Genomic DNA, 104,794 nt, shown 5'->3' on the forward strand with positions numbered 1-104,794 from the left:
TACAGACGTGGGGTCACAGGTGTGGTGTGTGCTCACAGCAGTGTCTGCTGGGATGTGCACACTTAGGCTGGAGTGTCAGGGCACAGCTGTGTGAGCGCGGGTGTGTCGCTGTGTGCGTGTGGGGACTTGTGGGTGCGAGTATGTGTTCAGCCTGGCTGGTCACACGCGCTGCAGGCATGGGGCAGTGCAGGCCAGGCCGCTGGGACCAAGGGGCCCCGTCTTGGACGTTGTCCCCACAGGATGGATGTCAGGAGTAAGTGGGGGAGGTCCCTGGTTGCCTCGAGCAGACACACGGGACTGGCAGAGCTCAGGTTGCCTGCTGGGAAGGTCTCCCCAAGCCCAGCGCCTCCTGGTTTTGGCTGTCCCCTGGGGCAGGGTGCACCATAGCAGGGCAGCAGAAAGGGGCCAAGCAGATCCCAGAGGGCATAAGGGGCTTGGTCAGTTGCAGTGAGGAAGCAAGGCCCGGCCTTGGGGGCTTCCCAGGGGTCCCTCCTCACCTGGTAGCTGGGCCTGGCTCCTCCTCCCGTGGGGTCGGTGGTCGATACGGCTGAAATCCTTGCTCTGTCCCAGGGTCCGGCAGCTGCTGTAGTTTGGCGGCTCAGCTCCAACAAGCTGTGTTTGTGCCTTCCCCAGGGGAGCTTATATAAGGCAGGCATAAGCTGTTTCCCAGGCTAATGTTTGACTTTCTTTTGGGGATTAATGACACTGGCAGGGCCAGGGCTGTGGACCCACTAAGCCCAGCTTTCCTCAAAGGGCTGCCTCAGCAAAGGCTGGTGTGGTGGCGTGGCTGAGTCTAGTGGGGCTGCTGGGGGGACAGAAGCCTAGGTGGTTTGGGCAGGGGGAGTCTGGGGAGGGGGTGGGGGGCTGGCTTGAGTCCTGAAGGCCCAGGGTCCTCTCTGAGCTGACGGTCTGAAGACTCGGAGCTGAGAAGAGCCAATGAGAGAAGTGCTACTGCCCGTGAGTGGACAATACTCTCCAGGGCAGCGACTTCCCCTGCCTGGTGCCTCTTGGTGGGGCACAGGAAATAGTAGGGCACGTCCAGGCCGAAAATGTCACCTGTGTCTGTCCCTGAGGGCTCCGGGCTGTCACCCCCTGGGCCCCTGGGGCAGCCAGGGCTCCCCTGTCTGAGTCTCAGACCCAGGGGAACACCCACGCCCCCTTCCACCCTCATGCTCAATGGATGGGCTCCTCTTCTGAAAACTGCTTCCCTTTAAAGACAACTTGCAGTCCCTATGGTTCTGTTTTTTCCTCTGAATATTATTTTAATTATATAATCAACTGTTTCTCGCATAAAGTACAGGAAGTACAAACAAGCCAAACAAAACAGAACGCCCAGTCTCACCTGACAGCCAGGCCTGTGAGTGATCTGATGTATGTGCTTCCAGCCCTTTCCTCATGAGACTGCGGTCTAAGCCCCCACTTTCTTTATTTTTTTTAATAAATTTATTCATTTTATTTATTTATTTTTGGCTGCGTTGGGTCTTTGTTGCTGTGCGCAGGCTTCCTCTAGTTGTGGCAGGCGGAGGCTACTCTTCCTTGCGTGGGCTTCTCATTGCCGTGGCTTCTCTTGTTGTGAGCACGGGCTCTAGGCGTGCAGGCTTCACTAGTTGTGGCTCGCGGGCTTAGTTGCTCCGCGGCATGTGGGATCTTCCGGGACCAGGGCTCGAACCCGTGTCTCCTGCATTGGCAGGCGGATTCTTAACCACTGCACCAACAGGGAAGCCCCCTAAGCTCCCACTTTCTAGCAGCCAACGTGAGTCTCGTTTTACTCTCACAGCAGCCTTGTTATTACTATTCTAGCATTATCCTAGGAAATTGAGGCACAGAGAGGTTAAGTAACTTGCTCCTGGTTCCCCAGCCAGGAAGTGGCAGGGCAGGGGCAGTGTGGCTCTAAGCCCACTTCTGTCTCTTGGAGCCAACATTTCTGCAAAGTCCGTGGGACACTGTGCTGCCTCTCCCTTAACAAGTTCTCCCAGCCTGGCCTTCAGCATCACTCCTGCCTGCCTTTAGCTCTCGGGTTCTTCCTCCAGGGACCCTAGGAGCTGCCCCTCCTGCCTGCTCTGGGGGCTAAGAAGGAGCCCACCTAGGGCTCCCCTTCTCGGTTGGGGAGGGGGCTCCCCATTCTCTTCCTTGGCCCCCTTCTCCACCAAGGCAGCATCCAGCTCCCTGGGCTCAGGCTGGAGGCTCAGGCTCCCCCTGAAGTCTCCTCCAGCTCTTCCTCCCCTATCGGCCTCCCCAAGGGCAGGGTCAGCTGTAACCCGGGTCCAGCCCCTCCTCTCCGCTCCCCACCTGGGCCCAGCAGTAACTGATGTTCTTAAAGTGGCCCAAGGCAGGGCAAGATCTGGAGTCATCAAAGGAAGATTAAATTATGCTCCAAGGCAGCCAAGGGGTTGTTTTAGGAAGGTTTTCGACTGTGAAGCTTGCAGAGAGCTGGGCCCCCGCCCTGAGCCCCCCGGTTTTGGGCATTCGCCCTCTGTGAGATTTTCCGGTTCCTAATTGGGCCAGGGTTATCTGATTGTTCCTGTCCTAGTGGAATGTTGTTTAAAGGAGGCTGATGACCTCCCACTGCGGCTGCTGGAGCTGAGCCAGAGTATAGCCCAGTCAGGGGCAGTGCCCCCGACCCCCATGGATGTGCTTGGATTCCTGAATCTGAACTGAAGGAATGTGTTGATGCACTGGCTGTACGACCTTGGGCAAATCACCTCCCTCTGGGCCTCTTGTTTCTCTTTATTAGTTAAGTGGCTTAAAACACACACACACACACACACACACACAGAGAAACCTTTTATTCAAACAATATAGTGGGTTCCTAAGGTCAACATATAAGTCAGGTCCTAAAGGAGGTGGTCTGCTTAAGTGGTGAAGGGGGTGGAGAGAAGCCCCCTCCACACCCCCAGCCTCCCAGCCCATCCTTCCCTTTGGCACCTTTTGCCCCAGGCCATCCCAGCCTGAGGCAGCTCCATTATATTAGAGGATCCATCTCTTCTTACATGCTGTGATCCTAAATTCAATATGTTGAAATTAACTTTTGTTTTTTAAAGAAATGATGCATTTGGGAAATCTTACATACTAGATGCATTTTTTAAAAATGCATTTTTAATCTGGGGCATGGGAATCGATTTTCCTCCTTCCTTCCTCCTTTCCTTCCTCCCCCCTTCTTTCTTTCTCTTTCTTCCTTTCATTTTTACCTAAACTCTTCTAGAGCCTCTAAGCTGAACTAGGTTCAATCAGTTGCCCTGTTCTTTGCTGGGTCTCAGCAGTGACATGTGTTTTGCTCTGGAAAGGCCCAAAGAATCATCTGGTCCCGTGTCCTCATCTTATATAAGGGAGACTGAGGCCCAGTGAGGGAAGGAACACAGATCTGACTCCCCATGTCCCTTGCAGCTCCACACAGTACAGTCTCTAACTCTTCAATTCACTGAGGCAGGGGAGGGGCTTTGATAAGTGAAACAGGGAAATCTCATTCCCTTGGAGGGGGAGTTCTGGCCAATTACGGAGGCCATACTGAACCTCTGTGGGCCATCCACCCTCCTACCCACTCATTTGTTCATCTGTTTATCTGGTCATCTCCCCATCCTCCCTCCCTTCCTTCCTTCCTTCCATCCATCCATCCAGTGTGTCTCATGCTTTGTGTGTATGAGGCCCCATGCTAGGAGCTATGGTGCCTGCTGAAACTTGCAGTCCACTTGTCAGAGAAGACAGTGTTCCAGAAACAATTACAGCATAAACGAGACTGACCTCAATGCCACAGGAGAGGTCCACGCAGTTTCAGTGGTCTCAGGAGAGGGAGAAAATGACCAGATCTGAGGGGTCACATCAGGGTGGGTTGCCCATAGAAGGTGGCATTTACACAGGCAGAAATGGGGAGGGGCTTGCAGACCCAGTGGTGTGAGTGCAGGGCATGGTGGCAAAATGGGAGGTAAACTGGATGAAATAGCCTGGACAGAACCTCTCTTCCTACCCAGGGTGGTGGCCTTGGTCACTTCGCTGTAATAGTCTCAGAGGGGCTGACGATCCCTGGGCTTCTCTGTCTCCCTGTAGGTGGGAGGGGGGAGCTCCTGAGGTTGTGGCTCATGAGCTGACCGAGTCATGCTCAGCGGTGCTTAAGCTCACCTTGTACAGACTCTGGGTCTCTTGCCCCTCATCCAGGCCCCCTCCAGCTGAGTTGGCCATTTGAACTGTCCAGGTGTCTCTGTGCCTGGCGCTGTCTGCTCACCACCCCTCATGGGTTCAAGGCAGAAGCTGTAGCATGTGTGGGACCCTGTCCCGCTGCTCAGATCCCCAGGTGGGGATCATGAGGCATTCAGTAAATTCCCAAGGGCCAGGAGCTATTCCTCCCTGGTGGCCATGCTGAAGCTCTGAGCCTTCCTCACTGGTTTAGGGGCCCCAGATCCTGCCCCTGTCCTTGGGCGGCTCCAACAGGATAGGTGGCCTGTGTGGGGGTGGTTTCAGCTGGACCCGGGGAAAGGGATTGTCCTCTGCCCTCAAACCCTAAGCAACCCCTCCTCCTCCACGGGCTGATTCTAAAATTTCCTTCATGGGAACAAAGCAGTCCAGGGAAGAGGGGTTCCACAGGCCTGGATCTGAATCATGACTCCACCACTCGCTAATTGGTTGGCCCTGGGCCCGTGATGTCGCCTGTTTCAGCCTCAGTTTCCCCACTTGTAAAATGGGGATTAATACCTACCTTATAGGGTTGTTGGGATTTAAAGTGCTAAGCACATAGTACTTAATTTGAGGGTCAGCCCTGAGGGACCAGCAAGGCTGAGCAGTCCCAGAAGAGGAGGAAGAGAAGGTTGCTAGGAGAAGGGAGGGCAGAAGGCGTGCCCTTTGGCCCCTGGGTCACAGGCTGGAAGGGCTTCAAGGTGGGTTGTGGACCTCTTGAGGCTGTCCTCGGGCACCTGGAGTATGTCCTGGCCCAGCTAATCACCGCTGAGCCCATCATGTTGCCAGACAGGCTGGGCCTCAGCTGTCACCCCAAGTGAGAAAATGCAGGGAAACAGGATCATTCCGGGACTGTTTTCCAGCAGCTGGAGCCCTGGCTGCACCGTCGAGGCCAGGAGTGGAGCCCCCCCCCCGCCTCTTCCCCGCCCTACCGCCCTGCAGTTGAGGACATAGGAGGGAGAGGCGCCCCCTGCTGTTGCACTTCGGGAACTGCATCTCTCGCCTCGACTGAACGGCCGAAGTTTTGGCCTCCCGGCACCCGAACCCACAACACAGCACAGAGAACGGATTTAAGTGGACCTGGAGGCCCCCGCACACTGGACAACTGCCATAAGAACCTGGGGGAGGGGACCTCAGTCTGACTCTCCTTAGCTGCAGGCTGACGCGACAGATGCCATGGTCCCCATGCCCCTTGCACGACTTTCTGCTCATCAGATCTCTTAAACCAGGGTTGTCCGATTCAGATGCCCACGGGGCCAGTGATGTGAACGAGTGGTGTGGGTTAAGTGTCTGCAGCAGTGAGCCGCCTGTCCGCGGCGAAGTGCAGAGCGCATGTCCAGTCACCAGGGCCGCTCAGCACCAGCTGGCGTTGCCATGGGGATGTGCAGGCTCGGGGTTGCCAGATCTTCAAATATTTTAAAAATAGCTTGAAATCTGGACTTCTGTGCGAAAATTTCCAATTGTGTAGGCGACCCTTCCTCCCACCTTCTGGAATCCCTTTGTCTTTTCTGCTTCTACCACCGACAGGAGCCACAAACTCCATCAAGTGATTCCCTGTAGAAGAAGGTAGGATTTCCTTGGGTTTGTCCTCACACTTCCTCCTTGCTGGCCCTCGGGATTTGGTGAGCAAGGCCTTCTGGAGTTTGTTCATTTGGCAAAGTTTATCTAGAGCCTGCTTTGGGCTGGGCCTTGTGCAGAAAGGTGTTGAAGATGGGAGGAAACAAAGACGACACAGAGCATCACAGACCCACATTCCGGGCGGGGACTCACAGACCCCTGGAGGGAGAGTGGAGGCATCCATGGAGCCCGTGCCAGGACTCAGGCATCCTGAGGACACCGGCCCACATGCTTCCCCACTGAGGCTTCACATCAGAGCCATGTGGTTTCCTCTCTGTAATCCTCCATGGTGGGGGTGGGTGGATTTGGTACCACACTGCACTCATTCTCTTTCAGCATCTTTATACTTGCTGTTCCCAAGGCCAGCTCCTTCTTGGCTCCTAAAATGTCACCTCCTCAGAGAGGCCTTCCAGGACAATGCCAGCTGGAGTAGCATCCTTAACTCTACTGACACCTACTGACATAAAGCTCTCCCTGGCTTTATGCTCTTCGTAGCATTTACCACTGCCTGAAATTATGGGCTGGCTTTATTATCTATCTCTACTGCCCCTGAACCTGAGGCCATAAGGGCAGGGCCTGACTCTGACATATTTGCTGCTTACTGGGTTTATGGTAGGAGCTCGCTGGGTTCTTGTTCAGCAGATGCATTCTGTCCACAAGTCTCTGATCTCTTTTCAGGAAGCAGTCTTAGCAGAGAGGTAGTATCCAGGCCTGGATCCCACCTGCTGCACCTTAGTCTCCTTGCCTGCAAAATGGGCACAATGATAATATTTCCAATCTTCTGGGGCTGCGAGGAGGGTAGGTGCCTGTGGTCCTGTGAGGTGGTAAGCTCAAATCCTGTCATGGGGTATGGTGTCCCCGGGTCTGGCCGGGAGCTTGGAGCCCATCTCAAACCTCCTCTCCCCAACGGAGCAGTGCTTTATTCTGCTCACCTTCTTTCCTGCCCCCAGCCCTCGCACAGGCCTGCTCTGCAGTTGGTCTCCCTTAGCTTGGCGGAAGAGCTGAGCGAAAAAGATGGGCTGAGCCTCTGGGAGCAGAAGGTGCGGGACAGCAGAAGCCTCAGATGCAAGAGGGGAAGCTCAGAGCCTGAGAGATCCCAGCTCAACTGCCCTCTCCTCGTCTTGGGCTTCAAGTCTCCCTCTTGGGGAGGGACATTGGCACATGGAGCTTTACCATGATTCAGGCAAAGGCCAGGCACAGCTGGTCTCCTGCATGTAGAGGACTTGGCAGTGGGGGCTGGTTTTTTGGCAAAGACGCCAACAACCAGATACATAGCTGCTTGGATGGGGAGCGAGCCCGGGTCCTGGGGTGGAGGGAGGAGAAGGGTCAGGGGGCTTCCAGTCGAGTGCATTTGTATCTGCTGAGCCCACAGGGTGCAGAGTCATAGATGGCTGTCCCTCTGGGGTAGAGGGGCATTGGTGACTCACCCCAGGTCTCTGACTTCATCTTAGTTTCATCAGGGCTGTTGATGAAATTCAGAGAGGTGAAATTTATCAGGTTTGCAGAGAACCCAAAGCTGGGAGAGAGGGTATCTATGTAGGAGGAAAGAGCCAGAATCTAAAGCGATTGAAGGGTTGAACGCTGAGCCTGCCACTTTCCAGGTATGCCACTTCAGACAAGGCACAAACATTTTTTGAACCTCGATTTCCCCATTTGCAAAATGGGAGCAATGCTACCTATACTGCAATGCTTTGAGGGTCAATGAGACAGGCTACATGCAGCCCCCAGCACAGTTCCTGGCACACAGCAGGCCCTTGATAACTATGGTGGCTGCTGTGATTAATGACAGTGTGAGCTCCTCAAGGACAGGGGATCTGTCTTTCTGTGCTGCCAGTTCTTGGTGTGGCGTGGGCACCGAACAAATGTTTGTCAGATGAATGAACAAGATGAAATCTGACGGGGATAAATGTCAGTTCCTGGACTCAGATCCAAAGACCCAGCTGCACATGGACGCAGTGGGGGGGGGGGGCGGGAAGAAAAGGCTTAGCAACAAACAGCACACGGGAGAAAAGTTGAGGGATTTAAGCTGATGGAAATTTCGGTCAACATGAGGTGGCTGCCAAGACCAGCCAGGGCAGACTTGGGTGGCATTATTAGAGGCCTAATGCTCAGAAGGAGGGAGACCACGGTGGTCCGAGCAGCTTCAAGAGCCGCATCCCATTCTGCGCTTCCCCTGCAGAGACTGGCCAACAAGATCAAGTGGGGAATGAGGCCTAAAAGCCACACTGGGATATGGTTGAAGAAATCAGGGCACTGAGCCTGGAGAGGAGAAGTTCACAAGCCCCACCTGGCGGCAGGTGTTCGGACCTTGCCTCCTCCGCTTGCTCTGGACAAGTGGTCAATGGCTCCGAGCTTCAGTTTCCTCATCTGTGAAACGTGCAAGCCTTAGGCTGGAGCTCACCGGGCCGCTGGAGAACAGCAGGACAGGGAGCCCGAGGCTCCCTGGACACAGTGCCCCGCCTGCTTCACTCAGCTCCTCAGCCGGGTTGTTCCCACCGGAGGACGGCTGGTTGGGAAGCTAGAGGTGCCCGGCGTTTGTTTCCTTTGCGGGTTGGACCAGGATTGCAGGGGCGACACTTCCCACCCCGACCTCCTCCCTTTCCTCCCTTTGAGGCCAATTCTATAGTTGGGTCTCTTTCCCTGCAGCCAGCTTCCCTCTCATCTGCATGTTCCTTGGTGTGGGATGTGCGTGCAAGAGGCTGTGCTCCGGCTTCCTCTTCCTCCCACAAACCGCCAAGTGCCCGCAGCGCGCCCGCCTGGGTGGGTGGGGAGTGGGTAGGGGTGGGAGTGGTCTCTGTGCGCCCTCTGGTGGCTGCTGGGGGCACTGCGCTGGACTCAGCGCCGATCAGACATCTTGGTAAAAATCCTGGCCCTCCAACAACAGATGAATGGTTAAACACAATGTGATATACACACAATGGAATATTATTCAGCCTTAGAAATGAAGGAAATTCTGATACATGTTACAATATGGATGAACTTTGAAAATATTATACTGGGAATTCCCTGGTGGTCCAGTGGATAGGACTCCTCACTTTCACTGCCGAGGGCATGGGTTCCCTCCCTGGTCCGGGAAATAAAATCCTGCAAGACACTCGGCGTGGCCAAAAAAAAGCCAAAACCAAAACCAAACCAAACCAAAAAAATGTTGTACTCAGTGAAATAAGCCAGACACAAAAGGACAAATATTATATGATTCCACTTACAGGAGAACATTCATAGAGCCAGAAAGTAGACCTCTATTATGGGCTACCAGGGACTGGGGTAGAGGGACAGGGGAACTATTGGTGAATGGGTACAATTTCTGTTTGAGATGATGAAAAAGTTCTGGAAAAGGATAGTGGTGATGGTGGCACAACATTGTGAATGTACTTAATGCCACTGAATTGCACACTTAAAAATGGGTAAAATGGTAAGTTTTATGTTATGTATATTTTACCACAATTAAAAAGAGTACCCTCCCTCCCCCTCGAAAAAAAAATCCTGGACCTGCTACTTAAAGGGATCATGATCTTGGTCAAGTCACTTAACTTCTCTGAGCCTCAGTTTCCTCATCTTTAAAGTGGGGGCAATAATGCCTACCTTGGGATACCACTCTGATCCAAGCCGCCATCCTCCCTGGCCTGGAGGATTGCAAACAGCCTCTTTGGTGGTTTCTGGGCTTCACTCTTGGGTCTCCCCCCAGGTCTTTTTCACCTGAGCAGCCAGAGTATCTGAAACCGTAAGTCCAATCAAGTTACTCTCCTGCTTAAAATTCTCTCCAAATTCCTCCCCTTGGCTGAGAGAGCAGGGTCCCTGTCACTTCTCCTGTCTCTGTACTTTCCATACCCTTTCTCTGCAAGCTGTCACTCCCTGCTCCTTTGTGCCTCCGGGCCCTTGGCCTTGCTCTTGACTCTGTCTTGAACACCGTTCTTCTGACTGTCTGGCATTGCTGACTTGAGGTCTCAACTCAAAAGTCACTTTTTCTTCCTGAGGGGTTGACTCCTTACCACCCCCATGTTGTCTCGCCTCCTGGTCTTACCCTCATCACCTCTAACCTGTTTTATTTTTTTTTATAGCATCTGCCATTACCTGAAATGGTCTTATCTTCTTCATGTAACTATTTTTTTTTCAACTGGCTGGACTTTGTAGGGTGCAAGCTGGAAACAGCTTAATTTGTCTCCCACAACCATCCTAGTATTTGCTCTGTTGCTTCTCTAATCCCTCTCCTTGAAAGTACTTCAACTAAATAGAGTTTTACCAATTCCTTTCAGGTATTAGATCAATTTCAATTTCAGACTTTAAAAAGTGATTCTTTAGGAGATGTACATTGAATGATCCAAGAGTGAAGTGTTGTGATGTCTGAGGCTCACTTTCAAATAGTTCAGCCAAACCAGGTCACACACACACACACACACACACACACATGCACCCCACAATGTCAAACATTTTTGAATCTAAGTGGTGAGTACATGGCTTTATTGCATTATTCTTTCGACTTTTCTGTGAGTTTGAAAATTCTTATCAAAAGTTGGCTAAGGTTGGGCCTCCCTGGTGGCGCAGTGGTTGAGAGTCCGCCTGCCGATGCAGGGGATACGGGTTCGTGCCCCGGTCTGGGAGGATCCCATGTGCCGCGGAGCGGCTGGGCCCGTGAGCCATGGCCACTGGGCCTGAGCGTCCGGAGCCTGTGCTCCGCAACGGGAGAGGCCACAACAGTGAGAGGCCCGCATACTGAAAAAAAAAAAAAAAAAAAAAAAAAAAAAAGTTGGCTAAGGGCTTCCCTGGTGGCATAGTGGTTAAGAATCCGCCTGCCAATGCAGGACACATGGATTTGATCTCTGGTCCGGGAAGATCCCACATGCCACGGAGCAACTAACCCCTGTGCCACAACTACTGAGCCTGCGCTCTAGAGCCTTCAAGGCACAGCTACTGAAGCCCACACGCCTAGAGCCCCTGCTCCGCAACAACAGAAGCCATCGCAATGAGAACCCGCGCACAGCAATGAAGACCCAACGCAGCCATAAATTAAAAAAAAAAAAAAAAGTTGGCTAAAAAAGAAACTGTTTTTGCCAAGTTAAAAAATAAGCCCAGTCCCATCGAAGTAAGAATATTCACCTCCCATCCAACATAAGTGTCTCCTATTCAAGCTGACCCAGTTTCACGTGGTGGGAAAGGCAGGCGGCGGCAGGTGGGAGGTTTTGGAGGGTGCCCTGGCTCTGTTTGGTTCACCTCCTCTCCCACTGCTAGCCGCTGCTTTCCGGCTCCTTCAGTCCAAGAGGGAAGGAGGGATGAAAAGAAACTGTTAAGGGCTCCTTGATGATGGGACTGTCACGCACGTGGGGTGCGCAGGTGAGTTAGCCCCTCCACAAACTGCCTGCACCCTTTCCTGACACAGGTCACACCTGCTCCGCTGCCCTCTCACACCCTGCCCGGTCCTCCCGCAAAGCCGCTTTCTGTGGGGTCGCCTCGTGCCCGCAGGCAGCCCCCCCGGGTGGGGTCCTGTCGAGATTGCTCTAGCTCAGCTCTCTTCCTGAATGTCCACTTTGGCCATGGGAATTTGGCTCCTGCCCTGCCAGTGGTGGCACGCAGGTCACCCCCGCTGCAGCCCTCTGTCCTTCATCCTGCCAGTCTTGACGCTGTTGCAGGTCTCTGGTCCCTTGCTCTCCCCTTGCCCTGCCCTGGTAGCAGCAGTGGCAGGTTCCTGAGTGTCAGCGGCTCAGCAGTGAGGGTGGGGACGAGGTGCCAGGGTCCCCTCTGGCGACCCCCTGTCCTCCAAGCAGTGGTCCTGAGTCCCCCTCATCTGGCTTGAGGAGTGTTTTTTTGGGGTGTGTGTGTGTGTAAGCCCTTCTCCCTCCTGGGCTGACAACTCTCTAGGAAGAAATTCTCATTTGGAACAGTCTGTTTTGAATTTCTCAGCCTCTTTCCCATGGACTGGGCTGAGGTAAAGGGCTAGGTTTTGTAACCTCACAGTAAGTCCAGCACAGAGCCCTGAGGGCAGGAAAGGTCCAGTTCGAGGTCCCGTCCCCTCTATTTACTTGTTACAGTCTCTGCAGAAGGCCAGCACAGACCAGGGAACAGTTTTATTACGGTCTATCAGTTGAAGGCGAAGCCAACAGCAGCCAGGGTTCGGTAGGGCAGGGGAGTGGATACACGAATCAAGAGTTCACAGCAAAGAAGCCAGATGGGCCCAGATCCCTGGTCCCGCCCAGACTCAGACTCACCCCTGTTCCTCCCACCCCGGCAGAACTGGCTAGACGTAGTCTTAACTTTTGCTGAGTTGAGTCAGCTCAACCTGGAGGGTTAACCTGGAAAGGAAAATAGTCCAGAAAGCAAAGGCTAAGCAGAGAGTGGGTGAGTACGTGTGCACGCATGCTTGTGCACACGTGTGAGTCAGTGTGTGCATGTGTGTGCATGTCCCGCACTCGTGTGTGTGGTGGCTAGCTTGCAGGGTCTGTGGTGGGGCCGGCAGAGGAGGTGGATTTGAGAGGTAGTGAATGTTTGCTGTGGGTGTGTAAGGGCAGATACAAATGAAAAATAAGAAAGAAAAGAGTTTAATTCTCCCTGTAAAAAAAAAGGGAAGAGACTTTTCGTCTCTTTTCAGTTTAGAAACCTTATAATTGTAGGCTTTGCCTCTTTGAAATGTATGTAAATATTTTCAAAAGCTAAATAAGCCTCTTGCCAGTTTACCATCCCAGGAACGTTTCCTCAGGGATGCGCAGCTCTCTCTCTGAAATGGATCATCCAGAAACTCATCTCCCACTTTCTGTGGGAAAGCAGGAGCCTAACTTGAGCTGGTGCCGGGCCCCAGGTTGCAAACCTACCTCTGGAGGTAGGTATTTTTCCTCGGCATAAAGGCAATTAGCAAGCACAGGTGGCTACTGTAACTGCCAGGCAGAGGTAGCACATACATGACAGTGGTGCTCTCCGGTCCTTTTGCTGGAGGACTAGCTGTGGTTGATCTTGAGATGTGTATGACGTGTCGTTATCTGCCTGGCTCTATGAAAGGGTGAGAGTTCTTTGTAACCTCGTAGCGGATAGCCTGTTCTGTGCAGCACATTCTGGTCGAATGCGAATTCACTATAAAAAGGTTCTTTCCCTCTTAATTTTTCGGAGAGGTTTTCTGGCTTGGCAGGAGATTTTGCCCCTAGTTTGTATTTCCCCAGCAGGTGTCTGGGCGCCCTCCATTTTTTTTGGTACATGCGTGTGCGTCTTTACCAGACAGAGAGGTGGCAGCAAGTCTCCCGGCCTGGGTCTCCTGGACCACTGGGGCTGCCTTGGGCCAGCCATCCTGGAGGCATCTCTCTGAGAGGGGGTGAGGGGCTCGTCGCCCAGGGAAAGGGGACGCAGTCTGAGGATTCACAGCGACGGCTGCTGACCCTCGGCAGGCCTGGGGCCCTGGACAATAGCCACGTGTGGAATCTCAGAGTCCTCGGGGTCCACGGTGGGGCGCTGGGGTGGGCGCTCTGCCCCAGCCGGGGCTCCGAGCCCCGCGGCCCCGCCCGCATCCGGCCCCGCGCCGGCCTGGCTCAACAGCGACGCCGTGTGGCCGAGAGAGGCAACGGCGGCTGGCCTGCGGCTTCTCTCTACCCAGCGCCAGGAAGCCAGACTGACCGCCGCCCTCCTGACAGCATCAACCTCTGGGAGAAAAGAACGATAGTAAGGCAACCGGGGGCTTGATGAACTGATTGGGGAAAAAAAATAGGAGCTATCATCTAATATTTCCCGAACACCAACAAGTTATAATGCAACAGGCATCCCCGAGCCCTGCTTCCTCCCTGATCCACACCTGGGTAGGGGTCAGGGGTAGGGAGGGTCTTAGATTTGGCAGCAGGGTGTCGTTTCCCACATTACTTAATAATAAAGACGTTGACTGTTTAGTGGCTTGTCTCTTAGGCTGTGTCAGAATGTCCCTGAGACAAAATGGCAGCATCGGAGCAGCTGCAGTGAAACATCTCACACCCAGTGGCTGCATCATAAGTTCAGGCGCTCCCGGGTGGCTCCTCCTCACCCCCATTCCCCCTCCGTAATATCTGGTTCTTTCTCTGTCGTTTCCCAGGAAGCACCTTTCACACAGAGAGTCAGGGAAGTGGTGCCCCTGATTGTGTAATGTGGTGGACCCTGGGAACACGGGCAAGTGAGGGCTGGACCCACCCAAGGGAGAGGGTTCCTCTGATGTGTCCAAAGGTTCCAGCTCTAGAGGGCAGGTGTTCATGACACAGGGATGGTACATGGGTCATTCCTTGGGTACCAATTCCTGTCAATTAGCACACGTGGGGAAGGATTCCATCACGATGCCTGGGTTCAGTGGGTAAATGTGGCTGATTGATTACTGTATGTTTTCTACTGTTGTTGCAGCAAATTACCACAAACTTAGTGGCTTAAAGCAACACAGATGTATTATCTTCCAGTTCTGGAGGTCAGAAGTCCAAAATGGGTCTCACTGGGCTTAAATCAAGGTGTCAGCAGGGCTGCATTCCTTCTGGAGGCACTAAGGGAAAATCTGTTTTCTTGCCTTTTCCAGCTTCTAGAAGCCGGCTGGCTTGTGACCCCTTTCCATCAATTGCATTGCTCTGACCTCTGTTTCCATGATAACATCTTCTCTGACTCAAATGCCTCCTTCTTATAAGGACTCTTGTGATTACACTGAAGCGACACAGATCATTCTGGATAACCTCCCCATCTCAAGATTGGCAAAATCCCTTTTTTCCATGTAAGGTAATGAAATGGAGCAGGACCCTATTGTCCCCCCACCCCACCCCGCCCCCATGCCCTCCGCCTGCCTTTTGTCTGTGGAAAAACTTTAGCCAAAGAATAAGTTTAATCAGAGAAGTGAGAAAATGCAGAAACAAAGGAAAATAGTCCAACAAGACTAAGTAGAATAGTTTAGTCAAGGATCTTCAGTTCCCTCTCAAGGGCTATAGGTAATATTCAGAGCCGTATCCTGGGAGCTGCCTTGTAGATACTGAAAACCCTCACCAGGTGGAAGAAGTTAACTACGTGATGACCAGACTGTACCCATGACGTAAGCTGCCACAATTCCAAGAATTGTCCTCAAAGAACTGGGAACAAATTGACCCTGGAACTGAAGATTAACTGTACTTTAAACAATCAAGATGACGCTGGTCAGACCACTGATAACCAATTGCAAGATGACTGTCGGAGCTGACTGTGCTGTTTCTGCATGTAGCCCCCTCCCTCTGCCTATAATAGCTCTTGCCCACTGGTTGTGTGTGTGTGGGAGGTGGAGTCTGCCCCTCCCTTCCGCCCCGGTTGCCGACATCCAAAATAAAGCAAACTTTCCTTTCCACCAACTTTGCCTCTTTATTGGCTTTTGAGAGGTAAGCAGCCAAACCCCACTTTCAGTTACGGTAACATAGTCACAGGTTCTGGGGATTAGGATGTGGACTCCATGGGGGGAACATTATTCTGTCTAGCACAATTACCATAGTCTGTATCTTGGTTTGGGTTCCCCTGTAAGCATGCTGATCCTGAGACAAAGGTCTGAGTGCAAGTGGTTTATTAGGAGGTGATCCCAAGACACCCAGTAGGGCAGTGGGGAAGTGACATAGGGAAGGGAAGGGGTCCATAAAGTTGTGTGTCATCGAGCCAGATGCCCCTGTGGACCACTGGAGCTGGACCTCGCTGGGGAACTGAGGGAGACAGCATGGAGCACATGCCTGAGTCACCCCTGCACCCCGGCCGAGGGAGCTGGGGCATTCTTCCCTGAACTCTGGTCAACCATGGGTCGAGGACTATTGTACGGTAGTTAATTCCCCTGCACTTCCAGTCTGCCATACTTGGGCAGAGCAGGATCTGGTGGCCAGGAAACCCGTTAGCAAAGAGTTGCAGGTTCTCGGCAACAGGAAGTCAGGCTGTCAATCACTAAATTGGTAAAGGCCAATGGGATGTGGTCTGGGAATTGATGGTCTCTGCTGGCCCGTCACAGGTATAGGGGGAGGGTGTGGTGGCAGCATAGCAGGTCCCTGTCCATCTCTATATTGACAGGACTCCTGGAGGGGCATGTAGCCAGGGCCATTGGGCAGTCAATCCACCTGCTTTGCTCAACAGGTGGGAGGATAGGCAAGGGCAGGCAACCATCCCCTCCCTCAGCCTGTTCACAGCCACATTCTCCTCAGACCTCCTGTGAAATAGAGAGCTCTGATATGACTTTTTCTCACTTGCAAGTCAGGGTGAAAAAGTTTCCCTTCCAGGACCCAGGGGAGAAGGGAGGGTGTTGGGGCGGGGAGGATATTGCAGAGAGAAGTGTGAAGAGGTTGTATTGCTGGTGTATGAATGGCATTTACTGAGAGCCTACTAAGCTCTCTCTGTCTGCATGTATCTAATTTCCACAGCAACTCTTCTTCCTCATCTTCTCCTTCCCCACCTTCTTCTTCTCTACTTTATTTTTAGAACTGCCCTTTCATCCACTTTAGAATTAAAACACACACGGATGCACATACAAACACCATCATGACTTACTTGCACCATCATTTACTAAACAGTTTCTTATGGAAATATTCAAACATATACTAAGATCACCCAGCTTCAACAGCTATTAACATTTTGCAAATTTTGTTTCACCTATATCCTCTCCCACCCAATACCTTATCATTTCTTAAAGGACAACTTAAAAACATTACAAACATAAGAAGGATATGATCTGAAAATAAAGAACAGTCCTTTAAATGGAAGAATTCTAGATTAAATAGGAACTTTAAAATGTCTTATTCTTTCTTATTTTAATGCATCCAGTTGTGAACTTTGTCTTGAATCAGCGTTTGAGAACCACTTGTTAAATCCATTGTCCTAATTGTACAGATGAGGGAACCAAGACCCAGAGAGAGAGGGGATTGGCTAAGATCATCCAGAGAGGAACGGCAGGGCAAACCAAAGGTCTTCCTTGGCACATAGGTCCATCTGAAGCAAGACTATGAAAATCTATTTTTTCCCTGGAAAAGAAAAAAAATCAGGAAATGGCCCATGATAGTATCAGAGCTTGACCCCCTGTGGATGTAAACATTTATCATGGAATTGTGGTGACCTTGGGAACTGTATCAGTTATCTACTGCTGGGTAACAAACAACTCCAAAACGTGGTGGTTTAAAACAACAGCCATTTATTTGACTCCTGAGTTTGTGGGTCTTCCTGATCTGATCTCTGCCTGGCTTGCTCAAGTGGATGTGGTCAGCTGGTGGGTCAGTTGGCAGGCTGGTTGGTCTAACAGGAGGTCCCTCAGCTGGTTTGGCTCACCTCTGTTCTGGTGGTCTCTCATTCTTATAGGAAACAAGTGAGCCTGGGCTGCCAAAGAGCAGCAAGAGGGAAACCCTATGAGCAAGTACCTTTCAAGCTTCTGCTTGTGTCATGATTGGTAATATCTCCTTGACCAAAGCAAGTCACAGCCAAGGGGCGGAGAAATAGATTACACCTCTCAATGGGAAGACCATGTCACATTACAAGAGAATAGATGCAATGTATGAATTTTGGGAGGACACAAACATTCAGCCCACAACACACGGGAACCATAGAGGGTGTCTGTACATGGAATTAGACTGGTGTATTAGTTTCCTGAGGCTGCTGAAACAAATTGCAATAAACTATGTGGCTTAAAACAACAAACATTTATTTTTTAATTTTTGTTTTGTTATTGAAGCATAGTTGATTTGCAATGTTGTGTTCGTTTCTGGTATACAGCAAAATGATTCAGTTATACATATATGTATATTCTTTTTCATATTCTTTTCCATTATGGTTTAATCACAGGATATTGAATATGGTTCCCTGTGCTATACAGTAGGACCTTGTCTATCTATCTTATATATAATAGTTTGTACCTGCTAATCCCGAACTCCCAATCCAACCCTTCCCCACTCCCCTCCCCCTTGGCAACCACAAGTCTGTTCTCTATGCCTGTGAGTCTGTTCTTGTTTCGTAGGCAAGTTCATTTGTGTTGTATTTTCGATTCCACATATAAGTGATATCATGTGGTGTTTGTCTTTCTCTTTCTGACTTAACTTTACTTAGTATGATCATCTCTAGGTCCATCCATAGAAATTTATTCTCTTACAGTTTTGAAGGCCAGCAGTATGAAATCAAAGTGTCGGCAAGGCCACACTGCCTCTGGAGTCTGTAGGGGAAAACCAGTTCTTTGCCTTTACCAGCTTCTGGTGCCTCCTGGCATTCTTCGACTTGAGGCTGTATCATTCCAATCTGTGTCTCCTCCTCTTCTGTCTGTGGAATCTTCCTCCTTCTCACTCTTTTAAGGACACTTGTCCCCCTGGACAACCCAGATATGCCCTTCCTCTCAAAATCCTTAACCACATTTTTAGTCATATAAGGTAACATTTACTCTTTTATCATATAAGGTAATTTTGACAGGCTTTGAGGATCAGGATGTAGACACATCTTTTTGGGAGCTACTATTCAGTCGAAGATGATTTTGGAAAACTGGATTTACCTAGCTCAGTTTAGTAAGAGTGGAAGTAGAGGGTACAGGTGAGTACGTGAGCAGGTGCTAGGAAAGTTCAAGAGGGAGTAGTTTCGTCATGAACCTGCTGATGGCTGTTAAGAATGTGAGTCAGGAACTTTCTTTAATGGAGGAAAGCACACAGACTCAAAAATGCATGCTTCATCACTTCGCTGCCTCATCCATCCCCTTAATTTCCACAGCATCAGAGGGAACTCCAAACTTCAGCCTCCAAAGTACACATTTCACATCCTTCCACAGACCCAGATTCCCGTGGAACATAATCTATTAGCTATTTATTACCTTGTAACAAATCACCCTCCAACTTAGTGGCTTAAAACACATGTTTAGTAGTTCACAGTTTCTGTGGGTCAGGATTCTGGACCTGGCTAAGCTGGGTGCCTCTGGCTCAAGGTGTCTTATGAAGTTGCAATCAAGCTGCCGGCTAGGACTGGGGTCTTATCTGAAGGCTCTACTCAGGGCAGGGCATCTGATTCTATGTGGTTGTCGTGAGGGAGCCTTTCCACATGGTCACCTCACAACATGGCAGGTGGCTTCCTCCACAATGAGTGAGAGAGAGAGAGAGAGAGAGAGAGAGAGAGGGAGGGAGAGAGAGAGGGGTTAAACGGACATCAAGAGCCTCAGCAGGGTTTTGAGTTAGATGGCATTATCCCCTCCTCCCTTTGTTTTTCTAGATGAAATAGGGCTTGGAGAAGTTAAAAAGGTTTCTTAAGTAAACACAGACGGTAAGCTAGCATTCAAACTCAGGTCTACACAGTTCCACCTCCTAGATGTGCCCTTTCCATTGGGCCACGATGATTCTTGAGGGGAGAGAAGATTGTATGAGGGACCCTCAGCTTCTTCTCCACTCAGTTGACTCCTGTGTTAGTCTCCCAGGGCCACTGTAACAAAGTATCACGAACTGTGTGCTTTAAAACAACAGAAATTGTCTCACAGTTTAGGAGGCTAGAAGTCCAAACTCAAGGTGTCAGCAGGGTTGGTTCCTTCTGAAAGTTCTTAGGGAGGGTCTGTTCTCTCTCCTAGCTCCTGGTAGCCCCAGACATTCCTTGGCTTGTAGGTGGATCACTCCCATCCTCCGTCTTCACGTGACATTCTCCCTGTGTGTCTGTGTCTTCTTATAAGAACACCAGTCATATAGGGTTGGGGGCCCACCTTACTCCAGTAGGACCTCATGTTAACTAAATACATCTGCAATGACCCTTTTTCCAAGTAAGGTCACATTCTGCAGTACTGGGGATAAGACTTCAGCCTATCTTTTTTTGGGAGGACATAATTCAACATAATGGACTCCCAGTGAATGGAAAAGAGTAGCATTTAGGACCCCTGGGCTCAGGTTAGTTAGAAAAACGACTTGTGTTTTACCAAATAAAGGAGGAATTTGAAATTGTTGATTCAGCTTGACATTTTAAAAAACGTTTGACTCTAGGGTTTGCCTGACAGGTTAAAGGCTCTCCGTTTTAGCCATAGGAGGGATTTAACTGGGCTGCCACACATGGCAATCATTCCACCTGGGCCCTTCTTGGCCCTTGAAGCTGGAGGGGCAATTCCTTTAGTAGTTGTTCCTGTCATAAAATACTGAGCTGTTGCCTGGGCATACTGGGAGGAGGGGATGTCCCTAGGACTCCTGGGGATGACTTATTCCAAGGTGGCTCTAAAGCCTCTTGGGTAGTGGCCTTTTGGGATGAGGGACTGATGGCACCTACATGCCTGGAGGGTGCTGGAACGCTGTGGACACTTTCTCTTCCCTCTCTACCCTCCCTCCAGCCCTGTCAGTGCTTTGACTCAACGATTATGTCAAGTACCAGATCATTCCACTAGAGGGCCGTAGAGCACAGTGTTAGGAGTTTGGGATCGGAAGGCAGTTCCTTAAGTTTGTCTCTTCCCTTCCAGGTGAGTGGAATGCAGACAGGAGAGTGAATCATTTTGGATCATGATGAGGAAGACAACATCCTAGGGACAGCGGAGGAGCAAGCTGGGGCCAGTAGCAATATAACACATATAACACGACGGTTAAGAACAGGTTCGACCATGGCTCACGGGCCCAGCCGCTCCGCGATATGTGGGATCTTCCTGGACCGGGACACGAACCCGCGTCCCCTGCATCGGCAGGCGGACTCTCAACCACTGCGCCACCAGGGAAGCCCCAAGAACAGGTTTTTAGACTCAGAGAGAACAGACTTATGGTTGCCAGGCATGGAGGGGAGGTGGGGGAGGGATGGATTGGGAGTTTGGGATTAGCAGATGCAAACTATTGTGTACAGAATGGATAAACAACCAGGTCCTACTGTATAGCACAGGGAACTATATTCAGTATCCTGTGATAAACCATAATGAAAAGAATATGAAAAAGGAGGTACATATATGTATAACTGACTCACTTTGCTGTACAGCAGAAACTAACACAACAATGTAAATCAAATATACTTCAATAAAATAAATTAAAAAAAAGAACTTAGATTTTTGTTTGTTTGTTTTTGGAGGTAGGCTGCCTGGGTTCAAAAGTGGAGGGAAAGGACACATCTCTTCCCTTTAAAGACAACGTAGAGGTTGTGCACATTGTAATGCTCACATCCCACTGTCCAGAAAACACTGCTGCTAAGGATTCATATGGCCAGACTCTTCTGCAAGAGAGGCTGTGAAATGTAGCCTTTCCTCTGGGTGGCCAAAATTCTGTATTATGGAAGAAGGGAAAAATGGACATTGGCAGTTAATTAGCAGTTTCGACCACAAATCCTCAAACCAGCTTAGGTTAATTAATCTGGATTATAAATGGACTGATTTTTGGTTAGAGAAGGAGACTTCCAAGGTGACTGAGATCCAAGCTTCTGGCTTAGCTTCCTTCTTTTGTTTGTATTTTAACTTAATTTGTTACATCAAGAAGATTTTTGGATATTACAACCTGGATCCAACCCCAGTGATGTTCTTTTAGAATCCTCTTTGGCTGGTGTCCTGTCACTACGATTATGCTGAACTGCTCTCTTAGCATTATTATTATTTTTTAAATTTATTTATTATCATTTTTTTTTTTGCGGTATGCAGGCCTCTCACTGTTGTGGCCTCTCCCGTTGCGGAGCACAGGCTCCGGACGCACAGGCTCAGCGGCCATGGCTCACGGGCCCAGCTGCTCCGCGGCATGTGGGATCTTCCCGGACCGGGGCATGAACCCGTGTCCCCTGCCTCGGCAGGCGGACTCTCAACCACTGCGCCACCAGGGAAGTCCTCTTAGCATTATTAAAGACTTTGTTTGCCCTATTAACATCTTTTTTTAGATGCCCTATTAAAATCTTTTTTAACACTCAACTTTTTTCAAATGACCATCTTTCCCCCTTATTCTTTCCATCTGCTTCTTCCTTCTCCTCGTCCTCCCTATGCATCTTCTTGAGGCTGAATGATTTCAACACTGCAAAAGGGAGCCCCTATAAAATGGCCTGTAGGCTTTTTAAGCATTGCTCTAGTATTTTGACAGCATCTTACTTTCATAAATCTTTTTATTGTTTTTTCTTGTGTCTGTATAATTTTTTTCTGCTCTGTCTAATTTGCTGTAATTTCCATGTCTGTATAATTGTTACTTCCTTCCTCTGCTAACTTTGGTCTTAGTTTGTTCTTCTTTTTCTAGTTCCTTGATGTGTAAAGTTAGGTTGTTTATTTGAGAATTTTCTTTTTTCCTAATGTAAGCATTTATTGGTATAAACTTCCCTCTTTGAATTGCTTTTGCTCAGTCCCATAGGTTGTTATGTTGTGTTTCCATTTTTATTTGTTTCAAGATCTGTTTTGATTTCTTCTTTGACCCACTGGTTGTTCAGGAGTATGTTGTGTAATTTCCACATATTTGTGAGTATTCCAGATTTCTTCTTATTATTGATTTCTAGTTTCATGCCACTGTTGTTGGAAAAGTTTCTTAGTATGAGTTCAATTTTTTTAACTTTACTAAGACTTGATTGTGACCTATCATATGATTTATCCTGGATAACGTTCCATGTATACTTGAGAAGAAAGCATATTCTAGTGCTGTTGGATGGAATGTTCCATATATGTCTGTTTGGTCCATTTTGTCTCATAGTTCAATTCTAATATTTCCTTATTGATTTTCTGTCTGGATAATCTATCCATTATTGACCTTGTGATAGTGAAGTCCCCTACTATTATGATATAATTGTCTATTTCTCTCTTCAGATCTCTTCAAGTCTGTTATATGTTTAGGTGCTCTGATATTGGGTGCATATATATTTATGACTCATATCTTCTTGATGATATGACCCCTTTATCACTATATTTTGATCTTCTTTGTCTGTTGTTACTGTTTTCGCTTAAAGTTTATTTTGTCTACTATAAGTATAGATATCCCTGTTCTCTTATGATTTCCACCTGCATGGAGTATCTTCTTCTATCCCTTTGCTTTGAGCCTATGTGTGTTCTTAAAGCTGAAGTGAGTCTCTTGTAAGCATCAGGTACTTGGGTCTTGGTTTTTTTGTTTTGTTTTGTTTTAATCCAGTCAGCCACTCTACGCCTTTTGATTGGAGAATAAATCTATTTACATATAGAGTAATTATTCATAGTTGAACACTTACTAATGACATCCTATTAATTGTTTTCTGGCTTTCTGTAGTCTCTGATTCCTTTCTCCCTCTTTTTCTGCTTTCTTTAGTGAATTGATGATTTTTCATAGTGGCAAGCTTTGGTATCCTTCTCTTTATCTTTTGTGAATCTGTTGTAGCTTTTGCTTTATGCTACCATGGGGCTTATATTAAACTACTTATAGATACAACAGTCTATTTCATGCTGATAAAAAGCTGACTTTGCATACAAAAACTATCCTTTTACTCCCCATTTTATGTGCTTGATTCACAATTTACCATTTTTTATATTGTGTAATCATAAACAAATGATTGTAGCTATTTCTATTTTGTCTCTTGTTCTTTGCCTTTAAATCTGAATTAAGTAGTTAACACACCACCATATTACAGTATTAGAGTATTTGAAATTTGACTATATACTTATCTTTGCCAATGTGTTGAATATTTTCATATATGTTCATGTTACTAGTTAGTGTCCTTTCATTTCAGCTTGAAGAACTCCTTTCAGCATTTCTTGTAAGTCAGGTTTGTGGTGATGAACTCTCTCAGCTTTATTTCATCTGGGATAGTCTTTATTTCTTTGGGTAACTGTGCCAGATAGAATATTCTTTGCTGGCAGTATTTTTCTTTCAGGGCTCTGAATATATCATCCCTCTCACTACTGGCCTCTAAGGTACCTGCTGAGATATTCACTGATCACCTCATGGGCGTTTCCCTTGTAATTTACAAACTTCTTTTCTGTTGCTGCTTTTAGGATTCACTCTGTTTTTAACTTTTGACAGTTTTATTATAATGTGTTTTATGGAGGATCTCTTTAGATTGAGTTTAAATGTTTAGTGATCTATGAGCTTCATGAACTTAGATATCCAAATGTCTCCACAGATTTGGGAAGTTCTCAACTATTATTTCATTAAATAAGCCTTCTGCCCCTTTCTTCCTCTTTTCTCCTTCTGGAACATCAATAATTGGCAAATTGTTCCGTTTGATGGTAGCCCACAGATCACGTAGGCTTTCTTTACTCTTTTTTATTCTTTTTTCTTTGTTCTCCTCTGATTAGATAATTTCAAAGTTATTGTCTTTTGGCCCAGATTCTTTCTTCTGCAAGATCCATTTTGCTGTTGATGCTCTCTATTGCAATTTTCATTCCATGCACTGTATTCCTCATTTCTAGAATCTGTATGGTACTTTCTTTGTGATTTTCATCTCTCTCTCTCTTTTTTTTTTTGGCTGTGCTACACAGCCTGTGGGATCCCAGTTCCCTGACCACAGATCAAACCTGAGCCCCTGGCAGTGAAAGTGCAGAGTCCTAACCCCTGGATGGCCAGTGAATTCCTGATTTCCATCTCATTTTTATTTATTTATTTATTTGTTTGTTTGTTTATTATTATTTCTATTTTTTAACCATCTTTTCTTTTTAGGGCTATAACATAAATTAATGCTTTTAAAAAATCTTTATTGGAGTATAATTGCTTTACAGTGGTGTGTTAGTTTCTGTTTTATAAAAACAGAATCAGCTATACATATGCATATATCCTCATATCTCTTCCCTCTTGCATTTCCCTCCCTCCCACCCTCCCTATCCCACCCCTCTAGGTGGTCACAAAGCACTGAGCTGATCTCCCTGTGCTATGTGGCTGCTTCCCACTAGTTATCTATTTTACATTTGGTAGTATATATATGTCCATGCCACTCTCTCACTTTGTCCCAGCTTGCCCTTCCCACTCTCCGTGTCCTCAAGTCCATTCTCTAGTAGGTCTGTATCTCTAATCTCATCCTGCCCCTAGGTTCTTCATGACCTTTTTTTTTTTTTTTTTTTAGATTCCATATACATGTGTTATTATATGGTATTTGTTTTTCTCTTTCTAACTTCCCTCTGTATGACAGACTCTAGGACCATCCAACTCACTACAAATAACTCAATTTTGTTTCTTTTTATAGCTGAGTAATATTCCATTGTATATATGTGCCACATCTTCTTTATCCATTCATCTGTCGGTGGACACCTAGTTTGCTTCCATGTCTTAGTTATTGTAAATAGTGGTGCAATGAACATTGTAGTACATGACTCTTTTTGAATTATGGTTTTCTCAGGGTATATGCCCAGTAGTGGGATTTCTGGGTCATGTGGTAGTTCTATTTTTAGTATTTTAAGGAACCTCTATACTGTTCTCCATATGGCTGTATCAATTTACATTCCCACCAACAGTGTAAGAGTGCTCCCTTACATGTAAAAGTATGAGATTAGATCATTCCCTAACACCATACACAAAAATAAGCTCAAAATGGATTAAAGACCTAAATGTAAGGCCAGAAACTATCAAACTCTTAGAGGAAAACATAGGCAGAACACTCTATGACATAAATCACAGCAAGATCCTTTTGGACCCACCTCCTAGAGAAATGGAAATAAAAACAAAGATAAACAAATGGGACCTAATGAAACTTCAAAGCTTTTGCACAGCAAAGGAAACCATAAACAAGACCAAAAGACAACCCTCAGAATGGGAGAAAATATTTGCAAATGAAGCAACTGACAAAGGATTAATCTCCAAAATTTATAAGCAGCTCATGCAGCTCAATAGCAAAAAAGCAAACAACCCAATCCAAAAATGGGCAGAAGACTTAAATAGGCATTTCTCCAAAGAAGATATACAGACTGCCAACAAACACATGAAAGAATGCTCAACATCATTAATCATTAGAGAAATGCAAATCAAAACTACAATGAGATATCGTCTCACACCAGTCAGAATGGCCATCATCAAGAAATCTAGAAACAATAAATGCTGGAGAGGGTGTGGAGAAAAGGGAACACTCTTGCACTGCTGGTGGGAATGTGAATTGATACAGCCACTATGGAGAACAGTATGGAGGTTCCTTAAAAAACTAAAAATAGAACTACCATATGACCCAGGAATCCCACTACTGGGCATATACCCTGAGAAAACCATAATTCAAAAAGAGACATGTACCAAAATGTTCATTGCAGCTCTATTCATAATAGCCCGGAGATGGAAACAACCCAAGTGTCCATCATCAGATGAATGCATAAAGAAGATGTGGCACATATATACAATGGAATATTACTCAGCCATAAAAAGAAATGAAACTGAGCTATTTGTAATGAGGTGGATAGACCTAGAGTCTGTCATACAGAGTGAAGTAAGTCAGAAAGAGAAAGACAAATACCGTATGCTAACACATATATATGGAATTTAAGAAAAAAAAATGTCATGAAGAACTTAGTGGTAAAACAGGAATAGAGACACAGACCTACTGGGGGTGGGCTTGGGGATATGGGGGGGGGCTGTGACGGGGCGGGGGAGAGGCATGGACATGTATACACTGCTGGGCGTGGGGTGGATGGTTGGTGGGGGGTGGCCGCGTGGTGCTGGGGGATCGGCTCGGTGCTTTGTGGCCGCCTGGAGGGGTGGGATGGGGAGGGTGGGAGGGAGGGAGACGCAGGAGGGAGGGGATGTGGGAACAGATGTATATGTATGACTGATTCACTTTGTTGTAAAGCAGAGACTAATAAAAAAAAAAGAAAAAAACACGATTAACAGAATGAAAAGACAATCTACTGGGAAAAAATACTTGCAAATCACATATATGATAAGGATTTTATCTGGAATATATAAGGAAATCTTACATATAAAAAATTTTTAACTAAAAAAAAAAAAAGAGTGCTCCCTTTTCTCCACACCTTCTCCAGCATTTATTGTTTGTAGATTTTTTGATGACATCATACTGACTGGTGTGAGGGGACACCTCACTCTAGTTTTTGTTTTTTGTTTTTTGTTTTTTTTGCGGTACGCGGGCCTCTCACTGTTGTGGCCTCTCCCGTTGCGGAGCACAGGCTCTGGATGCACAGGCTCAGCGGCCATAGCTCACGGGCCCAGCCGCTCCGCGGCATGTGGGATCTTCCCGGACCGGGGCACGAACCCGTGTCCCCTGCATCGGCAGGCGGACTCTCAACCACTGCACCACCAGGGAAGCCCTCACTGTAGTTTTGATTTGCATTTCTCTAATGATTAGTGATGTTGAGCAGCCTTTCATTTGTTTGTTGGCCATCTGTATATCTTCTTTGGAGAAACGTCTATATAGGTCTTCTGTCCATTTTTGGATTGGGTTGTTTGTTTTATTGATATTGAGCTGCATGGGCTGCTTGTGAATTTTGGAGATTAATCCTTTGTCTGTTGCTTCATTTGCAAATATTTTCTTGTTTATGGTTTCCTTTGCTGTGCAAAAGCTTTTAACTTTCATTAGGTCCCATTTGTTTATCTTTGTTTTTATTTCCATTTCTCTAGGAGGTGGGTCCAAAAGGATCTTGCTGTGATTTATGTCATAGAGTGTTCTGCCTATGTTTTCCTCTAAGAGTTTTATAGTGTCTGGCCTTACATTTAGGTCTTTAATCCATTTTGAGTTTTTTTGTGTGTATGGTGTGAGGGGGTGTTCTAATTTCATTCTTTTACATGTAGCTGTCCAGTTTTCCCAGCACCACTTATTGAACAAGTTGTCTTTTCTCCACTGTATATTCTTGCCTCCTTTATCAAAGATAAGGTGACCATATGTGCGTGGGTTTATCTCTGGGCTTTCTATCCTGTTCTATTGATCTATATTTCTGTTTTTGTACCAGTACCACACTGTCTTGATTACTGTAGCTTTGTAGGATAGTTTGAAGTCAGGGAGCCTGATTCCTCCAGCTCCATTTTCTTTCTCAAGATTGCTTTGGCTATTCGGGGTCTTTTGTGTTTCCATACAAATTGGAAATTTTTTGTTCTAGTCCTGTGAAAAATGCCATTAGTAGTTTGATAGGGATTACATTGAATCAGTAGATTGCTTTGGATAGTATAGTCATTTTCACAATGTTGATTCTTCCAATCCAAGAACATGGTATATCTCTCCATCTGTTTGTATTGTCTTTAATTTCTTTCATCAGTGTCATAGTTTTCTGCATACAGGTCTTTTGTCTCCATAGGTAGGTTTATTCCTAGGTATTTTATGCTTTTTGTTGCAGTGGTGAATGGGATTGTTTCCTTAATTTCTCTTTCAGCTTTTTCATCATTACCGTATAGGAATGAAGAGAGTTCTGTGCATTAATTTTTTATCCTGTTACTTTATATCCTTTTGAAATCCTTGTCATGCCTCTGTTGGCCTTTTGAACATCCTCTTTGGAGAAATAAATGTTTATCCAGTTCCTCTGCCCATTTTTAAATCACGTTGGTAGGGTTTTTTTTTTTTTTGAAATATAGTTGGAGTACAATATTGTGTTAGTTTCAGGTATACAGAATAGTGATTTAGTATTTTTTTTAGATTTTTTTCCATTATAGGTTATTACTGAGTATAATTTCCTGTACTATACAATAAATCCTTGTTGGTTATTTATTTTACATATAGTAATGTGTATCTATTAATCCCATACCCTTAATTTGTCCCTCCCCACTCTTTCTCCCTTTTGGTAGCCATAACTTTGTTTTCTATATCTGTCAGTTTGTTTCTGTTTTTTTTTTTTTTTTGCGGTACACAGGCCTCTCACTGCTGTGGCCTCTCCCATTGCGGAGCACAGGCTCCGGACACACAGGCTCAGCAACCATGGCTCATGGGCCCAGCCACTCCGCGGTATGTGGGATCTTCCCAGACCGGGGCATGAACCCGTGTCCCCTGCATAGGCAGGTGGACTCTCAACCACTGTGCCACCAAGGAAGCCCCCTGTTTCTGTTTTTTATATACATTCATTTGTATTATTTTTTAGATTCTACATATGACTGGTATCATATAGTATTTGTCTTTCTCTAACTTATTTCATTAAACGTGATATTGTCTATGCCATCCATATTGTTACATATGGCAATCTTTCATTCTTTTTTTATGGCTGAATAATATATATATATATTCCACATCTTTTTAATCCAATCATCTGTTGATGGTCACTTGAGTTACTTCCATGTTTTGGTTCTTGTAAATAATGCTACTATGAACATTGGAGTGCATGTAACTTTTCCAATTAGAGTTTTGTGGGGTTTTTTTGGATATATATCCAGGAGTGGATTGCTGGATCATATGGGAGTTCTAATTTTAGTTTTATGAGGTACCTCCATACTGTTTTCCATAGTGGCTGCCCCAATTTACATTCCCACCAACTGTGTACAAGTGTTCCCTTTTCACCACATCCTTGCCAACATTTGTTAATTGTGGTCTTTTTCATGATATCCATTCTGACAGTTGTGAGCTAATACTTCATTGGAGTTTTGGTTGACATTTCTCTAATGAGTAGCGATGTTGAGTTTCATTTCATTTGCCTTTTAGTCATCTGTACATCTTCTTTGGAAAAATGTCTATTCAAGTCTTCTACCCATGTTTTGTTTGGATTGTTTGTTTCTATGTTGAGTATTATGAGCTGTTTATATATTTTGGATATTAACTCCTTGTCAGCTGCATCATTTGCAAATATTTTCTCTCATCTCGTAGGTTGTCTTTTCGATTTGTTGATCAATTCATTTGCTGTGCAAAAGCTTTTAAGTTTGATCACATCCCATTTGTTTATTTTTGCTTTTATTTCTTTTGCCTTAGGAGACAGATTCAAAAAATATTGCTATGATTTATGTCAAAGAATGTTTTGTGTATCTTCTCTTCTAGGAGTTTTATGATGTCATGTCTTACATGTAGATCTTTAAACCATTTTGAGTTTATTTTTGTATATGGCATGAGGGAATGTTCTGATTTCATTGATTTACATGTAGCTGTCCAGGTTTTCTGGTACCACTTGTGGAAGAGATGGTCTTTTCTCCATTGTATATATGTTCTTACTTCCTTTGTCATAGATCAATTGACCACAGGTGCAGAGGTGTCAATGCCATGCTGCTTTGATTACTGTTACTTTGTAAATAGTATAGTCTGAAGTTGGGCAGTTATACCTGAACTTTGTTCTTTCTTCTCAGGGTTGCTTTGGCAATTTGGGGTCTTTTTTAGTTCCATATTAAATTTAGGATTATTTGTTCTATTTGTGTGAAAAATATCCTGTGTACTTTGATAGAAATTGCATTAAATCTGTAGATTGCTTTAGGTAGTGTGGGCATTTTAATACTAATGATTCTTCCAATTCAAGAGCATGGAATATCTGTCCATTTCTTCAAATCATCTTTGATTTCCTTTATCAAGGTTTTCTAGTTTTCAGCATATAGATATTTTAATTCCTTGCTTTTGTTTACACATAGATATTTTATTTGTTTCTTGGTGCAATTTTAAACATAATAGCTTTTTTTTACATTTCATTTCTAATATTTCTGTTCAAAATGCAATAGGTTTCTGTATATTAATATTGTGTCCTACAACCTTGCTGAATTCGTTTATTACCTCTAATAGTTTTTTGCTGGAGACTTTAGGGTTCTCTATAGAGAGTATCATGTCATCTGCAAATAGTGATAATTTTATGTCTTCCCTTCCCATTTGGATACATTTTATTTCTTTTCCTTGTCTGATTGCTGTGGATAGGACTTTCAGTACCATGTTAAATACAAGTGATGAGAGTGGGCATCTTGTCTTGTTCCTGAATTTAGCAGGAAGGCTTTCAATATTTCATAGTTGAGTATTATGTTGGCTGTAGGTGGGTTTGTCTTAAGAGGCCTTTACTATGTTGAGATATGTTCCCTCTGTACCCACTTTGATGAAAGTTTTCATAATGAATGGATGTTGAATTTTGTTAAATGCTTCTTCTTTGTTTATTGAGGTAATTATATGATTTTTTTATCTTTCTTTTTGTCTATGTAGTGTATCACATTAATTGATTTGCCTATGTTTAACCATCCTTGTGATCCTAAATAAATCAAACTTGATCATGGTAAATGATCCATTTTATGTACTGTTGGATTTAGTTTGATAATATTTTGTTGAGGATATTTGCATCTATATTCATCAAAGGTATTGACAAGTAATTTTCATTTTTTTCTTGTCTTTGGTTCTGGCATCAGGGTAATAATAGCCTCACAGAATGAAGTTGGGAGTGTTACCTCCTCTTCATTTTTTGGTAAAGGTTTGAGAAGAATAGGTTTAATTTCTTCTTTATATGTCTGGTATAATTCCCCAGTAAAGCTGCCCAGTCCTGGACTTGTTTTGTTGTTTTTTTTTTGGCAGGGAATTTTTCAAAATACAGATTCTACTTCACCTCTAGTAATTGGTCTGTTCAAATTGTCTGTTTCTTCTTGGCTCATTCTTGGCAGGCAGTATGTTTCTAGAAATTTGTTCATTTCTTCTAGGTTGTCTAATTTGTTGGCATATAATTGTTCATAATATTCAATTCGGTTTTTTTTTTGGTATTTCTGTGATATCAGTTGTTATTTCTCCTCTTTCCTTTCTCATTTTGTTTATTTGGGGCCTCTCCCTTTTATTGTTGGTGAGTCCAGCTAGAGGTTTGTCAATTTTGTTTATCTTTTCAAAAAATTAGTTCCTTTGATTTTTACTACTGATTTTTAAGCTCTATTTTATTTATATGCTCACTGATCTTTATTATTTCCTTCCTTCTGTTGACTTTGGGCTTTGTTCTTTTTTTCCTGATTATTTTAGGTAGTAAGTTAAGTTGTTTATTTGAGATTTTTCTTGTTCCTTGATGAAAGCCTATACCGCTTTGAACTTCCATCTTAGAACTGCTTTTTTTGCAACCCATAGATTTTGTAAAGGTGTGTTTTCATTTTCATTGTTCTCAAGGTATTTTGTGATTTCCTCTTTGATTTGATCATTGACTCATTGGGTTTTTAATAGCATGTTGTATAGTCTTCATATGTTTATTCTTTTCTGTTTTTTTTTCTGTAATTGATTTCTAAATAGTTTCATAGCATTGTGATCAGAAAACATGCTTCATATAATTTCTATCCTCTTACATTTTTTGAGACTAGTTTGGTGACCTAGTATGTAGTCTATCCTAGAGAATGTTCCATGCATGCTTTAAAGAATGTGTATCCTGTTTTTTGTTTGTTTGTTTTTTGGATGTAGTGTCCTTTAGATATTAACTAAGTTCAATGGGTGCATTGTGTCATTTAGGACCTCTGTTGCTTTATTTATTTTCTCTCTGGATATTCTGTCCATTGATGTCAGTGGGGTTTAAAGTATCCTACAATTACTGTATTATTGTCAGTTTCTCCCTTTATGTTTTTTAGTATTTTCTTTATATATTTAAGTGCTTCTATATTGGATGTGTGTATTTTTTTTTTTTTTTTTTTTTGCGATACACAGGCCTCTCACTGTTGTGGCCTCTCCCATTGTGGAGCACAGACTCCAGACGCACAGGCTCAGCGGCCATGGCTCACGGGCCCAGCCGCTCCGCGACATGTGGGATCCTCCCGGACTGGGGCACGAACCTGTGTCCCCTGCATCGGCAGGCGGAGTCTCAACCACTGCACCACCAAGGAAGCCCTTGGTGTGTGTATTTTAACGAGTGTAATAATATCTCTTGTATTGATGCCTTTATCATTATATTATATTTATGGTTATGTTTTAAAGTGTATTTTGTCTGATATGATTATTGCTACTCCCCCTCTCTTATCATTTCCATTTGCATGAAATATCTTTTTCCACACCCTTGCTTTCGGTCTATGTGTGTCTTTTGTCCTAATGTGAGTTCTGCATACTGATTCTTATGTTTTAATCCAATCAACCACTCTAGCTTTTGAGCTGAGTATTTAATTTGTTGACATTTAAAGTAATTGTTGATAGTATGTACTTACTGCCATCTTAATCTTTGCTTTCCAGTTGTTTTTGTAGTTCTTCTTTGTTCATTTCTTCTTTTTGTTTTTCCTTTTGTAGTTTGATGATTTTCTTTCGTTGTATGCTTGAATTTCTTTCTTTTTAGTTTTTGTGAATCTATTGTATATTTTTGATTTGTGGTTACCATAAATTTCATGTATATTGACCCATAACTATATCTTCTTTCCTTAACCTAGAGTCATTTAAGTTTAAAAATATTCTAAAAGACCTACATTTTATGCTCCTCCCTCACGTTTTGTGGTTTTGATGTCTTATTTATATCTTCACACTTATCCTTTTACTGTTTATTGTATTTATAATTGCCTTTATAATTTTAAAATTTTCTTTTAATCTACATATTGATTTATTTTACTGAACTTCAACCCTTCCTATATATTTGCCTTTGCTATTGTGATTTTCTCTCTCCTATAGATTCTTGCTTCTTTTCTATTTAGAGAATACCCTCAATTGTTCATTTAATTTAGGCTTAGTATTGCTGAATTCTTTTAGCTCTTGCTTGTATGGGAAATTCTTTATTTCTCCTTCTATTTCAACGATGATCTTGCTTGGTAAAGTATCCTAGGTTGCAGGTTTTTCCCTTTCAGCCCTTCATATATATCACACCACTCCCTTCAGATCTGCAAAGCTTATGCAGGGAAATCAGCTCATAGCCTTATGTGGGTTCCCTTATAACTGACCCTTTGTTTTTCTCTTTCTGCCTTTAGAAGCCTCTCTTTATCATTTGTTTTTGCCATTTTAAATATCATATGTCTTGGTGTGGGTCTGTTTGAGTTCATCTTGTCTGGGAGCCTCTGTACTTCCTGTACATGGATATCTGTTTCCTTCTTTAGGTTTGGAATGTTCTCAACTATCATGTCTTCAAATACATTTTCAATCCCCTTGTCTCTTTCTTCTCTTTCTGGAACCCCTGTTATGTGTAGGTTGACACTTTCTATATTTTCCCATAGATCTCGTATGTTGCTGTCATTTCTTTTTGTCTGCTTCCCTGACTGAGTGATTTCCATTTTTCTATTTTCCAGATCACTTATTCATTCTTTTGTGTCATTTAGTCATCTACTCACTGCTTCTATATTGTATTCAAATTATCTATTTTTGGTTCGTATTTACAGTTTCTGGTTGCTTGCTACATTGATCTGCATTTTTATTGATAATCTTTCTTAATTCCTTTAGTGTTTTTATTGTCTCCTTTTTGAACTCAGGTTATAGTAGACTGGTGAGGTTTGTTTCATTATTTGCTCTTTTAGGTGATTTCTCTTGTTCTTTTAATTGGGAGTAGTTCCTCTGTCTTTTCATTTTACCTAACTTTCTTTATTTCTGTGAACTTAGGAAACACTACTTCAGTCTTGAAGGGGGGGTTTTAGATTAAGAGTAAATCTGTGCAGACTTTGTGTGTCCAATGTCTTTGGTGCAAGGGCTGGTTTTCATATGGATGCCAACCATGTCTTTCCTCAGTGTGTACTTGTCCTCATCACCTTGATAGGTGGTGCAATTGGCTTGGGGATATCGAAAGCCTGTTCACAGTGTGATGTGGGAATTTCTTTCAGCTCCATGCCTGCCGTCACTCTTGGAGTAGAAGTTCTGAGGGTCAGGTCCCATCAGGTTTCATTACTCTTGAGTGCATGCCCTGCAAAACAAAGGGCAGTGTGGAAGCAACTGAGGCCCAAGTGCTCACAGAGGATAAAACCGCTGCCTGTGTAAGTGTTTGCAGCTCTGCTTGGATGCAACCCAATGTTGCATACTTTTCCTCATGTGTTTGTCCTAGATCTAGTACAAGGCTGGGGTGTTCATACCTGGCATTCACTAGGCTGGGGCTGAGGCTTGAGGCATTGTGGCTGCAGGAATTGAAGTGGCTGCACTGTCATTAGATATATGAGCTCCCCACCCATTTTCTCCCAGGACCTCTCTGCTCCAGATCCAGCACTAAGCGGTGGTGTGGAGTGAGAGTGTTCACCTCACTCAGATTGGGGGGTACAAAGAGGCAGTCACTGCCTGTGCAAAACTTGCTCTATCCTGATTGTTGCACAGCAGCAGGTGTGCTCTCCTTGCAAATAGTGTCAAGGCTTCTCAAACCCATCTATCTGTCCCAGCAGTTCTCCCAGCAAACAAGGGGGCTTATCTCCTCCACACAGGACCTTGGACTGGGATTCCCAGTCTGTGGCTCGACCAGCTTGCTCCCCAGGGTGAGAGTCTACCCCTGCAGATCTTCTCTTATTTTCAGATCCTTATCAAGGGTGGGAGTTCTGGCTTTACAACTTTTTTCCATCCTAGCCAGTTATGTGAAAATCTTTCTTCCGAAGTAAATGGAAACATCTTCTGACAGTTTCCATTTAGTATTCAGTGAGAATTGTTTTACATGTAGATGTATTTTTGATGTTTTTATGGAGGTAGTTGAGCCCCATGTCCTCCTACCCTACTATCTTGATCCCTCACTTCTATAAGATAGTTTTAAATGACAGAATTTAAACAAAAGAAAACTGATTAACTGTTGCCAAATTTGGAAAGGAAATGATAGGAGCAAGGGCAGGTGGTATATTTATATCAGTACAACAAGAGAGATGCCTGTGGAGAGGGAACTCTTTAGTATCTTGACTGTGGTGGTGGGCACGTGAAGCTATACAGATGATAAAACTATATGGTACTAAGTACACCACACACACACACAAACACAAGTACAGGTAAAACTGACTGGGAAAATCTGAATAAGATCAGTAGATTTTATCACCCTCAAAAAATCTGTAGTAATATTATACTATAGTTTTGCAAATATTACTATTGGGGGAAACAGGGTGAAGTGCATGCAGTTTCTCATTATATTATTTCCTGCTACTGCATGTGAATCTGTAATAATCTCCTAAAGCATCTCAATTAAAAACTATAAATGATTGGAATGTTATAGCATGCAAATTATAAGCATAAGAAACCTGGAATGTTTATATTAATATGAGAAAGTACATACTTGAAATCGAGGAGCATTACTAGAGATAAAGAAGCCAAGTTCATAATGAGAAAATGATCAATTCATCAGGATTCTGAACACTGGCACATAAATGATCCTTAATATATTCTGTAAATGAATAAATAAACCTGAGAAAACAAACCCTTATGTTAGCTTACCATTACCTTTTTCCTGTGTCTTTATTTGAAGGAATTTAAAATTATTGTGAGGAGCTGGTGTGATTTAAACTAAAACATAATATCAGTTATCGAAAGTTAGTAATGGCACGATATTTCACTTTGCTTTAATTAAAAACAAAGGATTGTATTTTTTAAATTATTGTAGTCTAAAGTCAGTATAAACCAGAAAAAACTTGCTTTCTCTTCTTTCCACATGAAAATCATAAAGCTGTTCACTTCTGTGTGTCTCAAATTCCATTTTCTGGAAATGACTGAAGACCCTGGAGCAGGTTTGTTTTAGCTTGTTTAGAGAACGTGTACATGCCGAAGTCCAATATTGATTTTACAGAGTAACTGAGGAGAAGCACATTCAGAGAGTAAATCTTTAAACAGATTTAATGGTCATCAGATAGAAGTATCTTTGGTAACTTATTTTCTCTGTGACTTTACTACAAAAAGTAATACCTACTGATTCCAGCAGGACTGGGGAAACTGCTTCCACTGCTCTCTTGTAGTAGTGAGGTGATGGGACCCATTGATGAGAAACTGGTATGAGGTCACATAGACTTAGTGTCACCTCTTCAGAATGACATTTGAGGAACTCCTGGATGAAATTGGTGGCCTGGGGAAATTCCAGATCCTTCCTCTGGTTTTAATTCTCCCTTCTTTCATGATAATAGTTTGTCATATACTGTTGGACAACGTCACTGCAGCCATTCCTGGTCATTACTGCTGGGTCCACATCCTTGATAATGACACTGTCTCTGATAATGGCACTGGGACCCTCAGCCCTGACGTCCTCCTGAGAATCTTCATCCTGTTGGATTCTAACTTGAAACCAGAGAAATGTCATCATTTCCTCCTCCCCCAGTGGCATCTCCTTCACCTGAATGGGACCTTCCCCAACATGACTGACCTGAATATGGAGCCCTGTGTGGGCGGCTGGGTGTATGACTGAAGCTCCTTCTCCTCCACCATCGTGACTGAGGTAAAGGCCCTATTTACCTTTTTTTGAGTATATGGTCTGGGTGTTTAGAATAACATAAAATCAACAAGGTTCATGTCTTCAGTTACTGAGTAGATAGTTAGCCAGCTCTCTTTCATTCTTTTAGGAAAACTGATTACTTATCTATTTAATGCCAAACACATTACAATTGATGACAGCAAAATCAACAACTGGATATGAATTTTACTATCACTGAGCTTTAAATTTAATGTGAATATTGATGGTTGGATAAGTAAGTACTTGATATAAATTGTGGAAAATTATTCTTCGTCATTTGCTCTTAACCTAGTTGCAAATTATAAATATTTGTATTAATTTTTTAAAAATGCCCTACCTTGGATATTGTCAGAGAAACAAATCAGAATGCAATTCACTCTAGATGTGAAATCCAGGCATCAGTGTTGAAAAAATAACCTCAATGTTTTCAATACATGGTAAGGATTGAGTACCACTGAGATATGCAGTGTTAAGAGAATATGAAGATTGACCCTAATATAATCTAAAAGACTTTGTGGAGGATTTTTAGATTAAAAAACATGCTGAAGCTGAGACATGAATGATATAGATCAATAAATGTAGTAAAGGGAAGCCCAGAGGACACGCATTTCACTGAGGGTTCTCTGAGTGAGTGAACATTGAGGGAAGTAAGATGCTCTGAAGCTCTTCTGTGCTGGTTTCCTTCTCTTCCAGTGGGACCTAGTATGTGATCATCAGTCACAGAAACCAGTGGCTCAATCCCTATTCATGGCTGGAATGCTGGTGAGGGGCTTCATATAGTGCCATCTCTCAGACAGGTGAGTGTCTCTAGATCATTGTTGCCCTACTGTGTGGTGTTTTCACAGTTTATGATTAGTTGTTTCATAAAGAAGGTTTCATTGAGTTTCAGTAGACAATTTCTACTGCTGTGGGTTGCCTCGGTTCCCAAAGAGCTATAGATGGAAATGTAGAATTAGACTCATTGCGATGAATGTCATTTTGTTGTCACGGAGCTCTCTGTACTGGGCACAGAAATGATATCTCCATAAGATCTGGGGGCATTTCAGAATAGTATTTTTTTTAATGAAACTGCTTTATTGGAAATGAAAGAGTTGCTAGAGAAGAAACATTCAATTTGAAATTCTGAAGGCAGGAGCAGAGAGGTTCCTCTAGTTCCAGAACGCTGGGAACTGTAGTTGGGAAGTGACTCAGAAAAGTATTTATAGGTAAGTTACCATAAACTTCATTTATTATATAAAGAGGAGGGGTTATCAATGAGAAGGGAAAGGAAGTTGCTCCAAGATAGGAGTTCAGCCTGTTTTAGGAAACAGCAATGCAGGCCTTTGCCATAGCTTCTGTATTAAGTCCCTCACAGATTCAGTGAGCTGAATGCTTGTGGGTTCCCACATTGGTCACGATGTCATGGCTACCCCACTGAAATTAGTATTCATTTCTATAAAATCTGGTGTTTTTTATATGGTATTGAACTTGAATTAAGACATAATAGTGACTATAATCTGGATGTTTGATTTTGTAAAAAAGAAAAAAAAAGCCTCATTAGAGGTAATACTTGCAACTGTGTAAGATAATTAATCTATAGACCACAGGTGTTATAATCTGTGGTGTGAGAAGTTTGGGTTATTCTGTGCCTGGCAGGGGTCATTTAAAACTAAGAGGACAACCAAGGCAGCCATACACACAAGCCTCCCATGGGGTAATCGGAGCCTTAAAATGTTCCTTGTCATCGGTAAGGCTAACATCATTTAATCTTATAGCTGAAAATTGTGAACTTTGAATGTGTCACCCCAATATAATTCATAAAAGATTTCAGGGTCATAGTGCTCATATGGACCGTTTTCTGACTGAGCCCTTTATAATGATTCACAATTAAATGCTGATTGATCAGTTTCAATGGGCATAGGTTGATACGTGTGTGTGTGAGAGTCTGTGTGTGGAAGTGTGTTATGACAGGAGACGAGAGAGGAAAATTAGGTGAAGAATAGAGAGCCTTATAGCGAAGCTAAAGATTTTGAACTAAAAATAGGCAAAAAGATTCCATATATATGTGTTAGCATATGGTATTTGTTTTTCTCTTTCTGACATACTTCACTCTGTGTGACAGACTCTAGGTCCATCCACCTCACTACAAATAACTCAATTTCGTTTCTCTTTATGGCTGAATAATATTCCATTGTATATATGTGCCACAACTTCTTTATCTATTCATCTGTTGATGGACACTTAGGTTGTTTCCATGTCCTGGCTATTGTAAATAGAGTTGCAATGAACATTGTGGTACTCTTTTTGAATTATGGTTTTCTCAGGGTATATGCCCAGTAGTGGGATTGCCAGCTGGTATGGTAGTTCTATTTTTAGTTTTTTAAGGAACCTCCATACTGTTCTCCATAGTGTCTGTATCAATTTACATTCCCACCAACAGTGCAAGAGGGTTCCCTTTTCTCCACACCCTCTCCAGCATTTATTGTTTCTAGATTTTTTAATGATGGCCATTCTGACCGGTGTGAGGTGATACCTCATTGTAGTTTTGATTTGCATTCTCTAATTATTAGTGATGTTGAGCATTCTTTCATGTGTTTGTTGCCAATCTGTATATCTTCTTTGGAGAAATGTCTATTTAAGTCTTCTGCCCATTTTTTGATTGGGTTGTTTGTGTTTTTGATATTGAGCTGCATGTGCTGCTTGTAAATTTTGGAGTTAATCCTTTGTCAGTTGCTTCATTTGCAAATATTTTCCCCCATTGTGAGGGTTGTCTTTTCATTTTCTTTATGGTTTTTTCCTTTGCTGTGCAAAGGAAACTTTTAACTTTCATTAGGTCCCATTTGTTTATTTTTGTTTTTATTTCCATTACTCTAGGAGGTGGGTCAAAAAGGATCTTGCTGTGATTTATGTCATAGAGTGTTCTGTCCATGTTTTCCTCTAAGAGTTTTAGAGTGTCTAGCCTTATATTTACGTCTTTAATCCATCTTGAGTTTATTTTTGTGCATGGTGTTAGGGAGTGTTCTAATTTCATTTTTTTACATGTAGCTGTCCTATCCTTTTCCATTGATCTATAATTCTGTTTTTGTGCCAGTACCATACTGTCTTGATTACTGTACCTTTGTAGTATACTGTGAAGTCAGGGAGCCTGATTCTTCCAGCTCCAATTTTCTTTCTCAAGATTGCTTTGGCTATTTGGGGTCTTTTGTGTTTCCATACAAATTGTGAAATTTTTTATTCTAGTTCTGTGAAAAATGCCACTGGTAGTTTGATAGGGATTGCATTGAATCTGTAGATTGCTTTGGGTAGTATAGTCATTTTCACAGTGATGATTTTCCAATCCAAGAACATGGTCTATCTCTCCATCTGTTTGTATCATATTTAATTTCTTTCATCAGTGGCATAGTTTTCTGTATACAGGTCTTTTGTCTCCTTATGTAGGTTTATTCCTAGGTATTTTATTCTTTTTTTGTTGCAGTGGTAAATGGGAGTGTTTCCTTAATTTCACTTTCGGATTTTTCATCACTACTGTCGAGGAATGCAAGAGATTTCTGTGTATTAATTTTGTATCCTGCTACATTACCAAATTCATTGATTAGCTCTAGTAGTTTTCTGGTAGCATTTTTAGGATTCTCTGTGTATAGTACATGTCATCTGCAGACAGTGACAACTTTATTTCTTTCCTAATTTAGATTCCTTTTATTTCTTTTTCTCCTCTGATTGCTGTGGCTAAAACTTCCAAACCTATGTTGAATAATAGTGGTAAGTGTCGGCAACGTTGTCTTTTTCCTGATTTTAGTGGAAATGCTTTCAATTTTTCACCATTGAGAACAATGCTGGCTGTGGGTTTTCTATATATGGTCTTTATTATGTTGAGGTAAGCTCCCTCTACAGTTACCTTCTGGAGGGTTTTTATCATAAATGGGTGTTGAATTTTGTCAAAAGCTCTTTCTTCATCTATTGAGATGATCAAGTTGTTTTTCTCCTTCAATTTTTTAATATGCTGTATCATATTGATTGATTTATGTATATTGAAGAATCACTGCACTCCTGGGATAAACCCCACTTGATCATAGTGTATGATCCTTTTAATGTGCTGTGGGATTCTGTTTGCTAGTATTTTGTTGAGGACTTTTGCATCTATGTTCACCAATGATATTGGCCCGTAGTTTTCTTTCTATGTGACATCTTTGTCTGGTTTTGTATCAGGGTGATGGTGGCCTCATAGAATGGATTTGGGAGTGTTCCTCTCTGCTATATTTTGGAGGAGTTTGAGAAGGATAGGTGTTAGCTCTTCTCCAAATGTTTGATAGAATTCACCTGTGAAGCTGTCTGCTCTTGGACTTTTGTTTGTTGGAAGATTTTAAATCACAATCTCAATTTCAGTGCTTGTGATTGGTCTTTTTATATTTTCTATTTCTTCCTGGTTCAGTCTTGGAAGTTGGGCTTTTCTAAGAATTTGTCCATTTCTTCCAGTTTGCCCATATTATGGGTACATATTTACTTGTAGTAATCTCTCATTATCCTTTGTATTCCTGCAGTCTCAGTTTTTACTTCTCCTTTTTCATTTCTAATTCTCTTAATTCGAGTCTTCTCCCTTTTTTTCTTGTTGAGTCTGGCTAATGGTTTATCAATTTTACTTATCTTCTCAAAGAACCAGCTTTCAGTTTTATTGATCTTTGCTATTGCTTCTTTCATTTCTTTTTCATTTATTTCTGATCTGATATTTCTGATTTCTTTCCTTCTGCTAACTTAGGGTTTTTTTTGTTCTTCTTTCTTTAGTTGCTTTAGATGTAAGGTTAGGTTGTTTATTTGTGATGTTTCTTGTTTCTTAAGGTAGGATTGTATTGCTATAACTTCCCTGTTAGAACTGCTTTTGCTTCATCCCACAGATTTTGGGTGGTCATGTTTTCATTGTCATTTTTTTCTAGGTATTTTTTGATTTACTCTTTGATTTCTTCAGTGATCTCTTGGTTGTTAAATAGTGTATTGTTTAGCCTCCATGTGTTAAAACTTACAAGGTTCATCAGATTAAAGTCAAACAGTATTATAGAGTATATGGGAAAACCAAAATTTCTGGGGGTACTTGCAGTAGTATAATTAGGCACAATCTTTATGAGGCTATTTTAAAAATACAACTAAATTAAAAGGGCATAACCTTTATTTTAGAAACTGAATGGGAAGAACTTAACCTTAAAGAAGTAAATAATGAAAAGGAATAGAATGCATGTATTAGGCTGTTCATAAATGAAAGTTTCAAAGTAAAACTGAAAACGACCTTAATTTTCTGATTTAATAAATTCAAATATATCCATCCAAACTGCTTCCACTTCTGCCATTACAAAGGATAACTGTATGCATTGAAGAAGGGGAAAAACAACATGTTAAGTTAGGAAATGAGGAAAAACCCAAAATGTATAATAGGACACTATTCTTATAGCCAGAAATAAAGGTCTATATATTTAGCCAAAATATTGACATTAGTATCTATGTGTGTTAATACAGCCTAGATCTTTTGTGAAGTAAAATTTTATTTCCAACTTTTTCTGTGAAGAATTTTTAATTCTATAGCGATAGAAAATAAAAAACTATTTTCCATAGTGGAAAGAAAAGATTATTTGTGTATATTTGCAAATTTCCTTGTCCTAGGGGAAAGAAGTCATAGTTTTCTATAATGGGGCTGTGTGACTTACAGGAGCCAAATCTCACCACCCTTTCCTGCCTCTATGAATCTAAAGCTGGGATGTTCCAGAACCCAATTTATGGCAAGTCCTGGTCAAGCTGGCCAATAGACCCACTTCTTCCAACAACTACTCATTTCAGCTTGTGGAGGCTCAACAGCCCCTCCTAACCCTGACCCCTCTTCCTTAGGCACTCATCAGACCCCTCCTTGAATCAAGCTCCCATTCCTTAATCTGCCAAGGTGCCTCTCTAGGGACATCTACTCTAAGGCCAGGGATCACGCAAAGGCTCCCTGAATATCCCCCCTCCCTGAAAAAAAATTCTGAATAGACTGGCCTTTCCCTACACAGGACCCTTCTCTGTGAGACTGGGAAGTGCATGGAGTTGTGCAGGCAGGGGAAGAGGTTGCTGAGAAAGATGTCAATGCTATCCCATCTGTGCTCCTTGAAACTGCCATGTGTCACCTACACAACTCAGTGAACTTAGGTATGTGGTTTGAAGTAACTTCTCTCCATTTTGCACTTTGGACTCAAGTCACTGAATGTGGTTGCTCACTTTTCCTAGTAAATGTGATACTGTAACTACAAAGTGAATCATTGGAATTCCCTGGCAATTCTACTATATTTGCAGGATGATATAACCCTAACTTTAGAGCAGGACCAGTCTTCCAGTTTATGTACTCAGTCCTCTCTCCTCAGACTTACAACACTGCTTCTCCTACAGGTGTACTACCTGATGGGCACCCAGTTAGTTACCCCAATAAGGGGAAAAATAACAGAGGAGACCTCATTTTTACTCATATCTTTACCCACAAACTCTGCATTTTTTCATTTGCACAGCATGACCTTCTCCTGACCAAAGCCAAACATTTCATTTTTTAAGGAAACTCATTTCCCTACATCTACTCAAAGACTTGGCTTCTATGAATATCTCTATTCTCTCTTCAACATCCCTCTTTCCCTGGTTACTAAACTTTATGAGTTTTGTTCATCTCCATCTTGTCCAAGTTTTTACTTTTATTTTTTAAAAAATTTACTTATAGAACTTACTTATCTACAGAAAACAATTTTTTAAAAGACACTCATATATACACCATATACAAAAAAATTAAACAGGTATTACTAGTTCATAGTACAGAGCTTTCCTTAAGAAAGGAGGAAGGAGGAAGGCTCTGATGCTGGGGATGATAGACTAAGCATACTGGCTCTGGTCTCTTTGACTAAATGCACCTTGAAACCTGAAAGAAAGCAGTGCAGGAATGCCCCAGGCTAAAAAAACCACAGGGTCAGCACAAGGCCCCACCCATCAGCAAACAGGCTGCTTAAAGACTTCCTGAGCCCACAGCCACTTCTAAACATGCCACTCGACACAGCCCTGTCCACCAGAGGGCCAAGACCCAGCTCCACTCACCCATGGGTAGGTACCAGCCCCTCCCATGAGGAAGCTTGTACAAGCCTCTAGACCAGCCTCACCTACCAGGAGGCAAACACCAGAAGCAAGAAAACTACAGTCCTTCAGTCTATAGCACTGAGTTTGCAAACATAGGTCAGAGATGACCTTGGGGCCAGCTGGTCCCTGGCCCTAGGTTGACGAGAAAGGAGTGTACTCCTGGGACATATAGGACATCTGCTAGAGAGGGCCACTTCTACAAGTTGAGAAATGTAACTAAGCTACTACATACACAAAATGCAAATACAATTTTAAACAAAATGAGATGCCAAAAGGATATGTTCCAGATGAAGGAACAAGATAAAACACCAGAAGAACAACTAAGTGAAGTGCAGATAGGAAATTTACCTGAGAAAGCATTCAGAATAATGATCAAAGATGATCCAAGGGGCTTCCCTGGTGGTGCAGTGGTTGAGAGTCCGCCTGCCGATGCAGGGGACACGGGTTCGTGCCCTGGTCCAGGAAGAGCCCACATGCCATGGAGCGGCTAGGCCCATGAGCCATGGCCACTGAGCCTGCACGTCCGGAGACTGTGCTCCACAACAGGAAAGGCCACAATAGTGAGAGGCCCGCGCACCACAAAAAAAAAAAAAAAAAAAAAAAAAAAAGATGATCCAAGAACTCAGGAAAAGAACGAATGCAAAGAGTGAGAACTTACAAGAAGTTTTTAGCAAAGAGTTAGAAAATACAAAGAATAACCAGAGTTGAAGAATACAATAACTCAAATTTAGAATACACTAGAAGGAATCAATAGCAGAATAAATGAGGCAGAAGACCATATCAATGAGCTGGAAGATGGAGTGGTGGAAAGACTGCCACAGAACAGAATAAAGAAAAAAGTTGAAAAGAAATGAGGCTAGTTTAAGAGACCTCTGGTACAATGTCAAACACAACAACATTTGAATTATAGGGTTCACAGAAGGAGAAGAGAGAGAGAATGGCCTGAGAAAATATTTGAAGAGATAATAGCTGAAAACTTCCCTAACATGGGAAAAGAAACAGTCACCCAAGTCCAGAAAGCACAGAGTCCCATACAGGATTAACCCAAGGAGAAACATGTCAAGACACATAACAATTAAACTGACAAAAATTAAAGACAAAGAGAAAATATTAAAAGCAACAAGGGAAAAGCAACAAATAACACCCAACAGTATACTCATAAGACTATCAGCTGATTTTTCAGCAGGAACTCTGCAGGCCAGAAGGAAGTTGCACAATTTAGTTAAAGTAATGAAAGGGAAGAAACTACAACCAAGAATACTCTACCCAGCATGGCTCTCATTCAGATTTGACAGAGAAATCAAAAGCTTTACAGATAAACAAAAGCTAAGAGAATTCGGCACCACCAGACCAGTTTTACAACAAATGCTAAAGGAACTTCTCTAAGTGAAATATGAAAGGCCACAGCTCGAAACAAGAAAATTACAAAATGGGAAAGCTCACCAATAAAGGTAAACATACAGTAAAGACAGGCCATCATCCACACACAAATATGATATCAAAACCAGTAAACATGAGAGGAGGAGAGTACAAATGCAGGATACTGGAAATGCATTTCAAATGAAGAGATCAGCAATGTAAAACAATCTTGTATTCATATAGACTGCTATATCAAAACCTCATGGTAACTGCAAATGAAAAATCTATAATATACATGCAAAAAAGAAAAGTGAATTCAAACAAATCACAAGAGAAGAAAGCAAAAGAGGAAAGGAAGAAAAAAAGACATACAAAAATAAATATGAAACAATTAACAAAACAGCAATAAGAATATATATATGGGGCTTCCTTGGTGGCGCAGTGGTTGGGAGTCCGCCTGCCGAGGCGGGGGTCATGGGTTCGTGCCCCGGTCCGGGGGGGTCCCACGTGCTGCGGAGCGGCTGGGTCTGTGACCCGTGGCCGCTGGGCCTGCGTGTCCGGGGCCTGTGCTCCGCGGCTGGAGAGGCCACAGCAGTGAGAGGCCCGCGTACCGCCAAAAAAAAAAAAAAAAAAGAATATATATATGGATAATTACCTTAAATGTAAACAAATGAAATGCTCCAAATAAAAGAGATAGACTGGCTGAATGGATACAAAACAAGACCCGTATATACGTTGTCCAAGAGACCCACTTCAGATCTAGAGACACAAACACACTGAAAGTAAGGGGATGGAAAAAAGTATTCCATGCAACTGGAAATTGAAAGTAAGGTGGGGTAGCAATACTTATATCAGACAAAATAGACTTTAAAATGAAGACTGTTAAAACTAAAGACAAAGGAAGACATGATAAAATAATCAAGGGATCAGTAAAAGAAGAGGATATAACAATTGTAAATATATATGCACCCAACATAGAAGCACCTCAATATATAAGGCAAACACAAACAGTCAAAAAAGGAGACATTGACAGTAACACAATAATAGTGGGGGACTTTAACACCCCACTTACATCAATGGAAGTTCATCTAGACAAAAAAAAAAATCAATAAGGAAACAGGCCTTAAGTGACACATTAGACCAGATAGACTTGATATTTATAGAGCATTCCATCCAAAAGCAACAGAATACACATTCTTTTCAAGTGCAAATAGAACATTCTTCAGAATTGGTCACATGCTGGGCCACAAAAGAAGTCTTGGTAAATTTAAGAAAATTGAAATCATATTAAGCAACTTCTCCAATCACAAAGCTATGAGGTTAGGAGTCAACTACAAGAAAAAAATTGTGAAAAACACAAACACATGTAGCCTAAACAATATACTACTAAACAACAAGTGGATCACTTGGAAATCAAAGAGGAAATTAAAAAGTACCTAGAGACAAATGAAAACAAAAACATGACAATTCACCACCTATGGGACACAGCAAGAGGGAACTTTATAGTGATACAAGTTTACCTCAGGAAAAAAGAAAAATCTCAAATAACCATCCTAACCTTACACCTAAAGCAAATAGAGAATTAAAAACAAAACGCAGTGTTAGTAGAAGGAAATAAATCATAAAAATCAGAGCAGAAATAAATGAAAGAGTAAGAAAACAATAGAAAAGATCAATGAAACTAAAAGCTGGTTCTTTGAAAAGATAAACAAAATTCAAAAACCTTTAGCTAGACACATCAAGAAAAAAAAGAAAGACAGCCCAAATCAGTAAAATTAGAAATGAAAAATGAGAACTTACAACAGACACCACAGAAATACAAAAGACCATAACAGAGTACTACAGGCAACTACATGCCAATAAAATGGAAAATCTAGAAGAAATGGACCAATTCTTAGAAAGGTACACTCTCCCAAGACAGAACTAGGAAGAAATAGAAAATATGAATAGGCAAATTACAAGTATTGAAATTGAATCTGTGATTTAAAAACTCCCAAAAAACAAAAGTCCAGGACCAGCTGGCTTCACAGGTGAATTCTATCAAACATTTGGAGACGAATTAACACCTATCCTTCTGAAATTATTTTTAAAAATTGCAGAGGAAGGAACACTTTTAAACTCATTCTATGAGGTCCCCATCACCCTGATACCAAAACCAGACAAAGATACCACAAAAAAAGGAAATGACAGGCCAATAACACTGATTAATATAGATGTAAAAATTCTCCACAAAATACTAGCAAACCGAATTCAACAATACAACATAAGGATCATACACCATAATCAAGTGGGATTTATCCTAGGGATGCAAGGATTTTTCAATATCCACAAATCAATCAGTGTGATATTCTACATTAACAAACTGAAGAATAAAAACCATATGATCATCTCAATAGAGGCAGAAAAAGCTCTTGATAAAATTCAACATCCATTTATGATAAAAAAAACTCTCCAGAAAGTGGGCATAGAGAGAACCAACCTCAACATAATAAAGGCCATATGTGACAAACCCACAGCTAACATCATACTCAATGGTGAAAAGCTGAAAGCATTACCTCTAAGATTGGGAACAAGGCAAGGATGTCCACTCTTGCCAATGCTATTCAACATAGTTTTGGAAGTCCTAGCCACAGCAATCAGAGAAGAAAAAGAAATAAAAGGGATTCAGACTGGAAAAGAAGAAGTAAAACTGTCACTGTTTGCAAATGACATGATACTATACATAGACAATCCTAAAGATGTACCATAAAACCACTAGAGCTCATCAATGAATTTGGTAATGCAGCAGGATACAAAATTAATGCAGAGAAATCTGTTGCATTTTTATACACTAACAATGAAATATTAGAAATAGAAATTAAGGAAACAACCCCATTTACCATCACATCAAAAAGAATAAAATACCTAGGTGGGAATAAACCCACCTAAGGAGGGTTTATTAGGGTTCCCACCTAAGAAATGAAAATCAAAAGTACGATGAGGTATCACCTCACATCGTTCAGAATGGCCATCATCAAAAAAGACTACAAGTAGCAAATGCTGAAAAGAGTGTTGAGAAAAAGAAACCCTCCTACACTGTGGGTGGGACTGTAAATTAGTACAGCCACTATGGAGAACAGTATGGAGGTTCTGCAAGAAACTAATATAGAGCTACGATATTATCCTGCAATCCCACTCCTGGGCATATATCTGAAGAAAATCATAATTTGAAAAAATACATGTACCCCAACGTTCATAGCAGCACTATTTACAATAGGCAAGACATGGAAGCAACCTAAATGTTCATTAACATATGAATGGATATGTATATGTATAAACATATATATATGTATGTATATAAACATATATATAATGGAATATTACTCAACCATAAAAAAGAATGAAATAATGCCATTTGCAGCAAAATGGATGGACCTAGAAATTGTCATACTAAGTGCAGTAAACTGGACAGAGAAAGATAAATAACATATGACATCATCTATATGTGTAATCTAAAAAAAGAGATACAAGTGAACTTATTTCCAAAATGGAAAGACTCACAGACAAAGAAAACAAATTTATGGTTACCAAAGGGGAAAGGGGGTGGGGGGGAGAGATAAATTAGGAGGTTGGGATTAACATATATGCACTACTATATATGAAATAGGTAACAAACAAGGACCTACTCTATAGCACTGGGAACTATATTCAATATTCTGTAATAACAGATAAGTGTTATTATATAGTTTCTAGTCCCTTGTTACAGTGATCTGTGTTTCTATTGATATATTTTCTTAATTCCTTTAGCATATTTATTACCTCCTTTTAGAACGGGGGTTGTAATAGACTGGTGAGGTCTGCTTTGTTATTTGTTCTTTCAGAGGATCTCTCATATTCTTTTAATTAGGAGTAGTTCCTCTGAATTTTCATTTTACTTAACTTTCTCTATCTCTATGAATTTAGGGGAAACAGTTATATATTGTGCTGTTGAAGGGGTGTTTTAGATGGTAGCATCCTGGTGTAGACCATGTGTGTCCAATATCTTTGGTTCAAGGGCTGGTTTGTAATGGGTGCTAGCCATGTCTTCTCTCAGGTTGGTGCGGTTGGTTTGGGGGGATCTAAAGCCAGTCCAGAGTGAGGCAGGAATTCCTCTCTGCTCCATGCCTATCACCATGCTCTCATGGGTGGGTCTGCTCCCCAGTTTTTGGAGTAGAAGCTCTAAAAGTCAGGTTCCATCTGGTTTCTTTCCCCTTGAGTGCATGCCCTGCCCCAAAAGAGGGGAGTATGGAAGCAATTGAGGTCCGTGTGCTCACAGAGAACTGAAGCGCTGCCTGTGTTGGTGTCCACAGCTCCACTCAGATGCACCCCATCCTTTTCCCTGATGTGTTCATCCCAGATCTAGTGCAAGGCTGTGGTGTGGAGTGGCCAGACTGGCGCGTTCACTAGACTGGGGCTTGGGGTCAGGGCGCTATGGCTGGCGGAATTGAGGTGGCTGCACTTCTGTCAGGTATACGGGCTGCCTCACTGGCAGTATTCTCCCAGGACCTCTCTGCCCCAGATCCAGCAGTGAGATGTGCTGTGGAGTGAGTGGGGGTGGGATGTTTGCCCCCTCAGATTGGGGAGTGCAGCGAGGTGGTAGCTGCCCATTCAAAGTTCTGTCCACCCTGATTATTGGAGCCAAAATGTGGGCTCTCGTTGTGTGTAGGGTCAAGGCTCCTCCAGCTCATCTATCTGTCCCAGAGGTTCTCCCAGCCACCAAGAGGGCTTGTCTCATCCACGCAGGAACCCAGATTGGGATGTCCAGGCTGTGACACAACCAGATAGCTCCTCAGGGTGAGGGTCTGTCCCTGCAAAATTTCTCTCTTACTTGAAGATCCCTTTCCAGGGCTGGTATCCTGACCATAGGCATTTCTTCTGTCCTCCCCTGTTATGTGGAAATCTTTCTTGCAACTTTGTTTGTATAGGAGTTCTTCTGACAATTTGCATTCGGTATTCTGTGAGAATTATTCCACATGTTGATGTATTTTTCATGTGTGTAAGGATTGGTGAGCTCCACATCCTCCCACTCCACCATTTTGATCCCTCCCATTTATATAACAACTTTTAAATGACAGAGGTTAAATAATGGAAAGCAGATCACTAGATGCCAAAGGTAGGAAAGGGAATGACAGGAGCAAGGGTTGGTGGTACATTTATAAGAGTACTAAAACAGGATTTCCTGTGGAGAGGGAATTATTTAGTGTCTGGGCTATGGCGGTGGGCACAGGAAGCTACAGGTGATAAAACTATACAGTCCTAATTACATGCACACACAAACACAAGTACAGGAAAACCTGACTGGGGAAATCTGAATAAGATCAGTAGACTGTGTCACTCTCAATATCTAAGCTGTGATTATTATACTATAATTTTATAAATATTATTATTGGGGGAAACTGAGTGAAGTGCATGCAGATTCTCATTATATTTTTTCTTGCTACTGCATGTGAATCTTCAATAATATCAGTCAACACTTCAATTAAAAGTATACCAGATTGGGGGCTTCCCTGGTGGTGCAGTGGTTGAGAGTCCGCCTGCCGATGCAGGGGACACGGGTTCGTGTCCCGGTCCGGAAAGATCCCACATGCTGTGGAGCGGCTGGGCCCGTGAGCCATGGCCGCTGAGCCTGCACATCCAGAGGCTGTGCTCTGCAACGGGAGAGGCCACAACAGTGAGAGGCCCGCGTACCGCAAAAAAAAAAAAAAAAAAAAAAAAGTATACCAGATTGGAAGTTGTAGCATGTAAACTGTAAGTATAAGAAACCTGGAATTGTTATATTAATATAAGTAAAATACATACTGGAAATTGAGAAGCATTACTAGACGTAAAGAGGCCAGGAGCATCTTGATAAAACGACCAATTCATCAGGATTCTGACCAGTAGCACATAAAAGATCCTTAATATATTCTGTAAGGGAAAACCTCAGAAGATAAATCCTTAGGTGAGCTCACCTCTGTCTTTCTCCAGTATCTTTATTTGAAGGAATTTAAAATTATTTTGAGTGCTGGGTGTGACTGAAACTGAAGCACAATATCAGTTGCTAAAAGGTAGTAATTGCACCATATTCCACTATGCTTTAATTAGAAACAAAGGATTATATTTTGTTAATTATTGTAATTTAAAGTCAGTATAAACAAGAAAAACACTTGCTTTCTGTTCTTTCCCCAGAAAAATCATAAAGCATTCACTTCTGTGTCTCTCAAATTCCATTTTCTGGAAATGACTAAAGACTGTAGCAGGCATATTTTAGATTATTTAGAGACCATGTACATGCCAAAGTCCAATGTTGATTTTACAGAATCACTGAGAAGAAGCACGTTAAGTGAGTAAACCTTTAAACAGATTTAATGTTCATCAGATAGAAGTATCTTTGGTAAATAATTTTCTCTATGACTTTACTTAAAAAACTAATACCTCGTGATTCCAGACAGATTGGGGAAACTGCTTCCAATGCTCTGGTGCAGTAGCGAAGTGACGAGAACCGTTGATAAGAAACTGATGTGAGGTCACATAGATTTAGTGTGAGTTAATGAAAGGAAACATTTTTCTCCCTTTGAACTTAACTCTACAAATTCATTGTGAGTTTTCTTGAAAATTGCCTCTTCACAATGGCCTTTGAGGAGCTCCTGAATGAAGTTGGTGGCCTGGGAAAATTCCAGATCCTTCAGATGGTTTTTGTTCTTCCTCCAGTCATGATAGCAGCCTGTCACATACTGCTGGAGAACTTCACTGCAGCCATTCCTGGTCATCGCTGCTGGGTCCCCATCCTTGATAATGACACTGTCTCTGATAATGACACTGGGATCTTCAGCCCTGATATCCTCTTGAGAATCTTCATCCCGTTAGATTCTAACTTGAAACCAGAGAAATGTCATCGCTTCCTCCTCCCCCAGTGGCAGCTCCTTCAACTGAATGGGACCTTTCCCAACATGACTGACCTGGACACAGAGCCCTGCGTGGATGGCTGGGTGTATGACCGAAGCTCCTTCTCCTCCACCATCGTGACTGAGGTAAAGGCCCCATTTACCTCTTCTGAGTACGTGGTGTGGGTGTTTAGAATAACATAAATAGGTACTGTTCAAATATTCAGTTACCGAGTAGATAGTATAATCAGCTCTCTTTTATTCTTTCAGTGATTATCTTTTTTTGTTTGTTTGTTTTTTCTTTTTTTTTTTTGTGGTACGTGGGCCTCTCACTGTTGTGGCCTCTCCTGTTGTGGAGCACAGGCTCCGGACGCGCAGGCTCAGCGGCCATGGCTCACGGGCCCAGCTGCTCCGCGGCATGTGGGATCTTCCCAGACCGGGGCATGAACCCGCGTCCCCCACATCGGCAGGTGGACTCTCAACCACTGAGCCACCAGGGAAGTCCCTGTTTATCTTTTTAATTGCCAAACACTTACATTACAACTGAGGACGATGAAATCAACAAACTGGTTATGAATTTTACTATCACAAAGCTTAAAATTTAATGTGAAGATTGACGTTTAAACAAGGACATACTTGATATAATGTGTGAAAAATTATTCTTGGTCACTTGTTCTCAGTCTAGTTGCAATTGGAAATATTTGTATTAACTTTAAAAAATTCCATTTCCTGACTAATTGTCAGAGAAACAAATCAGAATGTATTTCACTATACGTGTGATCCAGGCATCAGTGATTAAAAAAAATAAACAAACCTCAATTTTTCCAATGGGTGACAGATTGAGAACCACTGAGGTATGCAGTGCTCAGTCAATATGAAGATTGGCCCTGGTATAACCTGGGAGAGTAAGCTGAGGATCTAGAGAAAGCCATGCTTAAGCTGAGACATGAATGATACAAATGAGTAGATGTAGTAAAGGAAGCCAGAGGGCGTGTTCACTGAGGGCTATTGGAGTGAGTGCACATCGAATGGTAAAAGGTGCTGTGAAGCTCCTCTGTGCTGGTTTCCTTCTATTCCAGTGGGACCTCGTATGTGATTATCAGTCACAGAAACCAGTGGTTCAATTCCTATTCATGGCTGGAATGCTGGTGGGAGGCCTCATATATGGCCATCTCTCAGACAGGTGAGTGTCTCCAGATCACTGCTGCCATTCCTCTGTGGTGTTTTCACAGTTTATGATTAATTGCTTCATAAAAATTCTTTATTGAGTACCAATATACAATTTATACTGTTGTGGGTTGCCTTGGTTCCAAGGGAGCTATAGATGGAAATGCAGAATTAGAATCATTGTGATGAATGTCATTTTGTTGCCACAGAGTTCTCTGTACTGGACACAGAAATGACCTCTTCATAAGATCTGGGTGCATTTCAGAATAGTAGTTAGAGGTGAGTTACCATAAACTTCATTTATAAAGGTGAGAAGGAGTTACCAATGGGAAGTGAGAGGAAGGTGCTTCAAGGTAGGAGGTTCTTCCTGTTTGAAGAAACAGCATTGTAGGCCTTTCCCAAGGCTTCAGTGAGCTAAATGCTTGTGGGTTCTCACATTCGTCCTCATAGCATGGTTACCCCACTGTAATTAGTATTGATTTCTATAAAATTTGTGTGCTCAGTGAGATGGTACTGAAGTTGAATTAGAAATAATTGTGGCTATAATCTGTATGTTTAATTTTGTAAGAGAAAAAAAGCCTCATTAGAGGTAATACTTTCAACAATATAAGGTAACTAATCTATAGAACTCAGGAGTCATAATTTTTGGAGTGAGAAGTTTGGGTTATCCTGTGCCTGGCACTGGTCACCCAAAAGTAAGAGGACCAGCATGACTGCCACAGACTCAAGTCTCCCACAGGGGAAATGGAAGGCTTAAAGTATCTCTTGTCATCTGTAAGCCTAACGTCCTTTAATCTTACAGCTGAAAACTGTGGACTCTGAATGTGTCACCTCTCGAATCATGATTCTGTTCTATTGGTTTATCTGTCTCTTTATATGCCAGTACCATACTCTTTTGATTATTATAGCTTTGTAATATAGCTTGAAATAGACAGTGTTCTGCTTCTAGCTTGGATCTTCTTTGTCAGGATTGCTTTGACTATTTGGGTTCATTTGTGATTTCATATAAATTTTTGGACAGTTTTTTTTCTGTTTCTGTGAAAGATGCCACTGGAATTTTGATAGATATTGCACTGAATCTACAGATGGTTCTGGGTAGTGTGAACATTTTAAAAATATTAATTTTTCCCATCCATGAACATGAGTTCTTTCCATTTATTTTTGTCCACTTCAATTTCTTTCATCATCTTGTTTTTTCAGTGTCCAGATCTTTCATCTCCTTAATCATTTTATTGTTTTTGATGCAGCCGCAGAGCACAGGGAGATCAGCTCGGTGCTTTGTGACCACCTGGAGGGGTGGGATGGGGAGGGTGGGAGGGAGGGAGACGCAGGAGGGAAGGGATGTGGGAACAGATGTATATGTATGACTCATTCACTTTGTTATAAAGCAGAAACTAAAAAAAAAAAAGATGCTATAGTAAATGGGATTGTTTCTTTTATTACCCTTTTCAGATATTTCATTGTTGGTATATAGAAATGTGTTTGATTTTCATAAGTTGATTTGTTTCCTTCAACTGTACTGAATTTGTAAATAAGTTCTAACAAAGTTTTTGGTTGAGTCTTCAGGGTTTTCTACATACAAGTTCATATCATCTGTAACAAAAAGAATATAATTCCTTCTTTACCATTTGAATGCATTTTACTTCTTTTTCTTGTCTGATAGCTCTGATTAGGACTTTCAGGTTTATGTTGATAGGAGTGGTGTGAGTGGGCTCCCTTTACTCCCTTGAACTTAGAGGTAAATCTTGCAAACTGTCACTACTGAGTACGATGTTATCTGAAGGCTTGTCATATATTGAGGTATATTGAGGTTGAAGTATGTTCCTTCTACACCCAATTAATTGAGCATTTTTATCATGAAAGGATATTGTATTATATAAATGGATTTTTCTTTATCTTTTGAAATGATCATATGATTTTTAACTTTCATTCCATTAATATAGTGTATCACATATATTGATTTCCATATGTTGAACTCCTTGCATCCTAGGGATGAATCGTACTTCATCATATTGTATGACCATTTTAATGTGCTGTTAAATTTGGTTTGCTATTATTTTGATGAGAAACTTTTTGCATCTATATTCATCAGAGATGTTGGACTGTAGTTTTCTTGTTGTGTCCTTATCTGATTTTGATATCTTGAAAGTGGTGGTCTTCTAAAATGAGTTTGACCATAATTCAAAAAGATACATGTACCACAAAGTTCATTGCAGCACTATTTACAATAGCCAGGACATGGCAGCAACCTAAATGTCCATTGACAGATGAATGGATGAAGAATATGTGACACATATACACAATGAAATATTACTCAGCCATGAAAAGGAATGAATTGAGTATTTGTAAGGTGGATGGACCTAGAGTCTGTCATACACAGTAAAGTAAGTCAGAAAGAGAAAAACAACAGGAAAATGTATGCTAGCACACATGTATGGAAACTAAAAAGATGGTACTGATGAACCTAGTGGCAGGGCAGGAATAAAGACACAGACATAGAGAACAGACTTGAGGACATAGGGGGAAGGGGAAGCTGGGACGAAGTGAGAGAGTAGCATTGACATATATACACTACCAAATGTAAAATGGATGGCTAATGGGAAGCTGCTGCATAGCACAGGGAGATCAGCTCGATGCTTGGTGATGACCTAGAGGGGTGAGATAGGGAGAGTGGGAGGGAGGCTCAAGAGGGAAGGGATGGGGGATATATGTATATGTAAAGCTGATTCACTTTGTTGTACAGCAGAAACTAACACAACATTGTACAGTAATTATACTTCAATAAAGATATTAAACAAACAAACAAACAAACAAACAAATAAATAAAATGAGTTTGAGACTGTATTCTCCTCTTCAGTGTTTTGGAAATGTTTGAGAAGAGTTGGTGTTTATTCTTCAAATGTTTGTAAGAATTCACCTGTGAAATCATCAGGTCTTTTAAAAGAAGTTTAAATATAGTCAATTGATAGTATTGTATTAGTTTCAAGTACATAAAATCGTGATTCAATATTTTTATAGATTATATTCCATTTAAAGTTATTACAAATTAACAACTACATTTACCTATGCTCTGCAATTTATCCTTGTGGCTTATCTATTTCATTTATAGTAGTTTATGTCTCTTAATCTCATCCCCTATCTTGCCTCTCCCGCCCTTCCCTTTCCCCATTGGTAACCACTAGTTTGTGAGTCTGTTTCTGTATAATTACATAATTAATTTGTATTACTTTTTAGATTCCACATATAAATGAAAGCACAGAGTATTTGTCTTTTTCTGTCTGACTTTTTTCTCTAAGCATAATACTCTGTAGGCCCATCCACAGTGTTGCAAATTGTAGAATTTCCTTTTTTTTTTTTTTTTTCTTTTTGCGGTACGCGGGCCTCTCACTGTTGTGGCCTCTCCTGTTGCTGAGCACAGGCTCCGGACGTGCAGGCTCAGCGGCCATGGCTCACGGGCCCAGCCGCTCAGCGGCATGTGGGATCCTTCCGGACCGGGGCACGAACCCGTGTCCCCTGCATCGGCAGGCGGACTCTCTACCACTGCACCACCAGGGAAGCCCCTACTTCTTTTTTATCATTGAGCAATATTCCATTGTATGTATATATGTAGATATATGTGTGTGTGTATATATATATATAATATCTTCTTTATTCATTCATCTGTTGATGGACACTTAGGTTGCTTTCATATCTTTTCTATTGTAAATAATGCTGCTATGAACATTTGTATGCACTTATCTTTTTGAATGGCATGTTTTTTCTTTTCAGATATGTATCCAGAAGTGGTATTGCTGGATCATATGGTAGTCTATTTCTAGTTTTTTGAGGAAACTCCATACTGTTTTACATAGTTTCTGCACTAATTCACATTCCCACCAACAATGTATAAAAGTTCCCTTTTCTCTGCATTTTCACCAAGAGTTGTTGTTTGTGGTCTATTTCATGATAAGTATTTGATAGGTTTGAAGTGATATCCCATTGTGATTTGGATTTGCATTATCTGATGATTCCTAGTGTTGAGTATCTTTTCATGTGCCAGTTGGTCATCTGTTTTTGTATTTGGAAAAATGTCTAATCAGCTCTTCTGCCCATTTTTATATAGGGTAGTTTACTTTTCTTGATATTGAGTTATATATGTTGTTTAAATATTTTGGATATTTTCTTTTGAGGATGGGTGAGGTTTTGATTAGTGATTCAATATCTTTCATCATTATTGGTGTGTTCAGATACTGAATTTGCTAATGTTTCTGTCTTGGTAGATTGTATGTTTCTAGAAAATTTTCCCTTTATTCTAGGTTATCCACTTTGTCACTTATAAATATCTGCAGTAGTCTCTTTGTATCTCTGTAGTATCAGCTGTAATCTATCTGCTTTCATTTAAAATTTTTTAATTTAAATATTCTCTCATTTTCTTAGTCAAATAAGTTTCTCAATTTTGTTTGCTTTTTCAAAAAATCGCAACTTGGTTTTGTTGATGGCTTCTATTCTTTTCCTAGTTTCTATTTTATTTATTTCTGAACTGCTCTTAGTTATTTCTTTCCTTCTGCTAGCATTGGGCTTAGTTTTTCCTCTTTTCCAGTTCCTTCAGGTGTAAATTAATGTTATTTGAGAGGTTTCTTTTTTTTTAAACATCTTTATTGGACTATAATTGCTTTACATTGTTGTGTTAGTTTCTGCTGTATAAAAAAGTGAATCAGCTATACCTATACATATAACCCGAAATCCCCTCCCTCATCGTCTCCCTCCCACCCTCCTTATCCCACCCCTCTAGGTGGACACAAAGCACTGAGATGATCTCCCTGGGTTATGCAGCTGCTTCTGACAAGCTATCTGTTTAACATTTGATAGTGTATATATGTCAAAGCTACTCTGCCATTTCTTCCCAGCTTACCCTTCCCCCTCACTGTGTCCTCAAGTCCATTCTCTACATTTCCATCTTTATTCCTGTCCTGCCCCCAGGTTCTTCAGAACTATTTGGGTTTTTTTTAGATTCCAAATATATGTGTTAGCATACGGTATTTGTTTTTCTCTTTCTGATTTACTTCACTCTGTATGACAGATTCTAGGTCCATCCACCTGACTACAAATAACTCATTTTCATTTCTTTTGAAGGCTGAGTAATATTCCATTGTATATATGTGTCACATCCCCTTTATCCATTGGTCTCTTGATGGACACTTAGGTTGCTTCCATGTCCTGGCTACTGTAAATAGTGCTGCAATGAACATTGTGGTACATGACTCATTGAATTATGGTTTTCTCATAGTGTATCCCCAATAGTGGGATTGCTGGATCATATGGTAGTTTTATTTTTAGTATTTTAAGGTACCTCCATACTGTTTTCCATAGTGGCTGTATCAATTTACATTCCCACCAACAGTGCAAGAGGGTTCCCTTGTCTCCACACCTTCTCCAGCATTTACTGTTTGTAGATTTTTTGATTATGGCCATTCTGACTGGTGTGAGGTGATACCTCATTGTAGTTTTGATTTGCATTTCTCTAATGATTAGTGATGTTGAGTATCCTTTCATGTGTTTGTTGGCAATCTGTATATCTTCTTTTTTCTTTTTAACATCTTTATTGGAGTATACTTGCTTTACAATGGTGTGTTAGTTTCTGCTTTATAACAAAGTGAATCAGTTATACATATACATATGTCCCCATATCTCTTATCTCTCGCATCCCCCTCCCTCTCACCCTGCTAGGTGGTCACAAAGCACCCAGCTGATCTCCCTGTGCTATGTGGCTGCTTCCCACTAGCCATCTATTTTACTTTTGGTAGTGTATATAGGTCCATAACACTCTCTCACTTTGTCCCAGCTTACCCTGCCCCCTCCCCATATCCTCAAGTCAATTCTCTAGTAGGTCTGCATCTTTATTCCTCTCTTGCCCCTAGGTTCTTCTGACCATTTTTTCCCTTAAATTCCATATATATATGTGTTAGCATACAGTATTTGTTTTTCTCTTTCTGACTTAATTCACTCTGTATGACAGACTCTAGGTCCATCCACCTCACTACAAATATCTCAATTTCATTTCTTTTTATGGCTGAGTAATATTCCATTGTATATATGTGCCACACCTTCTTTATCCATTCATCCAATGATGGACAGTTAGGTTGCTTCCATGTCCTGGCTATTGTAAATAGACCTGCAATGAACATTTTGGTACATGACTCTTTTTGAATTATGGTTTTCTCAGGGTATATGCCCGGTAGTGGGATTGCTGGGTCATATGGTAGTTCTATTTGTAGTTTTTTAAGGAACCTCCATACTGTTCTCCATCGTGGCCGTATCAATTTACATTCCCACCAACAGTGCAAGAGGATTCCTTTTCTCCACACCCTCTCCAACATTTATTGTTTCTAGATTTTTTGATGATGGACATGCTGATCGGTGTGAGATGGTATCTCATTGTAGTTTTGTTTTGTTTTGTTTTGTTTTTTGTGGTACACGGGCCTCTCACCATGTGGTCTCTCCCGCTGTGGAGCAGAGGCTCTGGACGCGCAGGCTCAGCGGCCATGGCTCACGGGCCCAGCCGCTCAATGGCATGTGGGATCCTCCTGGATCGGGGCACAAACCCGTGTCCCCTGCATCGGCAGGCGGACTCTCAACCACTGTGCCACCAGTGAAGCCCTCTCATTGTAGTTTTGATTTGCATTTCTCTACTGATTAATGATGTTGAGCATTCTATCATGTGTTTGTTGGCCATCTGTATATCTTCTTTGGAGAAATGTCTATTTAGGTCTTCTGCCCATTTTTGGATTGAGTTGTTTTCTTTTTGGTTATTGAGTTGCATGAGCTGTTTGTAAATCTTGGAGATTAATCCTTTGTCAGTTGCTTCATTTGCAAATATTTTCTCCCATTCTGAGGGTTGCCTTTTCATCTTGTTTATGGTTTCCATTGCTGTGCAAAAGCTTTTAAGTTTCATTAGGTCCCATTTGTTTATTTTTATTTCCATTTCTCTAAGAGGTAGGTCAAAAAGGATCTTGCTGTGATTTATGTCATAGAGTTTTCTGTCTATGTTTTCCTCTAAGAGTTTGATAGTGTCTGGCCTTACATTTAGGTCTTTAATCCATTTTGAGTTTATTTTTGTATATGGTGTTACAGAGTGTTCTAATTTCATACTTTTACATGTACCTGTCCAGTTTTCCCAGCACCACTTATTGAAGAGGCTGTCTTTTCTCCACTGTATATTCTTGCCTCCTTTATCAAAGATAAGGTGACCATATGTGCGTGGGTTTATCTCTGGGCTTTCTATCCTGTTCCATTGATGTATATTTCTGTTTTGTGCCAGTACCATATTGTCTTGATTACTGTAGTTTTGTAGTATAGTCTGAAGTCAGGGAGCCTGATTCCTTCAGTTCCATTTTTCGTTCTCAAGATTGCTTTGGCTATTCGAGGTCTTTTGTGTTTCCATACAAATTGTGAAATTTTTTCTTCTAGTTCTGTGAAATATGCCACTGGTAGTTTGATAGAGATTGCATTGTATCTGTAGATTGCTTTGGGTAGTAGAGTCATTTTCACAATGTTGATTCTTCCAATCCAGGAACATGGTATTTCTCTCCATCTATTTGTATCATCTTTAATTTCTTTCCTCAGTGTCTTATAATTTTCTGCATACAGGTCTTTTGTCTCCTTAAGTAGGTTTATTCCTAGTTGTTTTATTCTTTTTGTTGGAATGGTAGATGGGAGTGTTTTCTTAATTTCACTTCCAGATTTTTCATCATTAGTGTATAGGAATGCAAGAGATTTCTGTGCATTAATTTTGTATCCTGCTACTTTACTTTACTTTACTTTTCTCTGGTTGCTGTGGCTAAAACTTCCAAAACTATGCCAAATAATAGTGGTGAGAGTGGGCAACCTTGTCTTGTTCCTGATCTTAGTGGAAATGGTTTCAGTTTTTCACCTTTGAGGACAATGTTGGCTGTGGGTTTGTCATATATGGCCTTTATTATGTTGAGGAAAGTTTCCTCTATGCCTACCTTCTGGAGGGTTTTTATCATAAATCGGTGTTGAATTTTGTTGAAAGTGCTCTCTGCATCTATTGAGATGATCATATGGTTTTTCTACTTCAGTTTGTTAATATGGTGTATCACATTGATTGATTTGCATATATTGAAGAATCCTTGCATTCCTGGGATAAACCCCACTTGATCATAATGTATGATCCTGCTGCTGTTTAACATCATACTGTAAATGTATGTAGAGCAATTAGAGAGAAAGAGAAATAAAATTTACCCAAAGTAAAAAGGAAGAATAATAATATAATTATATATATATATAGAGAGAGATGACATAAGCATATAGATATAGAAAATTCCAAAGAATGCACAAGAAATTTATTAGACCTAATAAACGAATTTAAGAAAGTTGCAGAGCACAAAACGAACACACAAAAATCAGTTGTTTTTCTATATATTTGAAGTGAACAATTTGAAAAGAAAATTAGGAAATTTATTACCCATACATCATCTTCTAAAGGAATAAAATACTTAGAAATAAATTTAACCTAGGATGTGAAAGACTTGCACATTGAAAACTATACAGCGTTGTTGAAAGAAATTAGAGAAGACCTAAATAACTGGAAAGTATCCAGTTATCCTCATTAATGAGGATAATGAGGTAGGAAGACCTAATATTATCAATGAAGTCAATCATATTTAATGCAACTACAGTTTCAATGAAATCACTATCAAAACTCCAATGTAATGTTTTTCTAGAAACAGAAAAGCTGAAACTTATATTCATATGAAATCAGGGCTCCAAATAGCCAAACAATTTTGAAAAAGAAGAGTAAATTCAGGGGACTCATGCATCTCAGTTTCAGAACTACAATAAAACTACAGTTACCAAATGTTATGGTACTGGTATAAGGATTGACATACAGACAAATGTAATAGAACTGAGAGTTCAGAAATAAACCCATACATTTATAGCCAACTGTCTTTTGACAAGGGTGCCAAGACAATTTAATGTGAGAAAGAACAGTCTCTTCAACAGATGGCATTGAATAACTAAATGTCCACATACAATAGAATAAAGTTTTCTCTTCTGTGCACACTGTATATAAAAATTAACCCAGAATGTATCATTGACCTACATATAAAAATTAAAAACTTAAAAATCTTAAAAGAAAACATAGAAATAACTTTTCATGACCCTTTATTCAGAAATGAATTCTGAGAAATCAAAAGCACAAACAACAATAGAAAAATAGGTAAATTAGAATTCATCAAATTTTAAAACTATTGTGTATCAAAGTACATTATCGATAAAGTGAAAATACAAACTGCAAATGGGTGAAAGTATTGGCAAATCATATATCTTTTAAATGTTTAATATCCAGAACATATAAATAACTTAATGACAAAATAATAAACCAATTAAAAATTGGCAAAGAATTTGAATAGATATGGTCACAAAGAAGATATTCAAGTTGCAATAAGCACACGAAAAGAACCTCAACAACATCACTTATTAAAGAAATGCAAATCAATACTATCTGGGAAACCAGTGAACACATACTAAGTTGGGTATAATAAAAAAATAAAAATCATAAATAGGAGAGAGCTCAAGAAGGTGGAGCAAGGGAATGAGTACCTCACTTCCCGCCATTAACACATCACAAATACATCTACATGTAGAACAATTCTCAGTGAAAACTAAGTGTAAATTTGCATAAGTATTCCTGTACAACCAAGGTTAAAAGGTAGATAAACAAGTGAGGATGAGAAAAAAAGCTATTTTGTCAGAACCTGTGCTCCTCTGAGTGGACTAAAAGAAAAAGGGAGATTTCATGGGTGCACATGTGTAAGGAGTGCATGCATGCTGGCTTGCCACCAGACAGGGCATGTAGAGGTCTGCTCTACTGGCTGCTGTGTTTATCATGACCACCTCACTATGCACCATAGCTCAAGCAGAACAAATGCTTAGGTCCTGCTTACTCCACACCACCAGCAGAATTGGATCTAGGGTGACCAGGACCTGGGAAAAGACTCAATTTTGGGATGCAGATGCTCCCCTGTAACAGAGTAGACATCAGGTGGAGCAGCAACAGCCATAGTTAGCAGTTACTCTAGTGGTGTCCTAGAAGTAACCTTGACTTGTGATAGCAGCTGCTCCACAACAGCACAACCCTCCCCACGTGTCCCACCTGCCCTGAAGAGAAGTTCCACCCAGGGCAGGAGCAATGTAGCCTGGGGACAGTGATCAATTAATTATAAGCACAAAGCATCTTGCCCCTGAGACAGGGCAGAGAGGGGACTGCTCTAGAGGCTGCCAGTTTTTGAGGACTGCCTTGCTGTGTCCCCCAACCCAAGCCAAGTGAATGTTCTGTTCCTGCTCACTTTATGCCACAGTGCGGTACTGGATATGGGGTGGCCACCACCAGGGAAAAGACGCAGCCATGGGCTGTATCTGAGTGGAGCTGCAGAGGCCTACACAGCACAGAATTAGACCTCTGTAGGTGCACAAGCCCCACTTGCTTCACCACTCTCCTCCTCTAGAGCAAAGGTCCCACTGTCGAGAGAAAGAAAAACACAATTAAAAGGAAAACAGGCAGCATGAGCCCAACCCTCAGGGCTTCCAATACAGCAACTTGGGATTAGATCTAGCTCCTGACAAGGCAATGATGGCCACTGAACAAAGGAAAGTCCTGCCTCACATCTTGAATAGGCTCTAGGTCTTCTACTGCCAGGCCTGCCCCATCAAGGTGATACCTGCCAGCACTCCCTGAGGAAACAGCTGACTGACATCCACATCAAATCCAGCCCTCTCCCCAAAGGCACTGGACACACTCAGTCTACAAAGAGATGTTCACACATGAGAACACTCCTTCAAGACCACAATAGGTAACTGTTTCAACTAAATACATAGAGACAGAGAAATTTAAGTAAAATGAAAAAACAGAGGGACTACTCTCAACTGAAGGATCAAGAGAAAATGCCTTAAAAAATAATGAAACAGAAATAAAAAATTTACATGATAAAGAATTCAAACATTGATAATGAAAAATGTTAACTGAATTAGGGAAAAGATTGATCTAAACACTGATCATTTAAACAAGGAAATAGAAAATGCAAGAAAGAACTAATCAAAAATAAATAATTCAATATCTGAAATAAAGAACACACTAGAAGAAATGACTAGCAGACTAAGTGACATATAACAAAGCACAAGTGATCTGAAGATAGAATATTGGAAATCACACAGTCAGAACAGCAGAATGAAAGACACATTAAAAAAATGATCACAATCTACAAGATCTCTGAGATAACATGAAGCATGACAACATTTGCATTATTGGGGTTCCAGAGGGAGAAGAGAAATATAAGTAGATTGAAAATGTATATAAGGAAATTATGTCTGAAAATTTCCCAAACCTGGAGGAAGAAACAGATATCCAGGCACAGGAAGCACAGAGGGTCCTAGAAAAGATTAAACCAAAAAAAAAAAAAAAAGATTAAACCAAACAGACCCACAACAAGATATATCATAATTAAAATGATAAAAGTGAAAGATAAAGAAAGGATTCTAAAGGCAGCAAGAGAAAAACAATGAGTTATATGCAAGAGAATTCCCATAAGGCTATCAACTGATTTTTCTGCAGAAAATTTGCAAGCCAGAACGGAGTGCCATGACATATTCAAAGCGCTGAAAGGAAAAAAACTGCAACCCAGGATACTCTACCAAGCAAGAGTACCATTTAGGATAGAAAGAGAAATAAAGAACTTCTTAGAAAAGCAAAACTGAAAGAATTAATCAATACTAAACATATCGTAAAAGAAATGTTGAATATTCTTCTCCAAATAGAAAAGAAGTAAGGATCTATAAGAGAGGGAAAATCCCATTAGGGAACACAAATATATAGAAAGAATTTAAGATCACTAAATGTGCCAGCTGTACATTAAAAGTCAAAAAATTGTAAAAACAACCATAATTACTATGAGATAAACAGTTAAGAGATAAACATGAATATGTAAAAATGACATCAAAACCACAAATGTGGGGGAGGGGAATAAAAATGTGTATGTCTTAGAATGTGTTTGAACTTAAATAACAGTCAGTTTAAAACAAGTGGGTATAATTATGAGTCAACATACATGAACCCCATGGTAAAAATAAATCAGAAACCTATAGTAAATACACAAAAATCAGGACTTCCCTGGTGGTGCAGTGGTTAAGATTCCATGCTCCCAATGCAGGGGGCCTGGGTTCAATCCCTGGTCAGGGAGCTAGATCTCACATGCATGCCACAACTAAGGAGCCCGTCTGCCGCAACTGACAGGGTGCAACAAAATAAATAAATAAATAAATAAATAAATAAATAAATAAATAATTTTAGGGCTTCCCTGGTGGCACAGTGGTTAAGAATCCACCTGCCAAGGCAGGGGACACAGGTTCGAGCCCTGGTCGGGGAAGATCCCACATGCCGCAGACAAACTAAGCCCATGCGCCACAACTACTGAAGTCCGCGCACCTGGAGCCTGTGCTCCACAACAAGAGAAGCCACCATGATGAGAAACCCGTGCACTGTGAGGAAGAGCAGCCTCCGCTCGCTGCAACTAGAGAAAGCCTGCGTGCAACAAGGAAGACCCAACGCAGCCAAAAATAACTAATAAATAAATTTATAAAAAGAATACACAGGGCTTCCCTGGTGGCGCAGTGGTTGAGAGTCCGCCTGCCGATGCAGGGGACACGGGTTCGTGCCCCGGTCTGGGAAGATCCCACATGCCGCAGAGCGGCTAGGCCCGTGAGCCATGGCTGCTGAGCCTGCGCATCCGGAGCCTGTGCTCTGCAAGGGGAGAGGCCACAACAGTGAGAGGCCCGCCTACCGCAAAAAAAAAAAAAAAAAAAAAGAATACACAAAAATCATAAAGAGAGAAAGCCAAGAACACTATTAAAGAAAATCATCATTTTATATATAGTAGTGTGTACACCTGAAACCAACACAACATTGTAAATCAACTATACTCCAATAAAAAGTAAGAAAAAAAATTTAAAAAGAAAATTATCAAATCACAATAGTAGGAACTACAAGAAGATAAAATGAAGAAAGCAGATCTATAAAAACAACCAGAAAACATGTAATAAAATTGCAAAAGTACACCACTATCAATAATTACTTTAAATATCAATTAACTAAATGCTCCAATCAAAAGATATAGAGTAGCTAATTGGAAAAAGAAACCAAGACATTCAGTATGCTGCCCACATGAGACAACTTGAGAGTGAGTCTGAAAGTGAAGGGATAGAAAAAGATATTTCAAAGGGAAATAACAAGAAATCAGAAGTAGCAGTACTCATATGAAACATAATAGATTTTATAACAAAGCCTATAGAAAAAGACAAAGAAGGTTTATATAATAATACAGGGATAAATACAAGAACAGGATATTACACTAGCTAACATATATGCACTCAATAGAGGAACACCTAAATATATAAAGCAAACACTAGCAAACATAAAGGGAGAAATTGACAATAATACAATAATAGTAGGAAAATTTAACATTCCACTGACTTCAGTGGACTGATCATCCAGACAGAAAATCAGTAAGGCAAAAGTGGTCTTAAAGACACAATAGACCAGTTGGACTTAGTTGAAATCTACAGGACATCACATCCCCCCCCCGAAAAATCAGAATACACATTCTCTTCAAGTGCACATGGAATGTTCTTCAGGATAGATCACATATTGGACCACAAAACAAGTCTCAACAAATTTAAGATAGAAATAATATAAAACATTTTTTCCTACCACAGCAGTATGAATCCAGAAATCAACTACAGGAAGAAAAATGGGAAAAGAACAAACATGTGGAGACTAAATAACATGCTACTAAGAAACTACTGGGTCAATGACAAAATCAAAGAGGAAATCAGAATATACCCTGAGACAAGTGAAAATGAAGCACACTTTCCATAAACTGTGAGATGCATCAAAAGCAGTTCTAAGAGGGAAGTTTATAGCAATCCAGGCCTTCCCCCCAAAACAAGAAAATTCTCAAATAAACCACCTAAACATAGTTAGAAAAAGAAAGACAAACAAAACACAAGTCACTAGAAGGAAGGAAGTAATAAAGTTCAGAAAGAAAATAAATAAATATAAATTTAAAAAAATAGAAAAGATCAATGGAACCAAGAGTTGGTTTTTTGAAAATATAAACAAAATTGATAAACCTGTAGCCAGGCTCACTAAGAAGAAAAGAGAGAGGACCCAAATAAACAAAATAAGAAATGAAAGAGGGGAAATAACAACTGATACCACAGAGGAACAAAAAAATCATAAAAGAATACTATGACTATTTATACATCAAAATATTGGACAACCTAGAAGAAATTAACAAATTTCTAAAAGTATGCAGCCTGCCAATACTGAGTCAAGAAGAAACAGACAATTTGAACAGACTGATCAGTAGAAGTGAGATAGAATCTTTAATTTTAAAAACTTCTTGCAAACAAGAGTCCAGGGCCAAATGGCTTCAAAGGGGAATTCTACCAAACATGTAGAGAAGAGTTAATATCTATCCTTCTCTAAAGAAGGTAAATATATACAGTGGTACATATATACAGTGGAATACTACTAAGCCACAAAAAAGAATGAAATAATGCCATTTGCAGCAACTTGGATGGACCTAGAGATTATCATACTAAGTGAAGTAAGTCAGAAAGAGAAAGACAAACAGCATATGATATCACTTATATGTGGAATCTAGAATAAGATGCAAAAGAACTTATCTACAAAACAGAAACAGATTCATAGATATAGAGAACAGACTTGTGGTTGCCAAGCAGGAGGAGTGGTGGGGGAAGGATGGATTGGGAGTTTGGGATTAGCAGATCCAAACTATTATATACTGAATGGACAAACAAGTTCCTACAGTATAGCACAGGGAGCTATATTCAATGTCCTGTAATAAACAAAAAAAAAAAGACAAGAATATGAAAAAGAATGAATATATATATATTCATATATATAGTCATATATATATGACTAATCACTTTGCTGTACAGCAGAAATTAACATAACATTGTAAAACAACTATACCTCAATAAAATAAAATAAAAAACAAAAACATCTATACTTCTCAAACTATTCCAAAAAATTGCAGAGGAAGGAGCATGTCTGAACATATTCTATGAGGCCATCATCACCCTCATACCAAAACCAGAAAAAGCTGTCACAAAAAAAGGAATTAGAGGCAAATATCACTGAAGAACATAGTTGCAAAAGTCCTCAATAACATGTTGTTATTAGGAAACTGAATCCAACAATATATCAAAAAGATCATACAGAATAATCAAGTGTGCTTTATTGCATGGATGCAAGTATTTTTCAGTTTCTGCAAAGAAATCAATGTGATATACCACATTAAGAAACTGAAGAATTAAGAAAAACCATATGGTCATCTAAATAGATGGAGAAAAAGATTTTGATAAAATTCAACATTCATTTACAGTAAAAAAATCTTCAGAAAGTGGGCATAGAGGAAAGATACCACAACGTCATAATAGCCATATATGACAAGCACATAGCTAACATAATCACTGGTGAAAAACTGAAAGCATTTCTTATAAGTTCAGGAACAAGAAAAGGGTGCTCATTCTTGCCACATTTATTCAACATAGTATTGGAAGTCCTAACCATGCAAATACAATAACAAATATTGGTGAGAATGTGGACAAAAGGGAACCCTTGTACACTATTGGTGAGAATGTAAATTGAAGCAACCCCTGTGGAAGACAGTATGGAAGGTTCTCAAAAAACTAAAAATAGAGCTACCATGTGACCCAGCAATTCCATTCCTGGGATAATATCCAGAAAAAATGAAAACTCTAATTCAAAAAGATACATGCACCCCAATATTCATAGCAGCACAATTTATAATAGCCGAGACATGGGAGCAATCTGTGTACCCATTAACAGACTAATAAAGAAGATGTAGTATATATTTACAATGGAATATTACTCAGCCATGATAAGAATGAAATTCTGGTTTTTGCAGCAATTTGGATGGACCTAGAAAATATTGTGCTAGTGAAATAAGTCAGAGAGAGAAAGACAAATACTCTATAACATCACTTATATGTGGAATCTTAAAAAATAATACCAATGAATGTATGCAAAAAAAAAACAGGCTTACAGATACAGAAAACAAACTAGTGGTTACAAAATGGGACAGGAAGTGGGGAGGGAGATATTAGAGATATGGTATTAAGAGATAGATAAGACTATTGCGCATAGAACAGAAGAGCAACAAGGATATATTTTAAAGCACAGGGAATTATATCCATTATCTTATAATAACTTATAATGGAATATAATCTGCAAAAATACTGAATCACTGTGCTGTACACCAGAAACTAATATAATATTGTAAATTAACAGTACTTCAACAAAAACTTAGAAATTTCAAGTGTTGGTGAGCATGTGGAGAAATTGAAACTCTTGTCCATTGATGGTGGGAATGTAAATTGGTGAAACCACTGTGGAAAACAGTTTGACAGATCCTCAAAAATCTAAATATGTAATTGCCATCTGAATACTCTAAAAACAGGGACTTAGACAGCTGTATATCAAAGAATACAGTAAAAAAGAATGAAGTTCTGGTACATGGTACAACATGAATGAACCTTGAAAAAATTATGCTAAATGAAATAAACCTGACACAAAAGAACAAATGTTGTAGGCATCCACTTATATGAAATATATCTAGAATAGGCAAATCAATAGAGACAGAAAGTAGATTAGTGATATCAGAAGAATAAGAGGGCAGGAGTGAATGGGAAATTACTGCTTGATGGTGATAGAATTTCTCTTTGTGTTGACGTAAATGTCTCAGAAAAAAGACAATGATGGTAGCACAACATGATGAATGTAATTAATCACAGGTTTGTACATCTAAAAATGATTAAAATGACAAGTATTGTATCTATCATATGACAATAAAAACATTCAAATATATCTCCAAATATCATTGTGAATTATGTGTCTAGTTCTGTCAATATTGTTTCATGTATTTCAAACTTTTTTTAAGTTAAGGTACATTTGACATTTCTAGCGTTATCTTTTCTGTAAATATATTTTGTTTTGAAATTTATTTTATTTGATATTAATATAAAGACTCCCACATTATTATTACTATTTTAATTCTATATCTTTTTCTGTCAATTTACATTTTTTTACTTCTTTATTGGAGTATAATTGCTTTACAATGTTGTGTTAGTTTCTGCTGTATAACAGGGTGAATCAGCTAAATGTATACATATAACCCCATATCCCCTCCCTCCCACCCTCCCTATCACACCCCTCTAGGTCCTCACAGAGCATTGAGCTGATCTCCCCGTGCTATGCAACAGCTTCCCACTAGCCATCCATTTTACATTTGGTAGTGTATGTATGTCAATGCTACTCTCTCGCTTCGTCCCAACTTTCCCTTTACCCGTCTGTGTCCTCAAGTCCTTTCTCTACGTCTGCGTCTTTATTCCTGCACTGCCACTAGGTTCATCAGTACCGTTTTTTGTTTTTTTTAGATTCCATATAAGTGTGTTAGCATACGGTATTTTTTTTTCTCATTCTGACTTACTTCACTCTGTATGACAGACTCTAGGTCCATCTTTCAACTGAATATTTTAAGTACTACAGTGGGCAGTGTAAAAGTACATCACTTTTTTGATCACTACAAGAAACCATATGCCAATAAAATAGAAAACCTGGAAGAAATAGAAAAATTCTTAGAAAAGCACAACCTTCAGAGACTGAACCAGGAAGAAATAGAAAATATAAACAGACCAATGACAAGCACTGAAATTGAAACTGTGATTAAAAATCTTCCAACAAATAAAAGCCCATGACAAGATGGGTCCACACGCGAATTCTATCAAACATGTAGAGAAGAGCTAACACATATCCCTGTCAAAATCTTCCAAAATATAGCAGAGAGGGGAACACTCCCAAACTTATTCAACGAGGCCACCATCACCCTGATACCAAAACCAGACAAAGATGTCACAAAGAAAGAAAACTACAAGCCAATATCACTGATGAACAAACGTGCAAAAATCCTCAACAAAATATTAGCAAACAGAATCCAACAGCACATTAAAAGGATCATACACAATGATAAAGTGGGATTTACCCCAGGAATGCAAGGATTCTTCAATATACGCAAATCAATCAATGTGATACACCGTATTAACAAATTGAAGGAGAAAAACCATATGATCATCTCAATAAATGCAGAAAAAGCTTTTGAAAAAATTCAACACCGATTTATGATAAAAAAAAAAACCTCCAGAAAGTAGGCAGAGAGGGAACTTACCTCAACATAATAAAGGTCATATATGAAAAACCCACAGCCAACATCATTCTCAATGATGAAAAAGTGAAACCATTTCCCCTAAAATCAGGAACAAGACAAGGATGCTCACTCTCACCACTATTATTGAACATAGTTTTGGAAGTTTTAGCCACAGCAATCAGAGATGACAAAGAAATAAAAGGAATCCAAATTGGAAAAGAAGGAGCAAACTCACTGTTTGCAGATGACCTGATACTATACATAGAAAATCCTGAGGATGCTACCAGAAAACTACTAGAGCTAATCAATGAATTTTGTAAAGTAGCAGGATACAAAATTAATGCACAGAAATCTCTTGCATTCCTATACACTAATGATGAAAGTCTGAAACTGAAATTAAGAAAACACTCCCATTTACCATTGCAACAAATAGAATAAAATATCTAGGAATAAACCTACCTACGGAGACAAAAGACCTGTATGCAGAAAACTATAAGACACTGATGAAAGAAATTAAAGATGATAAAAACAGATGGAGAGATATACCATGTTCTTGGATTGGAAGAATCAGCATTGTGAAAATGACTATACTACCCAAAGCAATCTACAGATTCAGTGCAATCCCTATCAAACTACCAATGGCATTTTTCACTGAACTAGAACAAAAAATTTCACAATTTGTATGGAAACACAAAAGACCCCAAATAGCCAAAGCAATCTTGAGAAAGAGAAATGGAGCTGGAGGAATCATGCTGCCTGGCTTCAGACTATACTACAAAGCTACAGTAAACAGGACAGTATGATACTGGTACAAAAACAGAAATATAGATCAATGGAACAGGATAGAGAGCCCAGAGATAAACCCATGCACATATGGCCACCTTATATTTGATAAAGGAGGCAAGAATACACAATGCAGAAAAGACAGCTTCTTCAATAAGAAGTGCTGGGAAAACTGTACAGCTACATGTAAAAGAATGAAATTAGAACACTTCCTAACACCATACACAAAAACAACCTCAAAATGGATTAAAGACCTGAATATAAAGTCAGACACTATAAAACTCTTAGAGGAAAACATAGGCAGAACACTCTATGACATAAATCACAGCAAGATCCTTTTTGACCCACCTCCTAGAGAAATGGAAATAAAAACAAAGATAAACAAATGGGACCTAATGAAACTTCAAAGCTTTTGCACAGCAAAGGAAACCATAAACAAGACCAAAAGACAACCCTCAGAATGGGAGAAAATATTTGCAAATGAAGCAACTGACAAAGGATTAATCTCCAAAACATACAAGCAGCTCATTCAGCTCAATATCAAAAATACAAACAACCCAATCCAAAAATGGGCTGAAGACCTAATTAGACATTTCTCCAAAGAAGATATACAGATTGCCAACAAACACATGAAAGAATGCTCAACATCATTAATCATTAGAGAAATGAAAATCAAAACTACAATGACATATCTCTTCACACTGGTCAGAATGGCCATCATCAAAAAATCTATAAACAATAAAAGCTTGTGTGGGTGTGGAGAAAAGGGAACACTCTTGCACTGTTGGTGGGAAGGTAAATTGACACAGCCACTATGGAGAACAGTCTGGAGGTTCCTTAAAAAACTAAAAATAGAACTACCATACTACCCAGCAATCCCACTACTGCACATATACCCTGAGAAAACCACAATTCAAAAAAAGTCATGTACCACAATGTTCATTGAAGCACTATTTACAATAGCCAGGACATGGAAGCAACCTAAGTGTCCATCAACAGATGAATGGATAAAGAAGATGTTGCACATACATACAATGGAATATTACTCAGCCATGAAAAGAAACGAAATTGAGTTATTTGTAGTGAGGTGGATGGACTTAGAGTCTGTTATACAGACTGAAGTAAGTCAGAAAGAGAAAAACAAATACCGTATGCTAACACATATATATGGAAGCTAAAAAAAAATCATTCTGAAGAAACTAGGGGCAGGACAGGAATAAAGACACAGACGTAGAGAATGGACTTGAGGACATGGGGAGGGGGAAGGGTAAGCTGGGACGAAGTGAGAGAGTGGAAAGTACATATATACACTACCAAATGTCAAATAAATAGATAATGGGAAGTGGTTGCATCCCATGGGGAGATCAGCTCGGTGCTTTGTGATCACCTAGAGGGCTGGTATAGGGAGCATGAGAGGGAGATGCAAGAGGGAGGGTTTATGGGGATATATTTATACATATAGCTAATTCACTTTGTGATACAGCAGAAACTAACACAACATTGTAAAGCAATTATACTCCAATAAAGATGTTAAAAAATACATCAGTTTTTTAATTCACTCTGGTAATCTCTATCATTCGATGGAGTGTTTAGGTCATTAGCAATTAGTTTGATTGGGGATTTTCTTTCCATCTACCATTTCATTTTTTGTTTTCTAAATCATTTTCTTGATGATGATAGTGATTATGAACATGATTATTTGGTGTTGTGTTTGTTCTTATGTATCCCATTTTCTGTTTGGGAGGAAATTATTTGATGCTATTTTTAAATATTGCAGAGGAATTCCTAATACCAAACACTGTCTGTCTGTTTTTATTACAGACAATGGGCTTATATTTACATTAACACATCTCGTTTAGTCCACGTTGTCTCTACTGAGGCCCTCTTTTCTTGATGCCCAATGAAAGAAAAAATTCACTTTTCCTTATTTGTCTTTCACATTCTTTTTCCCTTCATTCTCCATTTTACATAATTCTTTCCTGTGAGAGATTGATATAATAGCCACTGTCTGGGTTATGGTGCTCTTATATTCTATTCTAGGGAAGCACATTACTTGAGGTTTATAAATACAGATTCAACAAAGAGTGACTCTTACATAAATCTTCAACAACTTTGATGCATTGCTTCACTGATCATTTGCATCAGTTGCATCTTCACCTGTCTGGTGCTAGAGACCAAAGTACACTTTTAGCTCTCTTGTGTTCTACACACTATACAGACTCTCCACTATGGTAAATACATAATGTTAGTACAATGAATGCTTATGGTATATTCCAATATCCAACATTGTAGTTTCTTTTGTATGGTATCACTTCCTGTCAGAGTCCTCCTGGGGATTGGATGATGAAGTTTTAGTAATGTTAGTCTGTAAACCAGAGTGTTAGTATGAAGCGATTTCCGTTGTTGATTTAGCTCTTGTTTACTCAAGGTTTCAGGTACAAAGAATCACTTGTTAAAACATTGTCTAAATTTCAATGTATGCTTTGTTTTCTTATTTTTTTTTTTTACCACAAATTATCATTCCTCCCATAATCTAACCTGCCTCTCTGCTTCTTAGCTTTGGGAGAAAGTTGATTCTCAGGTGGTGTTTGCTCCAGCTCGCCATCTCTGGGACCTGTGCAGCCTTTGCTCCCACCTTCCCCATTTACTGCTCACTACGCTTCTGGTCAGGTTGTTCTGCTGTGGTCATCATAACAAATAACTGGATGCTCAGTAAGTCAACAGTTTTGATTTTCTTGATTTTCCAAGCCTTGAATTTAACCTTGAAATTTCACCCTTATGTGACATTAATATCCCAATTGGGTTTCCTTTCAGTTGTAGAGTGGACAAGGTCCCAGTCAAAAGCCATGGTAATAACACTGATAACCTGTGCCATTAGTATTGGACAGATAATGCTGGGAGGACTGGCTTTTGTCTTTCGAGACTGGCATACCCTGCAGCTGGTGGTGTCTATACCATTCTTTGTCTTCTTTTTCTCCTCAAGGTATGAGCCTCTATCTCCACTTAAGGGAACCTAGGATGAAAATGCATATTGAATTGGGATATACTGATTTTCTTATTCCCTGGACCCTTTCCTGTTGTTTTGACCTAAACCAGTGTTTCTCATCTGTTCACTCTGATCAATTTGAGATTTGAGAAGTAGAATAGGGAGTAACAGTGATCTTCCTTCAAGGGAGCTCGAGGTATTTTCTGCCATTTTGCTTCCTAAGTCTTACCCAGTATTGTGGTCATTGAGTTATTCCAATATTATTTTTCTTATAGACTTGAAGATATACTTTCAATTTTTTGGCTTTGGAATGAATAAGGTACAATAAAGTTTTCCATGATTTTCTATGTTGCAGATGAAATTGGATAAAGGAAGAGGCAGAAAATTTTTTCATAGAGCAATTTAACAAAATAGCAACAGAATTTCTCCAGAAGTGAAAATGACATGCAGATTGGATGACTTACATTACGTATTCAACACTCCCTCTTCCCTTAAATAATTTTAACAAATATTTATTTATGGATAATTCCACCCCTACACTTAAAACCACTCTAGGGAGAATTAGCTTTAGTAGATCACAGAAAGATGACTACAGGCTTAATATAGTGAGATGAGTACAGAGAGAAAGAAGAGTGTAATCCATGTCAGACTCATCTGCTAAGTCATTCTATTCTCATAACAAGGAAGATGTGCTTATTGTTTCCATTTATTTATAAGAACACTAAAGCAGATGTAAATAAGTGACTCATTTATGTAGTTAGTTACCAACACTTCTGGTAGTGGCAGGAGTATTCACAATATTTGTTGGTCTAAAAGTTTACATAATTTGGGGACTTCTTTTTTCAAAATAATATACGTTATATATACTACATATAGAATATATACTATGGCACAAATTTGCCAGATCTCATGCTCAGCTTTGGAAGGGATTTATGCAAGTGAGGGACTCTCAAACTTAAGCTTCATAAGCCTCTTTGGAAAATCTCCTGGTGAATAAGCAGAGAGGCAATTTGAAAACAAAGTCTGTGATCCTATGCATGTAGTACATTTTTTGCCTTCCATCCAATATCCACCACTCCAATTGGTGGTGGATATTGGATGGAAGGCAAAAAGCATATGTTGTAATTAACCATAGGACGAATAAGCAAGAGATAGCTGACTGCACTAGTGTGCCCTTCTTTCATCAGGTGGCTGGTGGAATCTGCTCGGTGGCTGATTATCACCAATAAACCAGATGAGAGCTTAAAGGAACTTCAAAAAGTTGCACACAGAAATGGAATAAAGAATGCTGAAGCAGCCCTGAACATAGAGGTGAGCAGGAAGGGGAAGGTGGTTATTGGGTTGGAGAGAAGACACAAATGGACACTTGCCTTCTCCTTATTATAGATAGACAAACTGCTTTTCTAACAAGGGCAGCTAGTTGAGAATGCAAATTCCCTGGTCTTTCATGGCCATCTCATAGAAAAGAAGCTGTGAGCACTGTACAGAGCTTCTTCCTATAGCTCAATTCCTGATCTGACTCTATACCCTATGTGCTCTCCTGGGTACCCTGCCCACCTCTGTGGCCTCATTTTCAAAATATCATTGTTGCCATTTAATTTCCTGGAGTCTCTTTTAACTCCCTGCATCCTTCTTCATACCATGTTCACTCCTGTGATTGTATGTGTAACATGTTACGTTATAAAGAAAGGGAACACATCTCTCCTCTCCTATTGGGTGCCAGTGCTCATCACAATACCTGGCACTGTGTTGGCAAATGACACGTTTGTCATTCTTGAAGGGTTTGAGAGCGACCATGATGGAGGAGCTGGAGGCCGCACAGACCAAAACTACTGTATTTGATTTGTTCCGCACACCCAACCTGCGTAAGAGGATCTGTCTCCTGCTCTTTGTGAGGTGGGCTCCACGCGGTGCATGACAACATTCAAAGAGTGGGGACATGAATCTATGTATTTCACAGGTTTTAACAGTGCTGTGAGAGGGAGGCGCTGATTTGGAGAAAAAATGAGGAAATCACACCAAATAACACTCACATGAAACTGATTATATGATGAAAAGTTAGTTAGGTCATATCACACTATCAGTCTTTTCTCTGGAGATTGATGTTGAGAACTTCCATCACAGTACAGATTTGGGCACTTAATTTTCTTCATTTTTCTTTCAATTTTAATTGAAGCAAACGTTGCAAACAGAAACATGAAGAGGTAAAAAACAGATACAAATCAATGAAAATGTCAGTATGTAAAAAGGTAGCCAACATACAGATCAAGATAGAAAATCCTAATTCCCCAAGACTTCCCCTCAACTATCTGCTACAGCAATATTCACCACCTCCACACCATTGCCTGACTGTTCTCTCCTCACAGCCTGCTCCTGTGCCAAATAAAACTTAACAGTGGTTCTGATCTCCTTCACTGCAGATGAGTGTTGCCTGATCTTGACCTTCACATAATATAAATGATAGAAGGGTTCTGTGACAGGCCGCCTTTCCTCATGCTCATTCATGAAGATTCATCCATTCTGTTGCATGTGACAGTAGGTTGTTCTCCTCCCTAGTGCTTTAGTTTCCATTAGATGAATACGCTACAATTTCTTTATGTACTTCAATGTTGATGGACTTTTGTTTCCAATTTGGATACAGTTTTTTGTGTGTTAGCACAAGGGCTTCTGTTAAAGTCTTGCTCATTATCTCTTGAGGGGATATAAGTATTTACTTTGGTATAGTCAGGAGGAGAAATTTTAACTTCTGAATTTTTGAAGATTTACATACATGGACAAAAAGCACACAGGATGATAAACACCCACTGCCAAGCTTAAGAAAGTGACTATTGAATAGTAAAATTTATCTTTCCCAGACATATCCTAGTAGACTGCTTATTCATTTAACTACATTGTGCTTTTTGACCTTTTCATATCCACTAAGACACAGACTTACGTTTCTGAATTCTAGATAATCAGAGTGGAAGGAAAAAGTACATGTCATGATAAAGAGAAGACCTGTTTGCAATTGCTGTGTTCTGTGATGATTTCTTCTATTTTCTTTTTTTAAAACATCTTTATTGAAGTATAATTGCTTTACAATGGTGTGTTAGTTTCTGCTTTATAACAAAGTGAATCAGTTATACATATACATATGTCCCCATATCTCTTCCCTCTTGCATCTCCCTCCCTCCCACCCTCCCACCCTCTAGGTGGTCACGAAGCACCGAGCTGATCTCCCCTGTGCTATGCGGCTGCTTCTCACTAGCTATCTATTTTACGTTTGGTAGTGTATATATGTCCATGCCACTCTCTCACTTTGTCCCAGCTTACCCTTCCCCCTCCCTGTATCCTCAAGTCCACTCTCTAGTAGGTCTGCATCTTTATTCCCGTCTTGCCCTTAGGTTCTTCTGACCTTTTCTTTTCTTTTCTTTCTTTCTTTTTTTTTTTAACATTCCATATATATATATGTTAGCATACAGTATTTATTTCTCTCTTTCTGACTTACTTCACTCTGTATTACAGTCTCTAGGTCCATCCACCTCACTACAAATAACTCAGTTTCGTTCCTTTTTATGGCTGATTAATATTCCATTGTATATATGTGCCACATCTTCTTTATCCATTCATTTGTTGATGGACACTTAGGTTGCTTCCATGTCCTGGCTATTGTAAATAGAGCTGCAATGAACGCTTTGGTACATGACTCTTTTTGAACTGTGGTTTTCTCAGGGTGTATGCCCAATAGAGGGATTGCTGGGTCATATGGTACTTCTATTTTTAGTTTTCTAAGGAACATCCATACTGTTCTCCATAGTGGCTGTATCAATTTACATTCCCACCAACAGTGCAAGAGGGTTCCCTTTTCTCCACACCCTCTCCAGCATTTATTGTTTCTAGATTTCTTGATGATGGCCATTCTGACCAGTGTGAGATGATATCTCATTGTAGTTTTGATTTGAATTTCTCTAATGATTAATGATGTTGAGCATTCTTTCATGTGTTTGTTGGCAATCTGTATATCTTCTTTGGAGAAATGTCTATTTACTGTGATGGTTTCTTCTATTGCAATACCTAAATCTGTCTCTCTCTGGGTGAAATAGATCTTTTATGTGGACTCCTTTCCCTTAGATGCTCTTTGGGTAAAAGGTAGATCCTCAGTGGGAATCTTTGATTCCATTTCTGATGGTACAGTTGGTACGTTTGCTTTCCTGAATTCTTACATTTTCTTTTAGCCCCAAGAACTCTTATATGAGCTTTAAATTTCCCAGAAATGTGTTTGAAACCAGGACACTATGCTCCCACTCAAGGGGACACAGGTAGTTTCTTTGCAGTTTCAGTCACTAGTTGAGAAAAGGGAAACGCTTTACAGTATTGGGGCTGGTGGAATAGAAGGAGGACTCACAGCATACAGACAACTCTCAAAAAGAAAGAATTTCCCTAAATTTTAAGTTTAATGCTTATATATTCAAATTCTCTATACCATTCAGTTTGGTGATTGAGTCAGGTTATGTTTTCCCGTCACTGCTAACTCTATGCTTAGGGACTCAAAAAAAAGAAGGACAAAAGGAATATCGTTTTCCTTTATAGCCATGTTATTTTTTATTTTTTATTTTTTTTGCCGTACGCGGGCCTCTCACTGTTGTGGCCTCTCCCCCTGTGGAGCACAGGCTCCGGACGTGCATGCTCAGTGGCCATGGCTCACGGGCCCAGCCGCTCCGCGGCATGTGGAATCTTCCCGGACCGGGGCACGAACCCGTGTCCCCTGCATCGGCAGGCGGACTCTCAACCACTGCGCCACCAGGGAAGCCCTATAGCCATGTTATTTTAATGGTAACTTTATCACCCTAAAAGGAAGTGTTATACAAATCAGACTACACCTTTATTCTTAACATCGATCATTGGCTGCCTGGGTCAATATAATAATCGACTGCAACACGTTGACTCTAAACCTTACAGCTTGTGTCTTTCCTCTTTTGTTCACTACAGATTTGCAAGCACAATACCCTTTTTTGGCATTTTTATCAATCTACAGCAATTTGGGAGCAATATTTTCCTGTTCCAGGTAATCTTTGGAGTTCTCACTGCCTTAGCCCGATGTCTTGCACTTCTAGTATTGAATTATATGGGCCGTCGACCAACCCAGATGCTTTTCATGTTCCTGGTGGGACTTTCCATTTTGACCAACACGTTTGTGCCCCAAGGTGAGAGAAGATAGGACTTTGGGGAGAAAAGTGTCTTTTTCCCACCCTTCAGGGATTGTATTGGTCACACTTGTCTGAAGTCAGGTTTAAAAACAGGTACCACTTATGCGCTAAGTATTCCCCCAAACCAATCTGATGGTTTATGAGAAATTCTGCTACAAATTTTTTGGGAAAAAAACTAAAGGTCAGCGAGGGGCAAACCAGGCATAAGTTCATCTCATCACATTGTGAAGTGTCTTAAACTGGTACAATTTATCCCAGATTATTTCTCTAGGACAGCAATTGTTTACCTGCCTTTTGTCCATTCACACTTCAAATAACAAACATGGAGGGGTGAGGCCTTGCAATGATCCCCCAGGTGAGGACACAGCATGGTCACTCCCTCTGTTTGGGCTCTTCATCACCAGCTTTGATGACTAGTCACTTCCCCGTCTCTACATACCCACATATGAGTGTGGTGTTAAGTCACCATGACTGCAGCTCTTGCTCATGAGAGTCTCCCAGGAAATGAAAAAAATCCCCCTTTTTCAAGGAATGAAGGAGTGAACAGTAGGAATAGAATTTAAGCAGATTAAAACTTGTCCAGGGCTTCCCTGGTGGCGCAGTGGTTGAGAATCTGCTGGCCAATGCAGGGGACACGAGTTCAAGCCCTGGTCTGGGAAATCCACATGCTGCGGAGCAACTAGGCCCGTGAGCCACAACTACTGAGCCTGTGTGTCTGGAGCCAGTGCTCTGCAACAAGAGAGGCCGCGATAGTGAGAGGCCCGCACACCACGATGAAGAGTGGCCCCCGCTCACCACAACTAGAGAAAGCCCTCACACAGAAACGAAGACCCAACACAGCCAGAAATAAATTAATTAATTAAAATAGGTGTTTTAAAAAAAATCCTTGTCCATTCCCTATTAGGTTACTTTACAAGTTAATAGAAAGATGATATGTAAGGATTAGTAGAACCTTAGTGGGCACTATGCTTCACGATCTCCCGATGCAAGAATATGCTTCACAGCATTACAGATGGGTGGACTCTGCTCTTTAGAATACCATTAATGATGCAGGCTTACTCCCTTACGCGAGAGTTCTTTCCAATATTATAAAGCTATAATTAGATTTCTTTTTATACTGTGCAGAAAACTGTTTCTCTGAAATTTTTTTTAGTGGTCCCAAATTCTTTTTTTCCAAATAGAAGTTTCCATTCTTGGTTCTTCATGTCTAACATTGATGTAGATCCAGCTTCTCTTCAGCCTGTCCACTAACAAAAAAGCCCTGTCCTTCTATTACTCTCTTGTGCCATACTCACCCCATGGCAATGCTGTATCTACACTAGGTTGACTGACTCATTGAGGTTTGTCTGGGACTTTCCAGGTTTTATTAATGAAAATCTCACATTGCTAAAACCTCCTAATACCCAGGAAAACCAGGATGACTGGTCACTTTAAATTCTACACTTTAATTGTAAAGTCCTCAAGGTTAAAGCTGAGGCTTAGACACAGTAATTGTCCACATGACAGTCCTACCTTCTATAATAAGCATAGAGCAAGTACTGGACAGAATAACTAAAAGCAAATTTCTGCCACACTCACCTTTTCTTCTTCTTCTCTGGCAAATCTCAGATATATAGAGAGATTTGCTACAATTAACCAAGATAATTTTATGTACATTTTACAACCTACATTGATAACTTTATCTTTCTCAGTTTATAAAAGACTCCATGATCCTGCTACTGTAATATTTTCTACAATCTATTTCAAGCATACAAATAACCTATAGAGTTGTTTGTCCTGAATAAATTTGGTGGATGCTGATTCCTTTAACACAGCTTTCTTAATCTCACTGGTCTTCCTCTCTCTAGAAATGCAGACCCTGCGTGTGACTTTGGCAAGTGTGGGAATCAGCTGCGTTGCCGCTTCTATCACCAGCTATTCTGTCCACTGTAATGAACTCATCCCCACTCTCCTCAGGTATAAGGATTTTTTATACCCTTCTGAAGCCTGAGTAAAGATTGATATATAGTGTCAGTAGTTTAATATAATTTGTGGTTTAGGAAAGGGACCAGGAAACTGTTCTAATTCCACCAATAATAAGGTAGTAGTTACCCATTTGTAAGTTCCAGTTATGAGTGTAAAACAGAAATATAAAGCACCAAACATATTAGAAAATAAAAACAAACCAAAAAAGTGGATTTAACCTTAATTACTGTGTATTTGAGGTTGGCTTTGGATATGGATTTTCTAAAAAGTGACTTTATTGTTTATCATCTAATAGCTGTAAACTGTACTACTAGAATAGAAAAATGGAAAATCAAGAACAAAGAACTTTGAATATCCCTCCAGGGCCAAAAAATAGGACTTTCCCAGTTAATTGATGCTTATTGTGGAATAACATAATAAGAAATGTTAATTATAAAGCAATTATTTGTAATAGTAATAGTAACAATATACTAAAAAACAATTATCACCAAAGTTTATCAAAAAAGCTGACTTGGTATCATGTACTGTGCTAAGCAGTATTTCAATACATCTGTTTTTATTAAAATGATGAAAATGGGTCTTAACACATTTTGACCCTGTCAAAGACAGCTAGAAAATCACAGAGCAAATCACAAAAACAAGTGTTTCATAAAGCCCACATATGTAATAATTGTGTTTTAGTGTGTTCCATAATCACATCAAAATAATAGATCGTAAGTTACATGCGTGGATTTTTACTGGATTATTATGTATTCTTGTTTACCCTTCAGGGCAAAAGCTTTGGGATTAGATGTAATGGCTAGTAGGTGTGGGTCAGCACTGGCTCCCCTCTTGATGACCCTGGTGGTGTATCTACCCACTCTGCCCTGGATCATCTATGGAGTATGTCCCATTATTGCTAGTCTTGTTGTCCCTTTCCAACCTGAAACCAGAAATCTGCCTCTGCTTGACACCATCCAGGATGTGGAAAATAAGTGAGTAATGCTTCTAGCCATCCCCTGGGAGAGACTGTGTGCTTTGGATCTGTGAGTGAGGAAGACAAAACACAGAGTGGGGCCCTCAGATCACTGGGAAGGCTGAGCCTGCCTGGGATACTTCCATCTTGGGCCATTGCCTTCACAAGTGGCAAGGTCATTTCTAACCATTGTGAGTTCCAGTCTAGACTGCAGAGATTCCTCTCTGCCCTGTTCTCATTGGTAGTTTTAGTGCTGAAGACACAGTAATTAGCTCTCTTGTGAGGGCATATCCTACCTGCCCTCATGATAGTATTTCATGATCCTCAGATCCGTAAGAGCATGGGATATAAAGGGAAAAGAAATGGGATGACCAGTGAAGGAACAATGTTAGGAAGATCATGTTGAGTTAAAGACTCATTGATGATGGCCATTCTGAAAATCTACAAACAATAAATGCTGGAGAGGGTGTGGAGAAAAGGGAACCCTCTTGCACTGTTGGTGGGAATGTAAATTGATACAGCCACTATGGAAAACAGTATGGATGTTCCTTAAAAAACTAAAAATAGAATTACCATATGACCCAGCAATCCCACTACTGGGCATATACTCTGAGAAAACCATAATTCAAAAAGAGTCATGTACCACAATGTTCATTGCACCACTATTAACAATAGCCAGGACATGGAAGCAAACTAAGTGTCCATTCACAGATGAATGGATAAAGAAGATATGGTACATATATACAATGGAATATTACTCAGCTATAAAAAGAAATGAAATTGAGTTATTTGTAGTGAGGTGGATGGACCTAGAGACTGTCATACAGAGTGAAGTAAGTCAGAAAGAGAGAAACAAATACCGTATGTATATGGAATCTAAAAAAAAAAAGGTTCTGAAGAACCTAGGGGCAGGACAGGAACAAAGATGCAGATGTAGAGAATGGACTTGAGGACGGGGGAGGGGGAAGGGTAAGCTGGGACGAAGTGAGAGAGTGGCATGGACATGTATACACTACCAAATGTTAAATAGATAGCTAGTGGGAAGCAGCCACACAGCACAGGAAGATCACCTCGGTGCTTTGTGACCACCTAGAGAGGTGGGATAGGGAGGGTGAGAGGGAGACGCAAGAGGGAGGAGATATGGGGATATATGTGTATATATAGCTGATTCACTTTTTTATACAGCAGAAACTAACACACCATTGTAAAGCAATTATAGTCTATTAAAGATGTTAAAAAAATTTTTAAGAAAAAAAATAAAGACTCTCTTTGAAAAGAAAATAAAGAAATAGAGACTTCCGGGTAAGATGGCGGAAGAGTAAGACGCGGAGATCACCTTCCTCCCCACGGATACACCAGAAATACAGCTACATGTGGAACAACTCCTACAGAACACCTACTGAACGCTGGCAGAAGACCCCAGACCTCCCAAAAGGCAAGAAACTCCCCACATACCTGGGTAGGGCAAAGCGGAGAGATTCCCGCACAGAGGATCGGTGCCGAGCGGCACTCACCAGCCCGAGAGGCTTGTCTGCTCGCCCCGGCGGCGCTGGAAGCTGAGGCTTGGGCTTCGGTCAGAGCGCAGGGAGAGGACTGGGGCTGGTGGCGAGAACTCAGCCTGAAGGGGGCTAATGTGCCACAGCTAGCCAGGAGGGAGTCCGGGAAAACTCTGGAGCTGCCGAAGAGGCAAGAGACTTTTTCTTCCCTCTTGGTTTCCTGGTGCGCGAGGAGAGGGGATTAAGAGCGCTGCTTAAAGGGGCTCCACAGATGGGCGCGAGTCGCGACTGAAAGCGCGGAGCCCAGTGACGGGCGTGGGACGCTGGGGCTGCTGCTGCCACTGCCAAGAAGCCTGTGTGTGAGCGCAGGTCACTGTCCACACCGCCCTTCCGGGAGCCTGTGCAGCCCGTCACTGCTGGGGTCCCGGGATCCAGGGGCGGCTTCCCTGGGAGAACGCACGCCACGCCTCGGGCTGGTGCAACGTCACGCCGACCTCTGCCGCTGCAGTCTCGCCCCGCACTCCGTGCCCCTCCCTCCCGCCAGGCCTGAGTGAGCCAGAGTCTCCAAAGCGGCTGCTCCTTTAACCCTGTCCTGTCTGAGCGAAGAACAGACGCCCTCCAGTGACCTACACGCAGAGGTGGGGCCAGATCCAAAGCTGAGACCCAGGAGCTGTGAGAACAAAGAAGAGAAAGGGAAACCTCTCCCAGCAGCCTCAGAAGCAGTGGATTAAAGCTCCACAATCAACTTGATGTACCCTGCATCTGTGGAATACATGAATAGACAACAAATCATCCCAAATTGAGGAGCCAGGAGTCAGTGCTGTGCCTCTGAGGTGGGAGAGCCAACTTCAGGACACTGGTCCACAAGAGACCTCCCAGCTCCACATAATATCAAACGGCGAAAATCTTCCAGAGATCTCCATCTCAACACCAGCACCCAGCTTCACTCAACAACCAGCAAGCTACAGTGCTGGACACCCTATGCCAAACAACTAGCAAGACAGGAACACAATGCCACCCATTAGCAGAGAGGCTGCCTAAAATCATAAAAAGTCCGCAGACACCCCAAAACACACCACCAGACGTGGACCTGCCCACCAGAAAGACAAGATCCAGCCTCATCCACCAGAACACAGGCACTAGTCCCCTCCACCAGGAAGCCTACACAACCCACTAAACCAACCTTAGCCACTGGGGACAGACACCAAAAACAACGGGAACTACGAACCTGCAGCCTGCAAAAAGGAGACCCCAAACACAGTAACATAAGCAAAATGAGAAGACAGAAAAACACACAGCAGGAGAAGGAGCAAGATAAAAACCCACCAGACCTAACAAATGAAGAGGTAATAGGCAGTCTACCTGAAAAAGAGTTCAGAATAATGATGGTAAAGATGATCCAAGATTCTACTTCCAAGATCCAAAATCTTGGAAATAGAATAGACAAAATGCAAGAAACAGTTAACAAGGACCTAGAAGAACTAAAGATGAATCAAACATCGATTAAAAACACAATAAATGAAATGAAAAATACTCTAGATGGGATCAATAACAGAATAACTGAGGCAGAAGAACAGATAAGTGAGGTGGAAGATAAAATAGTGGAAATAACTGCTGCAGAGCAAAATAAAGAAAAAAGGATGAAAAGAACAGAGGACAGTCTCAGAGACCTCTGGGACAACATTAAACGCACCAACATTCGAATTATAGGGGTTCCAGAAGAAGAAGAGAAAAAGAAAGGGACTGAGAAAATATTTGAAGAGATTATAGTTGAAAACTTCCCTAATATGGGAAAGGAAATAGTTAATCAAGTCCAGGAGGCACAGAGAGTCCCATACAGAATAAATCCAAGGAGAAATACGCCAAGACACATATTAATCAAACTGTCAAAAATTAAACACAAAGAAATCATATTAAAAGCAGCAAGGCAAAAACAACAAATAACACGCAAGGGAATCCCCATCAGGATAACAGCTGATCTCTCAGCAGAAACTCTACAAGCCAGAAGGGAGTGGCAGGACATAATTAAAGTGATGAAGGAGAAAAACCTGCAACCAAGATTACTCTACCCAGCAAGGATCTCATTCAGATTTGATGGAGAAATTAAAACGTTTACAGACAAGCAAAAGCTGAGAGAGTTCAGCACCACCAAACCAGCTTTACAACAAATGCTAAAGGAACTTCTCTAGGCAAGAAACACAACAGAAGGAAAAGACCTACAATAACGAACCCAAAACAATTAAGGAAATGGGAATAGGAACATACATATCGCTAATTACCTTAAATGTAAATGGACTAAATGCTCCCACCAAAAGACACAGATTGGCTGAATGGATACAAAAACAAGACCCATATATATGCTGTCTACAAGAGACCCGCTTCAGACCTAGAGACACAAACAGACTGAAAGTAAGGGGATGGAAAAAGATATTCCATGCAAATGGAAACCAAAAGAAAGCTGGAGTAGCAATTCTCATATCAGACAAAATAGACTTTAAAATAAAGACTCTTAGAAGAGACAAAGAAGGACACTACATAATGATCAAGGGATTGATCCAAGAAGAAGATATAACAATTGTAAATATTTATGCACCCAACATAGGAGCACCTCAATACATAAGGCAAATACTAACAGCCATAAAAGGAGAAATCGACAGTAACACAATCATAGTAGGGGACTTTAACACCCCACTTTCACCAATGGACAGATCATCCAAAATGAAAATAAATAAGGAAACACAAGCTTTAAATGATACATTAAACAAGATGGACTTAATTGATATTTATAGGACATTCCATCCAAAAACAACAGAATACACATTTTTCTCAAGTGCTCATGGAACATTCTCCAGGATAGATCATATCTTGGGTCACAAATCAAGCCTTGGTAAATTTAAGAAAATTGAAATTGTATCAAGTATCTTTTCCGACCACAATGCTATGAGACTAGACATCAATTACAGGAAAAGAGCTGTAAAAAATACAAACACATGGAGGCTAAACAATACACTACTCAATAACGAAGTGATCACTGAAGAAATCAAAGAGGAAATTTAAAAATACCTAGAAACAAATGACAATGGAGACACGACGACCCAAAACCTATGGGATGCAGCAAAAGCAGTTCTAAGAGGGAAGTTTATAGCAATACAATCCCACCTTAAGAAACAGGAAACATCTCGAATAAACAACCTAACCTTGCACCTAAAGCAATTAGAGAAAGAAGAACAAAAACATCCCAAAGTTAGCAGAAGGAAAGAAATCATAAAAATCAGATCAGAAATAAATTAAAAGGAAATGAAGGAAATGATAGCAAAGATCAATAAAACTAAAAGCTGGTTCTTTGAGAAGATAAACAAAATTGACAAACCATTAGCCAGACTCATCAAGAAAAAAAGGGAGAAGACTCAAATCAATAGAATTAGAAATGAAAAAGGAGAAGTAACAACTGACACTGCAGAAATACAAAAGATCATGAAAGATTACTACAAGCAACTCTATGCCAATAAAATGGACAACCTGGAAGAAATGGACAAATTCTTAGAAATGCACAACCTGCCAAGACTGAATCAGGAAGAAATAGAAAATATGAACAGACCAAACACAAGCACTGAAATTGAAACTGTGATAAAAAATCTTCCAAAAAAAAAAAGCCCAGGACCAGGTAGCTTCACAGGCGAATTCTATCAAGCATTTAGAGAAGAGCTAACACCTATCCTTCTCAAAGTCTTCCAAAATATAGCAGAGGGAGGAACACTCCCAAACTCATTCTATGAGGCCACCATCACCTTGATACCAAAACCAGACAAGGATGTCACAAAGAAAGAAAACTACAGGCCAATATCACTGATGAACATAGATGCAAATATCCTCAACAAAATACTAGCAAACAGAATCCAACAGCACATTAAAAGGATCACACACCATGATCAAGTGGGGTTTATTCCAGGAATGCAAGGATTCTTCAATATACGCAAATCAATCAATGTGATACACCATATTAACAAGTCGAAGGAGAAAAACCATATGATCATCTCAATAGATGCAGAGAAAGCTTTCGACAAAATTCAACACCCATTTATGATAAAAACGCTGCAGAAAGTAGGCATAGAGGGAACTTTCCTCAACATAATAAAGGCCATATATGACAAACGCACAGCCAGCATCGTCCTCAATGGTGAAAAACTGAAACCATTTCCACTAAGATCAGGAACAAGACAAGGCTGCCCACTCTCACCACTCTTATTCAACATAGTTTTGGAAGTTTTAGCCACAGCAATCAGAGAAGAAAAGGAAATAAAAGGAATCCAAATTGGAAAAGAAGAAGTAAAGCTGTCACTGTTTGCAGATGACATGATACTATACATAGAGAATCCTAAAGATGCTACCAGAAAACTACTAGAGCTAATCAATGAATTTGGTAAAGTTGCAGGATACAAAATTAATGCACAGAAATCTCTGGCATTCCTGTACACTAATGATGAAAAATCTGAAAATGAAATCAAGAAAACACTCCCATTTACCACTGCAACAAAAAGAATAAAATATCTAGGAATAAACCTACCTAAGGAGACAAAAGACCTGTATGCAGAAAATTATAAGACACTGATGAAAGAAATTAAAGATGATACAAATAGATGGAGAGATATACCATGCTCCTGGATTGGAAGAATCAATATTGTGAAAATGACTATACTACCCAAAGCAATGTACAGATTCAATGCAATCCCTATCAAACTACCACTGGCATTTTTCACAGAACTAGAACAAAAAATTTCAAAATTTGTTTGGAAAAACAAGAGACCCCGAATAGCCAAAGCAATCTTGAGAACGAAAAACGGAGCTGGAGGAATCAGGCTCCCTGACTTCAGACTATACTACAAAGCTACAGTAATTAAGACAGTGTGGTACTGGCATAAAAACAGAAAGATAGATCAGTGGATCAGGATAGAAAGCCCAGAGATAAACCCACACACATATGGCCAACTTATCTTTGATAAAGGAGGCAGGAATGTACAGTGGAGAAAGGACAGCCTCTTCAATAAGTGGTGCTGGGAAAACTGGATAGGGACATGTAAAAGTTTGAGATTAGATCACTCCCTAACACCATACACAAAAATAAGCTCAAAATGGATTAAAGACTTAAATGTAAGGCCAGAAACTATCAAACTCTTAGAGGAAAACATAGGCAGAACACTCTATGACATAAATCACAGCAAGATCCTTTTGGACCCACCTCCTAGAGAAATGGAAATAAAGACAAAAATAAACACATGGGACCTAATGAAACTTCAAAGCTTTTGCACAGCAAAGGAAACCATAAACAAGACCAAAAGACAACCCTCAGAATGGGAGAAAATATTTGCAAATGAAGCAACTGACAAAGGATTAATCTGCAAAATTTATAAACAGCTCATGCAGCTCAATAGCAAAAAAGCAAACAACCCAATCCAAAAATGGGCAGAAGACTTAAATAGGCATTTCTCCAAAGAAGATATACAGACTGCCAACAAACACATGAAAGAATGCTCAACATCATTAATCATTAGAGAAATGCAAATCAAAACTACAATAAGATATCATCTCACACCAGTCAGAATGGCCATCATCAAGAAATCTAAAAACAATAAATGCTGGAGAGGGTGTGGAGAAAAGGGCACACTCTTGCACTGCTGGTGGGAATGTGAATTGGTACAGCCACTATGGAGAACAGTATGGAGGTTCCTTAAAAAACTAAAAATAGAACTACCATATGACCCAGCAATCCCACTAGTAGGCATATACCCTGAGAAAACCATAATTCAAAAAGAGGCATGTACCAAAATGTTCATTGCAGCTCTATTCACAATAGCCCGGAGCTGGAAACAACCTAAGTGTCCATCATCGGATGAATGGATAATGAAGATGTGGCACATATATACAATGGAATATTACTCAGCCATAAAAAGAAACGAAACTGAGCTATTTGTAATGAGGTGGATAGACCTAGAGTCTGTCATACAGAGTGAAGTAAGTCAAAAAGAGAAAGACAAATACCGTATGCTAAAACATATATACGGAATTAAAAAAAAATGTCATGAAGAACCTAGGGGTAAAACGGGAATAAAGACACAGACCTACTTGAGAATGGACTTGTGGATATGGGGAGGGGGAAGGGTAAGCTGTGACAAAGCGAAAGAGAGGCATGGACATATATACACTACCAAACGTAAGGTAGATAGATAGTGGGAAGCAGCCGCATAGCACAGGGAGATCAGCTCGGTGCTTTGTGACCGCCTGGAGGGGTGGGATGGGGAGGGTGGGAGGGAGGGAGATGCATGAGGGAAGGGATGTGGGAACAGATGTATATGTATGACTTATTCACTTTGTTATAAAGCAGAAACTAAAAAAAAAAAAAAAGGATCACACACCATGATCAAGTGGGGTTTATTCCAGGAATGCAAGGATTCTTCAATATACGCAAATCAATCAACGTGATACACCATATCAACAAATTGAAGGAGCAAAACCATATGATCATCTCAGTAGATGCAGAGAAAGCTTTCGACAAAATTCAACACCCATTTATGATAAAAACCCTGCAGAAAGTAGGCATAGAGGGAACTTTCCTCAACATAATAAAGGCCATATATGACAAACGCACAGCCAGCATCATCCTCAATGGTGAAAAACTGAAACCATTTCCACTAAGATCAGGAACAAGACAAGGCTGCCCACTCTCACCACTCTTATTCAACATAGTTTTGGAAGTTTTAGCCACAGCAATCAGAGAAGAAAAGGAAATAAAAGGAATCCAAATTGGAAAAGAAGAAGTAAAGCTGTCACTGTTTGCAGATGACATGATACTATACATAGAGAATCCTAATGGTGCTACCAGAAAACTACTAGAGCTAATCAATGAATTTGGTAAAGTTGCAGGATACAAAATTAATGCACAGAAATCTCTGGCATTCCTATATAGTAATGATGAAAAATCTGAAAGTGAAATCAAGAAAACACTCCCATTTACCATTGCAACAAAAAGAATAAAATATCTAGGAATAAACCTACCTAAGGAGACAAAAGACCTGTATGCAGAAAATTATAAGACACTGATGAAATAAATTAAAGATGATACAAATAGATGGAGAGATGTACCATGTTCTTGGATTGGAAGAATCAACATTGTGAAAATGACTCTACTACCCAAAGCAATCTACAGATTCAATGCAATCCCTATCAAACTACCACTGGCATTTTTCACAGAACTAGAACAAAAAGTTTCACAATTTGTATCAAAACACAAAAGACCCCGAGTAGCCAAAGCAATCTTGAAAACGAAAAATGGAGCTGGAGGAATCAGGCTCCCTGACTTCAGACTATATTACAAAGCTACAGTAATCAAGACAGTATGGTACTGGCACAAAAACAGAAAGATAGATCAATGGAACAGGATAGAAAGCCCAGAGATAAACCCACGGACATATGGTCACCTTATCTTTGATAAAGGAGGCAAGAATGTACAGTGGAGAAAGGACAGTCTCTTCAATAAGTGGTGCTGGGAAAACTGGATAGGGACATGTAAAAGTTTGAGATTAGATCACTCCCTAACACCATACACAAAAATAAGCTCAAAATGGATTAAAGACCTAAATGTAAGGCCAGACACTATCAAACTCTTAGAGGAAAACATAGGCAGAACACTCTATGACATAAATCACAGCAAGATCCTTTTTGACCCACCTCCTAGAGAAATGGAAATAAAGACAAAAATAAACACATGGGACCTAATGAAACTTAAAAGCTTTTGCACAGCAAAGGAAACCATAAACAAGACCAAAAGACAACCCTCAGAATGGGAGAAAATATTTGCAAATGAAGCAACTGACAAAGGATTAATCTGCAAAATTTATAAGCAGCTCATGCAGCTCAATAGCAAAAAAACAAACAACCCAATCCAAAAATGGGCAGAAGACCTAAATAGACATTTCTCCACAGAAGATATACAGACTGCCAACAAACACATGAAAGGATGCTCAACATCTTTACTCATTAGAGAAATGCAAATCAAAACTACAATGAGATATCATCTCACACCAGTCAGAATGGCCATCATCAAAAAATCTAGAAACAATAAATGCTGGAGAGAGTGTGGAAAAAAGGGAACACTCTTGCACTGCTGGTGGGAATGTGAATTGGTACAGCCACTATGGAGATCGGTATGGAGGTTCCTTAAAAAACTAAAAATAGAACTACCATATGACCCAGGAATCCCACTACTGGGCATATACCCTGAGAAAACCATAATTCAAAAAGAGATATGTACCAAAATGTTCATAGCAGCCCTATTTACAATAGCCCGGAGATGGAAACAACCTAAGTGTCCATCATCGGATGAATGGGTAAAGAAGATGTGGCACATATATACAATGGAATATTACTCAGCCATAAAAAGAAACGAAATTGAGCTATTTGTAATGAGGTGGATGGACCTAGAGTCTGTCATACAGAGTGAAGTAAGTCAGAAAGAGAAAGCGAAATACTGTATGCTGACACATATATATGGAAGTTAAGAAAAAAAATGTCATGAAGAACATAGGGGTAAGACAGGAATAAAGACACAGACCGACTAGAGAATGGACTTGAGGATATGGGGAGGGGGAAGGGTAAGCTGTGACAAAGTGAAAGAGCGGCATGGACATATATACACTACCAAACGTAAGGTAGATAGCTAGTGGGAAGCAGCCACATAGAACAGGGAGATCAGTTCGGTGCTTTGTGACTGCCTGGAGGGGTGGGATAGGGAGGGTGGGAGGGAGACGCAAAAGGGAGGGGATATGGGAACATATGTATATGTATAACTGATTAAATTTGTTATAAAGCAAAAAATAAAAAATTAAAAAAATTTTAAAAATTAAAAAAAAAAGAACATAAAGAAATAAATCTTGTGTAGGTGCTTGTAAGATTTAGGCAAATTTTGTCACTACAAGTAATGGAAAGTATCAAAGATAGGGGAATAAAGAAACTAGTAAAAGTCTTTTAATATGAGAAATATGCTATCTTCGTAACCTAGGACTTCAATAATAAAGTTCTACAAACTGAGTGAATTAAACAACAGGAATGTATTGTTTCACAGTTCTGGAGCCTGGAAGTCTGAGCTGAAGTTGTTGGCAGGGCCATGATGCCTCTGAGGGCTCTAGAGAAGGGTCTATTCCAGGTCTCTCCTGGTTTTTGGTAGTTCCTTGACTTGTGGCAGCTTAACTACAATCTCCACATGGCATCTCCCTGGCATGTCTCTACGTCCAAATATCCACTTTGTATAATGACACCAGTCAAATTGGTTTAGGGGCCCAACCTACTCCAGTATGACTTCAGCTTAATTAATTATATCTGCAAGAACCATGTTTCTAAATATGGCAATCTCATATTCTGAGATACTGAGAGTTAAGGCTTAAGCATATGAATTTTTGAAGGGACACATTTCACTGCATAACAAATGGGGCTAAGATTTTCAACTCACCTACTGACTTTCCAAAGGTGTCTTTGGTCAGAGGTCTAAAAAGTCCAAGTGAGAGTAGCACTTTCTAACTGCTTTCTTGGGTCTGCACAGTCAGCAGAGCCTTTTCCAGGATGAGTGTCAATCTGTCATGAATTTTATTGTATTATAAAAAGCTGATGGTTAAGGATCAGTTTGTACTTGTGCAGGGATGGCATCCAAAGTTACTTTTATTTTTTTTCTATTTTTTAATGTGTGTTTTTATTTGCTAACTGATTGGTTGATTTGTATTTTTCTGTTTTGTTTTTCCAGCAAAAGATTCTCAAGAGAAGCAAATGAAAAAGATTTCTACATTAAAGTGACAAAATTTTAAGTGGATTTCATGAGATGACTGGTGAGGAAAATAAAAATATGAAGAAAAAAATGGGAGTTTTCCTTTATCTTTACATACTAGCAAGAAAATATACTGGAACATGAATCTCATTTACAATCATGGCATTAATTTGCAATTAAACATATGATTTCTTGGAACATGTAATTCCATGATCAGAAAAATGGTGCCCACATAGAATGTTAGGAAACATTTTTTCCTCTTCTATTCCTGAAGGAGTTGGCGTAAAATGGGTAATATGTCTTCCTTAAATATTTGGTAAAATTTCCAGTGAAAAGACCTGTAGTTTTCTTTGTGGGAGAATGCTTAACTATAAATTTATTTCATGTAATAGATATAGGACAATTTAGTTTATCTTTTTCTTCATTAATAGTTTCTCTCCTTATCATGGATTCTATTTTCCTATAACTTTACTTACCTAATTTTTGATGGATGCCAAGCATTGTGTCTTAACTTCTTAGGTGCTAGATATTTTTTATTCCTAAAAATATTATTGAGTTGTTTGGGGTATGCCTAAGTGACTTGAAAACACTGATCTTTTTGGATCTGGGGGAAATCCTGTGGAGTGTCTACCAGGTAGTTGTTTGGACTCATCCACAGGCTATCAATACTGGTAAGGGGCTGAAGAACCATGGGCAAAAGCACTGTCTGGAGTTATCTCCTGGCTTGCTCACCAAATATGTAACCAAACCAGGTTTGTTTGCCCGTCGAGCAACAAGCCAAACACTGAGTCACTGATGTTTGCAACAGAGAAAGTTTTATTTGTGAGGTAGCCAAGTGAGGACACAGGAGAATAAATCTCAGATATGCATCTCCAAAGGCCAGAGGCTTGAGATATTTATGATATAAAGAAGCAGAGTGGTCTCAGGCATTTGGAAAGGTGATTGGAGATTGGGGAAAGATGAAGTAACTCATTTCTGTGCAGGCCCAGCTTTAGGGTCAGTGGGCTAAACTAATCTTAGCCAGGTGTATTGGGCAGGAGCTGACTCCAAATTTTTGGAAAACAACTTAAGCCCTCATTACTATAGTGACTCATACATCAGAAGTATTATCTATGGGGGTGGTTAGAAGTCTGATGATAAATTATGTAGGGTTCATGAAGTTTGGAGGGTTTGCAGTTAGAGAAAGGGAAAAAATACAAATGAAGTAAGCTTAATCAGTAAAGGCAGGTTACAAGCAGAGGGTTTTCTAAGAAAACCCTGTTCCCTTATCTACTGCTCTGTTAGACGCATTCAATGATTCCTGTTAAACACCAGCTTCCATTAATCCTATGGAGCATGGTTTCATAATTTCTCCCTCTTCATCGTCTTTCTCTCTCTTGCTACCAAACTTTATGTGTTTCTCTGCTTCCCATTCATTTCCCTTTTGTTCTATTCTTTATTTTTTCTTTAAAAATTTTTAATTATGGAACTTAATTATCTACAGAAAAGTTTTAAAAAGACACATATATACACCATATATACTAAAATTAAACATATATGACTAGTTTGCTGTGGTACAGAGCTTCCCTTAAAAAAGGAGGAGGGTTCTGATCCTGAAGAAGATAGAGTAAGCATACTGAATCTGTTCTCTTTTGACTAAATGCACCATGAAAGAACTCATGGGGCAACTATTCTAGACTGTGAAAGTCTATATAGTAATATATTAACATGTCTAAAAAATAATAGCACAAAGTAGATGGGGGAGGAAATAGAGCTCTATAGGAGTAAAGTTTCTATATATTATGGAATTCAGTGAGTATAAATATGAAGTAGTTTCTGATAGCTTATGCTGTATATTATAAGCTCTAAAGCAACTACTGAGAAACCACTGAGAAAAAAAAGAGTTTAAAATACTTAAATGAATTAAATGATACACTAGAAAATATGTACTTTAAAGGTGGTATTAAAAGAGGACCGGAGGAATAAAATAGTCATGAGACAGAAAGAAAAATAAAATGAAAATAATTGATGTGATTCCAACTGTATCAATAATAATATTTACAACCTAATTAAAAGCAGAGACTGGCTGGATGAAAAACAAAAATATCCAACCATCTGTTGTCTACAGGAAATATACTTTAGACCCGATACCAGTAGATTGAAAATAAAAGGATAGAAAAAGAAATACCATTCAGACAGCAACTGCAAGATAGCTGGTGTGACTATATAAATATCATACAAAATAGACTTTAGGACAACAACTGTTGCTAAAGCAAAATCTGCACATTTTAGGATAATAAATAGGTCAATTAATCGAGAAGATATAGGAATTATAAATGTGCATAAATGTAACAACAGAACCCTAAAATAGATGAAGCAAAAACTGACAGAACTGAAGGTAAAAATAGAAAATTCAACAATAATAGTTGGAAATATCAATATCCTGCTAAATATCTTTTTCTTCATTAATAGTTTCTCTCCTTATCATGGAAAAAGATAGAACCTTTGTTAGAAGGTCAGGAAGTGTAAAGAAGACTTGAACAATGCTATAAACAAACAAGACCTAACAAGTATAGAACACTTCACCTAAAACATCACAATACATATTCTTCTCAAGAACTCATGGAACATTCTCCAGAATAGACCATAAATTAGTCCATCAAACAAGCCTTTATACACAGTAAAGGACGGAAATAATGCAAAATATGTTCTTCAACCACAATAGAATTAAATTAGAAATCAACAATATAAATTTTGAGAAATTTACAAATATGAGGAAATTAAGTTATACACTTCTACCTAACCATTAGTTAAAGAAGAAATCACATGGAATATTAGAGAACTTTTCAAGAGGAATGAACAGGAAAACATAACATATCAAAACTTATAGGATGCACTAAAGCAATTCTTAGGGGAAAAGACATGGGGGAAAATGACTATATTAAAGAAAAAGAAAGAGCACAAATCAGTAATCTAACCTTCAATCTTTGAACTTGAAAAAGAAGAGAAAACTAAATCCCAAGAAAGCAGAAGGAAGGTAATAATATTAGTACAAAGATAAAAAAGAGAGAGATAATAGAAAAACAATGGAGAACAATCAATGAAACCAAACTGATTCTTTAAAAAGGTGAACAAAATAGGGTGAATAAACTTTATCTTAACCAAGAAAAGAATTAGAAGAGACTCAAGTTTCTAAAATCATAAATAAAAAAGAGCAGATAGGGCTTCCCTGGTGGCACAGTGGTTGAGAGTCCACCTGCTGATGCAGGGGACACGGGTTCGTGCCCCAGTCTGGGAAGATCCCACATGCCGCGGCTGGGCCCATGAGCCATGGTCGCTGAGCCTGCGTGTCCGGAGCCTGTGCTCCACAACGGGAGAGGCCACAACAGTGAAAGGCCCGCATACCGGAAAAAAACAAAAAAAGAGCAGATAGGTAATCCTGTGAACAACTGAATGCTAAGAAATAAGATAATTTGATGAAATGGACAAATTCCTAGAAGGGCAAAATTTACCAAAACTGACTCAAAGAAGGAATAGAAAATCTGAATAAGACTATAAAAATTAAAGATCTTAAGTTACTAATTTTAAAACTTCCTACAAAGAGAAACTCAGTCTAACTTACCTTCACTGGTGAACTCTACCAAATATTTAAAAGGAATTAACATGAATCCTTCACAAACTCTTTTAGAAAATAGATGGGAAGTGAGCAAAAGAAAGGGAGTTCACCCTGGTAAACAGCGTATATGCCTTTTCATTTTGTTGATTATTTCCTTTGCTTTTTGAAGCTTTGGGGTTTTATGTAGTCCACTTTTCTATTTTTAACATTGTTGCCTGTGATTTTCATGCCAAATCCAAGAAATCATTGCCACCAACAATGTCAAAGAAGTTTTTCCCTAGCTTTTTGTCTGAGGAGTTTTAGAGTTCTAAGTCAGTGTTTACATCTTGCTTAAAAGTGGAATATTATTTGTCCATAAAAATGAAGCAAATCCTGCCATTGGGACAACATGGATAAGCATACAGACATTATTATAAGTGAAATAATCCAGTTACAGAATGACAAATATGGCATGATTCCACTTATATGAGGTTTTTAAAATAGTCAAAGTCATAGAAGCAGAGAGTAGAATGAATGATAGTTGTTAGGGGCTGGGGGGAGAGAGAAGTTGGAAATTGTTTTTCCAATGGGTATAAAGTTTTTTATTCATGATGAGTAAGGCTATAGTTAACAATATGGTATTGTGCATTTTATAATATGTTAAAGGGATGGATCTTATGTTGTATTCAATAAAAATAGATTACAAAGGAACAGAAGGGAATTTTTCCAGGTGATCAATATGGTTAGTACCTTAGTTTAGTGATGGTATCGTAAGTGTATGCATATGCACAGTCTCAACAAAATGTGAAACTATTTGGTATATCAATTATACCCCAATAAAACTAAAAAGGAGCAAATACAAAGAACCTACAGAAATTCTCACCCTAAATGGTGAAAGGCTGATTTCTTCACCCTAAGTTCAGGGAAAATATAATGATGTCAGCTATCATGTATATTCAACAAAATATTAAAAGTTCTAATAAGGATAATTAGAGAAGACAAATAAATAAAAGATAACCATATTTGAAAAGAAAAAGCAAAACTGTCTTTATCTGTAGATGACATAATTTTGTATGTAGAAATTCCCAAGGATCCACTAAATATCTGTTAGAAGTAATAAATGAGTTTATGAACTTTGCAAAATACAAAATAAATTGCAAAAATCAATTGTATTTCTTTACACTGGCAATAGACAATCCAAAACCAAATCTTATAATAATCAATTTACAATAGTATCATAGAGAATAAAATACACAGAAAAAGTTAATAGGAGTGCAAGAATTGTCCGCTGTAAACCAAAACACAGTGTTCTGAGAAAATAAAGAAGACCTACATAAATGGAAAGGTAGCTCATATTCTTGTATTGGGAGGCTTAGTGTTGTCAGTAAAGCAATACCCCCAAGTTGACCTATAGTTTCAACAAAATTTCTATCCAAATCTCAGCTGGCTTACTTTTGGGCAGAATTGACATTAATTGTCAATTTATAATATCATTGTCATTAATATTGATATGGACTCAAGGACCCAGATTGCCAAAACAATATTGGAAAAGAAAAATAAACTTAGAGGACTTTCACTTTACAATTTCAAACGTTACTGCAAAGCTATAGTACAGTGTGATTCAGACATTAGGATAGACTTTAACATAAAGGAATAAAATTGAGAGTACAGGAATAAACCCTAAAGTTATGGTCATTTGATTTTTAACAAAGGGGACCAGAAAATTCAGTGGGAGGAAGGAAGTCTTCAAGAAATGATGCTTGTGTAAGACGGGAATAAAGACACAGACCTACTAGAGAATGGACTTGAGGATATGGGGAGGGGGAAGGGTAAGCTGTGACAAAGTAAGAGAGTGGCATGGACATATATACACTACCAAACGTAAAATAGATAGCTAGTGGGAAGCAGCCGCATAGCACAGGGAGATCAGCTCGGTGCTTTGTGACCACCTAGAGGGGTGGGATAGGGAGGGTGGGAGGGAGGGAGACGCAAGAGGGAAGAGATATGGGAACATATGTAGATGTATAACTGATTCACTTTGTTATAAAACAAAAACTAACACACCATTGTAAAGCAATTGTACTCCAATAAAGATGTTAAAAAAACCCCACACAGTTATGGTCAATTAATCTATGACAAAGGAGGTAAAAATACACAATAGTGAAAAGATAGTCTCTTCAATAAGTGGTGCTGAGAAAATTGGACAGCTACATGTAAAAGAATGAAAATAGAACATTCCCTAACACCATATAAAAAATGAGCTCAAAATGGATTAAAGACCTAAATGTAAGACCTGAAACCATAAAACTCCTAGAAGAAAACATAGGCAGAACACTCTTTGACATATATCATAGCAGTATTTTTTGAATCTGTCTCCTAAAGCAAAGGAAATAAAAGCAAAAATAAACAAATGGGACCTAATTAAACTTACAAGCTTTTGCACAGCAATGGAAACCTTTGACTAAATGAAAAGACAGCTTACTGAATGGGAGAAAGTATTTGCAAATAATGACCAATAAAGGATTACTATCCAAAATATATAAACAGCTTATACAACTCAACATCAAAAAAAATAAAAGCAAGATTAAAAAGTGAGCAGGGCTTCCTTGGTGGCGCAGTGGTTGAGAGTCCGCCTGCCGATGCAGGGGACACGGGTTCGTGCCCCGATCCCGGAAGATCCCACGTGCCGCGGAGCGGCTGGGCCCGCGAGCCATGGCCGCGGAGCCTGTGTGTCCGGAGCCTGTGCTCCACAACGGGAGAGGCCACAGCAGTGAGAGGCCCACGTACAGCAAAAAAAAATAAAATAAAATAAAATAAAATAATAATAAAAAGTGAGCAGAAGGGCTTCCCTGGTGGTGCAGTGGTTGAGAGTCCACCTGCCAATGCAGGGGACACGGGTTCGTGCCCCGGTCCGGGAAGATCCCACATGCCATGGAGCGGCTGGGCCCGTGAGCCATGTCTACTGAGCCTGCGCGTCCAGAGCCTGTGCTCTGCAATGGGAGAGGCCACAATAGTGAGAGGCCTGCGTACTGCAAAAAAAAAAAAAAAAAAAAAATGAGCAGAAGACTTGAATAGACATTCTTCCAAAAAGACCTGAAGATGTCCAATAGGCATATGAAAAGATGCTCAATATCCTCAATCAGCAGATAAATGCAAATTTAAACCACAATGAGACATTACCTCACCCCTGTCAGGATGGATATCATCAAAGACCACGATAAGAGATGTTGGCTAGTATGTGGAGAAAAGGGAATCCTCGTACACTGTTGGTGGGAATGTAAACTGGTGCACTCAGTATGGAAAACTGTATGGAAGTTTCTCAAAAGAATAAAAATAGATCTACTATATGAACCAACAATTCCAGTCTTGGGTATTTATCCAAAAAAAATCCCCCAAACACTAATTCAAAAAGATACATGCTTGATTTTTTGTTATAGAAATTAAACAATATCCTGGTTAGCTTTCCACGTAAGTTACTTTTAGAAGTATTGTGTTATATTGACCATCTCCACATATCTCTGCAGGTCAAGCCCTCGCTGGCCTGCCACCCCAAATTTGCTGCTTATTTTAATAAAGTGCTCATCTTACTTTGACAGTGAAAGAAAAAAAAAGAACGAAATAATGCTTGGAGAAATAGATATGCACATACAAAAAGTTTCAGGACCTCTATCTTATACCATAAACAAAGAAACAAGTCTCAAAATGAATCATAGACTTAAATATAAGAACTAAGACTATTAATTTTCAAAAGAGAACATAAGAGCACATATTCACAATTTTGGTTAGACAATGATTTCTTAAATGTGACACAAAAGAACAAATGATAAAAGAGATTGACATCAGAAAGATAGCAGGATAGGAGGTCCCAGCCCTCCTCTCCCACAGTAATACCAATTTAACAACTGTCCATGGATGAAAATTCCTTTATGAGATACCTGGAATCCAGGTGAGAGGTTTCATCAGCGTGGTACAGCACAGAAATGAGAAAAGACCTGTTTGAAAGGGTGAACAGAAAAGTTCCACTTTCCTCCTGTCACTCTCCTCCCAACAAGTCACAGAGCAGCACTGAGAAATATTCTCTTGGCCCACAAGTTCTTTCACTGGTGAAAGAGAGAGAAAGACTCTGGATTCTAGCATCAGGCCACGACCATAGACGTCACCAGGCAGCCTGCCCAGGGTCCCTGACAACTGGACTGTACAGAGTCTCTGGCCAAGCTGTCTGGTGTAGACCTTTCCCTGCCTAAGCCAGTCGGTAAAGACTGGAAAGGGTGACTGGTTCTTTAAATGGGCAGACAGAAATGCAAGGCTGCAAGGGCCATGAAGACTTGGGGGAATATGATACAACCAAGGAAACAAAATGCAGCTGCACTAATTGACCCTAAAGAAATGGACATCCATGAACTGCCTGACAAAGAATTCAAAATAATCATCTCAGAGAAGTTCAGGTAGATCTTTAAGTTGCAATGAAATGATGCTAAGCAGCAATATGAAAGATTAAGAAAGTGCAAATCTCACTGATAAAGGTAAAGGGAAATATATAGACAAATAATAATGTAATACTGGACCAGTGATATGTAAATTACCTTTTAGCACTGATATAAAAGTTAAATTAAAAAGTATTAATAATTACGACCATAAAAGTTTGTTTTATAGCTAACAGCCATAAAAGGGGAAATCAACAGTAACACAATCATAGTAGGGGATTTTAACACCCCCCTTTCACCAATGGACAGATCACCCAAAATGAAAATAAATAATGAAACACAAGCTTTAAATGATACATTAAACAAGCTGGACTTAATTGATATTTATAGGACATTCCATGCAAAAACAACAAAATACACTTTCTTCTCAAGTGCTCACGAAACATTCTCCAGGATAGATCATATCTTGGGTTACAAATCAACCCTTGGCAAATTTAAGAAAATTGAAATCATATCAAGTATCTTTTCCAACCATAATGCTATGAGACTAGAGATCAATTACAGGAAAAGAGCTGTAAAAAATACAAACACATGGAGGCTAAATAGTACACTACTAAATAACCAAGAAATCACTGAAGAAATCAAAAAATACCTAGAAACAAATGACAATAAACACGATGACCGAAAACCTATGGGATGTAGCAAAAGCAGTTTTAAGAGGGAAGTTTATAGCAACACAATCCTACCTCAAGAAACAAGAAACATCTCAAATAAATAACCTAACCTAACACCATAAGCAGTTAGAGAAAGAAGAAAAAAAAAACCCCAAAGTTAGCAGAAGCAAAGAAATCATAAAGATCAGATCAGAAATAAATGAAAAAGAAATGAAGGAAATGATAGCAAAGATCAATAAAACTAAAGGCTGGTTCTTTGAGAAGATAAACAAAATTGATAAGCCATTAGCCAGACACATCGAGAAAAAAAGGGAGAAGACTCAAATCAATAGAATTAGAAATGAAAAAGAAGAAGTAACTACTGACACTGAAGAAATACAAAGGATCATGAGAGATTACTACAAGCAAATATATACTCATAAAGTGGACAATCTAGAAGAAATGTATAAATTCTTAGAAAAGCACTACCTTCCGAGACTGAACCAGGAAGAAATAGAACATACAAACAGACCAATCACAGGCACTGAAATTGAGACTGTGATTAAAAATCTTCAAACAAACAAAAGTCCAGCAGCAGATGGCTTCACAGGTGAATTCTATCAAACATTTAGAGAAGAGCTAACACCTATCCTTCTACAACTCTTCCAAAATATACCAGAAGGAGGAACACTCCCAAACACATTCTAGGAGGCCACCATCACCCTGATACCAAAAGCAGACAAAGATGTCACAAAAAAAGAAAACTACAGGCCTATGTCACTGATGAACATATATGCAGAAATCCTCAAGAAAATACTAGCAAACAGAAACCAACAACACATTAAAAGTATCATAAATGATGATCAATTGGGATTTATCCCAGGAATGCAAAGATTCTTCAATATATGCAAAACAATCAATGTGATACACCATATTAACAAATTGAAGGAGAAAAACCATATGATCATCTCAATAGATGCAGAAAAAGCTTTTGACAAAATTCAACACCGATTTATGATAAAAACCCTCCAGAAAGCAGGCATAGAGGGAACTTACCTAAACATAATAAAGGACATATATGACAAAGCCACAGGAAACATATTTCTCAATGGTGAAAAACTGAAACAATTTCCACTAAGATCAGGAACAAGACAAGGTTGTTCACTCTCACCACTATTATTCAACATAGTTTTGGAAGTTTCAGCCACAGCAATCAGAGAAGAAAAAGGAAATAAAAGGAATCCAAATCGGAAAAGAAGAAGAAAAGCTGTCACTGTTTGCAGATGACATGATACTATTCATAGAGAATCCTAAAGATGCTACCAGAAAACTACTAGAGCTAATCAATGAATTTGGTAAAGTAGCAGGATACAACATGAATGCACAGAAATCTCTTGCATTCCTATACACTAATGATGAAAAATCTGAAAGAGAAATTAAGGAAACACTCCCAT

The 104,794-nt window shown here is 40.2% G+C and overlaps 1 protein-coding gene across 7 annotated transcripts; it reads left to right on the forward strand.

The window, feature by feature from the left end:
- The first annotated feature begins 36,121 nt into the window (after positions 1-36,121).
- On the forward strand, positions 36,122-96,477 carry LOC308620964 (solute carrier family 22 member 10-like). 7 transcript variants are annotated; one of them, XM_081240901.1, is made up of 14 exons: positions 36,122-36,676; positions 36,801-36,926; positions 37,385-37,488; positions 42,700-42,835; positions 51,866-52,185; positions 53,118-53,221; positions 74,851-75,005; positions 75,108-75,276; positions 76,467-76,590; positions 77,060-77,175; positions 80,248-80,462; positions 82,313-82,421; positions 83,201-83,404; positions 94,669-96,477. In XM_081240901.1, the coding sequence occupies exons 4-14, from the start codon at positions 42,805-42,807 to the stop codon at positions 94,727-94,729; spliced, it is 1,608 nt and encodes a 535-aa protein (XP_081097027.1). In that variant the 5' UTR covers positions 36,122-36,676; positions 36,801-36,926; positions 37,385-37,488; positions 42,700-42,804; the 3' UTR covers positions 94,730-96,477. The 7 variants fall into 7 exon arrangements, with proteins under 7 accessions (XP_081097027.1, XP_081097026.1, XP_081097030.1 ...); XM_081240900.1 differs by lacking the exon at positions 36,801-36,926 and having other exon boundaries at positions 36,123-36,676; XM_081240904.1 differs by lacking the exon at positions 36,801-36,926 and having other exon boundaries at positions 36,123-36,676; positions 52,069-52,185.
- Positions 96,478-104,794: the final 8,317 nt, after the last annotated feature.

Source organism: Mesoplodon bidens, assembly GCF_964165515.1.
Source record: "Mesoplodon bidens genome assembly, chromosome: 7".
In the NCBI taxonomy this organism is placed as follows: domain Eukaryota; kingdom Metazoa; phylum Chordata; class Mammalia; order Artiodactyla; family Ziphiidae; genus Mesoplodon; species Mesoplodon bidens.

Bases quoted from the DNA above. Each gene is read 5' to 3' on its own strand.
- LOC308620964 (XM_081240899.1), top strand. From the start codon at position 51,784: ATGGCCTTTGAGGAGCTCCTGAATGAAGTTGGTGGCCTGGGAAAATTC. The intron at 52,186-53,117 runs GTAAAGGCCCCA...CTTCTATTCCAG, and splicing joins CCTCCACCATCGTGACTGAG to TGGGACCTCGTATGTGATTA. The intron at 82,422-83,200 runs GTATAAGGATTT...TTTACCCTTCAG, and splicing joins CTCATCCCCACTCTCCTCAG to GGCAAAAGCTTTGGGATTAG.